At 41.9% G+C, this 118078-nt stretch overlaps 3 protein-coding genes and 1 pseudogene across 8 annotated transcripts; 1 reads left to right on the forward strand and 3 right to left on the reverse strand.

Moving 5' to 3' along the window:
* The first annotated feature begins 9067 nt into the window (after positions 1–9067).
* On the forward strand, positions 9068–69961 carry KATNAL2 (katanin p60 subunit A-like 2). The gene is made up of 16 exons (XM_004683883.2): positions 9068–9140; positions 32126–32196; positions 39748–39914; positions 41995–42037; positions 45519–45636; positions 46634–46732; positions 49253–49351; positions 49556–49633; positions 52415–52513; positions 53436–53499; positions 53694–53812; positions 58136–58227; positions 59711–59821; positions 68144–68306; positions 69097–69199; positions 69713–69961. The coding sequence occupies exons 1-16, from the start codon at positions 9090–9092 to the stop codon at positions 69850–69852; spliced, it is 1617 nt and encodes a 538-aa protein (XP_004683940.2). The 5' UTR covers positions 9068–9089; the 3' UTR covers positions 69853–69961.
* On the reverse strand, positions 16650–18857 carry LOC101636051 (annotated as a pseudogene).
* Positions 69962–75840: 5879 nt separating the features above from the next.
* Positions 75841–102705, reverse strand: HDHD2 (haloacid dehalogenase-like hydrolase domain containing 2). Of its 6 annotated transcripts, none has more exons than XM_012725952.1 (7): positions 102666–102705; positions 97569–97679; positions 95112–95320; positions 91675–91759; positions 81959–82175; positions 79978–80041; positions 75841–77206 (listed from the first exon to the last, which is right to left on the reverse strand). In XM_012725952.1, exons 2-7 carry the CDS (start codon positions 97667–97669, stop codon positions 77103–77105), a joined length of 780 nt encoding a protein of 259 aa, XP_012581406.1. In that variant the 5' UTR covers positions 97670–97679; positions 102666–102705; the 3' UTR covers positions 75841–77102. The 6 variants fall into 6 exon arrangements, with proteins under 6 accessions (XP_012581406.1, XP_012581403.1, XP_012581404.1 ...); XM_012725949.1 differs by having other exon boundaries at positions 102605–102701; XM_012725950.1 differs by having other exon boundaries at positions 102548–102701.
* A 4167-nt stretch (positions 102706–106872) lies between these two features.
* IER3IP1 (immediate early response 3 interacting protein 1) lies at positions 106873–115104 on the reverse strand. Its single transcript, XM_004683884.2, has 3 exons — positions 114924–115104; positions 108681–108782; positions 106873–107804 (listed from the first exon to the last, which is right to left on the reverse strand). The coding sequence occupies exons 1-3, from the start codon at positions 115012–115014 to the stop codon at positions 107749–107751; spliced, it is 249 nt and encodes an 82-aa protein (XP_004683941.1). The 5' UTR covers positions 115015–115104; the 3' UTR covers positions 106873–107748.
* Between the last annotated feature and the right edge of the window lie 2974 nt (positions 115105–118078).

The following is a 118078-nucleotide window of genomic DNA, read 5'->3' on the forward strand; positions in this document are numbered from 1 at the left end:
CTCGCCTCCCGCACGCAGCGTTCCCGCCCGCGCGGGCGTCCGGGCCGGCTCCCTGAGGCGCCGTCGCAACTGCGGCGTTACCCGCGGGCCTGGAGACGGGCCGGTGTGAAGGGGGGCAGGCGGGAAGAAGAGGTGGACAGGACTCGTGACTGGAACAGTTCGGGCAAATTCTTCTGGTCCCCTGCCACACGGTGGCCAGGGGACAGAGGAAACGGCCGCAAATAAAACCTCCCCCCTCCCCGGCACTTGTGGAGGGACAGTCTAAATATGGGTGTTGGATAAGCTGTTGTTCCCATCTAGTGGTGCAGAGGCTATAAGACCGCTTTGAATGGCATTATCCTCAAAGTACTTACTTGGCTGAATCTGACTTTGAAGGGCGACTGAATGTCACTGCAGGGTTGTGAGAGTTGGGCAGATGGGGTTAAGGGAGAGGTGAAATAAGAGCCCACAGAAGGACCCAGATAGAAAGTGGAGGGGTCAGGGAAATCAGATAGCTGGGAAAGGGTGAAATGCCAAGTCAGAGAAAATGGAAGAAAACTTGATGGCGCCCGTTGCATGCTGATGAGGGTGTGAGCACATGACAGTAAGCTTCCCATTGGCCCAGGTCATCAGGTAAAGGTCACTTTGTATATAAGCTTCTTGACTGCAAATTAAACCCAGATGAGAATCCTGTATATGACAAGCGTTCATATTTCCCTGAGATGTGTTTTTCATAGACCTCGTCAGCTGAAGATAAGGACAAAGATGGCAGCACCAGGAAGTGACATACCTGCAGACCCCTAATGAGCTAAACAATGCTATATATCACTTTATCAAATTGTCCCCTTTATGAGCTAGTTTCTTTGGAAACACGAGTGTCACTGTTATTTTCTTGTCGCAAGGAAATAAATGATTGTCCTTGATGCACATCTGCTTGGCAGTGCCTTACTCAGCACAGACACCCACTAAGAGAACAAATTCATTTGCTAGGGGGTTCAGGAGGAAGGGACCGACATCATAGGTAGTTTAGGAACCTGCATACACACACACACACACACACACACACACAGAGACTAATGATGTTTGCTTTAAACTGAGATTCCTGCCCTGATGATGCCCAAAAGAGTGTTGGACATTGACACCTTCATTTGTGCCAGAATCAAGATAATTATGAAGCTGATAACAAGGTTCTGGGATCTAAATATGAATACCAGAAACATCAGCTGTGATGCACTGTTCTAATGGGCTATTTATTCATGACTGTCTTTTTCTAACCCTTTATAAAAAGGCCAGCTCAAGGTGAGAAGATAGGATAATCTCTTCTGCATGCTATGCCCACTGTCCTCACATCAAAGGCCAATAATCTGAAAAACAAAAGTGCTTATAATTTCAATTCCTGTCTCTACTAGTTGGCTTTCTGGTAGTGACAGGCCAGAGATCCTAGGCCTTATTCCACTATAGCATTGAGTTTGGTTATAAATTGTGGTGACCCCAGATGTCACAATATGAAGATCCTATGTTCTTAGTATCTTGACTCCCAACACGTGATGCAGTGGGCTGTGGCAAGCTGGTCCAGGCTAATGTGCTCTGTTGTCAGGAACAAGGTGAAGGGGGAGGGAAAGTTAGTCCACCAAGAAGAGCCCATTGAGTTGGGTTAGAAAAGAAGATACTGAGACAATCTGGGCAGAAAAATTTCTGGGTCAAGCCTAGGGTTTAAAATTCCCTTAAAGAAGTACAGGCAACGCCCCACAAAGAGACTTTGAAGCTCTTAATATCATTTACAAGGCCCTGTTTAGTCTAGCTTCTGTCTATTGTCTCCCTTCCCTCCTCCTCACCCCACAAACTGTGCTTGTTTCAGTTCATGCATCAGTTCCCACAATACTGTTAAAACTACCAAATGTTACTACCTGGGCCAAGATTAATGCCCCACTTTTTTTTCTTCTACTTTCTAACTCCCGTTCATTCTCAGGACTCAATTAATTGTCACTTCTTCATAAAGCTCCCTACATCCCATTTTAATTCAAATCTCTGCCTAACATCTGAATGTCTCCATTAATTTTTCTCCATGGTATGCAGGTATGTGAATATTATATATTGGGTTGTCAGAAAATTGATGATCTGGTTTTGCTTGAAAAACAATAGAAAAAAATATGTCCTTACTCTTCCAAAAACCTAATTAGTTTGAAATCTTTATCACAAACTATTTTTTTTAAAACATTAGATTGCAAATGACAACTACTTGTCCGGTGTTTTTCTTTGTTTAATGAATACAACAATGAACAGTATCTGGAATAGGTTCTAGTTCTAGCTCTCCAACATCAACTGTGTGGTCTTGGCTTGTTCTTGAATTTAGTCTTTTCTCCATAAGTTTTTATTTATATACCTCATTCACTTTTAACCTTGTTCAACAGACATTAAATGAAGACAACTGTAGGCTAGCTTTGGAGAGTGGGAAGATGAATAGAATACAGTACAGTCCTTCCGTCAAGGAACTTACAATCAATAAGGAGGACCAACGTGAATGCAAATTGTAGTGGACAAGACTGGATTAAAACTTGTGCGAGGTGTTTATTGTAAAGTTGTGTAAGTTTGCAGAGAGTTCTAGCTACTGCCCCAGACTGGCCCAAGGCAATAACTGTTACCTCCTCCTTTGCCATGGAGATAGATCAGAAATGAACCCATAAATTCAACTGCTATAAGACGTTCCCTGTCTTAGCCCCAGGGCTTAAGGTAGGCCAATAAATGTCTGAGGCTTTTCTTCAGTGATTAAACATGAGGACATTTGACATGTAGAACTGTAGAGCCATTTTGCTACAATAAGAGGCCACTTGATGACCAACCCACCTCCTGGGCAAGAATTGCCCCCCAAAATAAATAAATACCATAATTAACTTTGATACACTCTACTTCTCTTCCTGCCAGTTGTCTTGAACCAATACTTTTCCTTTACAAGATCTCAGGATGGTTTTCTATTTGTTGCAGGCAAAAGAATACCAAAATAGAAAGCTACTTTATCTCTTCCACTCCATATTACTAATTTGACATGTTTTTCAAACTATCATCATTTAAAGGAAAGCCTGAGTGCTAGAGTAGAAAGGATGCCTCTCCCTTTACTATCAGGAACAATTCAGCACCATTCCAGGTTGTATATACTAGTCATCAAAAAGGAATCTCTGTGCTTACTTGGGTCTAACTGCTTTATAATGTGGCAAAAAAATATCTTTGAATGGGGTCTTCTGTCCCAGGAAAGACCTGTGATAGTCTCACTACCACTATAGGTCAATACAAAGTACCTCCTCCAGCCACGTACACAACTGTTCCTCCAGAGGAATTCCATTTAGTATGATTGTGTCATTACATCTTCAATGATAAGATGCATTGCACTTTTACTGGACTGAACTGATGCTTTAGATCAGCTGACACTTTAATCTGTCTCCAATAAAAAACATAAATATAACCACATTGTCATAAGTTGGTAGATGAAGTCAAAAAGTCTCAGAAGTGGCTTTTCCTCTTGTTAGCCTTGTTACTTTAGCAGTCTTAGTCTAATTTTTCTAATCTATAAAACAAGTGTGATTGCTCCTGATCTCAAAACATTAAGAGGATTATATGAAGTAAGGTATATATAGGTGTACTTAATAAAATAACATACATGATACATAAGATGATACATATCTTACACCTACACTGCTTATAAACAAATACACACCAAAAATAAAAAAGTATAAAGAAGCACTCAAATACCCTTATAATCTATCCTAAGATATTTGGAAGAGTATTCAACCTATTTTGGCATGGCATTTGAGATTAGGTCCAAGTGTGTGTATTATTAATTCTTTCCCTTCCTATCTCTGAACCCATCAATCCTCCCTGATTTCAGCATCTCTTTTTCTTTTTCACTAATTTTTTCCCTCTCTTCCTATAACCATGTTCAAACCTACTATCCTTGGCCAAGCATACATCTATTGTATCACATTTTTTCATTACTTTATATTTTCCAAGTGTTATTTCAACTTAAACCTTTATTGAAATTAATAGCAAAAAAATGAGCAACGAATTTATCTTCCAATTTTATACCCCCAACTTTTTGTTCTCAAACTTTTAAGCACAAAGAAAAGTTCAAAGCATAATGCAATAGGTATCTGTATACATTCCAACTAAATTAAATAATTATTAATATTTGAAAAACGCTTATTAAGTTATACATACTTAATGTAGTATATTGTAGTGGCAGATGTATTATATTCAGATGTTGAATTATAATAATGCAATTTATGATGCACACACTTAGACCTAATCTCAACATTCCTCCCAAATGCCCCACCTCCAAATCCCATTTTACTGAGGATCAGGGCTTTAACATATGGCTTTTAAGGGATAAAGAGACATTCAGTCCATAGTAGGTTGCTTCCACCTTTTGGCTGTTGTGAATAATATCATTATTATCATTAACACGGGTGCACAAATATCTCTTTGAGATCCTGTGTTCAGGATACTTTGGTTTATATACCCTGAAGTAGAATTTTTGGATTATATGGTACTTTCATTTTTATTTTCTAAGGAATTGCCATACTGTTTTCCAAAATACCTACAATATTGAGCATACCCACGAACAGCGCACAAGTGTTCCAATTTCTCCTTATCAATGCTTGTTATTTTCTGTGTTGATGGCCATCCTAATAGGAGTGAGCTGGTATCTCATGGTTTTGATTTGCATTTCCCTAATGACTAGTGATGTTGGACACTATTCCATGTACTTACTGGCTCTATACCTTCTTTAGAGAAATAGCTAGTCACATAACGATACTGTGATTTATCATAGAAATACGTATGTATGTGTGTGTGTGTGTGTGTGTGTATCTTCCTTTCGTTCCTGGCATACAAACTGTAAAACTTGTAAATTCCTAAGTGATAAGAGCATGAGCAGCACTTTTTGTGCTGTCGTATTTTAGATCTTGTTTTTTTTTTTTTTTAAAGATTTATTTATTTATTCATACAGAACTGGGGTACAGGCCAGAGGCTCAGGGGCGGTGAGAGGCTTCACCAGAGACAGAATGGGGAGCAGAACAGGCAGATCGACGAAGTACACTGCTGAGGGAAGCAGCGGGCGGGCCAGGAGAGGTCTGGCTCGCCATGTGGTCTCCTCCGGGACAGGCAGCAGGCGGGAATCGAACTCATGCAGAAGTGGCTTCAGATTCTCAGTGCTGCGCTTTAACCCGCTGCGCCACCAGGGAGGGCCAGATCTTGTTTTTTAATGGTTTCAGATCCCAGTCTAGTATCTTTGACTCTAGTACTGACACAGGACTCCTGTCTAATTTCCTGGGTGATGGGCGTGTCTTTTGTTGTAAGGAAGCAACTCTATGTAGGCTCCTGGGTGGGGGCTGGTTACCAGAAGGACTAAGCCACAATTATAAGCTTGGCATTTTCAGTCACCCATATCTCTTATTCTTACTCCACTATCATTGTATTTCCATTCAAACTGTTTTATTTTTCTTTTAGAACGCCTCACTACCTAAAATTACATTAATTCATTGTTTACAGGTACGCATATTTCCAGAATCCCTAGTCCCACTAGAAGATAAATTCCATAAAGATGGGGACTTTGTTCTCCACTGTGCCCCTTCTGCCAAGCATATAGTTTCCTGAAGAATGAATAAATAGATGATTTTATTTTCATTCAAAAAGGGGAGTTTAACATTTCAGCACTAAAAGAAATGGTGTCATCAAATGAATGGAGGCTGAAAATTGCATGTAACTCTACAAGCAGTAACAATAGCTAAGACTCATTAAAGTGCTCTTTACGTGCCAGGAATTTCCAAGTCCTGGAACCACATACTTCTGGGGGTGCACGCCAACCTTGCTCTCTTCTTACATTCTGCAAACCTCTTTGTGTTCCGGGAGCCTCCTCTCTAGCCACAGTCGATTGCATTTGGAGGGACTGCTGGCGGAGAAAAGCCCATCTGTTAGCCAGAGGGAAGCAATCTGATTCTTTTTCTTAAAAATTTGTACTGAGTGATGTGCACACTAAAGAAGTTTGAAGATGAAGATGAGTCATGTTAATGGCAGGACATTTTTGAGTGAAGGCAACAGCTGTTGAGATTCTTGAAGCTGCACTGTTATCTGCCCAGATTTCTGAACTCTGTTGTTCACTGTTTTTTTAGCTTAATGACATGAATTACCCTGCTATCCTCTCAGTAAACTCCATTACCTGATTTTTAAAAATCTAATATGGGTAAATATCCTTGTTGTGTAGATTATTTATTTTCCTATAAACAAAAAAGCAAACCATCTCAAGGAAATTCTGCTTTACTTAGTTCTTGCAACACTATGGGAAGGTCGTACTGGTCCATTTTGCAGAGAAGGAAACAGGACTTGAACAAGTCCAAAACCTTCCCTAAAAGCACAGAGCAGCAAAGTTTCCAGCCCTGGCCCGGGTGAGTCCAGAGAGGAGCTTGGACCTGTGTTTGCAAGAAGGGGAGAGGGACTGTTACAGAGATGAGGTCAGGAAGACAGGGCAAAAATTTTTCACCCTGTAGAATAAATTAGAAAATGGCACTAATAGCAGCAGTGAGACAAAGAACAGATTTCATTCTGTATTGGGAGAAGAGTCAGCAAATTTCTTTAACATTTCAACAATTGTTGGCAGAGACAGGTTTATACCAACACAGAGTGTCTGCATGATTAACACTTTCTCTCTTCCTATTGACAGGGTTGACAGTTTTTAAAGAATGATGGGATACTTTTTATAGCAATATTAAAGGCAGAGTCTTAATGATATATATTCAGAGATGACATATAGTTGAATGTCACAGGGTTTATATTTCTTGTCATGCTTGAAAACTCCCCCATTCTTGCATATCTAGAGAAGCTTTGCTGAAGATGGTCTGGCTTAAGTGAGGTTACACTACAGAATTCCAGTGTCCTTTCTTGGGGAGTGGTAAATGGAGGGGAGGAAAAGGAATTGATGTAGAATTTGAAAAGAGTAATCAATAAAACAAAAGGTCTATGATTAAAAATCACATAGAATTTGCCTATAAGACATCCTTGCTGTAACAGAAAGAACTAGAATAACTTGTTTTCTCCAATGGAACAGACTATTTTTCAAGACTTTAGGAAATAATGTGCTTGAGCAATAAATGGTAAGCTTCAGCTGTTTCATAAACATCGAATGACTTACTTGGAAACATTAATGTGCACACCAGACACAATTTTGCTCCTTTGGTAATAATTTAAGCAATGTTTTAAAACGCAAGATAAGAAACTTTAATGACTTGTTTTTCAAATTTTATTGATTTGCCAATCATTTATGTAAGGATTATTTTATAAAAGAAGAGAACAATAAAATATTATTAAGAAAAAGATATTTGTCTTTTTTCTGTGGTGTTGAAAGAATATGAACAGACAAAAATAAAATAATAGTATTTATTTAGGGGGGAAGGTGTGTCTTAGACTTGCAAAGCAGGGAGTATCATTTCAACTTGGGTTCCACTTGGGTCTTTGTTTAAGAGGATTTAAAAGGAAACGATGTGGACAAGAATAGCAGCACTGCAAAAACTTGCATTGTTGTAAATTCAGTTTTTTTGCAGTTCATTGACTTTTAGTGGCTTTGGTAACTCTGGAGGGAAGATAAAGAAAAAGTAATTCTCTTTGCACAGTTCTTAGAAAAGGTCATGCCCCGCTGGAACTGGGGTCTGGCCAGTTAGTAAAATTTTGGTTTTTTTAAGTTAAAAGTTCAGTTACTTTTCAGCAAGACGGAATTAATTCAGTCAACCTGAACATTTTTTGTCACAGACGGTAATAACAGTTTAGGAAGCAAAACATTGATACAGTGAAGAAACTGGTCCTTCCAGTGCCACAAGACCTACCCCTCACCTCATGTCTTGGCATTCCCTGCTGTCTCTGTGGCCTGGGCAGGCAGATGCAGCCAGCAAAGTGCAACGTCTGCCTGCCAACTGGTGTCTATTGGTTTGCAAGCTAAAGTCAAATCACATCATGATGTGAAGTGGGCACAGGTCACCTGTATTAGGGGACACTCAGGAGGGAGAGGAAAACCGGAACTGCCAGATGTTTAATACCATGGTTCCCTATGGAGAGGGTCAAAGATTTCCTCTTGTTTTTTTTTTTTTTTTAAATGTATTTATGCATACAGACTGGGGTACAGGCCAGAGGTAGGGGGGTGAAAAGATTCACCAGAGACAGATTAGGGAGCAGAACAGGTAGACTGACTGAAATACACTGCTGAGGGGAGCAGCAGGCAGGTCAGGAGAGGTCTGTGGAGCCATGTGCGTCAGCGCCCTGGCCAGGGATGGGGAGTGAGCACGTGCTACAGTGGAGGCGATAGTTTCATAGTTCTGTGCATCACCAGGGAGGGCCAAGTTTCAGATATTTTATTTAAATTATTAATCAATTTGACGCTAATTTTTTTTTTTTTAAAAACGGTGTTAGGTAGGGAACCAGTTCCATTTTTTGCGTGTTAATATCCAATCTTTCCAACACTATTTATTGAGACGACAACCCTTTCTCCATTGGGTATTTCGACCTTCTTGTCAAAGATTAGTATGAACAAAATGTATTTTTTACTGTGATTAGAAAACTTTGGAAGTCAGTGGGGATGTGGAGGAGATTCTCTAAAAGACAGATTACATTTGGAAATAATGCAAAAGAGAGTACAGTATGTTCTTTCAAAGTCAAACCAGAGCAAAGTCTGTGTCTCAGGCTTGGGGTTATAAGCGTGGGGTCACAAAGACCTGAACTGCCTGAATCAAGGACAAATGTAACGGTATCTGAGGGTCCGTTAAATTGCATTTTAAAAGAATTCGGAGAATCAAAACAATACGCAATCCCGCCTCCAGACGGGCCAATCATCCCCTCTTGGTCTTTTGATTGGCCAGTGCCACGCAAACGCTCTGGACAAGACATGCTTATTTTTAACATTGATTGGCATGATAAGGAATTCATCTATGCCCAGAGATTGGCTGACCTGTGTAGGCTCTGGCCAATCCGGAGAGGGGCGGGCTGGTTAAGCGTCAGGTTTCCAGGAGCTACCTTCCTGAGATGTACCGGTCAGCCTAGAAACTGGCTCCTTCTCTTCGGCCCTAATTCTGTGTCTGATGGAGCTTTCCTACCAGACCCTCAAAGTCACGCACCAGGCGCGGGAAGCGGTAAGAAAAGCGTATACAAGAAAGAATTGTATAGGGAACTCCTCTCACCTCGCAGCTGCAGGCCGATTCGCGCGTCTGGGGTTGCTCCGGCGACAGAGCCTCGCCGAGCGGCGCAAGCGCAATGAGGGTCCTGAGCACCCTTCCCGGGCCGGTCCATTCCCAGGCTGGTCTGGAGGGATGCATGCGGGGAGGGTGCGTCAGTTTGAGCGAATTTGGGAAGACGTCAGAATGGGCTGTTTTGAGGCTGGAATCTCAGATCTGGGAGTTAAAATACTGGTTCTTAGCCTAATTAGCCTGACCTTAGAAATGTAATTTCGCTCTCGGGCTTCAGTTCCCCATTTGAAAGAAAGGTAATTGGACTAGAATCCTTTTCCCGGGAAGATTACATTCTCTGTAATACATACTGTGATTTCCGGTTGTCTGTGTTATCTGCTGACTGGTCGGTGTTTTCACAATGAACCTGAATTAAGGAAGGACATACTATGTGCCAGACATTGGAGAAATAAAAGCTATCTTTTAGGAAAAAGAAAATAGACTAAAATAAAGATAGGTGGACCCCACTTTCAGAGAGTCTGATTTGCTTGTTTGAGCTGGATCTTGCATCAGTATTTTTTAAAGTCTCAACAGGTGATTGCAATGTGTAGCCAAGGTTATGAACCACCTCTTTAGGGTCAAAAACCTCATAATTCAAATTAATAAATTTTTTAAAAAGCCCTCTTTTTGAATTTACAATTCCCTTTATCAACCCCTCGATTTCTCTCCGACTTCTGGAAAGATGTGGCTATACTTGCCGTTGCTACTGGGTTGTATTTTTACCCACTCCAATGTGAGCCTGGACAACATGCCTCAAAAGCTTTGGGTTGACTTTTCATAAAGCAAATTTCTGGAGCTCACCAAGACTTCATTGAATCAGAAACTGTCTGGGATGGGTCTAGAAACTTGCATGGTGAGCACACATTCCAGGTTGGAAAACCACTGACCTAGATGTAAATTTGTTAAGTGAACTCAAGGAGCTTCAGTTCATCAGACCCAGCAGTTGACGGTAGTAAAGAGTTTCATTACTTGAACTAAGTAAGGAGACAGATGATTCTCAAAGTACTTTCTCCTTTCTAAAGGATTTGTATAGGACAATTGGTATTTGTAAAGGACAGGGAATGGGGTGGAATGTCTGGAATCTTGGTTGTGCAAGTGCAAGGTAAATTCATGATCACATCATACTTCTGCATGGATTGCATGTTTACACAAAATGGTGCCTCAATGCTTCCTTGGGTGGAGATTTTACTATACAAATGGATGTCATTTTAATGCACCAAAGGTTTTATTTTAGATCACTGAGGGTCCCTTCTTCCCTTTTTGCTTTGAATTTAATCAGTCAGAATGTATATGTAAACTTTAAGCAGTTTTTAATAACTGCAAGGGTTATTCTGATAATGCAATGTCTACTTTATCAGTCTCCTGGGTAATGATTTCATAGACATAAATATAAAACAATCAATGAATATATGATTGATAGCTAAAGGAAAAACCTATTTTATAGTCAAGTTTGTCATACATGTGTTTATTAAATTTAGTAGTCTTTAAAATTTATTTAAGCTTCAAAGCAAATATACTATTATATATATTTTTTCAGTGTTTTTCCTCCCCACTCTCTCTTAGAGAGAGTGCCTCCTATCTCCCTCTGAATCCTGGAACCCTCACAGTGTTTATTGATGTCCACAGGTTTTTGTGTTTATGGAATCATCTGTAAATGTCCAGTATTTGTTTTATCATCCTGGCTTGCTTTACTGCATGTGATTCTGTCAAATTCCTTCCATTTTGTTTAAAATGACTGTATTTAATCTTTCCTTATGGCTGTATAGTATTCCCTAGTATGGCTATATCACATCTTGATTCAGCCACCTGCTGATGGACATTTAAGGCTCTTCCATGTCCTAGCTATTATAAATAATGCTGCAGTGAACACAGTAGAATGTGTGTATGTGTGTGTGTGTGTTCTTGTTTTTTAGGGTTTGAGTGTGCTGCTCTTGGTCAGCCTGCTTCCCACACTTGATAAAGTGCCCTGCTTGATGCAATGAGTAGACCTCACACATCAGGTTGTTATAACTGACTATTTCTTTGTTGGTCCCTTCCTGCTCACCACCAGTAGACTTTATGCTCCTTGAAGGCAAGGACATTGGCAAACGTCTTTTCTGACTAATAAACTGACCATGCCTTTACCAAGCTTCTCTGTCTTTACAAATTGAATACCTGGGATGTTTTGACAATTCAGATTCTGTTGTAGGATGGGGTGTGTATCCCCAACTCCATGTCATACATTGATGTTGGTGGTGCTCCTGGGGTAGCAAAAACCTGGGAGTGGAGAAATTTTTTCTACTTAATTTTAAATTTAGTGTTTAATTAAAATAAGATTTTTTCCAATTTGTAAACCTCTGCCACTTGCTTTTTTACAACTTGAATGTAAGATCCTCTAAGATGTGCTAAGGGTAAGGAAGCTCTGAGGAGCCATTGCTTCCGTGTTTTTAATTTGACCATGTAATTAAATACAAGAATAATTGGTACAATGCACAAGGATGGTTTTTGGCAGGCCATAATTGATCTCTATATTCATGTGTACACATAAAATGATCTTGAAATAGGTTACTGTTACTTAATCTCATGTGTTATTCTATGTACTTTTTGAAAGTTGTTACTTTGCTTAAATGAAACTTCTTTATTAAAAATATCCACTATACGTGTTAGCCAATTAATGAGTTGACTAGGTTTTAAAATGTGTGTTGTTAAGTGCCTTAGCTTTTATTAATTGCAAGAGCCCCTAAAAAAAAAATCAGACTAATTGAAAATTTAATTACACCAATGTTTTTCTTCAAAGACTAAGGCTTATTAAACTTTAAATGTTCAAACATTTAAGCATCTATTGAAATACCAATAGCTATAAACAATGTGTACTTCTAAATACTAATTAAACAAACTCTAAATCACAATAAAGCTAAGCTGAATTTTAAGTAACTCTTATGTTTTAAGTGCTCTGCTCTTGCCCAAGGAAGATTAACCACTTCGCTGCTGACCACGGCCGCAGCCTTGTGGGCATCTTTTTAAAAACTGTGGCTGCTCTTCAACCACAGTCTTGTCCCTGGATCCAGAAAGGGAGAGTGACTTGAGAACCTGGGACTGGAACAGCTCACTAGTGTCACAGTGCTGTTCATGGAGGCTTCTTTTTTTAAACCACAAGAATACGAGAATATACAGATATGAACTTATATTTTATGTTTTGCCAAAATCATTATTTTGGGCCCTCCCTGTTAGTGCAGCAGGTTAAAGCTCAGCACTGTGAAGCTATCTGCAGCCATTGCACCACGAGTTCGATCCCTGGCCAGGGAGGTGACCCACATGTGTGGCAGACCTCTCCTGACCCGCCTTCTGCTCCCCTTAGCAGTGCATGTCAATAGATCTGCCTGTTCTGCTCCCGTCTCTGTCTTTGGTGAATCCTCTCACCCCAGCACCTCTGGCTTATACCCCAGTTCTTGTATGCATAAATAAATAAATCTTAAATATTTTTTCTTTTAAAATATTAGATGGTTTTACTTATAGGAGGAATAGAGGGTAGCCAAACAAAAGGTCAGGAGGAAATTAAAGGATGTCGGGTCAGAACAGGGGAGGGATGAGCACAAGGGACTGTGGTGATGGTTCTTGATGCTGTGGTTGTGGGAGATACGTGGGGATTACATCTAAGGACAGAAATCAAATATTAGACAAAAAGGAAGAAAATAAAATACACAGATGAAGAAGATAAAACAACACAAAATTTCTTTCTTTTTGTAAATTAACATTTATTGAGCTTTTTTTTTTTAAGATTTAATTATTTATGCATACAAGAGCAGGCCAGAGGTGCGGTGGGGAGAGGATTCACTAGAGACACAGAGGGGAGCAGAACTGGCGGATCTACTGAAATACACTGCTAAGGGGAGCAGCTGTGGGTCAGGAGAGATCTGCCACCCATATGGGTCACCTCCCTGGCTGGGGATTGAATTCATGGTGCAGTGGCTATGGTTAGTGCTACGCTTTAACCCCTTGCACCACCAGGGAAGGCCCCTAAGTTTTATTTTTATTTATTTTTTAAACATCCTTATTTTTTCACAATATGGGGTTTCTCCCCTCAAGTGGAAGGCTTCATTTTTTAAATGGAAAATGTATAAATCTTAGTGTTGTAAACACTAAGAAAGTTCATCTTCTTTTCTGCTTTCAACTGAGATAAAGAAACTGGTACCAGACTTCTGCTTTTTGCAGCTAAGGAGACTGGACTGAGGCTGTGCAGCCACCGTTTTCAGGCACAGGGCAGTGTCTTGAGAGAAGCCATACCCAGGACCGCAAGGGAGGGAGTGCAGAGGCAGAGGAGAGCAGTGTTGCTGAGGTGGAGAGACAGCCGGAATTTGGGAAGACTCTGGAGGTTAGACTGGGGTGAACGAGGACTACAGGTGAGGGGACGACACAAATTGCTCCATAATGCTGCATTGGGACAGAGTATGCAATGGAGTCTTTTTTCCTGTGGAAGGCACATATCTTGGATTTGAAAGGGCTTTCATTTCTGACTAGGATAGAGTCCTTATTAACACAGAGACTGTTGGGATGACAATGCCCCCCTGAACATCACTGGCGGTGTATTGCAGAGTAGAACGTTCACGAATTTTTCTGCTGAATTGTTGCTATCGTTACCAATAGAACTCCTGGCTGCAAATTTCCATAAGTGGAGCCTCTCTACAAAGAGTTTTCCGATGAGCGAAAAGTTGTTTTATGTTCCTGTGCAGGGAAAAGCCCTGTGTGCGTGTGTCTTCCCTGTTTTGTGTCTTTACCTTTGTTGAGAACATGCGCTCTGGTCACCAGTGTGGAGCTTTGCTCCCGCCAGGCAGTCCCCAGCAACACAGTGGGTCTCCTACAATCAAACTTAATTCTGGCACTCTCCACCAAGTGATGGCTTCAGATCCCACAGGTTTATACAACTGCTCTTCAGTCTGCACCTCCCAGCGCCTAGACTTCAAAGGCCAATTGCAAGTCCACAAGATCATATGTGCTTTTTGGCCAGCCAGCTTTAGCTATGCAATCATTTTCGACAAAGAAGTTTGTATTAGTTTCCTAGGGCAGCCATAACAAAACTCCACAGATTGGGTGGCTGAAACAATAAATATTTTTTCACAGTTACGGAGGCTAGAAATCAAGATCAAGGAGTTGGCAGATTTGGTTTCTTCTGAGGCCTCTCCCCTTCGCCTTGCAAACAGCTGACTTGAGGGACCCTCTGAAGGTTTTTCCACTGGCACCCCTGGTGGCTGTGTCCAAATTTCCTCTTCTTTGGACACCAGTCAGAGTGGATTAAGACCCATGCTAATGATTTTAATGTAATCATCCCCTAAAGGCCCCATCTCCACATATTCAGAGGTTTTCAGCGTCAGGATTTTAGGATGTGATTTTGGGAAGGGGGACAGAATTTAGCCCACAACAAAATTCTTAAACATTTGTATTAAAGTTATTACTATTTTATTTTTAAATACTACTGTAAATTGTATTCATTTAAATACTGTTGTTAAAATCTGTGTCTGGGCGTTGTAATATCTCAAGTAGATAGATTTCAATTGTCATTAATCCTTATGTATCTCATTTATGTGCAGCTCAGAGTAGCTGATATTTATTTTCAAACATGAATTGAAATGAAAGGTCGATGTTACCTTCCTGACTAGGTGATTTAGCTTTATTACTCCTGTGCTGGGGTTAGGAGAGGGTGAAGAATATGGGTATGGAAGAGGGGAGGGTTTGTATGTACTAACACTCCAGGAACATCACAATCCAATATTCCAGAGTTATTTTTTTCTGGGCCACATAGGAAATGGAAAACCGAGCTTGAGTGGCTTAACTTCTTTATTCTTATTCCTGGAAGAAATCCCTTCCTATATTTACTCAGTTCTCCCTTCTTGGTAGGTTCTGGATTCCAACTTCTGCTCCTGTAGCTCCTGAGGTTGTTGAGTACATTAGTTACCATCTTAGCCTTTTAGAGGTTAGCAGATGTCCTTGGCTTCAAATGCATGGTCATGTCTACGTATCAGTGAACACACACAGGCAAATCTATAAGATAAAATCTTAGTATAAAAACTGCTGTAGCAAACAGTTTGTAGATGTATGTAATTGACATACGTGTACCTGTAAAATAAGATTATTGTACAAATGAATGAAAACTACCCATGTGAGAACAAACAGAAGCTATTAATTGACACCTTGTGTGGTAAGGGAATCAGCCACCACACTGCAGGAGGCGGAAAATCAAAGGCAGGCAGGAGAATGGGAAAACTTTAAAGTGGGAAAGAAAAAGGCTTCAGGTATTTTTTGTTTGGAAGTTGTTGACTTGGGAATTCTGGAGGTGGGCTAACTAGTAGCAGGATAGTTTGTGTGATTGATTTGGAGAGCTTACTTGGGTTTCTCTGGTTGGTCCAGACTTGGAACCTGGAGAGAGTGGCAATTGTTAATCAAATCCTGACCAATCTGGGCCAGTTGCTACAGGGGTTGTGATTTAATTATTAATTTATAGTGTGGTTTTCTGGAATGCTTGCTGGAGAGGTTGTGGTTTGACTTCCTGAGCCTATGTTGTTCTGGCCATAATTCATTTATATATTTGTTCTCATCCTGAAAGTACTATAGCTCTAACAAAGAATATATATTTAACACTTGCTTACTAACTTTCATAGAAGTTGTATCCACTAATAAATCTAGTAACATATGATAATCTGATCCAACATGGCAGGCTATTAATCTTTTGAACTTTGCTCACCTGACAAGTGAAAATTGTATCATAGGCTTTTTATTTGCATTTTATAAGAGTGATCATATATTCACATACTTAAGTTATTTGTGTTTCCTATGAGCCATTTTTCCCTGTTTTTCCCATTTTTCTAGAAAAGTATGGTCCTTTTTAAGTTGATTTGTGGGTAATCATTACAGAGAATTTTCAGTGTCAAGTAAGTTACTAATATCCATCCCAGTTTATTAGTCTTCTGACCTTGTTTTTCTTTAGCATTTTTTATGTAGTCTTTTTAATTAATGGTTTCTGGGTTTAATGTTCAACAAGGCCTTAGTTACACTGAGAGAAAGCAAACAAACCCATGTCAAGTGCTTTTATTTACTTATCTATTAATACAAATGCAATCTGGGGATAATATTCATTAAAAGGATGTCATTGTTAACAAAGAGGCAAGCTGACAACAAAAGTATAATTGATTTTAAAATCCTCAGTGAAACTGCGGCTTTTCTTCCTCAGACTTCTGGAAACGTTCTCTAGGCAGGGAGGCAGCCACTTGGCAGATGGCAATTTATAAGTTCAACAATTCAAAGCTACAGGATCCAGAGTCCCAAAAGTCCCACAGAGCAAAAGACTGGTCTTTTTGGAAGTCTTAGGGAGTAAGTCTTACTCCCTAACTTCCCACCCACTGCCTTTGTATTCCTCCCCCCAGATTCCATCTCCAAGTCCTCAGTTTACCTTCGGAAGAATCTGTTCTTGAAGTCTTTAATTGACTTAGCCATTAGTGGTGCAGTTTTCTTTACAGGCTTCTTGCTGCTGGCAACCTGCACCCACTGGGAACTGCTGGTGCCTGAGGTGGGCTCAATGCTGCAGCCACTGTCACTGCTGGAGGGGGTAGCACTGTTTCCTGTAGGGTAGCTGGCAGGCTTGATCTTGACTTTTTCTGGAACAGCTGCTCCTATTTCAGATTTCTGCTCCTTTGAAATATCAGAAGGCGGGTTGTTCATGGAGTTGAAACAGAGCATCTTTGTTTGTCGACCCTTGGGTTTATTGGCATGTGCTGATCGGATGTTCATTGTTAGTACTTGCAGCCTTTGCTCTTGGGCTTCCTGGAGCCGAAGGTACATCTCCCGCCACGATTCGTGCTCTGTGGGCATTTCTTTCTTAAATTTTTGGTTACAGTGAATTTTCCATAATTTATCTGTTTCTTCAACCAGCACATGATTGTATTTTTCTATTCGATACAGCTGATCAGGGGTACAGCTCTCCAAAACAGGTTCAAGAACAAAGTAAGGAACATTTCCCACTTCAAAGATCGAATTGATGTTATTTTTAAGTACCCGGATGCACTGCTCCCGCAAGGTCATCATATGGGGAAGACAGGCGGTCTTGGAACCAGAAAACACCTGCATCTTAGAATTCATTCTGTATCCAGTAAATCCAGCTTCTTCCTCTTTGTGGGGGGTAGACAGTACATTTTGCTCCGGTAGGAAGGTTATCAGTTCAAAAGCAGGAAGGTAATTAGCCGGTAGCCTGGATAATGGGAGGTCAGGCAGGATTGGTGAGGCCCCACCAGGAACCTTGTCCAGGTTGGCCAAATGGGCCCCAGTTGGCTGCAGTTTCTCTGACTTGATTTCAGTCACCTCAGGCAATTCCTCACCCAAGTTCAAGTGTTCACTAGTGTTTTTAGAAATTTTTTTCAGTCCCCTATCTTCAAGTGAAATTGTGGATGTTTTCATAGTCCTTTTCTTTTTCTTCTTGGGCTGGTCATAGTTGAGGTATGACTCAAAAGACATGGTGGGCTGCTCAAAGTTATCATCAGTGTCTGCCTTCCTGACTTCAGGGTGTGAGCTCACTGACTCTTTAGCCAAGTTAAAAGATTTTAGTTTCTCTTGAGCCTTTAGGTTGTTAGAAACTTCCTTAACCTTGAGCAACTGGTCTCCTGCCCCCATTCCTGTGTGTGAACTGTACAAACTCTGTTTGTTTTTGTTGGATTTCATGTCCTCTGAGTTGCTGCTCTTCTGTTTTTTAAAGCCGCTGCTTGAAATAGTCTCTGAGGCGGGAGAAGACTTCTGCGTGCTGCCGCCTGTTTTTTCCTTCTCTCTCAGGACGCCCCTAGAGGGCGGGCTCGCCTGGGCGCTCCCCTGGGAGCAAGGCCTGGCCTCTTCTCTGGAGAAGTATTGGGACGACTTCCGGTTGGTGGGCGCAGAGGGCTTCTCGCTTCCCTGGGCACCCACTGCGCATGTGACCCTGAGGGGAGATTCGTGTCCCTTGCTTAGAGTCACGGCCCCTTTCTCCTGCTGTGCGTGGTGGTGACATTCTTGGCGGAGCCGCTGTCTGTCACTAGATGCCTGGGGGTGGCCTTCCCCAGGCCTCTGCCATGCATCGTGGGTTTCACTGGGGCAGCCATCATCGTCATCCGGGGACATCTGCAGAGGACCTGTGGTATTTGGAAGAGAAAGTCCGCAACCAGAAGATTCCGAATCTAAAGAATAAACCGGAAAGATTCTGTGGGCCCCCTGGTGTGGCCTCTCTGAGAGTGTTTTGTGTTTTTTCTGTCGGTGATCAGGACCATCTGGTCGGCTGCTGGAGACCTGGCAGTTTTCTTCGTGGCCTCCCTCCTCTTCCTCCTTCAGACCCGCACCCCCGGGGCGCTTTCGGGAATCGCGCTTCTCCAAGGCCTTTGCATCAGGCGCAGCGTTCCCTTCCAGAGGAACCAGCCTGTTCCACTTGGCCACCAAGTCTCTGGCCAGACTGCCGACGTGCTCGTGTGTGCTCAGCCGACCTACAGTCTGCCCAACCCCGGTCCTCCTCAGAACGGTTGTGGTGACTGGCAAGACCGAGAGTTTCTTCAGACCTTTCCGCAGCTTCCTCGGGTCGGGGTTGTTGGCCAGCCGCAACTGCAACTTCTCCACCTCATAGCGCAGCCACCCTTCCGCCATGGTCGGGGCTCAGCTCGCAGGCTGCTCGGCCTCCTATGGTGGGTGACTGTGAGGCAGGTTCCGGGTGCGCGCGCGTGTGGGACAACGTGGTCTGGGCATGCGGCAGCCTGCCAGGGGGGCAGAGTGGAGCCACCCACTGGAGGGACTACTGCGGAGTGCAGTCGGAGAGCGAAAGAGGCCCTGCGCGCCAAGCCCTGCCTTATATAGCCCTGATCCCTCTGTCCCCCGCGCATGGCTGAGAGCCACACCCTACTGACCCCACAGGGTGGTCCTGCAGGTGGTCCACTGAACTACTTCCGTGCTCACCACCCTAGAGCTGCACCTGCCACTGATGAGCCCAATTCCACTCAAAAAGAGTTGTATTAAGCCCTATTTTAAGAACGAGGGAACTGAGGTCAAAGGAATCGGACAGGAAAGGTGAAGCGGGAATTTGAATTTAAGTAGTTTGGGTCTGGTGTTGAGTGCACCCCGAGGGATAGAAGCCCAGAGACAGAGGCTTGTCTAAAGTCATAGTTTCACTCCTGTGAGGGCAGTAATAACCTGTGTATGATCAGCACCCAGAATAGAGTCGGAAGTAGGCATCAAATATTATTTTGGAGTGAAAGCACGTTCATTTGTTCTACACATCACAGACCTGAACATCAGTTATATTTGTCTAAAACACCTCAGGTGTCCCTGAAGGCACTTACCTTTATCTAAAAGGACTGAGTTTATTATCGAAAGTATTACTATTAAAAAGAACAATATATGGGCCCCTATGGCAAGGGAAATAAAAACAAATGAAACAATTGGATTTACTTCAAATTTAAAAACTTATACAACAAAGGGCCTCCCCGGTGGTACACAGGGTTAAAGCACAGCATTATGAAGCTATCTGCAGCCACTGCAGCATGAGTTCCATCCTTGGCCAGGGAGGTGACCCACATGGCACAGCAGACCTCTCCTACTTGGCTTGCTGCTCCGCCCAGCAGTGTGTTTCAGTCCATCTGCCTGTTCTGCTCCCTACTCTGTCTCTGGAGAATCTTCTCATCCCCACCTCTTGTCTGTACCCCAGTTCTTGTATGCATAAATAAATAAATCATATAAAAAACTTAACAAAAGAAAATTTCAGTAAACTAAAAAAATCCTACTGAATAAAAGAAAATATTTACATTACACAAATGACAAGGGATTAATATTCAAGATAAATAAAAACTAAACCCAGCAATTAAAAATGAACAACCCAATTAATAAATGGTAAGCAGAACTAAACAATCTGGCAAGGAAAGTATCTAGAAGACCAATGGATACATGGAACAATGTTTATCATTTAATAAGGGAGATGTAGGTTAAGATGGCAATGAGAAATCATCTCATACCCATCAGAATGGTAAATGAACAAACAATAACAACAACAAAAATCAAATGCTGGAGAGGATACAGAGAAAGAGGCAATGTACCTCATGGTGGGAATATAAACTGATACAACTATTTTGGAAAGTGACTTGGATTTAACTTAAATCCAAGAGCTCATCTTTTATTTATAGCTGAGTAGTATTCCATTGTTTCTATACCACATCTTCCTAATCCATTCATCTGCTGTTGGGAACGTGGGTTATTTCCATAGCCTTTGACCTTTTCTTCCTCACCGTCATGCTTCACCTCGGAAACCTCACTTTGTTTATTAATGGCCTCTAGTTTTTAGAAGTATTTTACCTTGCCAAATTGTCTATTATGTAAATTTCCAATATTTCTTTTTTGTGATTCTGACTTGCTTGACTACACATAATTCCCTCAAATTCCCTCCATTTTGCTGTAAATGGCAACATTTTGTCTTTATTTATGACTGAATAGTATTCCATAGTGTGGATATACTACATCTTCTTGATCACATTTATGTTACTTTCATATTTCCTAGTTATTATAAATGGTACTGCAATAAACATTCTAGACCATATAGTTTTTTGAGCTGATGATTTCACAGTCTGAAAAGATGCCCAGAAGTGGAATTGCTGGGTCATATGGTATTTCCATAATAGTTTATTTAAGTTAAGTCCAGGTCACTTTCCAAAATAGTTGTATCAGTTTATATTCCCACCATGAGGTACATTGCCTCTTTCTCTGTAACCTCTCCAGCATTTGATTTTTGTTGTTGTTATTGTTTGTTCATTTACCATTCTGATGGGTATGAGATGATTTCTCATTGCCATCTTAACCTACATCTCCCTTATGAAATGATAAACATTGTCCAATAGGAGTTGGACTAAAAAGGATTGTACTAAATGAAATAAATTACAAGGAAGAATACAAATACCATATGAGTTCACTCATGTATGGAATATAAAGGGAAAAAATGCCTCCCAGATGGCATAGGGGTTGTCTCAGTGGTATAGCCAGGATGGCCTGAGTTTGATCCCCACCCAGGGAGCTGACCCACCTAGGACACAGCAGACCTCTCTTGTCTCACTTACTGTTCCCTTCAGCAGTGTGTCTCGTAGACCTGCCTGTTCTGCTCCCCATTCTGTCTTTAATGAATCCTCTCATGCCCTCCCACCTCTGGCCTACACCCCAGTTCTTCGATGCGTAAATAAAAAAAAAAATCTTTAAAAAAAAAAAGAAGAAGACAAAACTGAAACAAGAGGAAATCTAGGAATCTGACAGTAGAATTGAGGCTGTCAGAGTGGGAGGGTGGGCAGTGGGGAGTGAATGGAGAAGGGGCCCGATGGATGCTGGTAAAGAAATGGATGCTTTGAATGTGGGTGTGGTGTGGTAACATCATCTAAAGAGATGTGAACTAATACCCCCAAGTCATAGTATTGTAAACAAATTTTACCTTGACGAAAACTAATCAATTAAAAAATACAGATGCTGCCATACAGAAACATGCATTCTTATGTTTCTAATGCTGGCAAGAATATCAACCAGTTAAGGGCAGAGAGGAGCCATTTAACTGTTTAAAACAATTTTTTTTAACAGTGCCTCATATTCTGAATATCCCCCCAGTTAATTGATTTTTCATTACTTCAACTAGTTCGTAGGCTTACAGAGCTCCTCACAACTGGGATTCTTAAGTATGTGGCCCCTTAAAATTTCTAAGAAGTAAAACCACCTCAGTGGTAGAAGATGATAACTGCTGGGCATCACAGGTCTCTGTTGGCAAATAGCTTTCTCTCACATGTCAAATCCAATCTATCCAGGTGGTTATCCAGAGTAATTGGTAGAGAACAACAGTGTGAATATGGAGATTAACTTCAGTTGTTTACTGAAGAGATTTGCTTGGTGAATTCAGCCAGTTTTCTAATCCTCTTAAATCCATGTAATACCACTTAGGATGTAGTAAATGCAGCACCAAACTCATTTTAGGACTGCTTCCCCCTGTATTTCGTCCTCCCCTGCCCCCATTTCCTGTCCTCTTCCAGGTGATGGTTATCACTAGACATGCCAGAGAAGTTGGAAACTAGTTAGAAGAAATGCCTCCTCTGGTTAGCACTGATTATGCCTTTTCCAAAATACTCATTCATACTCATTTGTGGACAAAAACATTGCAATGGGTAGCAGATTTGGTAGTTGTTGCTGAAACACTATTGCTAAAATAAACAAACTATAGATAAATAAGTGGTCTTAACTTAAATTGCCAATACTGATCATTCATCCCTTGACCAGATCAGATCTAATTAGATCCTAGCAGCTCTCACAAACACACCTGCCATGTTCTCCTGTCCAATCAGGCAAGCCTCCGTGGTGGTTCTTCCTATGTTTTTTATAGTTAGATGCTTAAATACAAGAATTTATATTAAATTCTGTACATTACTGAGCTGTTGTTCATCTTTTCCCTCAATTTTCTGCAATAGTCAACATTACTATTGATTAGTTTACATTTCCCCCTTCATTCAAAGTGTTAGAGATACCCCAAACCTTACAACTTTATGTAAGAATTCCTGAGTTACTATTTTCTGTATTCTCAGTGGTATGAATTGAATTGGCAGTGATTACTTACATATATCTATCATGCAAATGAATTGCATTACTTACATAAATCAAGTTTAAATAAATGATAGGTAACAAATCAGATAAATAAAATAAAAATCACCACACTCCCACAGCCCAGGTATACTAAGGTGATAACTAAGGGCAAACTTTAGTGTGTATACATATATCCTTCTAGATCATTCCTGTATGTGTCTTTATGCACCTTCATGCACATCTATAGGTATGTTTTCTCAAAACAAAAGGTTATTCCAAATACTGTTCTTTAACCAGCTGTTTCCTGAACCAGGGTTAATTCAGGATCTCTGGTTATTTATTTTTTTAAGTCTCTTTGAATTAGCACAGCTGCTCCCCACCTCCCATCTTCTCTCTTTTTATTTTACTTATCTTCTCAAATTCTCAGTGACACTGACTTGTTCATGAAACCATACCAATTATTTTGCAGGACATCTCCCTTTCTAAATCTGTCTGCGTTCTAAATCTGTCACCTTCTTTTTTTACACCCAACTGGAAGTTAGTTCTAAAGACTTAATGGGATTTAAGTTACACCCTTTAATTTACTTCATAGGGAAGGAGGAGTTGAAGGATGTGTGTTCTCAACAACTGTGTAAAGTGAGACTGTTCTGCATTTAATATGGGGTCATTGTCCTTAAACCAGTGGTGGATTAAAAAAATGATTGACCCCATAGGCAATACTACAATGTCACATAACGCATGTGACATAACTTGTCCAGATGGCATTGACCTTTGCGTCCCGTGGATCTATTATCTGTAGGAGCATGAATTAAATATAATACCATAGTTCATACTCATTGAAAACACATGCCTCTCTTAGGAACACTGTGTTCTCAGCTCAACTGACCAGTTCTGACAGTATGTTAAATAGTATAAGTGCCTTCCCTGGGTCTGCAGACTTTCCTTTTGATAGTTTCAGTGCTTTGTCAGGTTACACAGCATTTTGAAACTTAGGAAGTTTCCTGGTAGAAACAGGAGGTAATCAGGAAACAAATAAAAAGCAAATTAGAACCGTTGGGTATGTATATTCAAGCTTTTAAGTGAATATTAGATGCAGGGACTGTAAAATAGAACTATAATAAAAACATTTGAAAGAAGAAATGTGTCCTTTTTAACTGTTTGTTTTTGAGATGGAAAGCTTAATGTAAAATCCAGATCTTATTACAGAAATTGAAATGAGCTCATGCAAATTAATCTCCATTGCACCCGTAAAAAAGAAATTAAAAGCACTAATGTTGCATGTGGTGTATATACAGTAACATTTCCTAAATATCTTCGGGTCTAAAACTAGGAATGATATTCAATGCTTCCTTTTCCTCAGGCTACAGCATCATAGGATTCAATTTTGAATCTGATAATGGAGGCATTGTTGTTGCACAATAGCCCACAAAGGAAATGAAGGAAGAAGAAAACAGCCAGGTTACTGAAGCAAAGACAAATGAGACACCTCGATGAGAGGTTCACTTCTGGGCCTCTTTGCTTTGGTAGACAGAAATTAATTGAGCATCTAATTGTGTCCATTTCAAGGGCATACCATCTTTCACAGTTTAAATTGACCACTTGTTGGTGAGCCATTCTTAGATTTTAAATTCAGAAGACAAATTTTGTGTTAACTTGAATGGCATGAGTAGAAAGAGGTTATAGATCTGGCAAGCTTTACACCTTTAATTAACAGATTTATAAGAGCACATTCTGGGTTTCAAGTAACAGTGCATCTTAAATATTCAACACTAGATATTTGAATAGGGTCTCCTTATCTCTCTTTTCTATTCTTACTAAATTCTGCACTTCCATCAATCTCATCTCAAAGAAAAAGTCAAATCATTATTTCAGGGCCCGGAGATTCCAAGTACAAGCTGTTTCACAATCTGTGTACTAAGTAAACCATGTGTGGAGCAGACTCATTACCAAACAGAATTCCAAATTGCTGAACCAAAGGTGTCCTCGACTGCCATCATCTGCCATCGAGGTGGGGACTATTTGCCAAACTTTGTGATTCTAGAAATCCTAGAAAAGCTCTTGACTGGAGCTGGGACAGTGACTGTATTGCAGGACTATAATCAAAACTCTGCACAAGCCTCTCTGATAGACTTTGAAAAATATAGTCAACATTGGTTGGATCAGTTTAGAACCTGGAGGTTCCTCTCCCCCATGAATTAGAGTTTTGCCTTCTTGTTCATCCTGCTCAAGCTTGAGTTCACTTGGTCATTGGTTCACTGTTTGAAAGACTCTCCAAGGAGCCTAAAAGGAATTTGAAGGAGATAATTCTGACCCATGATCTAGCTCGTTTCGGGAAATCCAGAGTCCCTGCTCTGGCTATTGGGCAATGAAACCCTTAGGTTTTGCAACCTTTGTGGGGTTTGTGTGGATAAGGGGTGGGGGGAGGAGTGCCCAGGGGCGTCTGGAGAGGGCAAGTAAGGTACAGAGGAGTGCCTTTGGGTGACTCATTAGGACACTAGAGAATGAGAACACCTGAGGCCACATCAGCGTCAAACCCCCCCATCCCCCGGGCCAGCCTGCCCCTGCACACCTATGGAGGCTGGAACTGGGAGCCCTGATGTCGCCCATCTACCAACGTGGTAATGGAATTTCTTGCTTTAGTGATTTTCTGATCTGTGAACATGTGAACCCAGGCCAATGCATTTGTTTGCTTTTTACTTACCAAAGTATTAACTTTAAACAATAACAGGAGTATAGACTAAACTTTCAGATGCTGTGCTTCCAGCCGGTTCCTTTACCCGGAGAAAACTAGGTATTTAGGCTTTTTCTGCAAGTTTTTGCTTGACAGCGTATCTTAAAATTAGGTAGATCTGCATGCGCTCATGTGGAGCAATCTTCAAGATACATTATTAAATAGAAAAGCCAGGAGTCCAAAAAGTATATTCAATTTTTTAAAAATTTTTGAAGTTTTTGCATATATATGTTGATGTGTCTGTACCCTCCTTCAGAACCATCGTATAATAATACATTAACAATGGTTGGTAAAGTGAAGAGAGGAACTTTGTTTTCAAATTTTTGTACTAGTTGAGGTTTTACTTGTCAGATTTAAATATTACTTTTTAATTTAAACTTTCTCCAAGTGACACAGTAATCTGAAGGTGGGCATGAGTAGATGGGGAGAAAACACATTGTCTTCAAAATCATTCCTTGTTAATATATATGGATCCAAGCCATTGTTTTCCTCGGTGCATAGCATTTCATAGTAAGGGTGTACTGTGATTCACTTAACCACTGGTGGACATTCAGGCTATGTCTAATTGCTTGCAAATACAAACATTAATCATTGTGCATAGAGCGAGTGTTTCTATAAAGCAGTACAATTGCTCTCCAGTAATATATATGCTGGGTCAGTCAGTATGTGCATTTTTCATTTTAATGGATTTTGTGAATTTGTTCTGCAAAAAAAAATTTGTACCAGTTTACAATTCCACCAATTGTATCTGAGTACCTTCCAACTCCGGATATTATCAAAACCACAACATCTGTTTACATTAAAATCTTTTGAGAAGTTTACTTTTGTCCCAATGAATTGAAGAAATATTAACTATACTTAAGATGGTTTCTTCACTTTTATGTGCATTGCTTCTTATAATAAAGCCAAAAAAAAAAAAAAAAAGTATAGGGTCTTCCCTGGTGGCTCAAGGTGTTAAAGAGCTGCAGCACGAGCTTGATCCCCAGCCAGGGACTGACCCACATGGTGTGGCAGGCCTCTCCTATCTCGCCCACTGCCCCCTCAGCAGTTATTTCAGTCACTCTGACTGTTTTGCTCTCCACTCTGTCTATGGTGAATCCTCTCACCACCCCCACCCCCTGCACCACTGGCCCATACCCCAGTTCTTGTGTGCATAAATAAATAAATCTTTTTTTAGAAAAGAAAAGAAAAAGGTATAAAGAGAAAGGTCTACTCAGAGGATCTTGTGTTTTCTTTTCTGTCTGGTTAGTGTATCCGGTGTCACACTGCCACAGCAAGCTTGTTCTAGCCCATTTATCAGAACAAGCAAGTGTCACTGTGCAAGACCTGCCAGCTGTGCCCTCAGGGCAGGGAGCAACACTCACAGGGACCTAGGTGAGAAGCTGCCACCCTTCCTATTATTCACTTTGAATAATGTTAAAATATTGCATGAAATTATTTCTATTTTCAATCAGACCATTAATTGTATATATCAGGGCAAAAAAAAAAAAAAACCTACCTGAATTATTTACATTTAATTTACATTTATCTCAGTCTTTTTTTTTTTTTTTGCATTTGAAAACAGCATTATGGAGATGAATTCATATAGTGTCATTCACTTAAGGTGTGCAACTCAGTGACTTTTGGCATACTTACAGCTAGGCAACCCTCATCACGATAGTTTGGGAACATTTTCACTCTCCCTTAATTGCACTCCTAAACAGTCACATCCCTTATTTCTCTGTTCTCCCAAATCATCCCTTCACCGTTATTCTTTTACACTCCTTTAAAAGTTCTCTCCCAAGAATGGCACATCTTCAAACAACTAGCAACAACGAATGTTGGCAAGGATGTGGAGAAAACAGAACTCTCCTGCACTGCTGGTGGGAATGCAAACTAGTACAACCACTATGGAAAACTGTTTGGAGGTTCCTCAAACTGCTAAACATGGAGCTTCCCTATGACCCAGCACTGACTATAAAAGATACCTGCACCCCCATGTTTATTGCTGCTTTATTTACAATTGGAAAAACATGGAAGCAGCCCAAATGCCCAAAAGAAGATGACTGGATAAAAAAGATGTGGTACATATATACAATGGAATATTACTCAGCAACCAAAAAAGAGAAACACATGCCTTTTGCAGCAACTTGGATGGAGCTGGAAAAGATCATGCTTAGTGAGATAAGCCAGAAAGAGAAAGAAAAATACCAGATGGTTTCACTCATAGCAGGAGTATAATGGACCAGGCGAGAAAATAACAAAAATAAATGAACAGCCATATACCAGAGACATTTTGTGGAGGTGGAGTGGGGAATGGGATCAAAAACGGGGTGGGGGGTGGGGAGGGAAGTGCACGGGATTATGGTGATGGCACACAGGTGACTTGGTGATGGGAAACCCGCGGGGATTACAATTGAGATGGAAAAAATAAAAATATACAAAATGATGTAAAAATAAACTGTTCTAAAAAAAAAAAAAGTTCTCTCCCGAGATTTTTTTTCTGTTCCTGAGTTTCCTGGTCCTGCACAGACCCTCACTGAGGAAATTCAGAGCTCTGAGCCAAACTCAGTGAAGAGGGTACATGCGGCACTGAGGAGCAGGGGAAAAGCCGGAGCTCTATTTCTCAGCGTCCTAATCCAAAGAGGACTTTGCATCAGTGCATGTTCAGATCGGGAAGAAGCGCATGCTTCCGGAGTGAAGTGTGGGGAGACCCCAGGACACAGAGACAGAGCACAGCAGTGGGAAGCCACCACTGACCCTGACGGGGCGTGGACCCCACAATAGAGAAAGCGCTGCCAGGCTTTGCCCCCACGTGATGTCCAGGACACTGCAGTGGAGCCTCGACATCCAAGGATCGTGGAAATCGCCGGAAATATCACTCAGCGGTGTCCTGGGCAGCCTCTCTGGTGTGTGCATTGCTTTGGGGATTCAGTAATCCCAGACCTTTAGTTCCTAAAGGTATATGGCATGGACTAGCCTGCCTTACACCAGCGCTGTGCCTATTCGGAAATTAAAAGGCGGCTCTCCTGTGAGACACGTGACTCCTGCTGCTGCAGGGTGTCTAATCTTTCCAAGGAGGTCTTTTGAAATGGTGACTAAAGTGGGGTATTAGGTTTGAGGAATTGTTAATGACACCATTTGTTTCTCAGTTAAGTCCACTAAGAAAAATGGGAAACCACAGTTGTTTGCTTTTTGGCAAATTTGGATCACAGATTTGTTTTTGGCAAATTAAAATAGTAGCTTCTCTCTGGTTGGAAGTGAAATGTCCAGGGGTGGGAGTGGAAGCTGGTGAGGAGGGGGCAAGATAAGGGGAGAGTTGAGGGAGGCAAGAGCTTGTGTGTGGTATGTGGGGTGTGTGGTGGGGGGCAGAAGACCTAAGTTCTGCTCCCAACATTTTGTGGGCTTCTGAGAAAATCTCTAAACTCTGCAGGCACCTTCTAGACTCCTAAAATTCTGAACCAAACCCCAAGCATACATTTGAGAATTGTGCACATTTAGAAACAAATCCCAATCGATCTTATTTCTGCTGGTTTAATTTGTGGCTATATTTTTATTTTGCAACCTTGATTTAGAGTGATTTTTTGATAGTGTTCATCTTTATTATGCAATAACGGAACTACCTAAATTTCACAAGTATTTTTTTTCCTCTTAAGACACTAGATGGCATTATAGGCGAGGCAAATCAAATTACCACAAACCAACCAAACCCAAACAAAAACAAACAAGCCCAACCAAATCCAACCAACAAGAAGCCTGACAATAATAGCAAAGCCAGAAAACAAAGACGAAAGACTTTGACCATCATTGTACTTTCCACCAGTTACAAAACCTTCAGTCTTCACCGCGAGTGGTGCAAAACCTCCAGAAACATGAGTGAACTCCGGGCATAGTGTGAGTGGGCTGGGCACAGAGTCCGGATAATCTCCTTTTGGCTACCAGCTTTCAAACTTATTTACTGTGACAGTTCTGTCTGGGAGCCAGCAGGCCTGTGAATACAACAAAAGCTTCCTCTTGTCTGTGATCATTCTATTGCACGAAGCTAGGCTGCACGGTCAGCACATGTATTTACAGTAGCAAGGTTACAGAGACAACCTCAATGCCCAAGACAGAGGAGTGGGCTAAGAAATGTATATCGTCACCATGGGATATGCTACCAGAAAGACAAAAAGGTGAAATCTTGATGTTGGTGACAATACGGAAGGAACTGGCCAAGCGAAGTAAGTCACAAGGAGAAACACAAATCCTGGGTGCTGTCACTGATTGTGGAATATAAAGAAACCAAATGAAGGAACGGACAAAACCAAGCTAGGTCCTGGAAATCTGACTGTAGAACTGAGGCAACCAGAGAGGATGGGGACACACTGGACTATGGCAGAGGACTATGGGTGCCTTGGTGGTGGGCGTGGGGTGGTAACATACATCTGAGGAAGTGTGAACCTTAAATTATATACAGTGCTGTAAATCAACTATCCCTCCATCAAAAGTAGTTGTTTAAAAAAAAACCCAATGTCTCATTTTGCCCCTTCAGTTGAATTCATGACATGCAGTTTAAAAAAAAAAAAAATTACCTAGTGGAACTATCATGAAATGTCTGCACTATACCAGGCACAATGAGAGACATGAAGAAATCTTTAATGATACTTCCTTTTTTAGGATGCCTTGAAAGTCATTTGAGAGCACCCCTAGAAGCTGAGTCTACCCAGAAACTAGAAAATTGGTAGTTGAGTCTACCCAGAAACTGCAGGCTGGTAGTTTAAATGAAGGTTTTATGGAATCACTGGATAGTTAGTGTCTAAGTCCTTAAACTGAGGTACAAACTTCTAGTTTACAGAATAAAAAAGCCCTGGGGATGTCATGCATGGCATGGTGATTACAGTAAGTAATACTATTAGCATACTGGAAAGTTGCTAAGAGGCTAAGCTTAAAAATTCTCATCATAAAAAAAAAAGTAAATGTGAATGGTGACAGATGTTCACAATATGTGATGCTCATTTCGCAGTATAAACAAACATTCATTCATTACGTTGCATACCTGAAACTAATATAATGTCCTAGATACATTATACTGAAAGGCAAACAAGAGATCATAAAAGAAACTGTGCAAAAATGGAATCATGGGGATGTCCATGCTGGGAACAGTCAGCACAGTGAAGGGAAAAAGACCCACATAATGGAAGCTGTATAAAGTTAGAACTCTGAGTTACAAGTAAGATCCTAAAAGTTTGGGGCTTGGCAGGGAGTGGGGTGGGGAAGGGAAAGTGGGGACACATGTGGCAAGGGCCACTGCACCACCAGGGAGGGCCCAGTTTTTTAAAACTCTTATTTATTTGGGTGGGTTGTATTTTCCTTTGGAAATAAAACCTTGAAGTTTAAAATAGAACAAGGACATGGTCAGGCGTTCAAATTCTCAGCCACGTTTCCACACTCCGTGTGCCTTTCCCCAAGAGGAGGTGTGCACTAAGCCAGCAGTGACCCAGAAAGGACAACACTCCATTTGCAGGGGCCCAGTGCAGGCAAGTGTCAAAAGGAGATCCCTTGGTGTGCACCCAAAAGAGGCCTGAGAGCCTGCAGTCTCCAGTGGGGGGAGATGCTGCGGGCTTCAGGGAAGATGGGGGGTGGGGTGGGCAGGAGGAGTGTCACTGACACTTTACCTAAGGAATTTGAGGTGTGAAAATGGGTAAACTGGTAAATTTGGTATCATGTACATATGACCACAATTTTAAAAAGACAACTTAAAAAATGCATAGAACTATTTGATTTTTAAGTGACTGTGTTACTGAAACATAGTTGAAATGTTGTTTAATGCTTTGATTTTACTACAACATTAATATTGGAGAAAGTTCTAGGTGAATAGAGGTTTTATGTGTTATAAGCATGTACCTTGTGCATAGATTTTATGGTATAATTTGGGTCACTCGGGGCCTTTTCACCTGCATTTTCCTTTGATAAAGATGGTAAGTAAGTTATTTTCAAAGAAGGGAGGTGTTATGGAATGTTGAGTATTCTGTGAGTGCATTTCAGGAGGATGGGAGATACCAGGTAGCTACATGTGATGCATTAACAGGTTCATCCGGTTTAAATAAGGAAGGCTGTTGTTAGGCAGGAATTTTTCTTTTTTCTCTTATGCTCTCGGTGAATATTCTAAATGCTTGACTGTGCAGTCACCCCTTAATGGCTGAGAGGAGCTCATCCCCACATTTGTGCTAGGGCTGGGTGGGCCTCTGAGTCTGAGCTACGCTATCAGTTACTTGTGATGTCAGAATTGACTTCTGACTCAACAAGAGTTTACCATCACTTTCCTAAATCTGGTCCAAGAGTAGGTGGGTGCGTATGTGTTTCGTTGTGAGTATAAGAGACCAATGAGCTCGGCAGTAAGGAGTTAGTAAACTGAAACCCTGGCTTCAATCGTTGTACCTTCAGTTTACAATCCAGCAGGCAGCTCTAAAAAGAATGTAACAACCGAAAACAACTGTGTACACTCTTGCAGGTGTCAAACTGCCTTCTAGCCTCTAAGCCATGCTTCCTGGTTTTGACAGGTTACTTTCACTGTCAAGGGTTTACTGCTGCAAAAGGAGTGTTGCTGGCCGGTCTAAATGTTCCTCTCTCTTCACAGTGCGAGATGAGAACAGAAGCACGACGAAAAAACCTTCTCATTTTGATTTTGCATTATTTAACACAGGAAGGGTAAGTTACCTTACAAATATCGACAGAGCTGACTCCTGACTTTCTCTCCACTTTTCCAGACACAGTGTTAAAAACAATGACTAGACTTTATATTTTTCAGAGCACTTTTACATTTACAAAAGAATGGAGCAGAGTTCCCGTAAACCTAGTCACCCTCCCCCTTCCAGCAACCCCTCCCCCCTTAACACCTGTCTTTGGTGTGGCCCATTTGTCCCCATGGAGGCCTCAGTGATGTTGACACCGTGTCGCTCACTCGGCCCACAGTTCACATCAGGGCTCACTGTGGGTGTTCCCTAGTTCTCCGAGTTTTGGCAAGTTCGCCGTGTTGCCTTGCGCCATCATGGCGTGGTATGGAAGTTTTGTTGCTCCACATGTCCCTGCTTCCATCGCCCTGCCTCACCTCCCCGGCAACCCAGACACATTGTCCTACTGCTTCACTTACCTAGAGAGCTGCTGCATTTGAAAACTTTTGACTAGCAAAGTTACCTTGCTCACGAGACTCCTCTCAGGTCTGAAGACAGCGCAGGCGAAGATCGCACAGGTGAGGACTGTGCAGGCCTTCAGGCGAGGTTTCCAGAGCCCCACTGCTGGCTCTGTACACAGAGGTAACACTCCTCAATTTTCCTTCCCTCAAAAAAAAAGGTATCGGACTCCCCTGAACGACCTACGCTCAACTCTTTGACACGCGCAATATCTATTCTGTAACTGGTGGGGGAGGACATTGGGACGCACTTGAGTTTGGCCACCTGCCTCATTTAAAATCACACAGGCACCTGCAATCAAGGCTGCCGGTAGGTAGGTTGGTATATGAGCACAAGAAAGCTGACCCATAAGGTGACTGAGGCCACTGACTTCAGAGTCTCCTTTCTTTTCACGTGTCAGCCAGGAAGAATATCGTCAGGTTTTAGGGTTAGGGCTTAGAAAGGTTTGTGTTAAAGGCAGTGGTTTTCAAGTGGGGTGATTTTGCCTCTGGGGAGCATCTAGGGATATCTGGAGCCTTTTTGACTATCACCCTGGCAGCTAGTGAGTAGAGGGAATGATGCAAAATACTTTCAAGCACTGCATAGCCCCCTACACCAGAGTGAAATGGCCCCAACTGTCAGTGGTGTCAAGATGGAAACTTCTTCAAGCACAACAAATCAAACAGCTGCTGGTATTTTCCCAAAAGGTTGAAGCCATCTCTTCCTCCAGTTAACCCAGCCCCCTCTAGGGGGGTAGGGGAAGGAGTGAAAGCAGAATTGAGCTGGAGAATCAAGTGACCCTAGTTTTGGGGTTAGAGGCAGCCGCAAGGACAGGCGAACTTGTCATCGTAGCTCTGAATACTGGTAGCTGTTACTTTGTTTTTTTTGTTTTTAAAAATATTTTTTTATGCACACAAGAACTCTGGGGTACAGGCCAGAGGTAGGAGGGTGGTGAGAGGATTCCCCAGAGACTGAGTGGGGAGCAGAACAGGCAGATCGACGAAGTACACTGCTGAGGGGAGCAGCAGAGGTCTGCTGACCCATGTGGGGCACCTTCCTGGGGATTAAACTCGTGCTGCAGTGGCTGCAGTAGCTTCACGGTGCTGTGCTTTAACCCGTTGTGCCACCAGGGAGGACCCCTGGTAGCTATTGCTCTCTTGAGGGAAATGGCCATCCCAGAGACCTTGAGGAGTTTTAAGTTTTAAGGTAGGAATTAATGTCTTTATGTTATATCTGAGGACACTGGGTTTAACTGAGCAAAGGAACTCAGTCACTTGGCTTTATGGGCAGGACTTCCAGGCTTCTCTTGCACCAATGTAGAAGATTCATTTTTGCTCAGGAGGCCCTCCCTGTTGGCACAGCGGATTAAAGCGCAGCACTGCAAGCGAGGCACAGCCCCTTCAGTGCAAGTTCGATCCCTGGCCCCAGAGGTGACCACATGGTGCAGCAGACCTCTCCTCTCTCGCCCGCTGCTCCCCACTCTGTCTCTGGTGAATCCTCTCACTGCCCCTGCACCTCTGGCCTGTACCCCAGTTCTGTATGCTTAAATAAATCTTTTTAAAAAAGAAAAGAAAATCATCTCAGGAAAATCAAAATAGGTAAAGGCCACAATTTTGAAGTTTTTTTTTTTAAGTTTGAAAATGAAATATCTCCAGCTGTATTTATCCCTGCTTTTACTATTTAAGTCATTAAAGGATTTGGGTCCTTTTAGATTTCTGATGCATGTATTGATATTTTGGTGGCCAATTATAGCACTGCCCCTTTGCATAGACATTGTTATTGAGTAAACAGATTTATTTTCTCCCTGTGACTGACCATGTGTGGCCGTCCTCATAACACCATAATATTAAGATTGTGGAAATAGCTTTATCTCCAAAGAAAATGGGACGGAATGCATCATTTTGAAAACAAAATCTTTCTTCAGTCCACTTAGCTTGCAGAACATGGTTTTATCACACACTTTGCTTTTTGCTGCTGGGATTTAAATTTATTGAAAAAAGCGATTTATTCTTTTCACATCACCGCCAGTCTCAGGCCAGAAAATGCCCCGATTGGTTAGCAGAACAGACAATACTCAACTGCCAAATCTCTGAACCCCACACAGCAGTAAGTGGAACTGAGGGCCGGGGCAGAGCAGGGGTGATTCTGGTCCTCTCTCTGCCTCTGTTTCCACCCTGAAATTGACCTGGACAATCTGCATTTAGGTGGTGGGTTGCTTCTCTCTAGTGACTGTCAACCTGCTCTAAGGCAAGGAAGCTTTCGGATTGGAGCCAGGACTCGGAAGCCGAGGGCCTGGGTTCAAGTATTCAGCCTACTCTATGCTAACCACTGATCCTGACCGGTTACTTATACTCTGCCCCTCATATATCAAGTGGGGTCATCGGAGGCAGTGTTTGAGTGTCGGTATATTACTACTATGAGGGTTAAGTATGTGCAATCCTTAGAATAGCACCAGCACAAAGAGGCACACATGAGCACTCCTGTTTTGTTTTTTTTTTAAAGTACAGAGTAGGAATGATTGGGATTTTTGTATTTTAAATACCCAACCTGGTTTAGCAAAGGACCCTAAGTAGCTGGAATGTAGGTTTGGCCCATTTTACTTTATCTTTAGATGACATCTCAGCTCTACTCAAAGAACCCTGGACTAAAATACCTCAAGGCCACATTTTTTTTAAGAGCGAGAACCCTGGAGTAGAGGTTCTGCAGAAAGTTGATGTATGTTACTTTAAAAGCATTTGTGGCGAGGGAAACAACAAGCATTGGGTTAAATGAAGTTAAACAGGCTTCCTTGTTTCAGGACTTCTTGGATCCATCTAACTTACTAATGCGCAATAGCAATCTCTGGCCTGAAATCACCGTTTTCAGAGTTTTACAAGCCATTTTCACCAAGGCACCCTATTTTTTTCCTCAGCCCACTTTAGGTACTAGTTTTCTGGAACACTTTGAAAAACACTGCCTTCATAGATTGACTCGTATAGCACATGAACTCATCTGATAAGATCCAATACTGTGAGCACAGTATTAATAGATGCTCAATATATATAATTTGAAAAGTTCCATTGAAGAAATTACTAGCATATAAATGGGTAGAATAATCAGATATCAGACACAACCACTTACACAGGCAGCTCCTGACATGATGTATTTTGTATTCTAGAAAATGTTTCAGGAAGGAGAGTTGGAAAAACAAAGAGACAAAGTCAGGACATGTGTACCTTCTGTTGGTGCTGTTATGGGCCAAGATTTACTGTACAAAGCATGCATTCCCCCATCTCTGCCACAAGATGGCCCTTTGCATCACAAATCAGTGAAAATTCCTGAGATCTGCTGGGTAAGGGACTTATGAGTGGATTATCAAAATGAAAAGTGAAACAGGGATTTTGAAGTACACATAGACCTGCCTTTGACAAAACACTAAGAATTCTGCAAAGAGGATATATTCTTGTAGGTTGGAATAAATAATCAAGGCAACCTTTGAGAGAAGGCAGTGTGAGCAGGTCTTGAAAGATGTGTGAAATCCGACAGACAGACATGATGGAGAGGAAGACAGGACATAGCATTGGTGGAACAATCAGGTTAGCAGAGGGCCCAGAGTTCAGTGTGAGGGAGGGTGGGTGGGACAGGAAGTGCAGTCACGCACACTGGGGTGATTCTCAGCCTCTCATTCCCCCCTGCTGTGTCTGGCTCACAACCCAGGCTCACAACCCCTCACTTTTCTTCCAGAAGGGGCCTGTGCTCCTCTGCAGGCTCCTCCCACTAGCCCCATTCAGTCCAGATGTCATTCAGGCTCCTACTCCGTAACAGGAATGAGTTGGGGGCCATGAGGCTCTCCCCCCATGGCATGAGGTTCTTGACTCTGGCCCAGGAAAGACTTAGCATGGGGAGCAGAGTGAGGTGGCAATGAAGCTTTTAAGGCAGATGATAGTGCACACTCAGGAAGCAGTGTGGGCAGATTCAGGAGAGAATTGGGCCTTGGATATACATATGTTTAGTTTGAGGTGACTCACAGGTGGGGTCCTGACCCAATTCTAACACCAGTCTTCTGTTTAGCAGGACTATTGCGCCATAGCAGAATCCCAGACCTTAACCAGGACGTGGGTCATCTTGCTGTGGAATGTACACGGATCTTTCTAGAATCACTGGGATGGGGGAGGCTACAGTTTACCTCACACCCCCCCTTCAGAGATTTCAGCCCCTTTCATATTTATGTAACCTTTCGCCTACTAGCCCAGTGAAAACAACAGGAAGAGCAAAGTTTTGTCCTTGAGTCCTGTCCTCTGTCCCAGGACCCTTCCTGTCTCAGTCCCTCTGGAGATTGCTCACCCTCCCTGATTTGTTAAAGGAGTAAAGGGACACCAGGCTCAATCTTCTGTAGCTGCATCCTGCTGAATGGGGAGGGAGGAGGGGGCAGCCCTACCTATAGGTTTGAGGACTGAAATTGTGTCAGCCTGAGAGACACACACACACAGAGCTCCAGGTTTGGGACAGGTAGAAACCCCTTTAATAACGTTGACACCAAGAGTGCGACCAGACCAGATCCAGCCACTAGGAGGATGAGAGTAACTTCCAGAATCCCATTGAGTGAGGAGACCCACAGTCACCGTTCTGTAAGCCAGTCCCATGGGCTTGATATCCCTTGAATTCAGCTGCCTTTTGGAGACAAAGCAGCTAAGTCATTTAAACAGCAAGGGCCAAAGATGGAAAGAGTCAGCACATGCCACTAACAGTGGCCACAGGACTGAATGCGCCCATTAACCCACCTGAAGCGGTTAGATCAGCGTCCAAGGCCAGGGTGCAGTTCCTTCAAGGTGCCGCCTCTGGGAGCAGCTGCTTTCTCCGCTGCTTCGATTCACAGCTGGCCCTGGCGCTCAGTTCAAGGTTGTTGCTATTCTTCATCTGTAAATACAAGCCTCGGTGAGAGAGAAGTTAGACAGTTTATTTTTCTATTTGTGTTCTTTAAGGTCTGAGAGTAATTTAACCAGTTAGCCTCCATCACGGGAACACAGAACTGTTTTGCTGCTGCCCTCATCAGTTAGTTTAGGGAACATGGGAAGCGCAGTCAATCTAGTCTAATTTCTGTCTGACCTGAACATCGCGATGCTGGAAAACACTCAGAATGTGCTGTGATGTCAGTAAAGGTTAGGGGCAGCTGGCAGTGAGAGTTTCCATCTGGCATTTTATTTTTGGTTGGCTTTACAAGTACATATATATAAACATATGCACTGAGTCATTAAATTGTTTGGAAATTGAGAGAAAATGTTAACAGTCACTGTCTTTGGTGGAATTTTCTTCTGAACTTATCTGTAGTTTCTCGTTGTTTTTCTTTTTAAGTGAACATGTTATTGCTTGATCCTAAGCAAAGTAAATCATAAAACTGATTTAGCTAGTTCTCTCTATTAAAAGGGAATTGAGATGTAGCCTAGAAGCCTATGAGTCATCAGTAAGTATAGAAACTGGTTGACTACAGTCAATTGATGCTTGCAAGGTCTTTGAAATTAGCAAGGTCATTAACCATGGCAATCTCTGCTAAGAAAGTTCCATCTTCTAACTGATCCGAATCTAGGTTAGGGAAGAGCGCTCAATACATGAGAAAAATTTTCCTTCTCCTTTCCCAGGTTCTAACCTGCAGCAGGAATCTTTCATCAGAGGTCCCTGGATAAGCCCCTAAAATTTTTTTTTTATTTAAGATTTATTTATTTATTCATATGGAACCCAGGGTTCAGGCCAGAGATGTGGAGGGTGAGAGGATTCACCAGAGACAGAGAGGGGAGCAGAACAGGCAGATCGATGAAGCACACTGCAGAGGGGAGCAGCGGGCGGGTCAGGAGAGGTCTGCCGCGCCATGTGGTCACCTCCGAGGCAGGTGGGATTCAAACTCATGCAGAAGCGGCTTTAGCTTCTTAGTGCTGTGCTTTAACCCGCTGCGCCATCAGGGAGGGCCCAGCCCCTAAAATTTTATGCTAATTTGTGCATATTTACAGATGTGCACATTTTCCAGAAAAGCATCCTTGGTTTTAAAAAAAAGTTAAGAATTAAGATTAAAACCTGAAGGAGTCTTACACTTTCAGAGGGTTGTGACAGAAGGTGTTTGTTCCTACTGCTAGCCCCGCTTAAATCAGCTTCATGACGAGTACATTACAGATGGCAGGAAAGAAAGAATTCACGGTGAGGACTTAGCTTACTTACAGAGGGCCCAGGCAGTATAGAGTATGACTGACAAGAAACATTAACAGAAAGAATACACCAGTGGATGGATGACTTTTTTTTTTAAATAATTTTGCTTGATGATATTGACCAATGTATAATTAGCATTTGCTTCAAAGCTCATGATATCTTTTTGAATACCACGATGGTGGCAAGTCTTGTTTGGTAGGCTTGAACTTTGGTTTTATCAACTGCCAATATTACCCAGAATGAATAATGGCGAGTGATGAGGCAATTAAGTTAAGCAAATACCCATTTTTGGCTAAAAATGAATAAAGATAAATTACAAAATACTTTCTTCATTAATTTACTTACTTTTTTAAAAAAAGATTTATTTATTTATGCATACAAGAGTTGGGGTATAGGCCAGAGATTTGGGGGGTGGGAGGGAGAGTGAGAGGATTCACCAGAGACAGAGTGGGGAGCAGGACAGGCAGATCGACAAAGTACACTGATGAGAGGAGCAGCGGGCCGGTCAGGAGAGGTCTGCTGCGCCATGTGGGTCAGCTCCCTGACCAGGGATTGAACTCATGCTGAAGTGTCTGCCTATAGCTTCATAGTGCTGAGACTTAACCCCTTGTGCCACCAGGGAGGCTTCCTTACTTGACTTTTATGTACTTCTAAAATCATTCTGAACAATGATGATATCTTTAGAATAACTGTGTCGCTTCTAGAGGCAACATATAAAGGGCAATATTTATATACATTTAGCATGTGACACTCTTCCTTCGCAAGCAGACTTTATATAGCCCAGTTTTCATCTAATGAGCCGTTTGACATGGTCTTACGCTTTGTACTGAGTCTCTTTGGACTTGCATCACCTGTTTGCCTTTATCCTTTTTACCCAGAATTAATTTTTTTTTCTTTTTTTCTGTGTAATGGCCAGATATTTTGACACAGCCAATGCTTTGGAGCAAGAAACTAAGCTGGGGTTACGACGCTTTGAAGTTTGTGACAACATTGATCTTGAAACCATTTTGATGGAATATGAGAGCTATTATTATGTAAAATTTCAGAAATACCCCAAAATTATCAAAAAGGCATCAGATACAGGTACATGGCTATATTCTAGAATTCAGAATTCTGAATTTTGAATGCTATCTTCAAATGTTTCCCAGGTCTTTACTCATACAATGTTGGTTTTGGGTTTTGTTGTTTTAACACCTTGGTTAAATAACCAATCAGACTGGTCAGATGAATATGAAATTAAGTTGAACAGCACCATCATATAAACTGCTACAGGAGTCTCAAATCTTTCACTTTTGACACAGTCTCTCACTTTCAACACAATCAATAAGATATCCTAATTTCTTTTATGAAAGCCTTTCAATTACTTACCCAAAAGTGAAAGAGAAAAATTTGGAACATATGTCTAGTAGCAATCACTCAGCATAAAAACTATTAACTAGCATTATTTTTTAGATGGCCAAGGTTTAGTTATATTAGACAACATAAAGACAAAATAAATAGAAATGCCTTACTTTATCATGAAAACCAAAGAACATATGTACACTTCAAATCTTAGATGGTTTCCAAAATTTTGTTATCTTGCTCTAAGAACCATCACCTCTATCTTCAAAAATTGTTAAACCGGTAAAGACATTTTTTCCCCCAAATCAGAATTACCATGTGAATAAAGGCATTTCTAAGTATAGAGTAACCAAAGCCTAAGTAAATTATACCTACCCATTTTAATCTAAGATAAGCAGTGTGGTTTCCTCTAAGATAGTCTTTCTTCCTCATTTTATTCCATGCCTCTGATTCTGAACTCAAAGACTAGACCAAGAAGACTTGTGTGGCCTCTCATAGATCCAGCACAGCTGATTTAAATGTGATCATCTGGACGCTGATGTCCCTTGAGTCACGTTGGCATTTGTTTGAGAATATATGTTTTAGAGAAGTGAGAACAAAACCCCAGTGTATGATGGTGCTTTTTGAAGACTGACATCACTCTGATTTTTTTAGAGATGAAAAGAGCTGGTAGAGGAGGATAAGTGTCAGAAGACTTTTTTTCTTGTTGGGAAGACCTATTATCTATTTTGCAAATAACATGAAAATGAGTATTGGTGAAGCTAATAGCTCATGTATAGATAATGAAATGCTTTTGAAAGCCATCAATCCAGATAATGATCAATATAATGCAAAGACCCAGTATAGGTTAGCAGTCAAGGAGGCTGGCTGGAGGAAAGATCTAAAGTGAGGGCCCAGTGTTTTGTAGTAACATTGACTTAGATGTCTGTAAGTGGGGGAAGTAATTATAAACCAAGGGAGATCATTGTCCTGTTTACAAGGCACTTGTTAAGCCACAGACTTTAACATTTCATGTAGGGACCAGGAAACCAAGAGGAACGTCAATTTAAAATAGCCAGGGCTGAATCAGAGCTGGAAGGGGTCCTGAGCTCCCTCCCAGCGCAGGGTTCCGGGCTCAGTGTCCTTGGCTGGTTTTAGAGCTGAGTGAGTCTTGGTGAAAAAAGTATGGACCGTAATTACGGAGCCTCCAAGATGATTATTGACATGATTTGACTTGATGTCTAGATTGCTAGTTCTGACCTATCTTGGAACTACTTTCTTCTGGGGTATTAGACACAGTGCCTTTGTTTGAAGGTAAACTGGCAGAGTGCCGATAAATGTTCCCTGCCAGACTCACGCACTCATCCTGAAGTCCCCTGTGCCACAACAAAATGGTGTTGAATTCTTGGGCATAAGGAAGTGGCAACTTTAAAGCCAGCCCATTTTAGAGTTGCCACCAATACGGACGTGGCCCCTGTAGGTCTGTCTTTGTGTGGAAATGCCTGGGAAGCAGACTTCTTTCTCCGGCTGGTGATATCACTTCTTGTCAGGTGAGAATAGCTTAGTAGAGTCTCAAGGTTTCAAAAGGCTGTAGCATAAGTTTTCAGAGTATAAGTGAAAGCTTATTTTCTCTCGAAAATTAAACTGTTTCTGTGGGGGGGAAGGAAATGCACTGGACTATGATGATGGCACATGGGTGATTTGGTGATGGGAAGCCCATGGGGATTACAACTGAGATGAAAAAATGTATAAAATGATGTAAAAATAAGCTATTATATTATTTTTTAAAAAAACAAAAAAAATTAAACTCTTTCCTTTTCTCCCAATATTTGTTTTGCCACAGCAGAAAATAATTTACCACTAAGAAGTGGAGGGAAGACCAGAAGGTAAAGTACATGGTGATTCATCTTGATCAACTCAACTATAGGTGTTTGGGGGTTCCCTTTCCTTTTAAAAGCTCATCCAATGCAACTGCATGACTGTCTACTAGCAATACCAGATTGTGGTCTAGGGCCCTTGGGGACCCACTCATGGTTTCCCCTCATGTTATAGGTGCCCAGGATGTGGGCCAATGTCTAAAGTTTCCCCTGGCTTTATCCCACAAATAATTACACCCAATCATCTTTGTAGACCATGTGGAAGGATAGGAGATTAAAAGTCCCAGGCTTAATTTCTGGCTTTGCTACTTAGCTAGCTTGAAACCAGTTTCTGACACATAGTAAGTTCCTAGCACGTAGCGAGCACCCAAGAAAGTGAGTGTCCCTTTTGTAAATCATTGCATTTCTTTATGAACTCCCAGATCACATGTCCTGACCTGTCTGAAGATGATCAGGTCTTTCTTTTCTCACACTAATCCGATAGTTCTTTCTTCAGTTTCTCAAACCCAAATTTCACTGGGATTTGTAACAACCAGTTGAAACCCCTGTTTCTCGAATGGTTCTGGACTGACACATCTTCCCACAAGCCCACTCCCAACCCGCTTGCCTCAATATCCTCCTCATTCCTCTCTTCCACTGCCTGAAACACACACACACACCCCTACACACCTCCCTCACCCCTTTAGAGTCTATTTGCAAATGCAAGGACACTGCAATTGGGCTGACATAGCTTTGGGGCATCAAGGCCTGGCCTCAGGGGAAGGTTGATATGGGGTTTAGGTGAGAAGCACAACACTTTTGGGCAGTCACCAAAATTTAAAGCAATTCTTAGATTATGATTTTAAAAAAGGAAACTTTGTGCACTCCCTGGTGGCGCAACGGGTTAGGACCCAGCACAGCAAGCTGGCAGCAGCTACTTCAGTGTGAGTTCGATTGGCCCCGGAGGTGACCCACATGGCTCGGCAGACTTCTCCTGACCTGCCCGCTGCTCCCCTCAGCAGTGTGCTTCATCAGTTGGCCTGTTCTGCTCCCCACTCTGTCTCTGGTGAATCCTCTCACCACCCCACACCTCTGGCCTGTACTCCAGTTTTATATGTCTAAATAAATAAATAGATCTTTTAAAAAAAAAAGAGTGACTGCTGATAAAAAAGAAAAGAAAAGAAAACTTTGATTGTGATTCTGAGGAGCTCGCCCTCCTCATAAGGCCGGAGTCTCTGTCCCCTTTTGTCTCCAGTCCCTTGTCTGTGGCCTAAGAAGGAAGGGATAGAGACACCGCACGGCTCTCTTCGATCTTGCTTGTGAAGCTGGTGGTGGAGCCCACTCACCTCTGATCACACTCCCAAGAACCCTTGGCCAGAGGCTCCCTCTGCTTCATGCTATTTAAGAATCCCTTTGTTGTTTGACCAAAATGTTATTCTTTTATTTATAGTTTCCTAAAACTAGTCAGAGCTCTGGTGATAAATAACTACTTGTGAAGAGAAATGGCGAGGAACATTTCAAGAGGCAGTTCTGATTATCTTTTAGCCACACATTCAGGCCTGGAACTTCCCAGCTTTCCCTGCCTATAGAGACATCAGCGCTGCCTCCTCGAGGGCTGGAGCGTGGTGGCACAGGCTACTCATCTCCTGCCTGAGTGGGTGCTTGTACGTGACAGGCATGAGGGTTGGCTAGCAATGGCTGGAGTCAGAACAGCTGGGGAAGTAATAAATGGTGTTTGTCTACAATTTTATGTTCAAAGACAGTCGTTGAAAGGAAAGAGGGTGTCACGGGACTGACTTTCCCTGGTTTGGTGTCTCACTTCAGAGTGAGCTCCTGGTTTACAAACTTGCAGATGACCTACTGAGGACAGTTTATGTCAGGTGCTGGATAAGAAATCTAGGGTGCCAAAAGATCCTGATAATTTGGGGTGTGGGCCCAAATCAGCAGAAGGAAATTGAATGAAATAAAATTTAAGCTCCTACAAAGATCCACAACAAATAGCCCTCCTGTTACAGTGTCAGAGACCTCAAAATTTTTCCTCTTTCCCCTAGAAATTTGAGTTCCAACCACAGATGCAATATGTGTCACCCGTATCATTTGATGGCCACTGTGGTCTCAGGCCTCCTCAATAGAAAAGTAGTGTCCCAATAGTGGGCTCTGTTCCTGTCAGAAGACAGTGGGCAAAAGGAAAATGACCAGGGTGAGGAAGAATCTGGGAGTCAGGGAACTTTAGGAGTGACTGGAGCAACTGGGGGTGTTTGGCTTGATAAATAGACGTGGGAGGGAGGTGCTCCTATGCTGTTGCAGTTCGCACTTTTGGGGGGGGCAGTGATTGGGCCTTCTCTGAAGAATTCTGCAGGGCATACCTAGGATGGGTGACTAAATAAATCTGGCTCCATGCTAGGAAGAATTTTGAAATTGTTAGTGTTGGCTGGCAATGGGTTCATTAGTAAATTTACCCCTACTGGGAGATCAAAATGGGAATACAGACCCCCAGATCCCTGACAATCTCACAAAGGAAGTCTGCACAACTTGAACTATATATACATACATACATACATACATACATATGTGTATGTATGTATGTGTGTGTGTGTGTATCACCTCACTTCATTTAAATCAAGGCTATGCAGCAGGGTTTGCTCTTGTAAATGTTTGAAATTCACTTCATAGACATTTCATTTCAGTGCCAGCCAAAGACCTGAGGCCAGACATTATTTCCAGACTGCAGATGAGAAATACACCTGAGAGACTGTCAGTCGCTGCCCCCTCATGAGGCCCCTGGGGTCTGAGGCTGATCGGCCGGCAGACACCTGGGTGGGATGGCTGGCACGGGTGGGCTCACCAGCCACAGCTAGGCGTCCGTATCAGACGCAGACAGCTTGTCTTTTCTCACAAAGAAATGGAGTTGAAGTAGCCACTCACTGAGGACATGGGGAGAAAAGTTTGAGTGAATCTCCTGCAATCACGCCTCACGTGTAAGCACCAAAGAATCGAGTGGTGCAACCGTGATGAAAGCTATTTTAAAGACCCAGGGTCCACTCAGTACCATTCAGTACCCTGGGGTGTGTTCAGAACCATGAACACACCCCCAGGCTGTATTTGAGCCAGAGGCCTCTTTCCAACCTGGCACCTTTCCCCTGGCCTGAGCGGTACTTTGTGAGAAAGGTAGAAGGCGCAGTGGAGGAATGTTGGCAAAGCCACGTGTCCTGGGACATGAAGCTAGGAACAGAGGGGCAGAAGCCAGATGGTAGGGAGAAAAGAAGAGGGTGGTTCTGGGGGGCTTCCAGAAGAAGGCGGGCTCCTCTGGCTGGTCTTGGAGGAACCCAGCAGATTGACTGGAGTCAGTCAGGCCAGGATGGGGAAGGGGAGAGGAAGAGGAGGGTGCAGATAGAAGGACCTTATTATGGGGTGTCTGCATAGCTTTCCAGAACTATCTTTCAGTGTGTACCACAGTTGCTTATTAAGTGGTTGAAGTCATTTCCACCAAGGTTTTTGCTCTCCCCCTTAGAGCGATGAGCGACGCTTGTCAAAATCTTCCCAAGATCAATCAACAGAGGCCTCGGTCCAAAAGCACGGCGGGGAAGTCAGGGAACGCCAAATCCCTCCATAAGGAGCATCTGAAACAGGTTGGCACAGCTTTGCTTCGTGTTGGTGAAATCGCAGAGGGGTGAGGAAGGGCTCTAACAAAAACTCACGTTTACTTATGTGGAGGACCTGTGCTGTTTAAGTTACCTGTGATTTCGTTAACTTGTAGATTTTCTTCCAGCACACTGGGCTAAAACCAGGGACAGGTTCCTTGGCTCCCTAAGGTTTCTTAAGTGGAGCAGGAAGAGTCCTTTCTCCACCCAGCCTTTCTCCTCTGAGTGCTGGACCACTGCCAGGAGAGGGGAACCTGGGCCGTCAGAGTGGGGGGCGCACACAGCTCCATGCTCTCGTGAGGCAGCTGCAGGGGGCAGGTCTTCTGTCCCGAAGCACATCCCTGGGTACCGAAGAGTGGGCCAGGGATGGTGTTGGTGTGACTGGGTGTCTCAGGGCATCCGGTGGGGTTTCTCCAAAGCATTCATGGCTGGTTCAGGCCTCCACATTGGGTGTTCTGGGGAAGGAAATGGACAGCAAGAGGAGAGAGCCCAGTAGGGGGTGAAATCGAGACTCCTGACTCTGGAGATCCATGCTAGAAGCTTCTGGTTTAGTACAAAACATGAGGTTTCAAGGAAAAGAGAAGCCAGGAAGTTGCGAAAGGGACTGGAAAACATTAACATCGAGTCTGTCTGGTGGCCAGAAAGGAATGATCATGGAACGGGTCTCCTCCCAGGAGGTTGTCTGGCCTTCTCACTGCAGGCTGAGCCAGGCGAAGGGAGTGAAGGGGGAGTCTGGGAACCCCCGGAGGCTCACTGACCGGGAGGCTCGTTGACCACTGCTTCTCCTAACTCAGGCTCGCCTGGCCACAAATACCTGGTGTCTGAGCCTCCCCACGGCACGGCACATACTTGTTGGACTGTGTGGAGGTGGCGGAATCGCACCTGGGGTTCCCCACTTACAGAACTGATGTGGGGTGATGGACTAGGCTGTTGTAACCAGCATCTCCAGGTCGCTCCCCACAGTGGACTTCTCCTCTTCTTTCAGGAGGTTGTCAATAGCACTCATGTGCAGAATGCTGACTTTGGCTTACGTGTATCAGGGATCAACAAAGGTGGTGGCGAAGAAAACCTCCACCCACCCAAAGTAAGCGCAACTCTGAGCCTAACACGGAAAGGGAAAATTTCCCTTCTTTTCGCAAAAGTGAAAATTAAACATTTTTTTTCTCTTTTTCAATTTTTAACGTACTGTTGAATCATCTAGCATGTTTTAATTTTTTTTTTTAGCCTCCACCAAGCCACCTGTGTCCATGCCCCATCTGGCTCCCTTCCGCATCCCTGCCACCCTTTTTCCTATTCCCTCTGGTAACCATTAACTTGCTTTTTTGCTGAGTTCATATTTTTATCATTGTCTACTTGATATTTATATTCTTCAGATGAGTGAAATCGACTGAAATCTGTCTTTCACTTTTTCACTGATTTCACTCAACATCTTCACCTAAAAGTCCATCCACATGGTGCCAAATGCCACCATTTCATCTTTCTTCACCGGAGTGTAATATTCCACTGAATGAGCACTCCCACAGTTTCTGTATCCATTCATCTGTTGAAGGGCACTGGGGTTGGTTCCATTATTTAGCAAAAAAAGTTTTTTTTTGGCTAGTGGGAACATTAATATCTAGTGATGCAGGGTTGACTAAGCAGAACCTTGGACGAAGATTAGTAGCTGGGGGCTCTGGCCTGCTTCCCCTTTCTGGATGAATGGTGCTCAATGAGTGCCTACTCCAACCCCTTCCAAGGAGCTCAGTTTCTTCAACTGTAGATGATGGGGATTGAAAGGGATGTTCCTTGCAGCCTAAAAAATTGGTCTACATTGAGGAATTGCAGCCTCGTGGTTACTGTTTATGCCTTATAGGGTGGATGGTTTCTCCTTGGGCCTCTATTCCAGGCTGGAGTATCATTTTATGGAAGCTCTTCGAAACCCCAGTTAATATAGAGTTGATCTTGTCTTGATAGATGTCTCTTACCCCTTTTATAATGAAGCTAATGTCTTTAGTCATAAATAACAGCTTCTTAAACAGGAAAGACCCCAGTTGGGTGGATGTAGACAAAAGGTGGCTAAAATGTTATCACTTGCTTCTCTCAGTTGTGACTTGGAATTGTATGTCTTTGAGAGTCATCTTTCTTCCTTGGATCAAATTCTCAAACTACAGGTCATTTGACTTGGTGTTGGCCAGCTCTTCTTAGTCAAACTGCGCTCTGTGTGTGTGTGTGTGTGTGTGTGTGTGTGTGTTTGACCAGGAAGCTGGAATGTTTCCCTGGAAATCAGGGAAGATATTCCGTTGGCCTGAACTGGCTCCTTTGAAGGGCGGCAGTGACCTGGGTGATGGCTAATCAGGAGACATTGGAATCAGTGCTGGAGAAATCCTCCCTGTTTACCTTCACTTCATTGTGTTTTCAGTCACTTTTTTGCCAACATTTTTGCATCAGTTTTTCTCGCATGAATGTCTCCTGTTGGTAGTATTGGACAATTTCTGGTCAGGTCCCAAGGAAGGGACTATTTAACCCACCACTTAACCTTTCAAAGAGCCTGGCTATAAATTCTCTTTCCAGCAAAAATGTCCTCAGGGTAAAATGTAAATGGTTTTCTTCCTAATATTTCAAATATTACTAAGCTGAATGAGGGTGGATGGCAGGAGCCCATCTCCAAAATGGGTCTGTCATGGCCAAATTGGGGCCCCTTGGCTCATGACTCCTGAGCTCCCCTGGAGTTTAATGGATGTGTTGTCTGTCCCTAATGGCCCACCTGGGTTCCGACCTTCCCAGCTGTGTAGCCTTGGAAAGTTGTCTCATCTCTCGAAGCCGGTTTCTCTGTCTATAAAATGGAGCTAAGCAGTGTCACTTTAAATGTAGTGAGTGGAGATCCAGGGTACAGTGACTGGTAGGTAATAAACACTCGGTCTTGCGAGTAGAGATCCAGGGTACAGTGACTGGTAGATAATAAACACTCGGTCTTGCTTTCTGTGCTCGCCCTTGCTTTTAGCTTCTGCCTGTGGGGGAGGCTGGCACTGTGGGGGAGGAAAAGGGGAGATGGATATCTGAGTTTGAATCCTGGCCTTGAGTCACTCTCAGCTGGGTGGCCCTAGGCAGACCACGTATCAATGACTTCTCTGGTCTTCCTTCCACATCTATGCAACTCTGGTGCCACCTCCAGCTAGCAGAGCTCTTAAGCTGGAAATAATCCTAACGTGCACACCTGCTCTGTGCCAGGCACTGCTGCGTGCTGCGTGGGCCTCACAGCTGGGAAGCAGGCGCTACTGGGACTCTAGAGCAGCCAGGGCTTCCTGTGTGTGCAATAACCTGCAAGGTAGAGACAACATGCAGGACGTAGGCAGCAAGGAGCAGTATAGGTATAGCTGGTAGAGCAGGAGCTGAAAAATGCTAGCAAATTTGGACTCAAATCACCCTCATCCCAAAGAATTTACTTATAACTTCTTTTCAAGAAGCCCCGAGATGAAGAAATTTCATGTTCATTATCAGTGTAGGTCTGAAGTCTGCCCTCACGCCAAGGGACATAGTATGACTTGATATGACGAAGCAGAGCGGGCAAGGACATATCACCTTCTCTCTGGTTTTAGTGGCATAAATAAAGAACGCTCCCTTTCAGGGCCAAATCATCGACTTCCGAGGACTAATCACAGATGCCATCAAAGGAGCCAGTGGTGAACTGGGCCTGAACAGCATCAACTGTGACCCAGACCCCTCTGTAAGTAGATTAGAGGGGATTTCTTCATGCAAGCTGCCTCCCCCTCCCCCAGGCAGACTTTAGAAACAGCATTTTGAACTCAGAGATCAAGTCGAAGGTCTCGGCACCTTGTTACCCTCTGTGTCACCAAGACCTGCGCCGCCGTGCTTTCTCCCTAAGTGAGGAAGGAGTCGGTAACGTGAAGCTCTCTGTTCCCACCACCAGGAGCGATTGCTCAAGCCGCTCAGCGCATTTATTGGCATGAACAGTGAGATGCGAGAACTGGCAGCCGTGGTGAGCCGGGTAAGATCTGATATTCAATTCACAAATTTACGGAGGTGATTGGGGCTCCTGGAGCACTGCGGGCTGCTTCTTTTATTAATAACAATAAATATGATCATTTATTTATAAAGTGCCCCCACTTGCGAAGGCACTCATATTGTTTAGAGGCACAATAATGCATGATAAATAAATTATAGAATCATAAAATTACAATATAAAAAGCCCACCATCTCACTGTAGAGGCCAAGAAAACCAGCAGAGAAAAAAACCAAGAAAGAAAGGGACAGGTGAATGGTTTTAGAGCCAAGAGTCAGGGAGCGTATCATGAAGAAGGAGAGAACATATCTGTGTCTCGTTTAAACAGTCAAAGCCTGGAAATAGGAATGTCGGAGTCCAGCGATTTCATTATGGAAAATTTCCACACAAAACAAGATTCGTAGGAAGGATCTTATCATCCAGATTTCTCCAGATTCCTTTGGAATCCAAAGGCAGTGAGAGCAATAGTCAACGACAAAAGCTTGAACTTCCTCTTTCTAGCTGCGTGACTCTGGGCCGGTTCTTTGGGAATAGAATATGTTTGGGTGCTATCGAAGACATTTGTGATTTCCCGTGATCTCCATTTAATGGCAGACTGAAGCCACAGCAGACTTAAGGAGCTGTGGGGAGGAATGAAAGGTTTGCAAGCTCTGTCTGTGCAATTTATTGCATACCTACCACGTGCAGAAAGTAGGAAGATGTTCTGGGCAAAGGCTTGTTGGACAGACTGCCTTGTGCTTTGAGCCAAGTGGGACTCGCGGCATGGGGAGAGACAGGCTAGAGCTGCTGAGTATGAACACTGCGAACAGGACACAGGGCTGGGAGTCAGCCTGCAGGAGACGGGCAGTCTTTGAACGGTGTCCACGAGGGGACAGGGTAATCAGGTGCTTTTGGCTAGCTTGCTCTTAAGACAGTGTGGGGGGCAGGGAAGGGAGACAGGGACACCAGCTATGACTTGCCAGTGAGAGAGGATGAGGGATTAAGCCACACTGGAGCCATCGGGATGCATAAGAAAGCAGAGAAAAATCTTTTTTTTATAACCACACAAATCAGTACTCTCATTATTGTTTTTGCAAAAGGCCAACATGGCTACTGATGATAGAGTTACAGAGTGGAAGTAGGCTGACATGTGCCATCTGGAATTCTTCCTGCAGTACTATGGGAAGCATCCATTTTCTGCTTGAATGCTTATGGGAACGGGAAGCTCACTACCCATGGAAGTTGCCATGTTGAGTTCTGAATGATAACCTTTGATCGCTCCAAGCAGCAGCCTCCTATTGGGAAATTAAACACTATGTGGCACTCAGTGTCAACTCTAGACCTCCCTTTGGGTTTGGGTGCTTTGAATTCCAAGGTAGATGAATTCCTATTGGGTGCAAAACTTTCCTAAGAAAAGTTGGCATAAGAATGTGAGTGGGGGCCCTCCCTGGTGGCACAACTGGTTAAAGCACAGAACTACAAAGCTGGCCACAGCACAAGTTCAGCACAAGTTTAATCCCTGGACAGGGAAGTGACCTACATGGTGCAGTAGACCTCTCCTATCTTGCCTGCTGCTCCCCTCAGCAGTGTATTTCAGTCAATCTGGCTGTTTTGCTCTCCACTCTGTCTCTTGTGAAGCTTTTCACCATCCCTGCACCTCTGGCCTGCACCCCAGTTCTGTATGCATAAATAAATAATCGTTTTAAAAAAGAAGGTGAGTGGTCGGTGGGCCAGCATTCTGACCCAAGGCTCTGAAGACAAGCTGGTTTCTCCCTAGATTTCAGAAGAGTGACTCCTTTCTCTGTCACCCATGTAGGGATGGAGTGGGCATAGTATGCCTGACCAAATCACTTGTAAAGTAGTTTCTCTAATTAAAGCTATCACCCATAGAGGAGGAGACTGAGAAGTTCAGAATCAAAAATGGGAGCATAAAAACATCTTGCCCACATAAAAAATAAACCTATATTTTTATGATTTGGACATATGCGAACACATATTAGTAAAAACTAAACATATATAAAAATAATTTCCAGATTGTTCTGTAGTCACTCACAGTGACATTGGAAGGGAAGCCATTTTTTTGATTGATTCTCGGTTTGTGTGAAACGGCTCCTTCTGAGAAAGGCCCCGAGTGACCGTTCTGAGCATCTTGTGAAACTGAAGTTTGGAAATGTAAATTAGTTATCAGCAAAAGCTACCTTAATTGATTACCCTAGATGGTCGCTACAGGGCTCTACTATGAGGAAGGGAAAATGCTTGGTGGTCGGCTTCCTAGAATTTTGTAACAGCAATTGCTCCTGATGGAAGGAGGGAGCCATCACTAGGGAAAAAGGGAAATTGGTTTCAGAGGAACATTATCCTTCTTATGTCACAAATTAAGAAAGTGTTTGCGAGATCAAGGCATCAGAGAGAGGCTGGGCACTTGCTAGGAACTATGCTTCCCAGTAAAAGCTAATGTAACTCAAAGGCATATTCTGCAGCTCCTACAGCGGTAGCTGTAAATCAGCCCGTGCTGCTGTCGACTGCAGACAGGTTTCTCCCTGGTGAGGAGCCTCCCTCTCCCCCGTCCCCACATGAGATCGCAGTAACTTCTTCAGGGAAAAGAAATGAAGATTTCATGGCATCTGTTCGGTGAACTGTGCGTGCGCACATATATCTAACAGAAAGAGCTTTTATCACGAGCCCTTTCTGTCCCTACTGTAAGCCAAGCACTCCGCGGCTCCCATGTTTATTACAGTCGTGGAGGAAAACATTAATTTTAACAAAATGATCAAATGTGCATTGCAGGACATTTATCTCCATAATCCAAACATAAAGTGGAATGACATTATTGGACTCGACGCGGCCAAGCAGTTAGTCAAAGAAGCTGTTGTGTATCCTATAAGGGTAAGGACGGGCACCTCTTGGGGGGCCTTTCTGTTCACTGTCCTATGGACGCATTGCCTGCCATGTGTCCATCACAGTGACAAGGACAGATGGTTTTCTGTCTACAGGTTAATTGTCACCTCGGTCACAGTAGTTGGTTGGAACAGGAAACTCAAGTGCGGTTATAATCCTACTCAGTTCCTTTCCCTGGTTCTCTACCAAGCCACTCCCTCTTCCCGCTTTTGCCCCACCTTGCTTGAATCTGAACTGAGGGGTGAAACTCCCTGGTGTCCAGGCCTGGCCTGTGTGGATTCAGGGTCTTGCAATGCATCTTGCACTGAATGACCCCAGCTTCTAAAATGGGCGTCACCCTACAGGTTTGGGCTTGAATCTCACATACTTTTATTTATTAGTTGTAGTATTTACCTTAAAAGTCACACTTGCTTTACAACATTCAAAACATCACTATTACTCTGAATACAGAGTTGTGCATGAAATGATGTTACATGTGCAAGAAAGCATGCTGTGACAGACAGAAAAAGTCACCTTTTTTTTCTTTAAAAAACTGCTTACCGCAAGAGCCGATGGTGGGGCACTACGGGGTGCCTTGGTGGTGGGTGTGCTAAGGTGCTGACCCCTGAAGAGGGTGAACCTAGACTTAGAGAACACTAACATTGTTAGTAGCCCAAGTCTACTTCAATAAACAATTAAAATAAATACTTTTAAAAGGGCTTTAAAAAAAAAAGCCACAATTAAGCCATGTATTGCCATCAAGCCTGAAAATAAACTTGGGGTACGTAAGATCTATGCAGAAGCCATGAACTTACAGAAGGAAGACCTGACCCTTAGACTGGGGCTATTCCCCTTAGCTTGGCTGCCTGGCATGAGCTAAGGGCCCGCGGGCTGACGTGCCAAACCTCACCCTTGTTCCTTGTTCCTGTAGTACCCACAGTTATTCACAGGAATTCTTTCCCCCTGGAAAGGACTGCTGCTGTACGGCCCTCCAGGTAAGCACGGGGCTGGGTTTGGGGCTGGCATGAGGCGTGTATGCAGGGGATGAGTCACCCCATCTGGCCTTGCTCTGGGATGGGGGCACTTGAGCTGAGTGATCACCTCCGTGTGGCTTGAGAGACTGGCTTCTGTCTGTGAGCAGAGGGATGGGGACAAACACCTCTCATCTTTCATCCACATGTGTCTCCAGGTACAGGAAAGACTTTGCTGGCCAAAGCTGTGGCCACGGAGTGCAAAACCACCTTCTTTAACATTTCCGCATCCACCATTGTCAGCAAATGGAGAGGGGATTCAGAAAAACTTGTTCGGGTAGGAATTCTGGATTTTGGTTTTTTAAAAATGAGTTTTGGCAGATGACAGTGATGAAAATGATACCAGAGTTAATTTGTTCTCTTAAACTTCTGCGTTAAGATTTTATTTTGGAGCTTGATTTTTGGGGCGCCCAGGAGATGGAGTGACTGTTACACATGGAGATTAGTCTCACCCCCTCAGCCAAAACACCACTCTCCCCATTTGGGAATTTGATCCACACTCCTTTTTTGATTCCTGCAACTTAGGAATGGGGGCTGCAGAAAACTCAGCGCTGCAGAGGCTGGTTTCTTCCTTCCTCCAGAAGCATTTATTAGTGAGTGTGTGCAATATTATTCAGTCAGCATTCATTGAGTGGCTACAACTACTACCCTATGCTACATGTACTCTATGGAGAATCCAGAAACTTAAGTATTCTTTCAGATGCTCTGAGCAACTTTTCTTCCATGGTGCTTGCAGGCTGTAAGGGTTTTTTTTTCTTTCCTGAAGAGATTATTTCCATCTTTACACTATCTCTCGTTTGTAGTCTAGTATATTTTAATATTATAAATCTTTACTGTATCTCCTATTCACCTTATATAAACACCTATTTGTGATTTATGCCTCAGTATAAGATGAGTCCTTCTCAGAATTCCTGTTAAACTATTGCACGTTGCAGAATGGCTAATCAGTCATCAATACTAAGTGACTATGAATGTCATACATTTTCTGAAATTACCCAAAAATAGTATGCTGAATGACACTCCCTTGAGGACTTCTTTTAAAAATGATATGACTTATTTGGAAGTCATAATACAATATTCTTAAAGGATTGATTTACCTAAAATAACCTATCATTATTAGTTTGGTATTGTTCTCAAGTTATTTCAAATGTTTCCATTTCTCTAAATTCTTATCACCCCTTCAAGATTATAATTTGTAGAAACGCCTGTCTACGTCTTCTCTTTCTTTGTTATCTTGTGACTAACTCAGTCCCAGGTCCAAAGCTGGGGTTTGGATTTAGCTGCTCCTCCATTTTGTGGTTCTATGTAATTCTAGTTAGCTGGGCTTTGTTAGCTAGAATTCATTAAACCAAAATCTTTATCAGGCTGAGGAGTTTTTCCTGCTTAAGTCCCTTTTCTGTATTAACAGCAAAACAGTTACAAGCCATCTCCAGAATCTGTTTAAATTTGATTTCCTGTCATGAAAACTGCCCAAACACTACAAAGTGTTCAAAGAAAGGTCACATTTTGTCCCTCCCCTAATGGCTTACAGAGACAGAAGAGTAAATTCAGATATTTTATGAATGTTCTCAACAAAGACTGAAGCTAAAGGAATTTTCTTGCTTAATACTGAAAAACAAAGCCATTTAACAAGCACTTTCCATTCTGTGAGAGCATTTTATTTAACTAAAGTTTCTCTCTGCTTAGTTATGACCTTGTTAGAATTCTAAGAGTGAGGAAATGGGTACTTTCCCATGTTCCCCTGCTGCTACCATACACTAAAAAAGTGATGAGTCCTTTAGAAAGCAAAAAGCCCACAAGGCTGTAAAGGCGCCTGGGCTCTCTCTGCTGCTTCCCTACACAACATGTACCTGCATCCACATCAATGCCTGTCTCGGTATCTCCCTTCCTTTTATCTTTTTTTTTTTAAATATTTATTTATTTGTGCATACAGAACTGGGGTACAGGCCAGAGGCTCAGGGGCGGTGAGAGGGTTGCCAGAGGCAGAGTGGGGAGCAGAACAGGCATATCAACGAAGTAAACTGCTGAGGGAAGCAGCAGGCAGGTTAGGAGAGGTCTGCTGTGCCCTGTGGGTCAGCTCCCTGGCCAGGGAGCCAACTCTGCTGCAGTGACTGGTGATAGCTTCATAGTGCAGAGACTTTAACCCACCTGCACCACCAGGGAGGCCCCTCTCTCCCTTCCTTTTAATACAAGTAGGATCATACTGCACATCCTCTCTGTACTTGCATTCTCACCCCCCACCCCCATCCTTTAAAGCCACACCTTGGCTGCTGTCCCATAGTATCACTGTTTTATTTTCTGTTGCATGGTATTTCACTGCAAAACAGACTCAACCAGTCTTTTCTGGATAGACATTTAGTCTCTTGCTATTATGAGCAAGGCTTCAGTGAATAGTCTTAATATAATCATGTCTTTGTATATCTAGTGCAGTTTCTTTGAAAAGGAGTATTGTTGGGTCTGAGGAAAGAAAATTGCCAAATTGTCTGCCAATATGGAAGCACCAGCTTACACTCCCATCAGTGGTGCCTGAGTGTGTTTGCTTCCCCACACCCTGGCCAACTCTGTGTGGTATCCACCTTTGAAAAATCTCTGCCAATCTGATAGTGAAAGTGCTATTTTCACACTCAAATGTGCACGTCTTTAATTCTGAATGAACTTGAGTATCTTTTCATCCGTTTAGAAAATCATTTGTATTTTTCTTCCTGTGAATTGCGTTTTTATTTTTGGTTGTTAAAAAAGAATCATTCAAGAGGAAGACCTAACTGCTGCTCACCTTGAAGGGTCTCGGCTCCTATCCTTTCAGAAATCACTTTGTTTCCTCAGCTCATGGAAAGATCATCACCTGGAAAATCTTGGTCATGCTGTCAAGCTGCTTCCTGTGAAGCTTTCAGCTGGAGAGAGCCCTTCAGGTCCTCCCCTAAATCAGAGAAGCTTTCCTATCACTTATTTCTCTTCTATTCCAATTAAAGAGTTATTTATAGGGAACCCTTGGGTTGTGTTCCTCCCTCCCTTCCTAATGTTCATGCCTCTTAGGAGTTGATGCGATTGAATAGTTGAGTGGTTTCTTTAGCAAATGCACACACCTGTTGGCCCTTACATCTTTCTACAACCTCCCAGCCCTATTGTATGACTTAACTTCCTCCAAGTACTTTTGAAGATTTTAGACTAATGTTTCTCAAGCACTTACCTGGGACTCTCTATATTCTCTGGCAGTGGACAGAGTGGTGGCTCTCAGTGTGGAGATGTGGTTCCAGAGGTGGTTCTGGAAGGGTCTTCTTTCAGCTGGATCTTTTGTCTGGTAGAGCTTCTTGGTCTTTCTGTACCTCAAGGAGCTCCTGAAAGATGCAATTGGTTCTCCTCGAGTTCCAATATCCACTTTTCCCTGGATAGATTGTCGCTGCTGTCATCATCCTTAACTTCAGGTATATTTGCACCTGCTTTTTTGTGACAGGGAAAGAAAGAGACTGGCTTCTAAGGAAGTGGCCTCTACTGTGTCTGATAGGTGTTTGGGATGTGTGTGCCAGCGTCGGCTCAGCTCTTTCAGTTCATTATGTTGAGCCAGTTGTCTTGGCTGGATGAACTAGTGAGATTCAGTAAAAAGAAAATACTTGAACTTGCACATAGCGGACCACACATGCAGGCAGTGGCAGGGAAACTGGAGGGATTTCCCTGTTACCACTTGTGAAAACCACATCCGCCCTTTCTGAGCCTGGCCCTTCTTATTTGTTCTGCAGGGCTTTGCCAGTGTGAATGACACAGAGAATAAATCCCCTGTCCTTTTTAAAGGACCTCATTTTTTTTTTTCCTTTTAACTCTCCACTGCTTTCTCCAATCAACCAGTGAAGAATTGTATATGGCGCTCAAGAGATCGGTTTGAGAGTAAAAAAAAATAGGTTTCGCTTTTTCCTACTTTTCTCACCACTACATCTATCTCCCCATGGAGCTCTTTATTTTGTTTTTACAGAGCTGCTTTTTTGCTGTTTTGCTGTCCTGTTCTTGTTAGGGCTATAATCTTTTATTCTGAAATGGAACATTTTATTCCATTGGGAATTACCTTTGAGCACCTGAGCTAAATAGCAGTGTTGGGGTGGTGCAGGGAACCTCACGGAGTCATTTGGGGAACACAGATGGGCAAAATCCTCCCGACTTGTTTCCCATGACTGGGACCCTCCCCTCTCTCTTTGTTTTCATTCTGAGATGAATCATCTCATTATTGCTAAAGGCTAAAGAAAAACATCAAGAGACTGTTCACAGTCTGAGGCTTTTGTGTTCTTGTGAGCTATGTTACTGGTGAGGGTCCCACTGGAAGCTTGGGGACTGGGTTTTATCTTAAGACTCCCCCCCCCCATTGGACCTCGAGTTCACCACTCACTCTTCCTTGGCTCTAATGTTCCCCGGTGATAAATGAAAATAATTGGACAACCCCATGGGGTGATGCTAGGGAGAAATAGTTGTAATGATTATAAAGTTATTGTGAAATAACAGTGCAGTATAAATGCTTAATAGTAGTCACTCCAAGCTTTTAATCTCTGGGATCATCTGAGAACTTTTTAACTTAATTACCTGAATTTGAATATGTGGTTGCTTTACTCCTACCCAGGTGCTATTTGAACTTGCCCGCTATCATGCCCCCTCCACCATCTTCCTGGACGAGCTGGAGTCGGTGATGAGTCAGAGAGGCACGTCTCCTGGGTAACAGACAGGGTTTTTTTTGGTCGTCACTTCTCCCCTCTGTAAGTGTGTTTGATGGTCGGAAGCCCATCGACATTTACCAGCAGAATGAGCCTATTAATAAGCCCACAAATTTTCTGCAGACACACGGAAAGGTCTTTAAATTAGATCCTGTTAACTGAATAGCTGATTTAAGTAGTTTTTATAACCGGAGGAAATATCATCCTCCCCTTCCCCCCTTTCCCACAGAGTGGTTTTCAGGCCTGAAGATGGCGAAGGCCTCGGACCCTAGGCTGCCTTTTTGGCCCTGTTAGCTCCCAATAGCCTCTGTGGCTGCCTCGTCTGGAGCCAGAGGGGCTGCTGGGGGGAGTGGAGCCGCCAAGGCCACTCCCTGGCACGGTGCGTGAGGCCATGGGAGACACCACTTCTCCGTGGTACTCAGTTGTGGCTCAGTGGTCCAATTTTAAATATGTCACACGCGTTATCTCAAAAGACTGGGTGTCTGCTAATGACCCTAACAGAAGGAACATGTCTCAGGTGGTATAGCCCCTTTGAATGTGTGTGTGTGTGTGCTGTAAAAACACTTCTTCGACTTCACCCCTGGTGTTTTTTTTTTAACTTTTACTGCACTTGGTATCCTGGCTTGACAAACACAGGCTGGGAAATGTCACTATGGCTGCTTTTATTAATGATCTCTAATGGGCTATCATCAAGGCAGAACTAATAGTAATAAAAAGTAAACAATTAGCTTGTTGTAAGTATAACTAGAATATAATTTATGAATTTTTATTCATTGAAAACCATTTTCCCAGCAGGGAAAAGCAACCATTAAGATGTGCCCATGATGCATGGGATTCATGCCATTGATTGAAAGGGGATGTTTTCCGTAACTTAATGGGTGCTAGAAAGCCCCGGGCTGGGGAGTTCTGCCACTCCACATGGGGTCAGACAGGAGCAGGCAGCAGCACCAGCACCCCACCAGGAACCCTAGTGCTTAGTCCCCCTGCAAAGACCCCATCTTGCCATGGTGACCTGTGTGCTCCTTTCTGCATCCGCTTCCCCCAGGCTTTGCCACAGCTTTGAATTCATTAGGAAGCTCCTCATCTACTCTCAGTGAGTATGCTCCAGGTTTTACCCTGAATGTGCATAAGCATTAAAGCTAGTCTTCATAGGGCCAGGGAATAAAGGCAAGTGCTCTTAAGACTTCTTGGGTCCTATTATATTAAAAAGAATAATTACAGACAAATGCTAAATAATTCTATAATAACACTGCAAGGCTTTTTTCTCTCTTACAAAAAGTGGTCAGATAATAAGGAGCATAGTTCTGAAAAACCACATACCTACTTGGGGTTGCCATGTCATGTTATCCAAGAAAGGTACTTTTTTTGGGTTCCTTTTCCTCATTCTACACCAGTGAAGAGGAAGGAGTGGCTGAATTGTTTGCTGCTCTGTGGAAGCAAAGTCTTTGCCTCTGGGAGAATCTCACATCCTCCTCTCTCTCTAGGGGGGAGCATGAAGGGAGCCTTCGGATGAAGACAGAGTTACTGGTGCAGATGGATGGGCTGGCTCGTTCAGAAGACCTGGTGTTTGTTTTAGCAGCCTCCAACCTGCCATGGTGAGAGCTCTAAAGGGAACATTCTGCACACATTTTCATGAGTCACTGAGCACAGATGAAGATATTATATTGACCACTTCAGGCTTGCCTTCTTATTTGGTTTCTGGCCTGCAAGATCCGTTTGAAGTCTTTCTTGTTCAAGTCTTCAATCTTTGCTTGCTCTCTACACAGTGAAAGAATTTGACTTAATAGAAGGAACATAGGCAAGGGTTACCATTCATTCATTCATTCATCTATCTATCTATCTATCTATCTATCTAGTAGATGGCTTTATCTTCTCAATATAAAATTTTTAGTTGTTTTTTTTTAATTGAGGTAGTATTGGTTTACGACATTATATGATTTAGAGGAATAGGACTCTACCCTTTAGAGGTATGTCATCTCCACCCACCACCAAAACACCCAGAGTTCTTTACTCTAGATCATCGGACCCCTCCCTTTTTGTCTCCACCCCATCCTCACCACTAACATAATTTCCAGCGAAATTTAAAAAAAATTAAAGTCAAGTTATTGATGATGTTTAAGTAAGAGTATAGTGTAGAACTATGCCATGCCAATATCTTGAGGACTCAAAGAATATTCTAGAAATAACATGAATTTTAACAAAATTAAAATTAAGCTTTTCTAAGTTAAGAGGTATATCTTTTTTTTAAGTTTCACAGTAAACAGAAAGCTAAGTAATCTCTAATTGAAAATAGTTTTTCATTTAAACTATATTTTAAATGAAGTTTTTTATTTAAACTATATTCCAGAATGGTTTAAAAACAATTCTAGAAGTTGAATTGGGAAATAAAATACATTGACTAGAGGAAAAAAATTATCTACCTGGAGAGTATATTTAAAATTTTTGCTGAATGTCCTTTTTGGGGCAAAATTAGCCCTACTTCAGAATCACTGCAGTCAAGAAAGGAAGTGACAAGATACTATATACAGACAAGCTGTCACATGCTCTATGGGTAAAATATAACCTAATTCAGTTTAATTATACAAAGATGTTGTATTACATACATTGTTCTGTATTGTGATTCCCCAACCCCCCTGCCTTCTTAACACATTCTAGAAGTCTTTCTGACTCATAACTTTGTATGCCTTATTTTGTATGTACGATAATCTAACCCACCAGTCACCCATGCTGGGTATTTGGGTTGTCTCTACTCTTGCTATTAAACATAATGCTGCAGCGAATACTAGTGTGCAAATATTTCTTCTTGCATTTCTTCTTGCCAGTGTGTTTGGGGTAGGTGCCTGGAAGTAGATTTGCTGGGTCAAATGTTAATGTGCATGAAATTGTAGAAGAGGTCATTAAATTTCCCTGCATAGAGGTTGAACCATTTTGTATTCCCACCAGTGTCCTGCTTTTGTTACTCAACATTATAGTAAAAAGGGCCTCCCTGGTTGTGCAAGGGTTTAAATCTCAGCACTATGAAGCTATCAGAACAGACACTGTGGCATGAGTTAAATCCCCAGCCAGGGAGCTGACCCATATGGCACAGTAGACCTCTCCTGTCTCACCTGCTACTCCCCTCTGCAGTGTATTTGAATAGTTATGCCTGTTCTGCTCCCTCTCATGTCCACACATCTTTGGCCAACACCCCAGCTCTTGTATGCATAAATAAATAAATCTTAAAAAAAAAAAGGGAACATTATAGTAAGAATATTTCTAACATCACTAATTTATCCTTGAAAAGTGGACTTTACAATGAATGCCCTAAATTCACACCTGCAAAAATATCATAATTTCATCAGCCATTTTCTATTGAACATATAGGATATTGACATGAACTCCTTTGTCTACAAATCATTGAATAAAGTTCTGGACAGATTTTTTTCAAGCAGGATTACTGTAAGTAAAGGGTTTAGATGTTTATTGTCCAAGCCCTTCTATGAGGAAAGAGGATTTTTATCAAGAATATGGGGGCAGACTTCTATCTTGGCTTTGGGGTCTTGAATGAGGAAATGAACTTATCTGATTCAAGCAGCCTGGTCTTCTGGGGGAAATAACCATGCACACCTAATGTGTAAGAGTCTGGCCCCTAAAATTCTCAAAGCAATTCCTGGTGACTTGTTAGTGGTAGTGCCATCTAACATCTTTCAGAACACCAGCTACCCATTCCTGTAATTAATTTATCAGTTTCCCTAGACAAATCTATTGTGTCTCAGAAGGGCAGCCCTTTCCCCCTCAGCCTGTGATTCGGTGTTTTTCCTCTTCCAAGCTCCTTCCCTGGCCTTTAGCATCACATAGAGGACAGGAAGGAAGCAAAAAATAACAGCTCATCTCTGTCACTTGATGTGTAAATGAGCAATGAAAAGAATAACACATGTTGCATCTTTAATATCACCACTTAAGGTAATGGCCATGCAAGAAATGTTTAGCAAGCACAATTAGGGCTAATTTGACCCGCCTTGATTGTTGAGGATTCACAAATTCAGACCTAGGAGTCCGGAGGGAAACAAAACCCTGAATAGGGCCATTAAGGCAAATACCATCTTTAGATGTCTATTTAACGCAATGGTAGTTTGTACAATAAGGTCTGAAAATTGCATGTGTGAAGCATGTTGAAACCCATCACCCCCTTGCTCTTTGCAGAAGACCTGGAAATTTAACTGTCCCTCTTGAAATTCAGGCCCCTGGTATGACCAACCTGTAGGTTAAAAAACAACAACCCTGAAGTCTAGTATTTAGAAGAAAGCATAGGACCCAAGGATTGCTGGGTATGTGCAAAAATTTACCTATTTCAATTGGCTTATTTGCACATGAAGTCTCCCCTCTGTGTGCTATTTCTCTGAAGTGTAAGCATGTGATTGATGAGATCGGCAGGCATAACCTTGGTTTCCCTACAAAATTCCATGTCTCTCCTGTGCTCCTATGCTCCATGCCCTCTGGGCTCCATATACCTCATTCTCCAGATCAACATTCCCCAAAAGTGACCTGACATAAAATCAGGAAGCATTATCCAAAAAATGAGACTTAGTGGCCTCTTAAGGTCAAGAGTGACTGAGTTAAAGACAGTTCAGCTGGCTGCCCCCATGATAGGAATTCTCAGTGTTTTTAGGAAGCTATTGTGACTTCCAAGAGGAGAAACGAGAAAACAGAACTTTCCTCACTTATTTGGTCTCAAGGTCTTTTCCTTGAGAAACAGTGTTCCATTTGAAAAATCCTACGGGAGCAGGTATACAATAACTCACTTCAATCTGATGATTTAACTTTTTGTGGCAATTACATAGGGTCATGCAGGCTTTCCATCTTTTCAATCTTAAATCATTGTCAAAAATTGTAAGCAATCATTTATGGCATTTTTGTACTTACCAGTGGTCAAATGGTTTTGCTTGAGATTGCTTCTCTCCATGCAAAACTTCACTGTCCTGTGCAATTACAGTTCCACGATCCTCCACATGTGGTGCTGGGTGATTCTGATACAACCAGAAAGGAGTGGCGTAGGATTTGGTAGGTGCAACGGGGCAGCCACAGGACTGACCGAGCAGGTCACCTATCCTTGCCCAGCCCCCGCCTACTCAGTAGGTCTGTTTCTGCGAGACATAAATCACTTTCAACCTGGCCTACCTTGGCATTACTTTTCATTCTCAACAGGATCAGGCTGACGTGTGAACTATAAGTTTAAAACCAAATTTTAAAAATTAAAAAATGTAACCACCATACTACATACTACAGAAAATTTGAAAACTAGAAAACAAAGTACTCATATCATCCCATTATGCAAATCTTATCACCTTTGTACAGATCCACCTAATGAAATTTGTTACCTGTGCATCCTTCCAAGAATTGCTCAGGAGGGAAATCATTTTACTATTTACTATTGTCAATTTAGAAAATTAATACAAGTTCATTATAAAAAGTCAGGTTTTACATGCTGCAGTATTGCTTGAATGTCATTAGTTCCCGGCACTCTGAAAATGGTATCGATCTTCCCAGACTCTTTCAAGCATGTGTTTACGTGAGCGTGCATGTACGCACTCAGACACACACAGAAACAAACGTGCCTTCCTATGGGTGTGCATTATATTCTCCTAGGGCCAGTCTCTCCCCCACACCCCCCTCCCCTGAGTATATTGTGGACAGCTTTGAAAACTCACCTAATTCCCTGTAGACCCCCTGGATAAGTGGGCTATGGTTTACTTGACTTTTTTTTTCTTGGGGTTTTAATGGTATCCGCTTTCCACCATGGCTTCCTTCCACTGGGGCTTCGCTCCCAGCCTCGCCCCATGGACATCCCAAGTGAGGGACAGTTTTCCTTTGGTGTTTGCTGGAGTAAGGCTGGTTATCTCAACATGGTTTACGGCTCTTCTGGACCCCAGTGTCGCAGGGAGAGCGGTTCGTAGAGCTGTTGTCTGTGCAGATTCGCAGCCTCGGTGTAACAGCCCAACCGGAAACCCAGGAACTCACTGCCATGTCATTTCTCAAGCCCTGAGGTCTCCAGCTGGTCCCCCTCCTTCTTTCCACCTTTCAGAGTCTGCTTGTAACTGTTTATTGTATCTCACCAACAGTATTTGTTCGCAGAGGGGAGATGCGAGGAATGGGCAGCTCCATCTTGGCCAGAAGTGGAAGTCCCTTGCTCGTAGTTCCTACCCCTTGTCCCTTCATGCCTCACACACACGGTTCTTTTCTGCTCTCTGTTGGTGAATTCTCACTCTGCGGTTTGTTTTTACTGCTGTCATTCTTGGTGGCTTATTATGTTTCTTAATTTTAGTTGGTGAACTTACATTTTTTTTTAAAGATTTATTTATGCATACAGAACTGGGGTACAGGCCAGAGGTGCAGGGGTGGTAAGCGGCTTCACCAGAGATAGAGTGGGGAGCAGAACAGGCCAACTGATTAAGTACACTGCTGAGGGGAGCAGCAGACAAGACAGGGAGGTCTGCCGTGCCATGTGGTCATCACCAGGGCAGGGATTGAACTCACGCAGAAGTGGCTTTAGCTTCTTAGTGCTGTGCTTTAACCCGCCGCACCACCAGGGAGGGCCTGCCGCACCACCAGGGTCCACAGTTAACGAAGTGGACTCTGCCTACAGAAATCTTGCACATGTCCCCTCCAGAGAAAGTCTGTGTCGAATAATGTCAAGTTTTGAACTACTTTAAGCTAATTTGTCAGCTTAGTGTTCCTTGGAACATGCCAATGAGAGGTGTGTGCAAAACACATTTCCTTAGTTGCTTCCGTGATAACGGGGACTTTCAAACCTCTCGTCTGTGGAGGATGTGCCCTCTGGTTTCAGGCTTTGTGTGATGGGCCTGTGCCACCTCCAATCTTGAAGGGAATCCTGGCTTTCAGTGTTACCCCACTCATACACTTAAATCCAAACCATTTATAAACAAGAGGAAACACCCCCAAAAGGACCACAGCTTCATCTTCAACAGCCCAGTGTTGGTCAGCTCCCTCTTCATTTTTGAGGAGTTTTGGTGTCGTGTTCTATGGTCTCATGTGCCCGTGATCCATCGAGTTTTTAAAGGGGCCTTTTGAAGAGAGATTTCTAGATATCTAGTTCACCATTTTGCTGGAAACACCCCCTCCTCATCCTCCCCTCAATTATTGGTAATATGTTTTCCGGCAAGAGTAAAGGAATATACCCATTTTGTTGGTATTAGAGTGCTTAGAAGTAATGTTTAGCCTTTATTATAATGAAAAGATGCTCACTAACTGAAATCCATAGGCTATAAACCGAACTGATTGCTCCAGACTCTTCTGTTGGATCCACTTGTCTCATGTTTGTAATTTCAAACATGAGCCAAAAAGTGATCAGCCAAAAAGTGAAAGTCAGATTTCAGATATCATCTGCAGACTATAAACACCCACAAACAAGTACACCCAAACACAGAAGAAATAAAAACTTAAGCTCAGCAAAAAAGAAGATAATGTTTGCCAGAGGAAATGGGAAAAGTGTAGAGAGATCAAGAAAGGTAGGGAGATGGGATATGGGCACAGGTGGTTAGGGGAAGCAATAAAAAAAAAAGAAAAAAGAAAAAAATCAGGGAAAATTTAAAAATAGATAATTTAATCTGGGTTTAAAAATTAAAGAATGAGAGGTAGACTCTCCATACATAAGATACCCAACATGGAGATTACATCCTTCAGCTCTCTCAGAAGCCCTGCTTCTGAGAATCAATTGGATGAATCATCTCCTAAAATCACTGTTTCTATTATTTCCACTACCGAGAAAAACAGAAGGTTTGATTCCCATTGATGTTGATTCTCTCTATAGCTAGAACTAATTATGATTATAAAATACTAATTTCCAGGGAAATAGATTTATCTTCATAAATCGATACAGGACTTGAAGGAAGCAGGTTGTTTTACATGAAGCCAGTAAGCCTGCAGCACTAGTTCGTTCATTCACCCAGGCAGTACTTACTGAGCAGTTGCTGGGAGCATCACGGAGGGCTGGGGACCCAAGGCATCTGGCCATGATCCTTGACTGCTGGCAGAGGTGAGCTGTGGAACAATGAGTGAGCTGTGAAGGGGATTAAGTGTGAGGCAAAGCTGAACCAACAGGCGGGTCCAGGTAACAAGGAGAGTGAAACTGTACAGAGAGGAGGAGATAACAGATATTGGTAACAGATATTTAAAAGTGGGGGAAAGTCTTTTTGGAATAATTGGGCTTGAAAAATGACTTGGTTCTTGGTAGTGAAAATGGAAGTTCTGTGAAGAAGAAATAGCCGCTGTAGAAGCTGCACTAAGGTCACAATCCCAGAGAGTGTCCTGGAAAAGGTAGGTGGGAATCACTTTATGCAGTGCACCTAGGAGGCAGAATGACCTCCCGGGTGCCAAGTCCGCATCCTGTGCCAAAGATCATGCCAGTTCTTCAGACAGCTCTTGGATGGTCGTGGCCGTCCCTTTGCTGGGGATTGTGGATGTGCTGCAAAGACTTGGCTTATGAAACTCAAGGTTGCTTTTCTCTCTCCACACCAGCATGGTTTGGACCTGCTATGTTCCAACTATTGAGTGAATGCACTAGACTTATGTTTGGTTTCCAAACTCTGTAACATTTGGAATGATCTCTGTCCCAGGAACCACACTGTTAGCGGGGGAGACAAGCCACTAGGCTGAGGAAAGCCTGGAAGCTTTGGGGCGGGAGTCCAGGTTCTCAGGTACAGTGGCCTGGGTCCGGGGCCAGGCTCAGTGGTGGGCGAGCCTTGGCTATGTGGCATGTCATGGTGATTGCTTTTGATCTCTGAGGTGGTGGAAGTCCCAAATAACCTAAATGAAGGAGACATCAGAACAGGATACTTAGGTTTAAACATTCAAGGTAAAGGAGCTAACCAGAGTGTTTTCTGGTTACCACAGGTTAAATTTTTTCATATAACTATATTGGCATAAAGAATGATTCCTGGGTACATTCCACTTGTCCTTTGTTTCCTCCCTTGTATGACTCTATTATTATTGATGGCACTAAAAGTGCATTCATCAGGACTGGCTGTCAGAGAGTTGCACGTATTTTGTGCCCACAAGCAGTTTTGAGGTAAATCTCTTGCTTTAGGGCATTAGCTGATCAATACAGATCTCTAGAGTGACTCAAGGGTGCCATTCCTGAGGGTGTTCTGGGGGTCTGGTCTTCATTTTGGAGTCACTCTAGATGGGGTGGGGAGACCAGAAGAGAAGGTGCCCTTAAGGAAACACTGTGCTGTACCCGCCTTTTCAGGCAGGGGCAGCTGGTCCAAAGAAAGGCCCTGGCTCTGCCTCTTCTCCAGCATATTCTCTCCTCCTTTCAGCCTGATCTCAAGTCTTACTTTTACTTTTGAAGTTTTTACAGGACCAACAGCCCCGCACACCATGCCCCAAACTTCTGCTAATGTCCTTAGATAGAGTACAAGTTAGTCTTATTTATTTGTAGATTGGAGGTTGAGCAGTGATAATTCTCTTGACAGGTGGTAAATATTGTTGAACTGAACACTAAAGCTTAAATTTCGTTGTTTTTCCCCTCTACTAAAAGGTGTCCCTCTCCCCTTCCTCTGCTCCACTTCACCTTCTTCTACTAATCCTGCCACAACTCTAACTGGATGCTGGGTTCATTCAGACACGTTCATAGGTATTCCATCAACTCCATCTTCCGGGGGACATCTCTTCCAGAGCCTTCTTAACAGTTCTAAACAGAACTGATTGTCTTGTGTGCCCAGTAGATTTGAAGACCTCCCTCAAAACCCTGGAGAGTTCCTTCACATTCCTTGTCAGACCTCCTGGTTACTTTAAATCTTTGGTTACTTTAAATCTCCCTTTGGTTCTTTGGTTAAAATGCTGAATTGTTATTCAAACATAGTTGTTGCTTAAGAGAGTTTATTTCTGTAACCAGTTCCTGTGTTTCTGATGGATTCTAGGGAGCTGGACTGTGCAATGTTACGTCGCCTAGAGAAGAGGATTCTGGTTGATCTCCCCAGCCAGGAGGCCAGGCAGGCCATGATCCACCACTGGCTGCCCCCTGTGAGCAAGAGCAGAGCTCTGGAGCTCCGCACGGAGCTGGAATACAGTGTATTGGGTCAGGTAAGCGCCATCTCCCACCAAGACGGTAACCACCTTTTTTCTAAGCAGTCTTCTCATGAGCTGTTTGGAGCCTCTTTCTTGAGTGATTTAGAAAAGATCCAAACCACCCCAGTTATGTAATGATCAATAGTCTCTTCTTCATGCAAGGGTGAGCTCTTTGTCACTTGGAAGTACGTGAGCAGAGACAAAGCAATGGAGTGGAAAAGGGGTAGGACTTAAGACTCAGAGAACGTTGGTCCTGCTATTTATTAACTGTGTGGTCTTTTCCTCTGAGCCTCAGCTTGTTCATTTGTAAAATGGGTTACAGACAAACCAGAAGTTTGGGTAATTCAATGAAACCTTCCCCAAACAGAAAAGTGCTAGGTACTTGTCTGGTACCCCCATAGCTACTGCTGTGTTTGTCTGAGTGGACACTTGAACTTGATGTTCTCTGGGATTCCTCAGGCAGGTATGTTCTTGTTTATAAGAGCAAGAGTATCTATCAAACTTGACCATCCTTGGACTTGGACACAAGAGTCCCCTTGGGGTAACTTGGGTGGTAGGTAGGATCCATGACCAGTATCTTACAGGCTTCGCTTGGATCTTATTAGAAAGTATCTGAGGTTATCCAAAGATGTCAGCAGTCTCTCTTTTCCCAAGTGCTATTTATCTGGGAATTTTTTTGCATAGTGTTCTTGGGGGACAGGTGTAGAATCTAAATGGGGCCCTGATACCTGGCCCTGCCTCTAAGACTGTAACTACTACCAGCCTTCTACCTGCTGACCAATAGCTGGGTTTGCGGCTATTTCAGGAGACGGAGGGCTACTCCGGCTCAGACATTAAGCTAGTCTGCAGGGAAGCAGCCATGCGGCCTGTGAGGAAGATCTTCAATGCACTTGAAAATCACCAGCCAGGTATGCTTGGGGTCAGATGAGGTGCTCTGGGAGAGAACTTTGTGTTTCAAATGCAACTTCCACCAGCAGGTGGCGCGTTGCTCCTATTCATGGCGGCTCTCTACACTTGCAGGGTTCCTCCAGTCAAATCCTCCCTAGTACAAATCAGCTCCTTCCTTCTGTGGTGTTCTGCTTTGATCAACTTTGCTCCCAGATGATAAGCTCCTTAACGCTCAGGCTTTTATTTCCCTGGCATGCTATGATCTTGGACTGGATCCATTCGAGGCACTATATAAATATTAAATAATACTTTGATAACAATACATTTAAGTCACATATTTTGTCTGGCCTTCAGGGGCTGAGTTGCACTTTAAAGAATTTTTCCCCCCAGCCCTTTACTCTTATCTTTCACTGCATTAACCATTAAGAATGCTGCATTATGCATTTGTCTTGAAAGAAGGTCTATTAGCATTTCAGGAGCATTGATCACTATGAGGTCGATTGTTAGGCTGTTACTGTTGTGTTTTTATCTAGAGAGCAGCAATTTACCCAAGATCCAGCTGGATACTGTGACCACTGCCGACTTTTTGGATGTGCTAGCTCACACCAAGCCTTCAGCAAAGAATTTGACTCAGAGATACTCAGCCTGGCAAAGAGAGTTCGAGTCTGTTTGAAGTCATACTCACCCTGCCTGGCCTCAAAGATCACCACAGGGGTCTCTTGGATTTACTGGTGGCAGCAGAAGAGGCCCATAGAAAGTTGGGAACATAGAAAGTTGTTCTGGAAGATTGGATTAATTTGGACAACTATATTTTGGAAATCTGAGGTATTTTCATGATAGATGTCAGCAATACATTGATTTAAATTATAGCTATATGTGCTATTAGGCTATACAATGGAGATTTTTGTTTTTACAAACTCTATAAAATTTCTTATGGTTGGTGAATCATTTCTTTGTTTGTGAGCTGGCATATTCACTTTGAAGACAAAGTAAAGAGAGTTGTGTTGGAAAGCATGGATGATGCTGAGTTGGGGAAGGCCAATAGAAGCTAAGCTCGGCAGACCCCCTCCCCTGCAACCAGCTGACAGGTCAATGGTGGCTAAGGATGGAAACAGGAAAGAAAATATAATCTGTTCCTCATTCTGGACACTTTGGAGTCTCAGCACTTCTTCCTAATTATGACCCCAACCAGTCTTGTCACCTACAAACCCTTCCTGGCCTAAGTTCCACTTGGAAATGTCACTGACCTGTTTCCATACGTGAGCAGCTGTTGTCCAGAGCTCAGAGCCATGGGGACCAGCACCAGCAGCTCCCAGACTGACTCTCCAGTCCCAGCCCCTACTAACAGCTTTGACTCTTCACATCTCACCCAAGTGGGCTGCCCTGCTTCTAGTACCACAAGCCTCCTGGGGGCTGACTTCAGGAGGGGGTACTTGAGCTCCTGGAAGTCATCCTGGGTCTTCCTTGCTCTCAGCCTCCTTCCTGTCTCATGCATTTATAAACAGCCAGAAGCATCTCCTTCAGAAACCCACAATCTGAAGCAGCTACTTTCAATTTCTGACAAAATTTGAATTCCAAGTAAGGCCACTGCCTCACCAATTAGAGCTGCTGTGTGGTAAATTACCTTCTTTTTTTCCTGCTTCTTTTCTTCACCTCTACCAGGCAGACTCTTCCAGAGAGGAAAAACTTCCAGGAAATATTTTGGGATAGTAAATATCCCAAAGGGATTTACCCTTTTATACATTCTTTTGGTATTATGTTGGGCAGAATATTCTCAAATGCTTCTTAAAGTCTCATTTCAGGGATCATGGGCAGGAACACTAAAAATAAACCTTATTAATATATATTAAGTGTAAGAGAGACAGAAGATCATATTAGTATTTACTAAACTTAAACCTCTTCTTGAGCCCAAGGTATTGCGCACTGCAGTGTCAGCAATGCCGGAGGGATGTCTAGGTCTGAAACTCACTGACCCCAGACTGCTGTCAACTGCCAGAAGCTGCCTTCTGTACCCTTTTTTGAAGGATGGAGCGGGGTTCCTTTGTCAAGCCATTCGTCATTTCTTGCAGCTGTTAATTCATTGGCTTGTGGCTACCTCTATCCTTTCCCTAAAATCAGTTGGATATAACCTCAACCGTTGTGACTGCTGTGGCTGGGAAGCACGTGCGTGCCGTGGGTATGATCACAGTGAACAGGCAAAGGGGCAGAGACGCTACTGTGGGCAGTATGCTTTGCGACAGTGAATGAGAGCTACTGCCTGTTCTCCACTCAGGTACGTATGGTTGGGTCATTCCTCACGTGTCCTCATGGCCTCCCTGTGCTTACCAAAGTGTGCACGCACTCCTGACGTACACACTTATCATGCACGTGCCCCGTCTCCACACCTTCACACCCATCCTCCACTCCTTTTGAATCTCCAAGTTTATCTTTGCAATACTTCCAACCCCTATCACATCTTTAATCTTCCTCTCTTCTTTCCAAATAATTACTGGCAAGTTGGTCTCCAAATAATTATGCATGTGTTCCCAGGTTATGCTTTTATCTTCATGGCTTTGATCTTCTCAGTTTTGTACATTATCTGCTAATTTCTTGCTTTGCATGAAATGCAATGCAGCTTTTTCATTCCTCTGCCCATCCTGAACACACAGACGTCTTCATTATCCCCAGTTATGTTAGGATTTTCCGTTCACTCAGTAAACTAGTATTTTTATAAGGATTGTGTATTGGTGTGGTGGGGCAATCAGGTGCAGAGATGGCCAACCCCCACTGGGGGCCAGCCCCCATGTGGGCTCTCTGGCAGCCTCACCTCTGTGGTCTCACAGCTCCTCTTCTCGCTGCTGTCCTCCTGTCTCTGAATGACACCGCCTGCCCATATATCCCTGACCAGCCCAGGTGTACACACTTATGCGTGCCTGCACCCATACTCAGGTGTCCACTTCTCATTAATCCACTTAACCTACAATTGGTTACTGCAGAGCTAACTAGCGAATCAGATCATATTTATGATTTTTTTCCTTCCTGGAACTAGTAACTGCTTTGTTTTCCCACTTATTTAACTATCCTTTTTTGGCAACACATTCTCAGATCTGCCAGCTACCCACCAGTATTATTTTCCAAATGGCCAAGCACATCAGACAAACTTCCATCTCCACACCCTTTGGCCCTGATGTTTTAAAAGGGAAGAGAACCAGAGGGCCACCATGAAATAAGCACATCTGTACCTACTCCCTACTTTCAGCCCTGCAGCTCTCACTGGCGCACCACTAAATTAAGAGTAAAGGAATACGGAGGTACAGACCCACCAGGACAGCCCATAAGGGAGCAGTGGAGACATTAGTGGACAAACGGGCACAGTAATGTGGAGGAAAGTGGAGGCAGTGTCGCCGACTACTTGCATTCAGCTTACTACGTTCATGTGCTGTTCCGTTCCCAAGGCATTTGGGGGATGGAATGCTCTTGCCTGTCTGGGGCGCTGCTCTGGCTGCACAAGGTGGGGAGTTTCTGGAGTTCCTTTTCCCCCTTTTCAACCAGCTTTTTCACTAACTCCTTGCTTTTTAACCCTGCCTCACAGGTCACCGCTCTACCTAGGGCACCTTCAAGCCTGAGTCTTTGAGGTTGTCCTACAGGATGATTTCTGGTTGTATTTTTTTGCACTGATTTTAGTTACCAACACTCCGCTCACTTTCCATCATCCAAATTATTGTATCTACTTATCCACAAATCCCTCCACCATTCTCTTCTGGGTCATCTTGGTGGGTTTATACTCCTTTATTCCTTTACTGTTATTCTTTGAGAGAGAAACTAACACAGCTGATTAATCTAGTGTATATAACTGGCTACTTTTTTAAAAGTGGATTAAAAGTCTATCTAGATTTAAAAGAATACAGATCTGCCTGTTGGAGAAAAGTTTAACTTAACCCAAATGAGGGCACCACTTAAATGCCAACAGGGACATGAAATGAAATGACAGGAGTGAAGTTCAACAGGAAAACAAGGTGGAAGTGGAGGCTGAGGTGAACTAGAGGGCCAGAGACTGCACAGAGGATACAGCCGTGGCTTGGCTCCAACTGGTGTGGAGATTTGGACCTAACACAGCCAGAGCTCTGTCTCCTCGGAAAACGAGTAATTGACTTGCACTGAAATCTGACATTGAGGTCACCATCAGAAAGTCTTCCCTGACGGATCAGACTGATTTAAAATAACTCCGACCTCATCTCATTTGCTTTACTCTTCATCACTTACTGGATCTCTGTTGTGTGACCAGTGTAAGGGTTTTGTGGTCTGTTTACCCTCCTCACTGCGGTGAATGGAGATGTGCCTAGAGGCCCTGGATTAGCTTCGCAGGCTAGAAGTTGTGACTATAGTTGCAGAGCATTTAGCTGAACGCACAGACCTCTTTTCTGAAAAAAGGAAGGTAGTCAGTATGGTTTCATTTAGCAGACATGCAACTGGAATTCTGATAAATGATCTCTATACTCTGGCACTTGCTTCCGGTTGCCCCTTAAAGCATTTTACAGCCCCACAGCTCGCAGCTCTGTCGAGGCAACCAGGGCAAGGTGGCAGAGCGCCAGTTTTGAGTCTCTCACTTGCGTCAGTGCTTCCTTTCACATCATACACACTGACTCCTGGGTCTCACTGGCTGATGTGTGCAATCAAGTAATTTACCAACCCCCCATTGTGGGTAAAGCACTAAGGACAGGTGAACGTAGCTCCAACGCCTAACCTTGTAACTTCTAGTTGGGAGATTTGAAGCATATGGAAATTTATCTGACAGCTCAAACAGCTCAGGTGGTAGTTGTAAAAGTCCTGTTAGTGATGTAATGCAGTCAGCAAAAGCCTCGCTATTTGTGTCAAAAGGCGTCTGTGAATTATGGCAAAGGAACCTGAAAAGGCACACAGCTTTATACAAACAACTGCTAATGAAGAAGGAGCTCTGCTGCTGGAGCTGGTGTTTTGGTGAAATATAGATCAGCGCAGTTTAAGAAGTTCTTTATTATAGGCACCCAAGGACTTCAGTTTCATCCTACAAGAACCACTATCGATCCAAAACCAACGGAACACACCAGCAGTTTTGTTTCGCACTTTTCTGTCCAACATGCTGTTGCGCTTTCTATGTGCGACTATGGTGCAGTAACGACGCTACCGTGGCAAAGGGCTTGCTGACGTCCATGCCTGCGGCTGTGTGATGGAGCTGTCACTTAGAGACTGAGGTCACTTAGTTCCTTTTATGACCCTAGGACAGGATTATAGCAAGAGCAAAGTGCACACACTGTCCTCGAGGTCACACCACAAGATAGTCCTTTAAATGTGATGATGGGGAAATAAAGTCCTTTAGATATTTTAGTCATTAAATCTCCCGTGAGTCCCAAAGCAGACTAACTAGCTGAGCTGGGAATGTTTCCAGGAAGTTAGTAAAACAAGATTTTTAGTTACCCTCACGAAGCTTACTGCGGACAAGTCAGTTATCAAGCCCCGGTAATGTTTAAACAAAAAAAATATCAAACTAAGATCTGAATGACCCACAGGGCTGACCTGTGATGGGGGAGAAAAGCTGTTGCCCTTGGTTGGGTCCACTGCACTCAGGTGCTCTTACCTGGTCCTGTCACTCTCATTCCAGACCATCAGTGACATCTGCTTCTTCCCTTTGGCGCTCTCCTGTCTCCACAGTACCAGATCCATTACTTCCAAGTGTTTCATGGGGCTCCCCTAGGGGCAACAAGTCTAAAATGAGACTTGTTTTCCCTTCCTTCCCACAGATACACCTTCTAGCATTAAAGTCCTATAATATTTGCAGCTAGATTTTTCTGGTCCAGGAGCCACCCACGTGGCTGTGTTACAGCGGATGTATAAGAGTTCTGCCTTGTGGGGGGAGAGATGTGTGGAGGCCTCAGCATCATCTAACAAGTGCTACATGGCACAAGGGGGGCACCCCTCCGCCCTGCATCAGGAGGCACCACGGAGGGATTCTGGAGTCTTGTGTGTTCTTCTTGGCTTCTCAAAACCCTTTCCTTATAGGCTTGATCAGAAGGATCCTAGTAGGGCAGGTAGCAACTAGGAAATAAATACTCGAATATCTGGGCCAAGGAATCACTGACCCAGGAATCCAGGTAACAGGCACCCCCACCAGGCACCCCCACCAGGCACTACCTAGCATCTCTACTGAACACTGAGTGCCTCTCTGTGGTTCTGCCCCAGGGAAGTTCAAATGTGTAGGAAGTCTTTCTTTTCTAACTCTCAGGAGGACCTTCCCCACCAAAGTGACTATAGAGGTGAATTTTACCAGCCCTTATCAGATTGTTAAATGCAGACAGTCTGACATACCGCACCACCGGCCTCACAAACACATAGTAGTTATCATCTGCCCAATTCCATGCTACGTATTTAAGGTGTGGGTCGTGCATTTTACCCCTCAAACAAGCCCAGTGGGGGCACTACTGTGACCTCCACTTTACAGATAAAGGAGGCAGGAGAGGCTCGGGGACTCACTCGAGATCACAGGCTAGTTAGGTGCTGGCTGCCCACCAGTCAACGTCTCTGCACCTCCATTCACTCTTCGGGTCTGGGTGACGGTCTTGTCACAACCACCCTTTGTAATGGAGGACGTGTAAGCACTACGTTGGGGTCACTGGCAAAAACAAGAACACAGTGCTCACAAAACGACCAAGAGGAGAAGGAGCTGCCATTTATTTAGTTTTGCTCCCTCCCATCCAAGACCAAGTTGATCTCTAAACAAGCATCAAAACCCGAAGCTCATTAACATCAGTGTGCGCTTCAATAAGGTGAACACTACAATGATGTACAATTACATGCTAATAATTCAATGCCCAAGAGCCCTGTAAAACAATTGCAAAGGCCTAGGATGATCACAGTATGCAAATGCACTAGGAAAATCATTACCTACTTAGTTCCCTTCATTTTGGTGGGTTTACACGAGAAGAATAATCCATGCTACAAGACGAGATTTCATTTTACAGCTGTAGTAACCAAGTACATAAAAGCTTGAATCTGTCCCAATAGCTTCTAAAAGATTTTTCCCAAAGTGTCAGAGGCAAAAATAATGAAATCTTGCAAATGTACAGTTAATAGGACCCCAGTGGACACTAACTTCAAAAATGCATGGTCTATAAGACATTAAAGGCTTGATTTTAGTTTCTGCACTGTTCCTGTTAATAACAATGTCTAATTAAAACATCTGTAAAATACTGATAGTTTTAATTTTACATAAAATTTCCAAAACAACTGTTACACAGTATAATAGGTATCTACAATGAATAGGTTATTAATGGAAATATTATTTTAAATTAAAATCAGGTTCTAAATTTAAATTAGTCATCTCTAGCTAATGAAGAGAAAAAGAAGTCACTCGTGCTGGGAATAACACAGTAGATAATCTAGTTTCAACACCAGTTAAAGCAAATTCACTCAATCACTTGGGCTACAGGACAATTTACTTTGCTGCTTCTGTCTTGGATTCCACTTGGCATTTCTGATGGATTTCACAGTTGAACTCAGTATTAAAACTACAGCCTAATGTACCTTTCAATGCACTGCTTTATAATTTGAAAAACACCATTCACCTGAGTCCCCCCACCTTATTAGTGAGGAGCTAGCAGAGAACATGACTCCCCACAGCAGTCTCTGCCTCCCAGCCCTGCCTGTCCTAATGAATATTTTAAAAGGAATGGCATAAAAATCTCAGTTTTCCCTTTCTTTGGGTCTCATCTTCTTTTAAAAAAATAAAACAAAAGGGATTAGCAAAGCTTAGTGGCTGCAATTCAATACCCTTCTTCCTAATTAATGCAACGGATTCAACCGTGATCAGAGCTGAGTGGTTTGTCTGTCCACGTGGTGCTGAGGTGGTGGGGGATTCATTCCAGGCCACGAGAAGCTGCGTTTCAAGCTGCTTCCGAGTCATGCAGCGGGTCACAGTAGGTGTTGCAGAATGTGTTCCACAGCATGAGTGAAACTCTCACAAGTTAAATAAGGAGGTGGATTAATTTTTTCTTCATCTGCTGCTCGGTATTTCCCTGAAATGAGAGTGAAGCCAGTGAACAAAGGCTACTGCCAGATCGCCACATTAGTCACACCCTGGAGCACCTGGGCCATCCCAGCACCAGCACACAATGACTACAGGACCGGGGCTCCACATCTCCCAAAGCATCTTTTAGTGAGGCATCAGGATGCAATGAGGCAATTCAAAGAAACACCACATTCAGCATTTCCCAGGCCCCCGTTCTTTCACAAGGGACTCTCACTGGTACTGGGTCGCCTGACAGCTAAGGTTTCCTTCTCGCAGTTGATGGAATATTTCCCCCCATCAGCCCTAAAGATGGGAATGGCGATTAAATCAATGCTTTTCAATGGAAGCCCAGACCACGGGGCAGCGGCCTTGTGGGCTCCTAAGGGTGACTGGAAACAGCATGTGCTGCAGCCGTGCAGGGACCCCTGAACCTGGCAAGTGCGAGCACCTGGGGCTGGGAGAAGAGTGATGGATGCGCAGGGCTGGGCAGGGCAGGGCAGGCTGCACAGCAGGGACAGCGGGGCAGGCGCTGCTCAGCTCTCCCTGGGTTTTGGCCCTCAAGACACAACACCCCAACACAGAGTTTTGACAAACACAGTCAGAGGAGGCATGGTCCCAATCACACCCTTAATGGGTCCCAACACCCTCCAGAACAAAGTCAACAGCCGTATTCCTGCCTAGCAGGCCCTCTGCAATGGGCCCAGCAACATTAATCCTGACAGGTGCTGCACCCTAGGCTGCAGTCTGCACCTGGCTCTTCTGGGAACTTTTACCTCTGCCACCCCTCTCCCCTGCCTCTCAGCTGACTACCTTCTCTCTGCTGAAGTCTGACTCCACCCCCCCATTCAGAGTACTCCCCCTTCCTGACTGTCACATTCCCCAATGCATTCTGAGTGCCTGACATAATGACCAGTGTGGCAAGCAGTCCACAACTACCTTGTAAGAAAAGGAGGAAAGGAAGAGGGAAGAAGGGAGGAAGAGGAAAGGGTGGAAAGGGAGCAGGGAAGGAAGCGCAGACACTGCTTCAGCGCAGCTTTGGGGAAGGCTGGTGGCCCTGGGCCACCAATGCTGCCTCTGCACTTGCTCTTTCTCCTTTTCTGTGACTTCTCTATTTATTCTTCATTTTTCAGTATTCCCCACCTAACCCCAGACCCTCCAATTTCCACAACTCCACTCATTTTTTCCAGCTATCCCTTGGGGAGGCTTTGCTCAGCAAACACAAAGCCTGGAAACCCCTCCTGTCCCATATGTTTGCCCTGTGGGGGTGAAGAGGCTTCCTGTCTGCTTTCTGACTGCTCAAGGTGGTGGTGCACAGGGTCACGCAGCAAACTCACTGCTAGCGTTTTTCTCAAGCTTAAATCCCATTAAGTACAAATACAAGGTTTGTACTTGGGAGTCACAGGTTCAGTTAGTGACTGACTATTGCTATACAACCTATTCGGGATCCAGTAGTTTAAGGGCAAGAAGGGAAAAAGTCAATTTTCGTAGCCATGGGGACAGGGGTTTTGGTTTGTCTGGTCCTGCGAGTTGGGCTTTTACAGAGTGTCACCTGACAGACTGTGTTGTGTGTATGTTCGCAGTGCCCAGCACTGTGTCTGGCATACAGCAGGGGCTCAATAACACTGGCTGAGTCAATGAAGCACTGTGGTCCAATGAGTGACTCATGTCCTGCCTACGGCTGTACTGTCCTGGGCAGAAAAAGTGGTGCACGGTAGGAGAACGCAGGAAGGCTGCTGTAATCAATAAAGTGTGACCCATTAAATGTTTCACTACCATTATATGAAACCAAGCAAATGAGCTCACAGAGCCATCAATGGACCACTTGTCAGCCACTGGATGAATATGAGTCCAAAGACAATTCCTGGACAAGACTCCTGACTGACATGCTTACCCCTGTACTATAGTTCCAAGCTCAGCAGGTGTTATCTAGTGCTGTCAGGGACAGGGTGTGAGGGTGTCTTTTCATTGTATCTGGAAGGCTTGTTAAGTTCTCAATGCAACAGCTTTCAGCCCCACACACAGCTCTCATGCCTGTTCTGTTCTTACCTGAAAGGGTTTTATTAATCACTTCTCAAAGGAAAACAGCACAGAATCATAGAGTAGAAAGGTCCAGTCTAACCCCAGCCTTATTAAATGGTCCAAAGAAGTAAGAACCTTGACCAGAGCCTCGCACAGACAGAAAAAGCGGGGAGCAGGACACAGGCCACTTAACCAGTTCACTGGACTTGTACTGGATTGACTAAGTCCTCTCCCAGTTAGTTCCTTGCTTTCCCTTAAATATTTTTCCACACAGAGTATACCTAGTTTTGGTACAGGAAATAGATCCTAAAACAGAGAAAAGATAAGACAACAGATTTGTGTGTTTTTTTAAAATGCCAATACTGATAGCAATATAAAGTATTAGATTACTTAGCTGGCCAGTTCCTAAAGAGACCAACTTTCTCATCTTACAACTGGCACACAAAGGAAAGATATTTTTAGAGAGCACCATAAATCAATGGTCTCTCAGCCCATTCCAGTGTGGTGATATGTATATCTAGAAAAGCATATAACAAGTGATCAGCTGTGTACAGTTACCTCTGCCTAAGCATTGCAATACCTCTGAGCGCGAGTCTTTCTCGTTTGCACAGTATGGGCCTCCCAGGATGGCTCTGTTCCCTGAGAGCTTACACACATTTCATTTTTGGGCTTTGCCATTTTGTTTTGCAAAGACTGTTCTTTAAGCAGCTGTGGTTCTACCATCCTGTTTGAGAGAAAGCTTATTTAGCAGATACATACCAGTTTTTACCAAGATGCCCAACATGCCAATATCCTGAGCCCCACCAACATCATCCCTGCAGTCCTAGGAGCATAAAGAAAGAAATCAGCCCAGTGTATTTGGTTAGCTTGCCAACAAAATCCTACTATTTGATATGATCTGTTAGGCAGAAATGGCCACCTGTAATCATGGTCTTTTTTCTTCTTCTTAGAATGTAAACAAGAGTTAAGTTCAAGGCAGCATATTATTTGGAAAGGGACACATCAACAGAGGTAGAAGGTGTATAGGAGAGTAAAAACTCCAATACCCAAACACAAAGAGCACAGTGACTGTTCTTCATTGTGATGTCTTAAAAGAGATCATGAAAAAATTATTCTATCCTATTGGTAACTTTTAAGGTGAATGATCCAACTACAGACAATGATTCTGAGGACAGGCTTTCTGCTGCCCATCTGATCGACCCATTCAAAGATCTAAAAAGACTGTAACTGTCTTACATTCAAGTCACACTTAGGAGTAACAGATCCACCTGAAAAGGGATTTTCTCTCAAGTGAGGGATGAATAAACTTGGTTGACTGTGAAGATAAATGCAAGGTAACAAAACTGCAAGGATTAGAAGAAACAGCAAGAAAATCAACCCTAAGCAGGATTGATTCAGACTATGCCCAAAGAAAAGTTGTCTCCCTAAAAACTGTTACTATTATTCAACAACAATCTTGGAAATGAGCCACAGAATGTCAAAATCTTCCTTCAAGGTCTACTTAAAACCTTTTCTTTTGCATCTAAACTTGTCCTGTTGAAGCAGGGGAGATGAGAAGCAGGAAGCAGGGAGCTGGGGTAGAGTGGACAATGAAGGGAAAGTGAAGCTACCCCTCTCGGGCAACTGCCTGGATTCCCTCCTAGGAGATGAGTGCAGGTACCTCAGGCCCTTCCTGCCTCCCGTCCTTCCAATACCAGTATTTCCTGAGATAACGAATTCTAAAGTCTCCAGGCAAAGATAATTACTTCTTGAAGGACACATTCGCCTAGGAGAGTCAGCAAAAGGCTTGCTGAAAGAAAAAGTTGTGCCCGAAGAGATGATTTCTCAAAACAGTTCAAGGATGATCGGCTGAGTGTTAGGTGAATGGATATAGAAAAGGAAGATGAATTAGGGAGGAGGACCATGACACTTCCGCACCACTGCAAGTTAAGAAAGTCATGGATCGGTAGTTTGTTTTGGAGAGTCTTGGCTTCTGGCTGTGTCACTAATTAGCTGTGGGGATTTAGGCATGGAGATTACCTCTGTAAGCTGCAGTTTTCAGTGTATAAAATGAGGAGGTTTGGCAATCTCAATAACCCCCTTCCAGCCTAATGCTTACTGAGATGGAGTTATTTAAATTTGAAATATAATTTAAACTTGGAAATATAACCTTGGCTAGCTGTTTTCCACATGGCAGTATGCATCTCAGCTCTTTTCCCATCACAGCACAGAGAAAAATATTTGCCCAGGAAACTGGGGTGAACTGACAAGATGCTCAGGGCCAGAAGTGATCGGCTCAGGTCTCCAACCACCTGGGTTCAGTCTTGCCACTCACATATCAATCGATGTGTTTAGCTATTTGCAGCACAAGGGGAAGTTCTTCTATAAAGCATATGCTAAGAAAGAATCAATAATGGTAGAATTCTTCCAGTATAGGTTGTTCCCTGCATTAGTAATATTCCCCCCAAAATCTATATACTTATGTACAGGTTTTCTTCAAAAAGACATAAAGTATTTAATTGACTTGCATTTAATGGTTTTTAGAATTACGTATATCTCATCACACTATGAAGAATGCTAGACGTAATACAAGTTGCACTTCTTTGGAAGAATGGAAGATGTGTAGGGGTGACTAGCACCTGTAGGAAAGCCTGTCTGAGAGGGAGCCACTTAGTGACCCTGACATGTCATGAAGCAGCGCTTTAAGTTGGCTCCTCCCAGTATGACGGGTGGTGCAGGGTGTCTGGGCTCTCGTACTTACGTCTCCTATCATGATGGCCTCCTCCGGCTCGTAGCCAGTGCCTCGCAACGCTTCTAAAAAGAAGGTTTTTTCCGGCTTCCCCACTACTGTGGCTTTGGTGTCAGTGGCATACTCTAAAGCAGCCACAAAGGGTCCAGGCCCCAGGGCTAAGCCATCTTTTCTCTTGTAATACCTGGCTTTGTGGATTGCTATCAGAGGCGCCCCGTCCAGGAGTAACCTAGAGAGATGGAGAAGATGGAAATTGGCTAAAAGCAAGGCTTTTATGAGTAGAAAAGAATGTCAGGCAAAGTGGTTCTATTCACACTCACAGAAACAAATAGTTTCTTATTAACTTTTAATGACTTGCTGTCTTCTAATGAATTTGCTAAGAACTTTGGGGAATTACACTCAGCTACACTAAAGAAAGGTGATAGATTATTAAATTTGGGATTGTTTCAACCTTTTACCTTTAGTGCTTTCAGACATTTTACCCAAATCACCAGGGAACAAGAATTAAGAGAAGTAAAGCTAAATAAGACACTCAAGGGAAGAAGCTTAACTTAATGAGATAAGTTGTTTCAACCTTCCCTGATGGTAAGCAGGAGGCTCTTGAGCCATTTACAATATGAACCAATTGTTGCTGCAGTGACATAATCAGCTAACTCCTAAAGTACCTGATTTCCTGTTTCCTCTAATTCAAAATGTAAGTTTCCTCCTACTTCAGAAATTAAACAGAGTGCTTTACAAATACTTTTTGCTCCTATCTGTATCTCTCTTCTACCTTCTGACTGCTTCCTATGTTACTAGGCAACTTAGGTCACTTGTCCTTAAGAAGACACCAGCAAGGTTCAAGGGAGTCTTTACCGTCAAGTCCCTTCCTTTGTTCTGATACAGCACAAAAACTCACAACAAACAGCCATTGAGCATGTTTCTACTAGCTGAGCTCTACACTGAGCTAAGGATCTTCATTAGTGACTCAGGCAAATCTACAAAATCCCAATTTCTTAGTGCTTACCTCCCAGCTGCATTCACAAAAAGCTGCCATCCATCCCAGCAATGCAGCCCTAGTCACACAGCAGGGAAAGTCACACGCACATTTCATCTAATGGTACACGGAACTTGGTACATTCCTCAAGCTGCTTTTAACCAACGTAATAAATGATCTCACTAGCTTAATTTACTTTAAGTCATTTACTTAGTTAAAATATTTAGTATGTCCATCGAGGAAGAATTCATCACATCTTACCCTTCACAATTATGAGTAATTAAGCGCTCAACTATGAAACTGCTAAATTATTCTTGTCAGTGGGCATGGAAATGCCTTCCTGTGGGAGATTCGGAATTCAGACATTTATGATTAAATATTTTATTAAGTAAAAACCAACACTGGCCTCTTACAGGGCCTTATTGTTAGTTACTACAAATCGCTCACAGTACAGGAGAGAGCCTTTGAGTTTATTCACTAACTTCATACCAATTTATTTCTTAAAGTGGGTCTTGAAATTCAACTGTTAGGAAACCTGATAAAGGCACTACATTGGCCTTAAAGAACCACAGCTGATAGCAATGAAATAATAAGGGGTGATTTATCTATCTCCCCTCTTGTCACCCTGCCCCCAATCCCATTTATTTGCTACTTTACCACGGAACTGGAATTCTTTATGCAACAGACCTCAAAATTGCTTTCCACTTATATAGCCAAACTAAAAACTCATTTGATTTGGCTTTGTTAATATTTTATTATATATTAACTGTGGATAAGACTTATCAGCTTGATTGATGTGTGTACTTAATTCCCAGGCAGTACTTTAGTGCCTTCCCTGGAAGTGCCAAAACTGTGGGTTCTTCTATATCTCTCTAAATGGGAACTGGGGCTACACTAAGCTGGAAAAGAGAGGTATCTCTCAGGGAAGTGGTTGCTGCTTCTCTGCCCAGCGGGACTTTTATGAAGTCTTTGAAAAGCCAATGCATATTCAGGATGGACTGAAAAGTAAACATATTCTAGTATACAGATGAAAAGATCTTTTACAATGAAACATTTAAGAAACAAGAAACACCTAAGGCTTGGAGTGTTTTTAGACTTATTAGGGAAACAAAACAGTGATCTTTTTTTCCCTTTTTTTTTTTTGTTAGTATGCCAGCAGGAATACTTAAGATTTTCCATCTGCATCTAACTGTGAACCCAGTGCGGTGCAAGAAGCAAGGAGAAAAAGGGACAAAGAACACACAATGCAACAACCTCTGGCATCTAAATCCCTTGTGAGTAAAGGAAAGTGTGAGGTGGCAGGACAACAATATAAAAATCTTAGGCACAGCAGTTAAGAGAAAAGCCCAGGAGATTTAAATTCAGAGCCACAAAGTATTACTAAAAAACACCTTAAGGACCATCAAGCCCAGCATGCCCCACTTTAGAGATGAAGAGATATTGGCCAAAATCCAGAAGGTCACCAGTGAGAGCTAGAACCCACAACTTCTGAGGAACAATCCACTACACTGTTTTTCTTCTAAGTTAGCTTTCTGAGGAAAGTGATAAGCTTTTCACCATTTTCACTGATGGCTGAGCATGTGCAAATGAAATTACACTGAAGCTTAAAAAACTGTCAGGCATTTCCTGTATGTCCAACACTAAACTCCCGCACCCCCCCATACACACACACTCCTTTCCTGCTCAATAAAGTTCATCCAGTTGCTCAGTCCAGAAACCTAGTAACCATCCTTGACTTCTCACTTTCCCCCATTCCCTAATCATTAACAAATCTAGTAATTTCCCACTCCAAACAAAAATGAAAAAAATCTCAAAACTGTCTTAGTCTCCTGAGCTTCTGCAATAGTCTCCCAAGAGGTCTTACTCCTTCTGCTCTTGCCCTTTACCCAACACACAAATTATCTATACAGAAAATTCAATCCAAAAAACTCTACAATCAGTTCTTAAAGTTAGCAAGTGAAATATAAGGTCATTGACAGAGGTTAGCATTAGAAAAAAATCTCAATATATATGCATTAGCAAAAAGCACTTAAAATGAAATTTAACAAAATAACAATTACAACAGCATCAAGCCACATGAATTAAGGCCCATACTTTGAAAGCTCTAAAACTGTTGAGAAAATGTAAAAACCTAAATAAATGGAGATACATCTCATTTTCATAAATTACAGGGTACATTATTGTTAAGATGTAAATTCTATCCAAATTCATAGATTTAATATAATACCAATCAAATTCCCAGGGGTTTTTTTTGGGGGGGGTGGGGGAGGAAATTGACAAGTTGATTACAAAATTTATAGGCAAGACAAAAGATCCAGAATAGCAATCTGGAGAAGACCAAAGTTTAAGGTCTAGATTACCAGACATCAAGCCTAATTACATAGTTACAGTCTTCAAAACTATGGAATAAGGGCCCTCCCTGGTGGCACAACAGGTTAAAGCACAGCACGAGTTCAATCCCTGGCCAGGGAGGTGACCCACACATGGCGCAGCAGACCACTCCTGTCTCGCCGCTGCTCCCCTCAGCAGCGTACTTCGTCAATATGCCTGCTCTGCTCACCACTCTGTCTCTGATGAATTCTGTCACCATCCCTGCACCTCTAGCCTGTACCCCAGTTCTGAATACATAAATCTTTTTCTTAAAAAAAAAAAAATGGAATGGCACAAGTACAGGTAAAGAATTTAGAAACATATATACATACACACATACACACACATATAGTCACTTGATTAAAATCAAAAGCACCACTGCAATTCTATGAGGGATAAATGCAAACACATTGCTGAAACTAGATTATCTTTATGGGGGAAAAATACCCAAACTTTTACCTCACATAATTCATAAAAATTGATTCAAAATAGATCCTAGACCTAATTGCTGGGGGAAAGCAATAAAGCCCTTTGTTTTATGAAAACACAAAAGAGTCTCTTCAAGACCAGGGGTGGGCACAGAAATGATGACAAAGCGAACTACATTAAAATTAAGAACATCATGTTTTCATCCTATCAAGAGAGTGAAAATGCAAACCCCAGACAGGACAAGGTATCTACTGGACTTGTTGATACAGATTTGTGTATATAACATAAACAAGCTCTGACAAATCAGTAAGAAAAACACAATACAATTCAAAAAGGTAAAAGATTTCCATGTGCACAGCGTAAAAGAAGTTATCCAATGGCCAATTAGTACACGAGAAGTTTCAACATTACTTTTCAGAGAAATACTACTGAAACTTGGTAAGATACCACTATATACCCCAAAAAGAAAGGCTGTAATCACACGAATCTGGCAAGAGATGGGTGTGAGTGTGGAGAGGGAATGTGTACTTTGGAAAATGGTTTAGTAATAGTTACTAAAGTGAAACAAGTGCTTATATGCTTCACTTTGAGATACAGATCCCACAGAAATGTCTGCAAGTATACCTCCAGAGACATGTAGAAGAATGTTCATTGCAACTTTATTCAAAACATTCAAAAGTGGAAACAACCCAACTGTCAGTAACCATGGAATAAATAAATTGTGGAATATATACACCACAGACTACTACACAACAAAAAATACATGAAGAAACAAAAACAAAAGCAAAGTACTATTTTAACATGCAACAACTTGAATAAACCTCAAACCAACAAAAATCTACAATTGTATGATTTCATTCAGATAAAGGTCAAAACCTGGCAATAAGGAAAGAAATTAGAGTAGTGGTTACCTTGAGGAATGGGTGGCATTCTGGGACAGGGAACATTTGACAGTGTTGGAAATATTCTATAACTTGATCAGAGTCAGGGTTACACAGTAAAATTTCATTGAGCTGCATACTGACAATGTGTATATTTACCATTCTGTGCAAGTTATATACCAGCTCAAAAAAAAATAAATCATTCACCCAGGCTTCCCTGATGTCGCAGGGGTTAAGTCACAGCATTATTAGGCAATCACCTAGTCACTGTGGCCTGAGTTAGATCCCTGGACCAGACAAGTGAGCCAACCTCTCTGGAACAGCAGACCTCTTCCCTCTCACCCACTGCTCCCCTCAGCAGTGTATTTCAGTAGATCTGCCTGTTCTGCTCCCCACTCTATTCACTGGTGAATTCTCTCACTTCCCGCAGCTCTAGCCTAGACCCCAGTTCTTATATGCATACATAAATAAAAATAAATCTTCTTTTAAAAAAATTACAATGTATTTAGTGGCTTTGAATAATCACCTGAAATTTTGACATTCAACTCAATTTCATGTTCTATGATTCTCAAATTGGCATGTAAAGTTCTCCAGATACTAATAGAATGATTTAAACAACTCAAGTTCTCCAGTCTTTAATATTTTTACTCTCAAGAGTGTTTTATTTTGTTAGTCTAGACTTTAATTTAAAAGACTGGATAGAAGGTAGCTCCTTCAAATGGAGAAATCCCATAGGAAAGTTTCTTATCTAAGGGCTGCTGCCAAACTGTTCTGAATCCCTCAGGCCCAGGGCTCTAACACTGAGAAGAGAGCCAAGAGTCACTGCACTAGTGCTGTGACATCTAAAGCTGTTCTTGTTCATTTCCCCCTTTCCACACCAATGCCCTTTTCTCTTCATACCTTTCTAAGGACTTGACTATATTGGAGTAAATTTGTTTTGGATTCTTTTTTAGGAGATGGGGTAAAAAAGCTATCCAACATTCAACAGAAACCATTTACTGTAGTAACAATTTGTTCTTAGAGAACAAAACTACTCATTTCTGGACATCGCTAAGATCCTTTTGGAAGATTCTTTTTCTCTGTAACAATTACAGGAAAGAAGTCACTAGCAAAACTTAAAACCATTACTGGTAAGCAGCCTTCAACCTCTGTGCTTAAATGTGAAAGTTGTGATGTCACTTGTTTGCAAGTATAATCACACTTCATAATGACATATAGCCCCTCTAAAGGCTGCAGAACTGATGCCTCTAAATTAGAAGGAAAAAAAAAACCTTGAACTTTTCCTAAGTTAAGCAACTCTGTGCAGTCCCCCCCCCCCAAATTCCTTTGATCCAGGAACTATATTTCTGAGAGAAAAAAAAACTCAAAGAACAAACATAAACACTACTTAACAAGTATGTAGTCAGAAGTTTCTTAAGACTACCTTTAGAAACCTGGAAATAACCAACAGGAAATAGGACTACATATTTATTACACATAAAATCAAAATAACATATTTTAGAAGAATACTTAACAGTATGGAAAAACATGAATATATTGTTGGGTTTTTTTTTTTTTAAGATTTATTCATATATACAGAACTGGGGTGCAGACCGGAAGTGCAAGAGGTGAGAGGATTCACCAGAGACAGAATGGGGAGCAGAACAGGCAGATGTGCAGAACAGGCAGATGTACTGAAACACACTGCTGAGGGGAGCAGCAGGCGGGAAAGGGAGGTCTGCTGCACCATGTGGGTCACCTCCCTGGCCAGAGATCAAACTGTTGTTGCAGTGGCTGAGATAACTTCATAGTGCTGCGGCTTAACTGGCTGCACCACCAGGGAGGGCTCTATTGCTGGGTTTTCTAAAACAAGTCACCACACAGTACATATATTATATGTACAGCCTATTTTTTGTCTAAATATCTATGTGCATAGAAATAAATCAACTAGTGAGGTGAAAGAACTGCATAGGTTCTTTTCTGTTTCTTTTAAACATTAAAAATTTTTCACAAAGAAGATTACTTTTGAAATCTGTGTTTAGATATTTTTACTAATATATAATTTGTGTTTAGTTATTATTAGTTTTGTTAGTACTAAAATTTAAGTTAGATTATTAAGTGATATACTTGCCAAGGTAGACTTTCTCCTAACACAGATCATCAAATTGAATTATAATTGGTCTATTACTAAAAAGCTCAAGCTTTGGCTTTCTAACTAGGTCAGAAGATGAAAAAAAGACCTTGCTAAAAGCTAGTACTAATGCTTTGAAAACAATTAAACCAGAGCTATGGACATTCACATTGGTGAATCATACATTACTGAGGAAAAATGCAAACTAATAAATACATAAAGAACATATATATAAAACATGAAAGATAATATACTCTGTAGGATTAACCACATATGTGCTATAAGAATAAAAGTGTAGGAGAATGATAAACAAAATTCCTATCCTGATTACTTTTAGGTCTTGGGTGATAAAACTGATGAATATTAGATGTCTTGATAATCTATTTCTTAAAGTGGTTGACTGGTACATGGGTGTTTATTATATTGTTCTTTATATCCCCTAGTAGTAGGTAATAGGAAGAATGTCACCAATGGCTCTCAGTACTTGAAAAAATTCATAATCCAAACAAATCATGTCTATTCCTTGTAATTAGTTCATATTCTTCTCCCCAATCAATTCTTCAAAATTCAGTGTTCTCAGTTTCATTTAGCCATTTGAGACACATCTGTAGACAGACTGTATGATGCACTTTGTGGGCATATCCATTCAAAACACACTAAATAAGAGGCAGTGTAATGTGGAAGGTTGATGAATCTGCCGGAGGACGATATGCCCCAGAAGCTGGTATGCAAGACAGCTACGTAACAGGATTTAAAATCCAATGTTTATTCTCATTATCAACCTGAATAGTAATTTAACTAATCAGTGGTTCATTTGAGATGTCTATATTTTCCACTTAAAAACAGCTGTAGCCATTGGTTGGAAGGCATAGTCTCTGAGGAGACATCAATATGCAAAAAAGGGCAAGACCTAAAATCCTCCTGTTAACTATCCACCCAGCTGTTAAGTGCATTTGTGAAATTAGAGTTGACCTATAAATGCACTGTAATGCTTTAAAATGTAGTGTTTAAAAAATCAATATGGTTAGGGAAGTGTACTAATTAGACAGCATCCGAGCAATTACAAAGTCAGTATTATGTCAACATACATTTTTATTACCCTAAGTCTGGTATTAATCTAAGAGAGAGACCTCCCAACTTCCTATTAAAAATGTCCTCCCCAAATTACCAGCTAAAATCAATCAATACCTTTTCCTTGAATTCTTGTGGCTAGTGAGGATAAATAAAAGGTAGGAGGGGTCAATTTGAAATAAGACATAACAGGAGGTTCTCTACTTCAAATGAAAACCATTTTTAGTATAGTTGTAAACTATACAAGGAACAGGTGAGATGACCTGTCCCCTACTCTCTCCCTTCCCTAAAGTAGGATAACTGAAGTAGCAAAATAAATGTTAATACCTTACACCCCAAAGTATTCTTCATACAATCTTGCACTGCAGCGGGTACCCAGAGAATAACTAAGCAAACAGATACTGAGCAATGATTGTGTTCCTATTAAGCAAAGACTTGACTGTCACGGTGACTGAGTGGCCACTCCATTTACCAAGGATCCAAAATCAATGCGCATAAATGTGGGTGGAGGTAGGAGAGGGTAGGTGATGTTTCTGGCCACATGGATTGTATTAACACCAAGTTATGTGAATCCTATAGTGAAATTTAAAGTTTCCTATGAACATTCTGATTCTAGAACACACACATCGAGAAAAGAATCCTGCATCTAGAACAAGGCAAACTGAAGCTTGAAAATTTTGTACTGGTAAGAAAACAATGTTTTCATAGCATGCTTATTAGTTAAACGCCAAACATTTATCAAGTTATTAAAAAACCTTAAGCCTACTTTAGTGTATCTATGCCATATTTTGAACTACTTGCCACAAATTCAAAGGCAAATTACATTGTTTAATGGTTTGACAAGAAGTAAAAAGGCCAAGATAAAAAATAAAAAATCTACAGAAGATGAAAAATCCAAAGAAAAAATTCACAAACAATCCAGACCAGATCTGTAGGTAAATTGTGATCCAATTTATCTTAGGAAGTACAAGAATTCACATGCAATCTTACTTTTCAGAGTTGCAGCAAAAAAAAAATATATATATATATATGTATATAAAAGTTAAATATATACACAACCGAATATTAATAACATTTTATTTTATGTTTCTCCAAATATACTACCAGCAGCCATAAGGACATTTCTACTTAACTATCCCACAGGTGAAACAATTCCAACATCCTGACCCCAAACAGAAAGTGTTTATGTCACATAAGGTCAAGCTAGAAATGTGGATGACCTCTTAGCTTACTGTTCTTCTCAGCTCCTAAACCCGAACATCCATCAGGTCATGGGGGAGCTGACTGAACCTGGTTTTCTTCATCCCTATTGTCACTACCCAGGGTCCCATCATTAGATTCACTTACTGAATGATTTCTTTTGAAATCATGGTCAAATGTGTCAGCTTTTCCCTATGCTTTGGATTCCCATTAGAGAAAGACTCACATGCCCTTTTTTGGATGCATTAGCCTAGTATGGAGGCAAACTTTTTCTCAGAGGTTAGCATGGTCAGTGGAGAACCAGTCATAACAATAAGAGAGAAAACTCTGAGCTTTTAGAGTAGCTGTTTTATTATGAATTTCCCTCCAGAATATGAATTCAATAAATCAGAAAAAACCCAACGATGATAATATTTTAACAAATTGCTCATTTAGGGAAAAAAAAGCATTACAGTCATAAATATTATTTGATGCTGATCTTGAAGATGTCGGTCCTCACATACAATCTGGGGAACCAGAGTGAAAAAAAAAAACAGATGCAGGTAGCCCAAACATGACCTGATCAGTGATTGGTTCAAGAAGGGAGAAAAACAGTGAGTCTTAGAGGACATCTGGATTTTTATAACCTTTATGAGAATGATTCAAGAAGGTAAGGAGGCTATATGATCAGATGATGAAAATAAGTACTTACCGGAATGCCTGATTCAGAATTTGATAATGAAAATGTTCTGGTGCCAATCCTATGATCACAGCATTAGGATCATTTGTTTGCAGCCCTGGGAATGATAACCATACAATTATTAAAATGCAATTAAAAAGAATGCCGTATTTCATAATGTAGTTTTAGTCAAGCAAGCACAAATGTTTGCTGTAACCATGATCTGAGATTTAAGAGATTACCCTGCCCAGTGGAAGTAGTGTAAGATAACCCAAGGAAAAGATCTTCAAGTATTTTAGCACACTTCTTTCTCAGAGTCTTATAGCTAGTCAGTAACTAGAGGATTTGAATTGAAACTTGTAACCTGATGTTCTCAAACAAGAAGCAATTTCTAGGTTCAAAAAGCTTTACTGATTACAATCAACAAGAATAGCCATGAGTTATCAGATCAATAGTAACTGATGAGGGAACAGAAACCTAAGAGACAAGGGAAATTAGATGCTTTAATTGACACAGTTAACATATGACAAATATGGAATGCACTGGAGACCCTATAGTTTTCTACATAATGCCTAGTCTACTTTTTATTCCACAAATGTCACAATTGAAGCAGACTTTAATGACCTTTGTAACTGACAACCAACCAAATACACCTACCACCACAGTTACTAATTCTGCCCACAAGTCCTGTGGATTATCTATCAATTCCCATTTGTCTCTTAGCATTTTCATTACCAATTCCACCAAAACTTGAGAACACGAAAAACAGATCAAGACTTCCAATTTACTCCTCACCAGCAGCCATCAATATTGAGTAATAAAATTTGTTAAAGAAAGAAAATAAAATGGTTGGCTATAGTAAAAGTTGGAGTTTTTCAAGTTCCTTTTATTTTCTCCATTGACCACTAGCAAGTATTTAATTATTAGCAAAGATATTTCCATTCTTTTCAAAGATCCATCTATGTTGGATATTTTCATGAAAATTGACAAAGAATACTTTCAATCAGGGTCTCTGCTTATATACCCCAACCAGATCACTGCTAATACAATCTTAACCTTCATCAAATAAAATCAAAAGAAAAAAATCTGATTAAAAATGTTGTTCTGTAGAATTTCAGCTAACTCAGAAACATAAACACAGTAGTTATAGAATGCATTTGGAGTATTTCTGGCTGCCCAGGTTTTGAATACCACTGTGGTCACTGGAGTGGACAGTGGGGGAGGGGGCGAGGAGGGGACAAGGAGGGACATTGACAGGGCACTGGCATTGGAGCCCTTGTGGAAGGTGAGAGAAGCAAGTGCGTATATGGAAGTATGAGGCTATATGAACTGCATCAGCTTGCCTTGTCATTAACTGGCCTTTTCAACAGAAAACTTTAGATAATACATGCTTTTTAAGGGAACAAGACAGTTCATGAAGAGATTTTCAATATGAAATTAATACACATGGCTTTGAGTTAACTGGATTTTTATACTTATCTCTCTTTTCATTAACATTTTAAATTCTGATCCTAACAATCCTAGCATATACTACTTTGTTTTATCCTATTATATATCTACAATACAAAAATAACAGTATTAATGTTACTAATAACACTAACATTACCGAAAGCAGTTTATGCTTTTTTTTGGCATCCATTTGTACTTAGCTTTATTCCACCATGAATGAACAAACAAAATACTGTAATTCTTTTCTCTGAGTGATTATGTCACCAATTTGATGTAGTTAATGTTTTCAGTTTGTTTTCTAAGAACTGTTTATTTTCATTGTCTTTTAAACATTTAAAACATGTATGTTTCCAAAGTCAAAACTTAACAAAGCACATTTAGAGAAATACCCTTTCTGAACTTTCCTCTACTCTCCCATCTTTTAGATAATCATTTATTAGTTTTTCATCTTTCTTTAGCTTCTTTTTACAAATAAAGGAAATAGATGTATATTATCTACTTCCTGCCCATTTTCTTACATGCAAAATGGGTAAGGTTTTCGATACCTTATTTTTTCCTCTTAATATAGCTTAAGTAGATCACATCTTATCAGGAGATAAACTTCTTTATCACTGCTTATTTTCCATCTACAAAGCATTCCAATTTGTGGACATAATAGTTTAATTAGTAATTCAAATATATATTCAGGATACTTCCAACCTTTTGTTATTACAAATAAGGTTGTGATAAACAACTTTGTTTATATGTCACTGTATTTTTTTGTAACCATACATGGAAATGGAATTCCTGCCAATGGCAATACTGCTTCATATGCAATTTTGCAAGCAATTGCCAAATTCCCCTCTAGAGAACTTGTGCCATTTTATATTCCCATCAGCAGTCATATCCTTTTAATAAATTTATTTTCTGTTTAATTCAGTCAAAATTAGCTTATTCCTTACAAATGATTATTCTTATTGGTATATTTCCTTACAGTGTAAAATTTAAGATTCTGCTCATGGATACAGATATATAGCTATGTGGAATTTCTTATCATTTTTTAAGATCATATTTGGTTTATAATGTTGTATTGCCCATTTTTCTACATTGTATTATTTCACTCTGAGTATCATCTACAAAAAGAAGCAACATGGCAAAGCTTCATAAAACTAGGATAATTTTCCAGAGTCTCTTAATTTTTCCAAAGAGAAAACAGCTTTATTTTCTCTTGATTGAAAATAATTCAAAGTCATTCAAAAACTCCACATGATACAGAATAGAACTGCATTTTGAAAAAGGAAACCTTTTATCATTTCATCAAATTAACATGCTGACTCTTAGATTAATTATAATTCTCAAAACCAACAGTCCCCAATTATCTGTAGGGGAAGTTTCAAGACCCTCAGTGGATGCCTGAAATGGTGGACTGTACTAAACCCTATGCATACACAACATTTTTTCCCTGTATATACATACCTATGATAAAGTAGAAAATTAAGCATAGTAAGAAATTAACAATAATTAACACTAAAGTAAAACTATAGCTATGTGATATAATGAAAGCTTTGTGAATATGGTCTCTCTCAACACATTTTATTGTACATAGTATTTTCAGACTGTGGTTGACTGTGGGAAAGCAAAACCAAAGATGAAGGCAGGGGAGAACTACTATAGACTGGACCTATTGTTTTCAAACTACAGGTCATGATTCTTCAGAAGATCAAGAAATTTAATTTGAATGGTTCCAAATAGCATTAAAATCAAAAAAGTAGATCAAATAGACACTACGGTACTTCTCATACAGGAAAATACTGCTTAACATATACCACACAGATAGACATGTACAGGGTTACCATGGAATGTATTTCAGTTATTGTTAGGTGCAGTCAAAAAAAAATCTGAGAAACACCAGTTTAGATTCAAACTGTCTGCTGACTAGTTCATTACAAACAGGAGAAAATATTCTGAGTATATACTTCAAAGCAATCAGTTTTAATAATGGCAAGCAGAACAAATTTCAAAAGCTTCCAAATGTCCTCTACCTTTGAAGTCAGGCAGTGCCCGATCATCAACTAGCAGCATGGGCCGGACTTGTTTCTGCTCTACTAAGTTTCTGGCTGCGGTCAAAGAAGTGAATATTTCATCTTCAGAGATATCAAACTCCAACTTTTTCAACCTTTCCAACAGATCCTGCTTGCTCTCTTTGGTTGTATTGGTAACAAACCTAACCATTAAAGAAGCACCACGTAATCTGAAAAAGTAAAATTCAGATGTTAATAGGTAGCTTTTACGATTCAGCCCCATAAAACCTCCTAGACTGGCAGCTCTTGCAAAAGGTTAGAAAATGAAGGCTCAGTCACTGAATAAATGTTTTTACTGCCAATAAGTTTTTTATAATTTACCCAGAACTGCCTACAACTTAGCCCATACTCTGTGAGCTGCTTCATCTCCAAAGGTTAAAAAGTCACATTGTAGGGGCTCTCCCTGGTGGCACAATTGGTTAAAGCATCTCATTATGAAAATCTCCAAAGCCACTGCAGCAAAAGTTCAGCCCGTGGCCAGGAGGCTGACCCACATGGCGTGGCTGACCTCTTTTGACCCGCTTGCTGCTCCCCTCAGCAGTGTACTTCACCTATCTGCCTGTTCTGCTCCCCACTCTGTCTCTGGTGAATCCTCTCACCCACCACACCTCTTGCCTATACTCTAGTTCTGTAAGCATAAATAAATAAATCTTAAAAAAAAAAAAGTCACATTGTAAAAGCTTTATCTACCTTTTTGAGGGCTCTTTCTACTTTAACTGTATTTTACTGCAGTGTTTTAGTAAGAAGTGGGAAAAAAACTCTCAAAATTTAGTAATCACACACACACATGTATGTATGTGTGTGTGTATATATATGTATGTGTGTGTATATATATGTATGTGTACACACATACACACACACACAAAGAATATGTAGAGGTGAAAATAATCATAGAGATTAACTATTAATGCAATTGTCTGTTCTTAAACAGGCTAAAGCAGCTAAGTGGCTCTTTAGCTTTACACAGTTGTGTAGAAGCAGAGCTGAACCAAGAACTCTCATCTATGTTCTGGTTCAGGGTCTGGGTTCCTATATTAAGAATCAGAGGCTAACTTGGGAAACTGTTTTTCCTTTTTCTCAGCCAACTGGACACTGACCAAGCCTTTATGTGTTACTAAGTTTGTAAACAGAAACTATCTGGACAACTCAAAGAAACATTACATTTTTTCAAATGGAAATGTGTTCTTCCAGAACTATTTATCTATAGTGCCATTTTGATTCCAAGGTTGCTTCTAAAATCTAAACTAGCAATCAGATCTTATGGAAAGAATTATGACAATATACCTCTTCAAAAGTGAAAAATTACTTTCTTGGTCCTACAGTGTTTTCATCTAACATCTAAAAACAGTTCTTGGGGCCTCCCTGATGGCACAAGGGCTAAAGTCTTAGCACTATCAAGCTATCACCAGCCACTGGGGCACGAGTTCTATCCCCAGTCAGGGAGCTGACCCACATGGCGCAGCAGACCTCTCCTGTCTTGACCCACTGGCTCCCCTCAGCAGTGTATTTCGATAGATCTGCCTGTTCTGCTCCCCAGTCTGTCTCTGGTGAGTCCTCTCACCCCTTAGACTCTGGCTGTACCCCAGTTCTTGTATGCATGCATAGATAAAAATAAATCTTTAAAAATTTAAATAAAATCAATTTTAATTCAGTGATAATGTAAAATTTATAATACCTTATCTTTTTTTATGCCTACTCCAAAAGGATACAAGGCACAAAATCACTAACCACTACTTAAAACAAGCAAGCAGATAAAGTAGAAAAGAGATTTTTTTAAGTACTCAACCAGAATATTAAGTAAATTTGTATGATTTATATTATATTTATGATTACCTCATCATAGCCTATGGTAACCTTTTTGAAGAACACATAAATTTGGTGGTTTATCTCTCAAAAGAAAGTGATTCTTTGATAACTATTATCCTATATAAATAACCAATACTGAAATAACCATATAACCATATTATATTTGAGCAGCTGCACACTCCATGCTAGATCTTAAATGAAGGGGAAGCTGGCAGGACTATGCCTTTGTGTATGTAACATTTCCTGATTTCAGTATTTATTTGTAATTTTTTCCAGCACTATTTATTCTACACTTTAGAATCTTGAGTTTTCATTCCCAAGTTTACAATACTGACTTAGAAACACACACACACACACACACACACACACACAAGACTAGATCAAAAGGCCAAACCTAATAAAGGCTTGGAGAACAATGTTTGGAGGATATTACAACACATACATCTTCCAGCTAAACCCAAGGCAGTTCCTGTATATATATATATATATATATATTTATATATGGTAAGCTGGTGAAGTGCCATCTTAAGGTCATCCATTTAGCTAATGATCTGCCTTGGTAAAATGGCACTTATAAACATATTTGTCAGCTGAACCTGGAGGATAGCTTGCCTTTTAAGAGCTTCCTGTGCGCCTGGCACAGCTGCATCTTCAATGTGAAGTGTGCCATTGAGATCTACCAAAACAGCTTTTAATGCACGGCGTGCTGCCATCCTTCATTCCCTAGGAGAGAGCAAATGAAATTAAAAATACAGTTTAGGAAACAATGGATAATTAAAAACTGGTAAGTCTTTGAAAATATCATTCACTGCCAGAAAGACACTATTTAATGTTATGCTGCTTTGACTAGAAAAGTTTTTTTAAAAAATCCAAATTTGATTTATAAACTTTTACAATGCTTAGTCAGTTTTAAAATTAAAATTGCAGGAGGAAAAAGAGAAGTTACTAAAAAGAGTACTATTTATTTTCAGATTTCTTAACTGAGAGATCTTTCAGGCTGGCTTCAGTGCCTCCATCCTTTTGTTTTGTGAGCATTTCCTTGTCTTCTCTTTTGAACAACTACAAAGATGCTCCTGGCTCATCTGTACTTTCCCTTCCCCAGCCCTAGAATCAGCCATTTCTCAGAGGAGTCTTGCTTCCTTTTATAGAGAATAGTACTCAGAAACCAAGACCCGGATACTGGAAGTATTTGCCCCTACTGGGATGTCCCTGTTTCTAGGTCCTATCAGCAGAAAGAACTAGGCAATGCAAGGGTGTGTCCTAATGTGTGTATACACACAAATCCATCATTACGTCTGCATCTATCCATCTGTGTGTGATTCTATGTAACTATAATCACACATGGTGATAGCCCCAATTCAAATACAATAACTATAGTGTTCATGTAGCGCTTTTTTTTTTTAAAGATTTATTTATTTATGCACACAGAACTGGGATACAGGCCAGAGGTGCAGGAGTAGTGAGAGGCTTCACCAGAGACAGAGTGGAGAGCAGAACAGACAGATTGATGAAGTATACTGCTGAGGGGAGCAGAAGGCGGGTCAGGAGAGATCTGCCGCACCATGTGGATCTCCTCCCGGGCACACGGGGATCGAACTCATGTGGAAGTGGTTTAAGCTTCTTAGTGCAATGCTTTAACTCCCTGCGCCACCAGGGAGGGCCCAGCTTTCTTTATTTTTAACTTTCCTTTTAGATAAGTCAGAAACCTGGCTCATGCCATCTACTTACTTGTTCATATCTGGCACATAAGAAGGTACTTTCAGGGCTGTTAATTCTTATTTTCACAAGAAACACATTACTCAGTAGAGTACAGTGTTCATGTGCAGCTCATTTTGCCCATCTTCTTAGAGGATATCTATCCTTAGATGTTTTGAATCAAAGCATCATTTTTCCAAAGCTACTTAGGCTAGCCTTTCCCCATTTTCCATAGCCGTCATGTGGTTGTGTGGTTATGTCAGACATTCCCAATACCATTAGATTCATTCGTCACACAGTCTGCCTTCCATTCCAGGATCTCCCAAATCCTGGCTCATCTCTTTCTTTGTTTGAACACACTGAGGTCCATTCTTCGCGCTATAATTCCACAAATTTTGACAAATGCAGGATTAAGAACCCATCACCCTAATACTATACAGACTAGTACCAATAGAGATCTGGGTAAAAGCAAGACTCTGGGAAGTTAAGCAGAAGACTGTAGCCTGTTTGGCCCCAAGAGCATCTGTTATGCTAGGTGACCTTGAGTTGGCCCCTCCAGGTAACAAAAGACAAAACTCAGGGTTCCCCTGAAGAGACAGATCCTCCCAACTTAAAACCTGAGACTTTGGGTTGTTTTATCTCACACACCACTTCTACTTAATACTGCAAATGATACCCCAGCTAGTATAGTAAGGCAAGAAAAGCAAGGTATAAAGACTGGAATGGAAAACAAAACTATCATTATTTATAGATGACACCATTGTATCAAAAAGTCACGAATTTAAAATAGCTAATAAGGTAGGAGTAGCAATTACTAAATGATTATTTAGTAATTCATTTGAAACAATCACTCATTTCCATGTTGATTCTAAGCTATACACCTGTGCAAATGGCAAAGGATAAGCAAGATACTTTAGCTGAGATTGAAAAAGAAAAAGAAAGAGGGGGACTTATTTTGCCTAATTTATAGACTTGTTTAATAAGGTCTTATAATTTGAAGATACTATAGTACTAGCGCATGGAGACAAATTAATAAACAGAACAAGAGAAGCCCCTATTATGTATAGAAATTTGAAATACTGCAGAAATAGTATTTCAGTTTAGTGAAGATATAAAAATTACAAACTATAAAGGGAAGACAAATTCAAGTATATGTAAAAATTTTGGAAAGAGAATAAAACTATACAGAATAAAGACAAATTCATAATGCACATGGAGGAAGGGCTAGAATTCAGGAAATAAAATTATATATATTAAGAAAAACACCTACAACCCAAAGAAAATGGCATAGAACCCATAGAAAATGGCATCGAATCTCAACATTGGAAATACAAATATACAAAATGAGACCAACACAACCAACAAAATGGGAAATATTTCAAAACTAAAAATATCACAGGCTTTCAGTAAACTTCCAACTACTACTAGTGAGAGAATAAACCAGTACAATCATTTTGGAAGCTAGTCTGGAATCACCATACACTGTGACCCAGCAATTCCATTCCAGTATAGCATCGTTAAGAGATTTCTCTCATGCAGTACCACCAGAAACAAAAATGTCCATAGCAGCACTGTTTGTAAGTCAGAAATGGGAAAGAATCCAAATGTTCATTAACAGCAGACATATTCATACACAACACAGAAGGTAGTGGAACTGAATGAACTACAGTTACACACATCAGCCCAAACAACTCTCAGAAATCTAAAAGTGAAAGAAGCAAGGGAGACAAGATTACATACAGTATGGCTGCATAGCACAGGTTCAGAAACAGGGATGCACACAGAGGTGATAAAACTGCAGAAAGCAGCCAGGGAGGGCCCGCACAAGAATCAGAGCAGTTGAAACCAGATGAGCACTAGGGTCTCTGAGGTCTTCTGAACTTAGATGGTAAGTATATGTGTGTTTACTTTATAAACACTAAAAATTTACATATACGGTCTTCATACTCTTGTAGAAGACTTTTTTTTTTCCACAAAAATCAGTCTTGTTAAAATTTAGGTATTTCTCATACATTTAATATAGTTATTAAAAAACTAAATTAGTCCAGAACATTATCACACACTCAGTATTAACAACCTCCATCCCTAAACCGTTTGATATTTTAAATAATGCTCTGGTTCCATTTGTCTTTTATACTGCGTCTGCTGGGAGAAAAAAGAGGCACAAAATTGATTCTAAGGATTCTGGTTAATTATGATTCAATTGCAAAATCCTCTATTGTACCAATCCTCACATGTTGTTATATATCTGATCATTATTGTGACCTTGAAATAGGGGATTTCAACAATATCACTACCAATTATCTACCTAAGAATATAATTTGGATGTGTAGAAGTTAAAGGATTTTTACACTTAAAGCACACATTACAAAAGAAGGCTACAAAAATTGAAGACAAACATTCTCTTTTTTAGATTGAGGAACCTAAAATTGCTTCTCTCCAAGCCTGGGAGACAGCTAGCAGCCAATTAAAAAAAATGTCAACTCTGAAGGTGTTCTGTGGGCAGAACGGCTGGGTTGTGTTGTGTGTGTGTAAATGAGGGAAGTTACACGATAGGGATACAAAGTGATGCAATATTAGTACAACTTGATGATATAAAATTTTACATCAAGGGCCCTCCCTGGTGGCACAGTGGGTTAAAGCACTGCACTGAGAAGCTAAAGCCACTTCCGCATGAGTTCGATCCCCGCCTGCCCCGGAGGTGACCCACATGGCGCGGCAGACCTCTCCTGACCCGCCCGCTGCTCCCCTCAGCAGTGTGCTTCATCGATCTGCCTGTTCTGTTCCCCACTCTGTCTCTGGTGAAGCCTCTCACCGCCCCTGAGCCTCTGGCCTGTACCCCAGTTCTGTATGCACAAATAAATATTAAAAAAAACAATTACATCAAAAGGAAGGCTATATCGTAGCATATTACTCAACACTGCATAAATATTTACGATGAAGAAATTTCAATTAAAGGGTTCTCCTGGGAGCTCGGGGCTGCTCAGAATGTTTATTAGACCTCCCTGGGGGTGTACAAATGATCTTTTTGTACTAATAATCTTCTAGTGGAAAAGTCCGGAGCCACCGTATATATTCAATAAATGCTTTCATTATTCAGTTACTCCTCACTTAAAACTTTGCCAAGGCTTCCCAGCACCCTCAGGATGAATCTCCACAATGGGCATTAGTGCACCGGGCCGTGGTTTACCACTTCAACTCATCTTTCCATTCCTGCAGCCAAGTTCCGTGGGCGGCAGTCGTCCAAAGTAGGGCGTGAAGTCCTATACTTTACCTCCCTCGGCGCTCAATTCTACCTGAAACCACTCTTGCTCCCTGCATTGTGCCAGCCTTCCTGAAGTCTCACTTCTGACTCCTCCAGACTCGAACTTACTTTCAGCCAGGGCTGGGCCACGAAGCCCCCGCGAGCTCCCCTTATTATTATACTCATCACCGGTCCCAACTCGAGATCTGTGAGGAAAGCGGCTGTGCTGAGCTTTGCATGTGCCATTTAACGCGTAATAAAGACTTCTGCATTACCTAAGCTCTCGAAACCCGTTTTCAGTAACTGGGGGTGTCCGAGAATCCTTCAGCACTAACTCAAGAGCAAATCCCGCGACCCCCAGGATGGGCTGCGGGGGCTCAGCCCAAGTTCCACAGCCTGGCAAAGGCCAGACTGTCTGGAAGGGAGATCAGGTTCGAATACAGCCCAAGTTCCGTGGAATGACCAACACCTCAGAGCCGCAACGCGTCCGCGAACGGCTCCGCTAACCTGAGCCCGTCGGAAACGCCGCGCGCCGCTCTGCGCATGCGTGGCAGCGCCGCGCCCGAGGGGCGGGGCAGTTTCGCCAGGGCAAGCGTGCGGGTTGGTAGGGGTGCCCAAGGCAAGCAACCTGCTGGTCCCCGAACCCGCTCACAAAGAAGTGCAGCCTTCAAGTGGGCAGGCGACCGGCTGTCCCAGGGCGGCTCCTCACCCCGCTGCGTACGCCGTCCTCAGCTAAGGCCCCGCTCACAGGAAAGTCTACACAGCCGCACCTTCCTCTACGTCCTTGCAGCGGGCCCAGAGCAAGAGGGGCGTTTCCCCGATGCGCCGGAAGCTGAGTCGGGCAGCACCGGAAGTTCCGCCCCCTTTCCGTCGATTTCTGCCGCATCCTCGCGGGGTTCGCTACTGATTGAGTATTACTGGGTCTAGTCCTGCGCTTTCACTAGGATAGAGGAGAAAGTAAAGTTATTCTTGAGTTCGCTCTTTCAAAGGCGCACCCGGCTGGACTAGATGCAAGAGGAAAAACGAAAGCTTCCTTTCTCCGTGACTATGTCCTATTCCATAGCACCATTGTTCACTTTCTTTGCGTCCGCCCCCTCTCATTGCACCTCTTTCTTGCTCATTCTCCAGGGGTAAATTACAAATCCTCTTGCTATAATCTTTGAAACATCCAACCTCTGAAGTCGTTTCCTGGTTTGCTACTTGAATTTAGTACCTTGCACTTACTGCTGTTTCTGTTACCCACTACCTCTGGCAGTGACCCCACGATTGGCATTCACTATTCCAAAATCTTAAGTTGTCATAGAAATAAGTCACTGCTTATCTTCCCTTGGGGCATATCTTGACATAGGAGTACGACCTCCCACGCCACTTCCTCTCACACTTGTTAGGAGTCCGTGCTCTTCCTTTGATCCAAATAAACAAGTGCAAAAATGATCATTCTGGGCACTCTGTGAAAACTACCACATGAAAAACTTTGTAGAGCCTAACAGGATATAAATTTTACATATATAGAACCCCACGACAAATGTGCTGTTCCTTCCTTGACTGGAGACTCCTTCCAGAGCACCATCCAGTATTCCCTCTGCCCACTGTCATGGTCACCATGTCATGTTATAATCCTATTCTCTGGACTAGTGACGGCCACTTTTCTTCCTGACTAGGTCTGGAAGTTACTTGGGTCAGTTGTGTTTATTTTTGTGTGTGAGGGGTGTGAAGGTCTAGTTGGTTGAAAGGGAAGGAATCTGTTCCTACTCTACCTTTCAACTAGAAGCAGTCTTTAATCACGTTAAAATATCACTGAAAGTTTTAGGGCCCTCCCTGGTGGCGCAGCGAGTTAAAGCACTGCACTAAGAAGCTAAAGCCACTTCAGCATGAGTTCGATCCCCGCCTGCCCAAGGGGAGCTCCACATGGTGTGGCACACCTCTCCTGACCCGCCCACTGCTCCCCTCAGCAGTGTACTTCGTTCATCTGCCTGTTCCCCACTCTCTCTCTGGTGAATCCTCTCACCCTCCACATCTCTGGCCTGTACCCCAGTTCTGTATGAATAAGTAAATAAATCTTTAAAAAAAAATCACTGGAAGTTTTAAAAGTAGGTAATGTTAAGGCATACATTTTTCTAAGTGCTGCTCTGGCTGAAATATAAATAGGAGGAGAGAGGTGTCAAAATGTGAGACCAGCTAAGAACCTATTAAAGGGATATAAGAGAGATGCTTAAACAAGAATGTCTGGAAACAAAGCAGACAAATCTAAGAGATCTTTAGGAAGTAAAAACAGACATTGATTACACAAGGGAGAGAAAAGCATCAAGGTAACTTCTAGGTACCAAACTTGGGCAACTAGGTTGTATAATGGATGGTATCATTCATTGTGATAATGAGTATTGATATGAGACTGTAACAGGATTGTCCTTAGGGTGTGCAAGGAACCTTGAACCTCCCCTTTACCTAAGGACCACTCTTACATAAAGACTTCCTTCTCATCAGAAGACTCATGGTTCTGCTTTCCAAAGTGCAAAATGACTAAGGAAAGGATGAATCCCTAAAAGGAAGGGGCTGAATTTAGGAAAAAGGGTGTGGTAAAAACCCAAGGGGGAGTGTGCTCCCTGGTGGTGCAGCAGGTTGGAGTGCAGCTCTGAAAAGCTGGCAACAGCCGCTTCAGTCGAGAGTTAAATCCCAGGCCCAGGAGGTGATCCACATGTGCCCTTGCACATCTGGCTTGTACCCCAGTTCTGTATGCATAAATAAATAAATCTTTAGGGGGAAAAAATTAAAGGGAACAGAGATGTCAAGAAAGCTGGATCAGAATGGAAAAACAGCTGAGCAAATACATGTTTGTATATTGTTCTCTGTGTGTTCCAGGTGCTGGCTCAGTGTTTTTACAGCACTGACATCTAATGACCATTCAGGTCAAAGACAATTTTAGCAAAAAAGATTTTCATTTTAATGTCAATGTTTTATGATTGGTAACTTTAAAACTCTTTTTGGTGATTTTTATCACCAAAAACATTTTATTTCTGAACAGGTCTTTGAATGAGGTGAATCTAGAATCAAAAGCTACTGACCTAGAAGATTATATACATAATCATTTAGAACAGACTTGTGTTCTGAAAGTTATTGACCAATTTTCTAGATAAGGCAGCTAACTAAGTATCTTAGGAAATTTTCTAAGTCACATGATTAAAGATTTTGCTTGGCCTATCAGCACTAGCCTGCCTCCAGAATACTCTTTACTGAAATTGCTTTCTCTCAAATAGTAAGTACACGTATACATGTGATTACACATAACTAGAACATGTATCACACTGCTTATTCTATCTAAAGCAGGGATTTTTACAAACGATAGTTTATACATGTTTTTAAAATTTAGGGTTTTGTGGAAATACTTTAGAATTTTTGACAAAAGTGGGATCAAGAATGAACAGTGGGACCTATCCCTACTTCAGGTAAAATCAAAGAATGAATGGGCCTGTTCCAACCATTTTAGATATTGGTGCATTACAGTTGTTTATTCCTTTGAAAATCTGATTTTGCTGTTAAAAAAAGCTTGAAAACCACTGGATTAAATAGTAAGGTATGGGTTTGGATAACAACTATAGATGGGATGAAGAGCCTTCACAACAAATGAGGATACAGAGTAAGGACTACAAATTATTAATCCTAATATAAATTATTAATCCTGAGAGTGGCTAGGGGGGTTGATAGGGACAGGCCAAGATGCATTAAATTTGTGTTCACTATGGTTATTACTGATGGCCACAACTGCTCGGGGGAAAATGGGGCTAACCTGTGAAGCCTACAGACTTCCCTTCAGGCAGCAGAGCTAGAATTGTGTAAATAGTCTTTAGGGAGGAAGTATTTTTTAAAAAGACTTACTTATTAATGCATACATGAGGTGTAGTCCAGAGCTATGGGGAAGGTGAAAGGATTCTGAGACAGAGCTGGGAGCAGAACAGGTAGATCTATTGAAATACACTGCTGAGAGAAGCGGGTGAGACAGGAGAGGTCTGCTGGGCCATGTGGGTTGGCTTCCTGGATGGCCAGGGGTCCAAATCAACTTGTGATGCAATGGCTTGGCAATAACTGTCTTTAACCCCTGCACCACCTGACAGAGGCCTGACAGAAAATATTTTTAAGTTCAATACTTCATTTTTCTTAAAACCATTTGTTATGAATACGCTGAACCTCCATGACTGCTTTCTAGGGGTGGGTGAAAGTTACGCAGACACTATATCAGCACTGTGTTCACATTTCCTTACATGAAAATGGCACCTAACCAAGAACTTTCTGTGCTTTCTGTTTGAAATTGTGGAGAAATACCCTCAATTAATTGTTTCTTTTGAATTTGTTCAGTAGCTTAAACCTGGACTCATGCATCAGCTCTCTGTAAAGCCAAAAAGAAGTGTGAAGTATATTACTCATATTAGCCAGGCAATCAAATAAGAAGATTCCTGGTATATTTCTTTGGTTAAGCTGCAAGCCAGTGGCCCAGAAATGATCCACTTCTAATTCAGGTAAGGCTCCTAAGTTTTAGAAGTAACTTATGTCATAGAATAAAAGTTGTTCATGAGTCTTCTTGATGTCAACAATTGTTAATTCCTTGGAAAAAATAGAGTGCTTACTTTCTTTATCTCTGTGTTCAGTGACTTAACCACAAAAAAATATGTAAGATGTTCACATACAAATGAGATTCAGTTAACAATGGCAGGTATATTCTCAGGTACAAAAACAAGAACTTGACTTAAATTTATTTTATTTACAAATGTTCTATAAACAAAGATGTCAACTCCCCTCCCATAAAATATTAAAACTGCCAATTTCCAGAAAAAAACATTTACATATAATCTTCCTGCATAAAAAGAGTATTATGGAAAAAATATATATGGGATGGTCTAAGACCAAAAAAAACCACAAAAAAACCTTGTTCAGCATGTATACTTTAGTGATGGAGTGAAGGATAAAAGAAATCACACCCTTTAATGTCTTAATGCCTCCAAGAAATGGAAATGTGGTAATATGGAGAGGTACCTGCTTTACAATAGTTTCCTAAGTCACACAGTTTCATTGTGATTATTTAGGAATCTTGCAGAATAATATTTATGCTGATTTTAAAAAGTAAGTCATCACTATAAAAGGGCATAGACTTTTAGACAGATTTTTCTATCAACGGAAATATGTAGGGTCTGGCCTCATCAGGACAATTCATTAATAACAAATGCATGAAAAGAACTTAAAACAAAATCACAATCACTATTATGTGACTATCTAGCTTATAACAATAAATTTCTCTCTGAAATTAGAGTAGTTATTTACTAGAAATTTGAATTTTTCAAGCCAAGACAACACATTGACAAAATATTTAACCAAAAAAATTCAAAATAAAATTATCCAAATTACCTATTTATCATTTCATATGCTGTAATTACTTTTTAGGAACCTTTAAATTTTATCTAGAAGGATAATCACTCTTTTCATCATATCATAGTCACAAGAAACTCCAAAACTTTGAAAGAAAATTCATCCCTGAGAATTGAGAGAAAAATCTCTAAAAAACACAGAAGTAACAATTCTATACCCTTTAACAATCTCCACCATAGCATGAACTTTTATTAATAGTCAGCAATCAAATGTATTCTGATCTTAGATAGTTAATACCTCTGATGATCTGATCTTTTTATAATGATATTTTAATTGCAACATTTAAAAATCAGATAAATAGGGATTCTTGTTTTATTGTCAGTTTTCCATTTTTTTCAAGTGCAAGGATGACAGTTAAGATGTGTAGATCCAATGATGATGGAAGTGATACCTCTGTTGGCGTCTCTTCCTCTGAGTCTCCATTTCCCCTACTAGTCTTCACCCAAATAATAAAAGTAATACAATTGCAACTGAGTTTACGATTATCAATGGCACTGCAAAGGAAAAAATACAACAGTTGGTTACTAAAAGAAAATATCAGAAGGAACAGTTACTAACATCTGGGAAGGAAGGAAGGGAGTATTTAAAAACCTGCCATCATAATTATTTGCAAGTAGTTAAATGAGTGAATGCTCATTGTGCTGCACTAGATCAGAAAATTCATAACTTATTTTAAAGAGGGCTTGTGTACTGGGGACCAGGGTCACAATAGAACATTTAGGTCAGTGTAAAATTTCAGAGGATAGGGCTGGTGCAGCTTTGAGAACACACACACACTGGCCTCCAGGCAGAAACAGACCCACGTGATGGTTGATACCACATGGCATTGGAAAATATAGTGCAGAGAAAATTCCAAAGTGCCAAAGTAGTTTTATCACTAAATTAAGAATGAAGCTACATGCCATTTTACTCAAAGCCATGATTAAAGCAGCCACCAAAAAGAGGGAGACAGACACACAGCCTGTACACAAGTCCAAGTATGTGTACACACAGCCTAACTATAGCGGTTTAAATAGTTTGTTTAAAATATTTTCCGATCAAATGGTAGATAGGGAACCTTTATTTTTCTCTTGAAAGGCTTCAAAGACTATAGAGACTACTGAAAAAGCACGTTTCTAAGAGGTAAGTTCATTGTCTTTCAGCTCTGAGAGGTAACATATGGTCATACACTGAGCCCTTCATCTGCATCAACTGGCTTAGACAGAAATAAGAGGCAAATGAAAAAGAAACCAACATTTTTAAGGAATAAAGTTATGTTAAAGAAAAAAATTCTCACTACAAAAACCAGTGTGATAGTATTCATACTCAGAGATTTCTCTTTAAATTAAACCACAAAATTAAAACTTAGTTACACTAGTTTTTCTTCTTACCTCTCATCACGGTTCTTACAGATCGAATAAGGTTCATTAGCTGAGACTTAATTCCTGGCTCCTCTCCAAATCCGCCAATTCCCTGGTCTGTTCCCCAGCCAACTGCATAATAGAAAGATGATTAGATGTGTTAAAATTTATTATGTGCTTGTCTTGTTCCTTCATTAGTCATATTCTAAAAGCTATACTAGCTTTTTGTTGAATATATAAAAGAAAGGCATATAACTTAAAATAATACTGAGCTGTATCTTAAGATAATTTTTTTTTACTTTTGACAGCATGAACAAATTTCATTTCCACTTTTATTTTATTTTTTAAAAACTCGGTCAAGACCCTCCCTGGTGGTGCAGCAGGTTAAAAGCACAGCACTGAGAATCTAAAGCCACTTCCGCATGAGTTCGATTCCAGGAGGTGACCACATGGTGTGGCAGACCTGTCCTGACCTGCCCGCTGCTCCCCTCAGCAGTGTACTTCGTAGATCTGCCTGTTCTGTTCCCCACTCTGTCTCTGGTGAAGCCTCTCATCACCCCTGAGCCTCTGGCCTGAACCCCAGTTCTGTGTGCACAAATAAATAATCTTTAAAAAAAAAAAAAAAATTTGGTCAAATCATCTTCCATTAGGCGAAGATGACGACAGTGCCCTGATTAGTGACCCCTCCCCAAGTAACAAAAAATTTTCAGGTCAGAACCGAAAACCAAAGCATAGTGTCAAGTTGATTAATTAAATTTTAAAAACCCAACATCCGTATGAAAACAACATAGCTGAAATTCACATCACTTGGGGAAATTTAACATAGATGTCACAGCTGGGCTAGGCCTTCAAAGCATGCTCTACTGCCAGTAGGGCACCTTTTTTCCCTCTTGATCATTCCTTTTCCTTTGTGAAATCTGGGGTGAAAAATTTCACCCACCACCCCACTTACACTCTGTAAATGGGTCTTTTACTTTCTGTGTCACTTTTCTTGACCTGCACCCGGAATCCTTTTTCTGCTGCCTCACACATCCTCCTAAAGATGCCCATGTCCTCATTTCTACAATGTGCTCTTCTCTTGCCCTCATTTCAGGTCCACCTGCTGTATCTCATATGACTACTTATTTTTTTCTTTTTAAATCTCATATGACTACAGGGCTTAATTAATTCCTGATATAACCCTTAATCCTGAAGAAAAAGAAAATGTCTTTATTTTATATATGAAAGAACCAAGTATTAGGAAAATTTCTCACTTTTTTGAGTGAACTTTTATTTGGATGAAATAAATGTTAAATAATGCTTGCCTGCTCTTTTGCTATAACAACACTGTAAAATGTCATGGTTTAAAACTAATTTAACATGGCCTCCCTGATGGTGCAGGGTTAAAGTCTCAACTCTATCAAGCTAGCCACAACCACTCCCAGGCCAGGGGGCTCTCCTGTCTCAGGCAGCAGACTTCTCCTGTCTCACCCACTGCTCCCTTCAGGAGCTTATTTCAGTAAATCTGCCTGTCTGGTCCCTACTTTGTCCCTGGTGAATTCTTTCACTCTCTGCATCTCTAGCCTACCACCCAGTTCATGTATGCATAACTAAATAAACCTTTTTTTTTTTTTAAAAAAGGACAAAACTACAATATTGAGTCTACAATAAAATTAATTAACTGACCAAGTTCTCAATTAATTTTATTCTTATGACACTAGAATGAAAGAGAAAATGGAATTCTGGGTAAAGAGAGCAAACCATTCGCTTAGATATACCACAAATACAAGGTGACAAGTAGAAGACCAGGTGCCAGAGATTGTATTTTACTAAAATAAATAGTTTTCTCTCAAACTGCTAGAGAATCTCAGTTGTTTTTTTAAGGACCCTGGCCAAAGTTTTAAGGGCCTTGCTTGTTTAAAGAGAAAGATTTAATTCTGTGGTTTTCTTGTAGCTTCCACAGCTAGAGGGTCCAGCAGAGGACAAATAGTTAAGACCAGCCAAGAGTTGTTGCTATAATTAGAGAAATGAATTTAAATAGCAAAACTTTCTGATTGCGAACACCAAGTTATATTCCCCTGATGCCCAGCCTTCAAAGTCACACACAGAATGGCAGCCCATCCAAGTTCAGTTGTTGATCATCATGAAATGTTTTGAAGAAACAGTACTTATTGACAATTTTGAGTGCTGGCTGATCCTTGGCAAATCTCAGCCTAAGATCAGTTACCTAGTCTGTAAGAATGAATGTGCTTTACTATATCACTCCACATTTGAATGTGAATTAAATGCTATCATAAAAAGTAACAAGCTACACAATTAATTCTGATACTAGAAATTTTAATAAATTAAAATCGATACTAAAGTAAATAACCTGATATACTTACAAACTTCTCTTGGTTTAATATAATCCCCATTTAATCCCTGGTGAAATTTAACAAATGCTTTTTAGGAGTATATTTAGAAATCCAATGTGCTATCCATTGTACCACAGAGCCTGGAAAGGAATATATTTAAAGAAAAACTTCTACATCACACGGTTTCCTCAATATTTTATAAAATGCCATTCTCATACCATGTCTCTCAGACAAGGATGTGGAAGACTGCTCATTTCTCTATACAGTCATGCAAACCTGGCATACTGTGGAAGATTCATCCCCTTAGGAATTCTCCCTCTGTTACTTAGGTCCACACTGCGTACTTTCCTAAGCTGAAGTTTTAAGTTTTATATTCATCTGAAGTAATCATTTAAACCCCGAATAAGGGGTCTCCCTGGTTGGCACTATGGAGTTATCAGCAGCCACTATAGCACAAGTTTGATCCTTGACCACTGAGGTGACCCAGCAGACCTCTCCTGTCTCACCCCCACTGCTCACGGCAGTAATGTATTTTTGTCTGCCTGCTCTGCTCCCCACTCTGTCTCTGGTGAATCATCTCACCACCCCCACCCACACACCTCTGCCTATACCGGCTCTTGTACACATACATAAATAACAGTTTGTAATATTTTAGCTGTTTGCTATTGATTGAATTGTGCACCCCCTTTTCTCCTATTCCCCCAACCAGGTTTGAAGCGCCCTAATGCCCAAAAAGACAGTTATCTGGAGATGGGGGCTTAGTAAACAATTAAGGTTAAGCGAGATACAAGGGCTGGGTCCTAATCTGCTAGAACTGTGGTCTTACAAAAAAAGGAAAGAGAAATCTTGATTCCCTCTCTCCTTTCCATCTGCCACACAAGGACAGAGTGAAAAGCCAGCCATCTGCAAGATGGCTCACAGAAGAGTCCTCACAGAACCCAACACTCCTAGCCTCCTGTGAACCCAGACTTTCCCACCTCTGTCCTCTCACTCTTCACTTTCTCCTATCAGCTCTTCCATCTCAAGCTAAACATTAAACACTGGAAGAGATTCCTGGGACTGTTCTGGTCACCAATTCTCTTTGTACTCAATTCTATTCCAGACAAGTCTCATCTCTTCACATCTCTGTGGCTGACAAAACTGCATTCCAATATCCACCCTGGATCTTGCTTCTGTTCTGCCTACTTGAGTCCAATCGATTATTTCACATCTCCACTAACATAACTCACAGATAGATCTAAACTAAGCATGTCTAAAGCTTGTTCCATAATCTCTTCACCTTCTCACGCACCACCCCAGCCCCAACTGTCTTCCAGTACACTCTTCTTAGTAAAGGTTACTTCTCTAAGCCAGAAAACCAAGAGATCTTTGACTCTTTCCTCTCCTCCTTATACCCAGCATCCAAATAGTAAATTCTGTCTCTTTAACCTTTTTTTAAAAAGATTTATTTATTTATACATATAAGAGCTAGGGTGCAGGCCAGAGGTGCAGGGAGTGAGAGGATTCACCAGAGACAGAGTGGGGAGCAAAACAGGCGGATCTACTGAAAGACACTGCTGAGAAGAGCAGCAGGTGAGACAAAAGAGGTCTGCTGCTGCCCTGTGGGTCACATTCCTGATGGGGGATCCAACTGGTTCTGCAGTGGCTTCAGATTGCTTCATAGTGCTGTAACTTAACCCCTTGCACCACCAGGGAGGCCCCTGCCTCTTCTACCTTTAAAGTATCTTCTGACTTACAATTTCCTATGGCTATCATAACAAAGCATCACAGCTTGCGTGGTTTATCACAGCAGAAATTTATTTTCTCACAACTCTGGAGAGCAGAAATCCAAATCAAGATGATTTTGCAGGACAATATGGTCCATCTCTCTTCCTAGCTTCAGGTAGCTACCGGTAATCCTAGGCATTTTTTGACTTGTAACTACATTGCTCCAGCCTCTGCCTCTGTTATCACATAGCCTCCTCCCCCTTTACTGGGCCTGAGCCTCTCTCTGTCTCTCCTTCTATGGACAACTCAGTTGAGGTCAGATTTACAGTTCATCCTAACTCAGTGTAACTTATCTTAAGCTAACTGACTGCATCTGCAAAGACCCTGTTTCCCAACAAGGTCCCACACACAAGTATGTAGGGTCAGGACTTCAATGTATCTTTTGGGTGGGATACAATTCAACCCACAAGATGATCCTTCCTACTCTCCCGTATAATGCAGTGGTGAAGAGATGGATTGTGAGTCAGAATCCTATGTTTGAAAACCAGTCATTTCTAGCTGTGTGACTTTAGAAAACTTACTCTCTATTATGCTTCAGGTTCCTCATTACCTATCTTACAGGACTGCTGTGAGAGTTAACAAGCACTTGACACAGACTTTAGCTAAGTGTTAATTATTATTACTGTATTTATACCAATTCAACTAATATTATACCCACCATATCTACAGCCCTGTTAGGAATGGTGCTTCCCATATCCACTCTTCTAAGCTTCCAATCTGCTCTCCACACTAGCCAAAAGGATCTCCCAAATCAAACACAGGTCACTGCCCTGTTTCTAACCTTATTTTCAACTGCCTCAGAGTTTCCCAACCAAATTTTTCTCAGTGCTTCACATCTACTTACTTAATATTTATTCATTTATCAGGTTTCGAGATAAATGCACCTCCAATATGTTTACCCAGATTCACAGATCAGTACCATTATGCACTTGTCTTTTACGATATTCTGCATTACTTATTATTGTGACTTGTTGAGTTTTTACTTAGATTTATTTCCATTAGAAGGGCAAGGCAGCTGTTGTAAACTCAGCTCCTATTACACGGGACTTGCATATAGTTTGTGCTCAATAAATCCTGTCTGAAGGAATAAATGAAACAAATCAATCTTGTGTATTGGTTTAAGTTTCAGCGACTCACACAGACATAGCTGGCATGCTGTGACAAACAAGGCATAGCATACATAGTGTCCTGCCTTAGTAGTGTCTCACACTGCAAGAAGCCACCTGCCCAAGATGGCACAGAGGCTACTCAACTTTGAGGTGCAGGTAGGCCTAACACGCGTCTCTGTATTCTTAGGTTCGAGCACAGTTCCTGATCCTGGGCACCTAAAAAGTTGTGCTGAGACATGGATGGAGCTGGAAGGGGTCATGCTTAGTGAAATAAGCCAGAAAGAAAAAGAAAAATACAAGGTGATTTCACTCATAGCAGGAGCATAAAGGAGGGGGAGGGGAATAATAATGAACAACTATATGAGACATTTCACTGGGGTGGAGTGGGGAATGGGATCAAAAATGGGGGGAGGTGGACTGCACGGGACTATGGTGATGAAACATGGGTGAATTGGTGGTGGGAAGCCCATGGGGATTACAACTGAGATGGCAAAAGGCACAAAATGATGTAAAAATAAACTATTACCCCCCCAAAAAAGTTGTGCTGAGTAAACTTTTCTAGGACGGTGGTGTTTGAGAATAATAACCTCAGAACTTTTCCTTTTCTCTGACTCCCAAAGCCCAGAAGCCCCAGGACTGACTCCGTTCATTTTTCCAATTACCTAAGCTCCAAGGGAGCCACGCCCCTCCCGTCTTAACTGAAAACTCAGACCCGGATTTTTCCAATAAACGCGACCGCAGAGCAATGCTACTAACCACTAACCCAAACGACCGCAGGCAGGGGCGCCCCAGGTTCCTTCGGCATCCCCTGACCCCCGCCCCTGGCTGGGCACACTGGGTCATCAGGCCAACTTCACCCTGCCGTTAAAACCAGGCACCATGAAAGTGACTCAGCTACCTGCCCCCGTCCCCACCACCACCACCCCCACCCCAAGGAAAGGCCCCCCCAAAGCAGAGCCCTCGGTTGCTCGTCAGTCCCGGCCCAAGCAGTCCCCTCTCGCGGCGAGGCTCGGGTCCGCGGAGCTGCATCGCCGCCATCTCGGCCGGCCCTGGGCCCTACTCACTGTTCTTAAGGAAGCGTTCTTCGTGCAGCACGGCGATGGCATTGACGCAGAGCAGGGCGGCCTGCAGCAGCGAGTACAGAGTAAAGGCCATGGTCACCGGGGGCCGCTCCAAAGCCCGACAGGTCGCACTCTGGCCGCCGCGAGGGACGTGGCGCCGCCGCGGCCGGCGCTCGCCTACGGGAGCCCGCGAGGCTCAAAACGCTCCAGAGACGCTCCGCCCCCGTCTGGAGGAGACACGCCCACGCGGCCCAAAGCGCCCCAGAGACGCTCCGCCCCCGTCTGGAGGAGACACGCCCACGCGGACCTCAGCCGGCGCGTCTGCCGGCTGTCTAGACCCGCGTAGGCGCAGTGATCACGTGTCCACGCAGGGGTCACTTTGAATTCTTGAAATGTGCCTGGTCGGTGATGGGAAACCCACGGGGATTACAATTGAGATGTAAAAAAAAAGTGTACAAAATGATGTAAAAATAAACTGTTATATTATTTTTTTTAAAAAAGAATACTATAGCAGAATTAAATATTTGAAATAAAAAAAAAAAAAGAAATGTGCCTGGTCGGAATAGAGGTGCTGTCATTTGAGATGTACACCGAATTTCAAGGATCTAGGACGTAAACAAGGACGTAAGCGCTCCCAATATTTTAGTATACTAGGTAAATAAATTGGTTTTTACTGGTTTTTTTTTTGTTTTTGTTTTTGTTCTCCCGGCGTTTTAAAGACTAGCTTTGAGTGCATATTGTTTCTCAAATGAAACAACAAATGATACATGGAGCTCGCATTGTATTTTACTGGACAGACCTGTATTGGATCTACCAGAGAGCTGCATGAGATGTTAATTTTCCACTTTTACAGACAAAGAAAAGGAGGCTTTGTCAAGTAAAGTATTTTTTAAATAACAGATCTTCAAATTACTGGAGAAACATTCTCTCCTCCATCAAACTCTAGCCAGGCTCCTTGAAGCCCTTGCTGAGACCCAGCCACGGCCTATACAAACTGAGGTGTCTCAGTGCGAATTATTTCATCTTCCCTCTACGTTCACATTAAAAGATTTAAACGACCTCTTTGTATAAATAGCCCTGCACTCTTGCACTCAGGAAGGTGGTCTTTCAGACAGGAGTCTGCTGCCCTCCTCATTTGTCAACAAATTAAACCACTTCCTTTTCCTCAAACTGTGTTAACTTTTATTGGCTGCGGTAACTGAGGTAGGCGTTCTGTATCAGGATGACTGGAGAATCAGGGAATGGGTGAAGTGGAGGGGGGCATAAGAACCCCCATAGTTACCCCTTTGTGTCACTCGCCAGTAGTTGCAACTCACATGACCCAGTTCTTTTATTGTCAGAAGAATCAGGTTACCTCTCTGGGTTTTTACTTCATCATAAAATTAGGTGATTCTGATCTGTAAGTTTCCTTCAGCACCACCTCTTCCCCCACCTCTAGATACAGCAAAGGCAGCTTAAAATATAAGATAATGTACAAGTGCTACTAGCAAACTATCTGATTCATTATTTTTATAAAAATCCAGGTTTGTGGCCTAACCTGACAACAACAGACTATGTCCTTAAAAAGAATTGTTCCTCTTATATCCTTACTTGCAAAGAAATTTAAAAAAAGGGGGGGGGCAATCTTTTGGGCCCTCCCTGGTGGCTCAGTGGGTTAAAGCACAGCACTAAGAAGCTAAAGCCACTTCAGCACCAGTTGGATCCACGCCCCGGAGGTGACCCACCTCGTGTGGCAGACCTCTCCTGACCTGCCCGCTGCTCCCCTCAGCAGTGGACCTCGTGATCTGCCTCTTCTGCTCCCCACTGTCTCTGGTGAATTCTCTCTCACTGCCTTTGCACCTCTGGTTTGTGCCCCAGTTTTGTATACATAAATAAATGAATCTTTAAAAAAAAAAAAAAACAAAAAACCTGGGATTCTTTTTATACATTTATCAAATGGTTGTCTCTGTTAAAAAGAGGAAAGATCTGTCTCACCAATAAAGAACTGGATAAGAGACAGCTATCAAGTTACCACTAGCCACTGCAGCAAGAGTTTGATCCCTCCCGGGCTGCTCCCCTCTGTGGTGTATTCCAGTTGGTCTGCCTGTTCTGCTCCTCCCTCTCTCTCTGGTGAATCCTCTCACCACCCATACCTTTGGCCTGTACCCAAGTTCTTGTATGCATAAATAAATAAATATATCTTTTAAAAAATGCCAATTAAGCAAAACACTTTCTTTGCTGAGAGAGCGGGGTCATTGTCCTTTAGAACCTTCCATAACCTGGATTTTGTTGATTTCTTCACCATGATCCAATCTGACTCAAAGGGTACACATAACACCCACATCATCTGTAAAAAATGAAAACACTTGGCAACTAAAACAATAGTTACCATTTAAGCTGACTAAAACCAGTTACTAACTCAATGAAAAAATCAGGTATGTGGTAAAGAGAACGTTTTTACAAGTCAGATTTTAGAAGAGTTCTTCAATAAATATGTCGACAGTTCTTTTTCCATTCCTATTTTTAAATCTCAGCATTTCTATTCCTGCATTCATTAAAAAATAGTTCATTGAGATAAGGATTATGCATATTATTTATTAAAAATGTAGACCTCATCTTAAAGAATGATAAAAATGGATTATTGGTTTTTAGTATTTTTATCCTGCTATATTTTAATAGATATATTTATTTTGATGTCTGTGTCTGAGATATGAATCAATGATGATTGAGGCATGTTAGCTTTTAACCCTACTATTTACAATTGCAACCTTTAATTTAAATGGGTTTATGGCAGAATTCACCCAAATAGGTTCTATTTTGGTAAGCATTGGACAAAAATAGGAAAATCCCACAAGAGCCTCATTCATGTTTATGGATTCATATAAGCTATTCTCGGTTTAAGACTCAGAAGAAACCATTTGCACGCTGAAAGCTTGTGCATTATGAAGTATTTCTGGAAATAGGGCTCTTGGAAATGGAAAGTTTCCTTACAAAATAAAAATGAACCACTGTATCTATTTTTTTTAAAATATTTATTTATTTATTCATACAGAACTGGGGTACAGGCCAGAGATGAGGAGGGTGAGAGGCATCACCAGAGACAGGATGGGGAACAGAACAGGCAGATCGAAGAAGTACACCGCTGAGGGGAGCAGCATGTGAAGCTCCTCCGGGGCAGG

The sequence above is a fragment of the Condylura cristata genome, unplaced genomic scaffold, assembly GCF_000260355.1.
Source record: "Condylura cristata isolate star-nosed mole 26May11 unplaced genomic scaffold, ConCri1.0 scaffold00016, whole genome shotgun sequence".
Lineage (NCBI taxonomy): Eukaryota > Metazoa > Chordata > Mammalia > Eulipotyphla > Talpidae > Condylura > Condylura cristata.

Bases quoted from the DNA above. Each gene is read 5' to 3' on its own strand.
- HDHD2 (XM_012725952.1), bottom strand. From the start codon at position 97,669: ATGGCAGCACGCCGTGCATTAAAAGCTGTTTTGGTAGATCTCAATGGC. The intron at 95,321-97,568 runs GCAAGCTATCCT...TTACTTTTTCAG, and splicing joins GCACAGGAAGCTCTTAAAAG to ATTACGTGGTGCTTCTTTAA. The intron at 80,042-81,958 runs GTAAGTACGAGA...TTATGCTCCTAG, and splicing joins AGGCCATCATGATAGGAGAC to GACTGCAGGGATGATGTTGG.
- KATNAL2 (XM_004683883.2), top strand. From the start codon at position 9,090: ATGGAGCTTTCCTACCAGACCCTCAAAGTCACGCACCAGGCGCGGGAA. The intron at 58,228-59,710 runs GTAACAGACAGG...CTCTCTCTCTAG, and splicing joins CAGAGAGGCACGTCTCCTGG to GGGGGAGCATGAAGGGAGCC. The intron at 68,307-69,096 runs GTAAGCGCCATC...CGGCTATTTCAG, and splicing joins AATACAGTGTATTGGGTCAG to GAGACGGAGGGCTACTCCGG.
- IER3IP1 (XM_004683884.2), bottom strand. From the start codon at position 115,014: ATGGCCTTTACTCTGTACTCGCTGCTGCAGGCCGCCCTGCTCTGCGTC. The intron at 108,783-114,923 runs GTGAGTAGGGCC...TCTATTATGCAG, and splicing joins AGAACGCTTCCTTAAGAACA to TTGGCTGGGGAACAGACCAG. The intron at 107,805-108,680 runs GTAAGAAGAAAA...TTTCCTTTGCAG, and splicing joins TGTAAGAACCGTGATGAGAG to TGCCATTGATAATCGTAAAC.